This window comes from Embiotoca jacksoni, unplaced genomic scaffold (genome assembly GCF_022577435.1).
Source record: "Embiotoca jacksoni isolate LCO1_2020_lvr unplaced genomic scaffold, fEmbJac1.0.p SCAF_3, whole genome shotgun sequence".
NCBI lineage: Eukaryota > Metazoa > Chordata > Actinopteri > Embiotocidae > Embiotoca > Embiotoca jacksoni.
This window is the reverse complement of record NW_027185381.1, coordinates 6,341,767-6,465,335: the sequence shown is the minus strand read 5'-3', so window position 1 is coordinate 6,465,335 and position 123,569 is coordinate 6,341,767. Positions and strand designations below refer to the sequence as shown.

Sequence of the window (123,569 nt, the reverse complement as noted above, 5' to 3'; positions counted from 1 at the left end):
ACTTAAACAACTACTGACATGAAAACTAATGATAAATATCAAAAGGTGATCTGCTAATTAAAGCATATTATAAGGGATTTCATCCTTCTCCAGTATTATATACAACAAACACACTGTTAAGAGGACAATATGCCACATCACCACATCTTGCATACAGATGGACCCTGCTTTTTCCATCATTTTTTTTTAAACGTAATTCATGGGGGTCAGGTCAACCCAATTGACCCTTATCTTGACCTCATCTCCTTCCACTAAAAACCTGGTCAAACCAAACTGTCGTTCATTTCTAACCCCCATTTTAAAATTCTAAACATAATAAAAGATAACGACTGTGTCTGTGCAGAACATTATTGCAGAGCTCAAGTATAGTTTGAACATTGTGTAGATTCATGGAAGCATTCACTTACACAAACAATAATAGTCAATTGTACAAGCTTTAAGTTGATTTAAAAGCAGATGAGAATCCTTATTAACTGTTAACAATGCAGGTGTGTTTTATTGCCTTTTCTCTGGCTGATGTAAGAAAGCTTGACCTGATCCTGAAGTTTTCATCAAATAACATTCACATTTGTCATTGTAAGGTCTGATTAAAAATGTCATTTAAATCCTTAAAATGTGAAATGTTCATGGGATGGAGAAAAGAACATTTGATTAATTAAAAATAATAACTCGGATTTATGGTAGGTTATTTGCAAAACCCCATCAAGTGTTAAATGTACAAATTGTACAGTCTATTTTCAAAGAACACCAGACTCCTGGTATGTGGATGCTACCAGAGCATGTGTTTTGCCATGGCTTCAAGTAACACAGCAAATATTGCCACATGAACTCATATTTCAGTCATTAGCTGAAATAATAGCAGACTTGGTGGAAAACAAGAGCAATTCCAGTTCTCCACTGGGGCCCGCGAGAATGTGCTGCTGCTATGCTGCCGCCTGAATATCTGAGTGCAGGCTGGTTATCTCAGTGCAGATGGAAGCTGCCCTTCTGACTCTGGCACACACTGTATAAAGAACCCTAAAGCTGTTGTAGAAATGGTTGTCTGACACGACAATGCCGTCCTCCAGAGGAGCTAAAGCACTCAACAAAGAGTCTCTGCACGCAACGCTTTCCTTTGTGGTCAGCCCTCTGCAGCCACTTGTGTTTTTCTAGTGACTTGACTGACACCCAGTTGGCATAACAGAAACCCAACCCCACCACTATTTCAGCAGAGTGGGGGTGTGGTGGTGCATTTGGGCATGTTGAGGAAAAAGCTGGCCCCAGTCTCTGGAAGACAACCAGGATGTTCAGGGTCCCATTGTAAATCCCACTTGTGGTCAGAAATCACGACCGGTTAGTGTAAAATCATACAATTTGCTTATTTACCACATTCCCATATTTCTTCCATCACATCGTCCCCTTTTGAAACACGTCGCTTCATAGTAAATGGTAATTTCAGACTAATAATACAACCATAATCACTGGAGGCTGGATTTAAGCACAGCACTAACCGGGTATGACACTTAAGCGTGTAATACACCCGTCAGTCCACTAGAGGACACCACGCCAGTGTCACGTTTTGACTCACCGAGGCGTGAAAAGTGAGCTGCTTGTAGGTTAATGCACCAACAACCGAATGCTTAGGTTAAGAAAAACATCACAGTTTGGGTTCAAATACGTTATTTTACACAAGTTCTATTTCATAAGTTATTTAACGTACTGTGGCAAACCAGGGGGAAAAGCCGAGCAGACACAGCACAGGAGGCGGAGACCCAAGCTCAGATTGGGGGAGGTGATAGAGGGAATCTACTATCCCGTGCAGGTGCTGCAGCCTCTAGGCGTGGCAGTGGTCACACCTGCAGACCATCAGCTAATTGGAGTGAGTGAGTATATGTTCACAGAGCTGAGCAGCGGAGAAAGAGACAGACTGGGCAGACGGACTGAACGGAAGAAGACTCCAAGGATCCCTGCACCTGGGAGAGGTGATACAGCGGACTCACCGCCCTCCTCGGCTCTGCCCTAACAGGACGGAGGGATCATCTCTCACACGGTGTAGACCGAAGGCAACGACCCCGACCGGGAGGAATCTTTGGTTAAATTTGGCCTCATCCCCCTTTACCCTGACCTGCTTATTAAAGGACACTTTTTGTTACATGGATAATGTCTCTGAGTCGGCTGTTTTATCCCTGAATCTTGCCTCTACGCTCCCTGGGTTGCCACATTACGTATGTAATACATAAGAAAAATATTTACCGGACTTAAAACAAATCCACATTGACTTTTGCTATCTCTTAGAAACGCAGACTGGTCTCCTGAATGGAAGTCGTGTTCCATCAAACCACCCTGACCTCCTCTCCACGCTGAGGTTGTCACTCTTACGAAGGAGAGCGGTTGAAAGCGAGCCATACATGCGTGTACTCTTCACACCTCGGTGAGGCAAATCATGATACTCGCACGTAATCCTTTAGTGGACTGACAGCTGTATTACACTGTTAAGATGGTGATGTTTAGAAGGAATAATGTTCACACTATTTTAGTTTAGCACATCAACATGCAAACATTTTCTAAAAATGACAAACACATTAAGAAATTATGCAGATATTTGGTTTGGTTCAATACAAAAACTATTGAACAAAGAAAAATGTTGTCCTGGTGATGATGCTGGATGAAAAATTAAGATTTAAATAGCACTGTTGATCTTGAAGAGGCATGCATAAAAAAAACATGGAAATTCATTAAATTGTACTTGAGACGTTTCACTTCACACCATCGAGTAAAGGTCACATGATCACCAGAGTCACTGCCATTGTCTGTCATTGTACAACATTTCACAGCAATCCAGATTCAAGTACTGAAGGAGCATAAACCTTCCCCAAACCTACATAATACTCTGACTTTCTGATAAAGTCAAAGGCATTTGAACTTCACTTTGTGGTCACCTTACAATCAGTTTAAATTCATGTCACAGTCACGACTAAAAAACGATAATCATCTAATGGCAGAAATCCCAGATCCAGATTACAACCAACATTTCAGAAGTTGTGGTTTGCCTAAAGCTTAACCGCTCATGCCAGTTAACCCTCAATATCCATCCGGCTGAGTTCTCCCTCTTCCTCCTCCTTCTTGTTTTCTGTTTTCACAAACCAAACCACCACTTTTCCCAGCAAATTCAGGGTTTGGAAATTCTTTGATTTGTCACAAGAAGAGGTTAGAGTCACTCCATTGAGACTTCCCTGGTTAAGGTTTGGGTAAAGGTTTTGCATATTTGCATCTTCACTCATCGTCACTGACACTGAAAATCCTGAATCACTGCTTTATTTTGGCCAGCTCTTAAAGCTGACACCCTCTTCTTTCTCCACCGCCTCCCTGCACGGTCTTCATTACCATCACAAATATGTGCTTTGAAAGTAAACGTTTATGTTGGGTTCAAAAAACAGCTTGCTTCCTTGTCTCAGGTTTCCTTATTTTATTCTGAATTACAATAAGAATGCAGTGGTGGAAGAATCATTCAAAGACTCTAAGTAAGTGTGTCAGCATTATAAGCAAAATTGACTTAAAATATCAAACGTATAAGCAGACAAAATGCTCCCGGCCAGTGTTATTATATTATATATGATGTTTTTGGATTACTATTACTGCTGTATCGATGTATATGTTGGATTTTACCGCCGTAGTTATTGAAGGCTGAGCTTACTTTAACTACTCGGGTGGTTTCATTTACGGCACGCATCATATTCTGAACAGTAAGATCATCATATGTTTGTAGCGTCGATGAATTTTCCAGCTAAAAGAGGTTTTAAATAGTTTGTTTCGCTTAAGGAGAAGACGAATTTACTCAACACCTATAGGATCATTTAGTATTTCAGTTTATCCCAAAAATGTATATTCAAAACCACCAACTTTGCAGATTTTAACGGGACGGACAGAAAAGGTACAAAGACGTGTAATCTGAAAATTAACTGAAGCTGCCAGACAAATGTAGTGGAGTGAAAAGTACTATTTGAGATGTCGTGGTATGGAAGTATAATGTTGCCATGGTAACCATCTTCGTTTAACATGTTAAGATTCTAAGAGCGGCCATTAAACGGATGAGTTTGGCAGGTATAAAAACAAAAAGATCCGACACATTAAACACGAGCAACTCCAGAGGTAGCCAGGAATGTGTGTATCAAATTTAACGGCAATCCATCCATCCAACAGTTCTTAGGACATCTCACATCAAACCTCATGTTGTGTTCGTGGACCACCAGAGTCATTTATCATCTATGGGCCTTGGTTGCCAGTCCAAAATTTGTGGCACTCTGACCCACAGCCTGAGATATTTTCAGTCCAGACAAACAACAACTGTCGTCCAGAGAAATGTGGCAAGCAGCTCGTACCGGGCAGCTTCAGTGGTGTTTCAAGGTTAAGATCCAGGCTCATTATAATCTTGGAAAAGAATAAAAGAGTTTGGCTGTCTTCAAAACATTTCTATAAAGTGCATACATGACAAAATGCAGTCTGCCACGGAGACTACAAGTGACCTTGATTTATGCATTTTACGTTCAGCAGTAAAGTGCCATGGTTAAACCTGAATTAAACCTCATATAATTTAGAGAGGCCATGTGATTAGTCTTCAATAAGGCCCTAAAACCTCCTCTCAGTGTCTGTTAGCGACAGTGTCCCCCGCACCCCCCCCCCCCCCCGTGTGTCTCTAAGCCATTATCTCCCAGTGTGTTTGAAGAGGCCAGACCAGTGCTCTTCCCCCCGCCCCACATGAAAGCTTTTAGCCTGAGGCCCCAAATACCAGCAGGCTCTGTGAACTGCTGGGTGACTGAGGCTTCGGAAGGGGTGTAATTTCTGCGAGGCAGCCACATGCGGGCCCAGAGAAGTGAGCGGAGCTTTTGACCCGCAGCCCAGAGAGAAGTGACATGAAAGAGGAAGGGATGGCCTTGTGTGCTTGTGTGCTTTGATTGAGGATCCGAGGAGCGGATCGTGTCGGCGTGAGCAGTCACACGTTGACATTAGCTGAGACTCCTCACGGAAAGGGACGGTTAGTCACAAAAGGTGTCTGAGTGTGTGTGTGTGTGTGCGTGTGTGTGTGTGTGCGTGTGTGCGTGTGTGTGTGTGTGTGTGTGTGTGTGCGTATGTGTGGTTTCAGTGTCACTGTGGTGATTAGAGAGGAAGGCTTCAATAAAAGACCAAGAGGAGACTGAAGTGCAGGGCTCAGAGTGACAGTCTCCAACTTGAGGGTAAATGAGCTGTAATAACAAACAAACACTGCAATTTCTTGTGTTTTTCTAACTCATAAATGTCAATTTTGCACCAACTAACCATGCAAAATGCCAAAATAAGGGGTATAGTTATGAGCATGATTGTGTAAAATCCTCTCATCACTTGTCAACAGCTTCAAACATTTATTTGAGCAGAAATAACACAGGCTTTCCCCCTGGCTCATGCCTGATCTAAAATAGCAGTTGTTTTCCAGGAGAGGATCCTTCCTGTCCAAACCCGATGCAGTGCCTCCACTTTCCTGCCTGCCTTTGGCATGATGCCTCCGTCCGTCCGTCCCCAGCCAGCTCTCATACCAGGAAACCAAACAGACGGACGCGCAGCACAGTGCTCGCACTAAATCACACCGGTTTTCGAAGACAAGTCTGCGAAATGTTATTATTTACAAAAAAAATATTTGTCAGGTTTAGAGGTTTCGGGTTTTATGACCCCGGTAATGGCTTGGTTTGAATAACATTTCCTCACACTCCATGCATGAATAATAAGGAACACAAGTAAATAAGAAATGCCTATGTTTTATAAACTGTATGTTTGTAAGTTAGGAGCGCATTATAATGGGAACTTTCACAACTGTACAGTTTTCATTTCATATTAAAGTCGAGCCAATTTTCATATTAAGTGATTGTTTTCCTAAATTAGTGTAATTTTGTGGTTTTTTTTAAATTCATTTAGGTGTCTGCTTCTTAGAGACCGCTTAAAACAACAACAAAAAATGACTTATTGCATAACATGCTTCTTATACAAACATATTCCATTTGAAACCTTGTTTCAACAAACTGATAGTTTAAATTCATTTTGAATTATGAATTACTTCAATAATATCAATCCAACTATTTTACAGACATGTTTACATTGTATATATCAGATTCCCAAAGGGTACTTAACGATATAAAGCCTAGAAATATGAAGGATATAATACAAATAAATTGTAAAAGTAATAATGACATTTAAGACCTGCAGCTGGTGGGAATCCAACTCCAAGACATGATAATTTGTGTAATCTATAGGAGTATATAGAAACAAAACAATCATCCCTCCACTGTTTACTTGACCGCTAAGCTTTCTGGAGCTGTACAGACAAAGGTCAATAGAAGAAAGGATAAAAAAAAAAAAGAAGGAGATTTGAAGAGTTGAAAGAGGGAGATAAAAGAGAAAGCTGTCATTAGGACCTCAGTGCCATAATCACCAGCAAGTCCTGAGGAAAACCAGCTGGTTTACTGCAGAGGACTGGAGACCATCAACTGTTGTTTTACACCCATGATTACCCAGAATTAACTAAGAGTGATGTAATCTCATGGAGCAGGAGCCATTTTCCTTCAATACATAAATGTTGTGTTGACGGGTTAATTCAGTTTGAGGACAGAAAGGTCCTCCACTGCCTCAAAGACAAGAATGTAACCTTCACAGTGTCACAGTGTAATTGTAATCTAAATATGATTGTGAGCATGATTCATACCTCAGAGGACTTTCACTACTCAAAGTGTGACCTTCACAGGCTGTAATGAGACGAGAGGAGGACGAGCCCTCCTCGGGTAAGGACACCTTTAAAAGCTTGCAGAGTGGTATAAAGACAGACGAGGCCCCCGGGGTGTTGAAATGCTAAACAGGCCAAACGACCCTTGGTGCTTTTTCAGTCTTTTGATCTGCCACCTTTTTAAATGGAAAACAGCTCAAATGAATTCAGCAGTGTGATTATTAATAAACCTAAATATTGCATCCAGTAATACACGTGAAAAAGACTTCTGTGATATTCAAGCAATTTACAGTCGATTAAACGTCCATTTTTTTTCTTAAATTTTATTTATTTATTCTTTATTTTAAAGATACAAAGGCCAAACATAAGGTCCTCTTAGAAACACAATAATGGAATAAAAAAAAAAGAAGAAGCTTCAAATCCAGTCAAAATTCTATGAGGTCAACAGTCAGTATAGCAAGAAATGAACTCATAAAAACACATCAACATCATCAACTTCTTTTTGAGCAATCATAGAAAACCAGAACAGCAGGGGAACAAGATATCTATAATAACCTTAATGCTAATGAAATACAATGTCATCAATGAAGTCAAATCGGTTCAACGTAAGCTGAGCAACTCTAGTGAATAAAATTCATGCAGACGTGGATAAGAAGGGTGACTGCTTATGGAATCGTCTGCAACAATAATAAATATTGTACAGTGTTTGACACCAACATCTATCCGCGACCTCTCGGTGCCACTGCTATCCCCTCATGCATTTTTCAAGGTTCTTGAATTAATATTCATTGTTATCAAAACTAACACGGTATAATATTGCACAAGCCCATAATTCATAATTCATGGGGTGGAAAGGTTTAGAATACTGTGACGGGGCGGCAGAAGCAGATGATACGGCGGGTCGCGTCCAGTGGAACCGTAAAAATCAGCTTTAATTTGGTTTCTCTTTTGGTGTTATCAGCGGGGCCGCAGCTTTCCACTGGAGGCAGAATGTTGGACCCAAAATAAATGATCTGCGGCAAACATTAACATCTACTAATGCAGACAGACGCCAGTACAAAAGCACTGCATACATGTCACATCTCAACACCTAACAACCGAAGCAAGGGGTTCCCTCAGATCTGTTTCAATTTTGAACAATTTTAACAAAGACACTGAACTACTACCTGTCTGTTTTCTTTCCTACAATACCACTACATATAATCATGAACAAGTCTACTGTTTGCTCTTCAATGCACAGTACAGTTGTTTTTATGTTGTTGTTGTTGTTTCTTTTTGGTTTTTCAATATTTCAAATATCAAAACACAAACATCAAAGTGCAGTAAAAAAGTAAAACTGGGTGAACACAACTAGAAGCACAGCCAAACAAGCGTGGAAGCGTTCAGTAGCATTCACTGGACATTAGGAGCAGATCTGCTTTGACCTGAGACGATTTATGCTGCTAACCAATTAGTAATACACGCATCTCTTGGATCATTATGGATTTAATACTTGTGACACTGTTCACTGTAGCAAAACACTGGGATAATGTGTCGATAGTTTTTCTGCCATTCCAAGAATCCTAATCGCAATCAAAATGGATTTGAAGTGGTCCAAAGAAAGATCCAGATCTGAAGTGGTTCTGAGAATCACAGGTGGTGGGATTAAAAAAAAAAAAAAATCAGGTTTCCATAATCATCCATTTCAAACAGACGAGACTAATTAACCATAAACTCACCCTAAATGGGACTCTTTTTTTTTCTTAAATAAAGACAGGGAATTTGATACAGATCTGCTGTAGCAGCCAGTGACGTGAAAAACTGCCATAACCGTCGCGTATCAAAAAAATTTGATCAAGCAAATCAAGCTAAAACGATCTGTCAAAGGTGAAATCATTATCCAAAGAAATCTGGCTTTTTTTTTTTTTTTTTAATTGTCCGCACACAGCAGCATGTGTAAATCTCAACGGCTATTTCCTGCAGAGCAATAAAAGGTTTTCTTTTTCTCTTTGATGCAACGATAATCTTAAACTCTTTCTGTCCTTTGTTTATAACATCTTGTCTGTCAACGAAGGCGTCTCCTCTGGCTTTGAAATCACATCTGTTTGGCTGCTTCACTCGTTCACTGACTGATTATTACGTCCCACAATGACGCAACATTTCTGATTCCTCTTTTGTTCCGTGTGTGAGATTCAGACTTTCCGTAATAAACCCACATGCCAAAAACCTGAGGGTGTGTTGGCACTGGAGGACTTGATGGCTTTACCTTGATGTGATGCAACCCAATTTTGAATAAACTCGTAAACATGTTTTGTACAAACGACTTGTGTAAATGGAGGATTTTAACTCTACTGGGCTGAGCTGCTGCTCGCGTATGTTTAAATTAATACTTTTTTTTTTTTTTTTTTTTACACCTTGGAGGTTAAACCTCTGGAAGAAGTCCAAACAAATGTACAAAGGGAAACATACACTGAGGATTTTACTGTCCAACAACTGCAGAGAAATATGAGGAATACTGGAGCACACACAGTGGGACACCTTGAGATGTTTGGTCTCTTATTTTTGTTTGACAAAGAAAAATTTCTTTTTAATTTTTTTATAAATTACTTTGCAGTTTTTCCAAATAAAGCACAACAAACATGTTTAGATATCAGAGTTTTAGGTCATATTTTTTTTAGGAGCTGATCCACTTTTTGGTGAATAAAAATAATCGACCAGACATCTCAAAGTATCATTTAAAGATAATATGTATTCTGTGTCTTGAGGGGAGATCAAGTTTTCGGTTAAAGTACGTGTGCAAGCGGTTTTGTGGAGCTTATGTACATCACCAGCCGTGGGTCTTGGAGGTTCAATGTTCCAGGTAGAACTGATCTAGGATCAGAATCCAGGCAGCACCAACTGATACAGCAGCAGACTTGTTACCCCTGACCTCTGGCACGGGGACCAGGGAATCACCACCTTTAATTAGGTGGGATAAGATGTGACTCCGGCTCTGCTTCTTGAAGGGATCACAGATTTGGTTCAGTTGGAAAATATGAGTGATCGATTCAAGAAACCAAAAAGAGGATATACATGTGAACTTATCTCAAAAAGGGTCCTGGGAGCAGTGGTTAGGGGTAACAACTCCCAACTCCGACCAGCCAGGGTTCGGGTGGTAGGTGTGCTACTCTGGTGTCTGCTGCCCCCTAGGGCTGAGAGCAAGGCAGTGCAGGTGTGGCTCAGGAGGGAGAAAGGAGGGAAGAGGGAAGAGGAGGAGGGAAGGAGGTAGAGAAAGGAGGAGGTGGGGGAGGTGGTTGAGGGCGTTTGCTACTCATCACAGCCCAGAAGCTCAATTCGCAGAGTGATGCGCTCGTGCCAGTCCCACGGCAGGATGCGGACATATCGTCCGTAGAACGCCGGCTCAAAGATGTTCTTTTTGTGAACATTGTTGTCGCTGTTGCCTGGGAAGATCTGGACAAAGGAGGACAACCAATTAAAATCATAGCAAACAACTCGCTGCGAGAACTCAATATTTTCTTACACTTCTTGTTTCCTTTATGATTAAATACTAATGAAAAATATTGGTGTCATTTCGAGTTAAAGCCAGTTCTCCAATGATGACGGCACAGAAAGTCCTCCTGACTCACTGCAATGAGACTGTACGAGTCATTCCTGAACGTATTGAATAACACACACTGTCCCTCATTCACCCAACATCGCAGCCAGACACTACAAATTGGACATCGAACTGCTTTTTAGCTTTTCCTTTATTTAACTGCTGATGGTTATTTAAATCTTACTTACTCTTACAAATTTTAGTTGTTGGTCAACATTTGTCGTTACCCTTGCTGCCGCTGTAATTAAGGAATTTCCCCTTCCTACCAACCGACCTACGTAATGCCCCATAATTTTAAAATACTTTCTTTTTTTTCTTTTTTTTATACAAACTTACAAATATTACTTAAAATGACCTGCTGTCCCTGCAAATTAAACACTCTTCATAAAGATAAATACAGTATGCATGATGATAAACTATACATTCTGAGAGGTTAGTTCTAGTATGTAATGGGCAATGAGCTGGATGGAGCAATGTGCATACATATACAGGTATGAGAATAGTTGTAGTACGTTATTTGCTATGATGAGTTATTTTTAAGTGGAAGTTGTTTTCAGTGAAAAGCAGAAAATCTTTGAATTCACTGACTGCACAGCAGAAGTCACACAAAATAAATCGTTAGCAATTCACACAACTTCATAAACCACTGCCATAGTATCCCATGAAATACAGATTGGAGTAATAAACAAAAAGTCAGCGACAAATGTTTCATGCATGAAGTCGGAGCGATTGTCAGCGTGCTACATCCTTGATTTAATGGCTGAATTTGGCTGAACACGACTCACATCTGGCAGATCAGATGATATTTGGATGTACCGTGAATGAAAGCAAACAGGACGCTAATCAGTCCCAGTGTTTTCATGATTGGTTCTAGGCCTGTTGATGAGTACATCAAACAGTTGAACTCGCCCTCAGTTTTTTACATTTTCCTTTAAGACCACATAAATGCAAATAAATGATTTCTAAATTGATTAGCCTCAATAATGTTGATTGGTTTTATTTTCTGGTGTATTTTTCTATCATATGTATTCTTCATCCATTTAAATGCAGCATTAACATATTTCTCATACTGTTATGATGTTGTGTGCGTGCTTTTTCTATATTTTCTTTGTTTGTATTTAGATTGTTGTATTCCATAGTTACAACAACATACATAATTACTTTTCTTTTTTTTTTCCCTTTGCTGATGAACTGACCTTGTCTGTCTTTGTGGTCTCGTCCTTCACAACGGTCCAGGCCTTTCCATCATCACTGTGGGCCACTTTGAAGGCTGCGACGAACTGGATGGAGCCAAAGTCTTTGGCCCCCTGGGTGATGATCCCAGAAATCTTCTTGGGAGACTTCAGGTCCACCTGCGGACACAGAAACATCTTTTAACAAATGCTGCGTGGAGCAAACTCAAAATCAACATGCAGCTCTGACCTGTCCTCCTCTCCTACCTGCAGCCACTCAGATCGGTTGGTGGTGGCGGCGGTCCAGGCGTTGGTCTTGCCCTGTTTGTCCAGCCGGGCGTAGTGAGGGTGCCAGGTGAAGGCCTCGATGCCCCACGTGCGGAAGGTGCTGGAGGCGGTGATCTGGCGGTTAGACACCAATCGGGACTTCATGCCCATCGGCTCTGAACAACCTGAAGTGTTTGAATACACTGTGGAGGTGAGACCAGGCCGAGAGGAGGAGACAGAGACAAAGAGGAATGGAAAGAGAGAGAAAGAAAGCATGATAGACGGGGGGACGGACAGGAAGCGGCCGAGGTCAGCCAGTGATGTGAAGCGGCGAACAAACATGATGATGTGGAGGACAAGAGTAAACGATGCCGTATGGCAGACAGGTGAATGTGCAGTTTTAGGTTTGGATGAGGTCACATTCGAATCTTATAGCAGCTTCAACTCTGTGTTTCCACCATCTGTGGTTTAAGTTGATCACACCCTCATTTGTTTTGTTTTTATAATGATTCTCCGAAGGTTTGCCGTTTACAGTATTCTCACTCTCTCTATGATTTCACATATGCAGTATGAGCATCACGTAAATCCTGAAGGTGAAACGAACTTGTGGAGCTCCGTGTATAAACTTTAAAGGCTGTAATACACTTTTTAATGAGCGTGGTTTAGTGACGCATCTGAGCATGCAGGTCAGATGGACAGAGGGTGCATGGAAATGTTTACAGCTGTACAGCATCACCAACAGCAGCTGTTCATTTTCATCATCTTTCTCTTGAGTTGATTCACTCAATGCCATTAAGTCACTGAAAATAAAACAAAACTGTTCAAAAGAGCCACACTGGCTTGTCATGAAAGGAAAAGCAAGAAGAGACGCTTGTTGCAAGAAAGAAGACTTAAAAGAGTCAAGTATCTTATTAAACTCCTGGGTAACAATCTTTAGATGAAGATGACCAATGCATTCTGTGCACTAAAACATCTTTGACTCATTATCATCCAAAGTGCTTCAGCAAATACAATCAAAGGGTTTTGATCAAATATTTAGGGATGATCTTGGAATTGATTAAGATAGCACACAGCTGTGTTTAAAGTTAGTCAATAGCGTGACATCCTTTGAAATATGATCAATCACTTGGTGCATGACTGAAAATAATTAGTGAGCAAACAGATGAGCTAAATGCCAGCGGAAACAAAATGCCGAAACGCTTGTGCCTCCCTGGAGTTTGAATGTGAAGAGCTTACTTTAGTCACAAACAACCACTTTGCATCAACAGACAAGTGAGAACAATGTGCGTGCACACGGGATGTTTTCTGCGTGCGTTTACCGTTGAGTTCGCAGCCCACCAGCTCCATGCGAAGGGTGCAGGCCTTGCGACACACAACAGGAACAATGCGGATGTACTGGGCAATGATTGGAGGGTCAAACAAGGTGGTCTTGGTGCCATCGTTGTCCACGTTCCCCACAAATACCTGTGAAAGAGAGAGGCGTTAGCAAACTGGTTCGAATGTACCGTCATTTGTTCGTTTTTCAGTGATGATGATTACTGACCATCAGTAGTTTATTAAGCAGATTTATGACCCATTCTAAAGAAGCTTATCCTCAACAGTGTCACAGTCAAGTTACAGTTAAATATCTATTTGTGTGGGGTGTGCTGCTCCCTCTAGTGGTTCAATTATATCTTAACACAGAGGCATGTGCTGGGCTTGATAGATCTTTCCAGAAAAATATTTTAATATTGCATCAAGGGTCAATAAATCAGTTTAAACTGACTTATGGACTACAGTAGTGTGTTTTCTGTTGTGTCTCCTCACATTGTCCCTCCTCTGTCCCTCTCTTCTGTACATGGTGTACGTCTTGCCGTCCAGGCTGGAGGCCACCTTGAAGGCCTTGATGAACTCGGCTGTGCCCATGCGACTGGCACCCTGCGTCACGATGCCTGTAAAGCGCATCTTTCTTTGCATGTTGAGCTGGAAAAGTGGAAACACATGACAGAAAGATGGATTCCTTTCTTTTTAAAGCAAACTTGTAAAGTCGAATAAAAAAAATCAGCGCAGTTAATGCCAGGATGGGAAATCATTTTTAGGTATTTGGAATAAAAGGCTCCACAACAATCAATCAAGAGGAAAAATGAATCAATCAACTTTTTCTTGTTGGAAATATATCAGTTTCAAATCTTGACGACTCAAGACCTCCACACCTAAGCGCCTCCATCTTTATCTCTCATCAGCCTTTAATCATCATTTTCCATCAACTTAATACATTTTGTGATGGCCTGTTACACTGTTAATGTACTGTATCACTGGTCTCACCTCTATCCATGGGTTCTTGTCATGTGCAGCTGCACTCCAGGCATTAACCAGTCCTTTGTTGTGGAGGCGGGCGAGCTCCGAACCCCATCGCTGTAGGCCCAGCAGGCTGTAGCGGACTGATGAGGCTGAGATCTGGGACTCAGCGATGCCTCCTCCCTCCATGCCGAGCAGAGAGATACAGCCTGAAGAAGAGAGATTGGAGAAGATTCAAGCGCCAGCTACCCACACTAATAATACAAAATTCCCATTGTAAAATAACAAGATTCAAGATTTCTGTAGCAGTAACCACATTATTTCATTAAAACATTTTTTTTTTTTTAAGAAATTAAGCTTTCTAAATCTGCATTATTTTTTACTCCAGTCTAAAATTCAGTTTTATAAATATATATGTTTTATCTATTATAGCTGTAGAGAGGAGTAGTGACTGGACAATGAGATTGGAACGGATACTTATTTAACAAAATGAGATGAGTATATGGTTAGATACACAGGGAGGAAATCAAAGTCTAATGCACACTCAGGCATATTTTGAGTGTGTGCTAAACATTCACTGGACTGTTTAAGCCACACATTCATTTAGGATACCGAGCATTGAATCAGCTTAACTGAATAAAGTATTGATTCCTCATTTGGAACAGGCTTTCTCTATGCTGCCTATTGATCATCCTAAAACCCAGCAGCTTGGCCACCCTCCAAACACTCATCTTTAGTGTCTTCCTTCAGTTGCATCTCCTTCACACACAGTGTTTCTATTACACCAGCTTTAGTGCACCAATATGTAGGCACAGCCTTTGAATATGCTGCTCAACGAACTTAAAAACACAAGTTGATAACATGATGTCTTTATTTAGCTATGTGGCCCTTACGTGAGAGCATTTTGTAATAAGAAGTTCTGGTTGGTCGGTCACACTTACGCATTTGGCAATGTTTGCCCACATAAGGGGAGGGGCAGTGGCATTTGAAATCTCCGTCCAGGTCTCGGCAGATGCCGCTGTTCTCACACGGCTGGCCGGCACAGTCGTTTACATCTACAGAGAGATTAATCACACACACACACACACACACACACACACACACACACACACACACACACACACACACACACACACACACACACACACATCACTTAGTGTAATTAAACATAATACTGGAAAACTACTCCGGTTTGAAAACAGATTACAGTTAGATGGGTGAGTGAGTTACATGTCATGCTGTAGAGACGGGGTTTGATATTTATTCAGCTGCTTTATTGAATTAATGAGGTTAACTGAGGCCAAGCCAGCAGGACTGAAACTGTAGCAGAGAGAAGGTTATTGAGAGCAGCTATTAGACAGTAAATGTAGCCTTGGTCAACATGTGATCAATGACAAATTAGGACTAGGAAATTATGTGGTTAGGGTGCCGATTACAAAAAAGAAAGGTCCCACGAGTAAATGTGCTGAGGTGGGTGAGGGGGAATATAAGCTTTACAGAAAGAAATCCCCAAAACTCTTGATACATGTTTAAAGTAAACTAGAGGATCATGAAGGACCATGTCAGAGCAACACGTGTTACTTTGCCTGTAGTTCTTTGTATCACCTCATGATGGTGCCCTCACAAACACTATCTGTCCCACTCAGAGTCTGTAGCAGATGAGTCAGAGAGGAAAACAAATCAGCAGAATGAAATGGGAATAAACTCCTTTTCATCTCTCACCCACAAGCTCTGTCAGTGTGACTAACCCAGCTTTGAACACGCTCTATATTGACCACATTCACAGGGAAGAAGGCATAAATTTAGGTTGCGCAGATGAATGCACACCAAAAGGGGAAAACTCAGTCCATCTCTAAAGCTTTAGTCCTCAGTGGATGTAATTATGGAAGAAACGCACGCAAGCAAGCGAGGCACACCAATGTAATATTTCTAACTAACAAACACACACATGGCAGCATCTCCCTGCCCACATGTTCTCTCTATAATTAACTCTGTGTCCAAACATTCATTTTCACCCATCACAGGAGGAATATAGTAATTCTGAAATGTCCATCCGCAAACTCTGGATATGAGTTCCACAGTCATGACATCTGGCTTCAGGAGCCCAATCGAAATCACATTAAACAGACTATCTAAAGCTCCGGCTGCAGCTGAATATTTTAAACATCAAGCTGTTTCCACGTCATACTTATTAGGCTTCTATGATCAACCGTGAAACTATCTAATAGCATGTATCTCTGTCGAGATCCAAATATGCTCTTATATTCATAATATCAGAGCAGCTTCAGGTTCCACTGCAAGATTTGATAATTTTTTGACGCACTAAGATTTAACTTCGTAAGTGTTCCAAGTTACAGAATCAGAAACAAGTGAGTGAAACACAAGGTTATTACAAACTAAAAGAAATGTGTAAAATTATTGTGGAGTATCTATTTGGCTAATATTAAGACTCCTGGTTCATAAGAGAATATAAATAGTATGATCCACCAGAAAAAGGTAACGGTTAAAAGTTCTTCTTCTATGTTTAATTTCTTTAAGTGTAGTTTAAATCAGACAGCTGTTTTGTTTTTTGTTTTTTTAATAGATTACAAATATTTGTTATTTATTGGCTGTAAAGAATGTAAAGGTTGGTTCACAGGCTGACTGGGCAAAAACTGTCTATCTAGTGGCATTACCGGCAATGAGTCAAAGACCAGACCTTAGACAACCCTGAGACCTGAGACCTGAGATCAGTCACTGATCACAGACGAACAAAAACTTTGGTGGAGTCCTGAAGTGCGTCAGCTGGTGGCCTTCTCTCCTGTAAGAGGATTGAGCACCAGGAGGACCACAGCTTGGTCAGCTCCAGGCTTTAATCCATTTATCTGACAACTGGGGGAGGGAAAGAAGGAGGGAGGGAAGGAAGGAGGGAGGGAGGGAGGGAGGGAGGGAGTGAGTAATGAAGGGAAAAACATCACTGGAAAAGGTGAAGGAACAAGTGGATGACTTTCACGTGTTGCGTAGAGATGACGCAGGGGAATAACTCAAAAAATATGACTGACATCTTCTAATCTCTGTATTTCATGGTAGCCACTATCAGCACACTGTACATATAGATCCTGGGGGGGGTGGAGCATGTGCTAGTCTAATGCCTGTATCCAATGAACCCTATCACTTCTAACTGAAACAGCACACTACCACAATATTTAGAGGGTCAATATCTGCTTCAGCATGAAGCGAAAACCTCTAAAAAAAAAATCTCATGTGCCGTGTTTGAAACGTGACCCTGATCGATGCACAAAGCTATGTGCATCCAGGATCTGGTGCCAGTCTGCCTGCGTTGCTGCCTGAGAAGAGTGGATGGTGTCTCTCAATGTGTTATGATCTACATATCTCGGTGTGAGACCTCAGTCCACAAGGTGCCCAGACTGAGCTATGAAAAGTGAACCATCTGTGATTTTTATGGTTTGATAACAACACATCTTTACAAAGCCAAAAAGTGCTAACTTGCATGAGGGTTGAATCTACCGGTATAAAGTAACAAAACATTTGTCCTCCAAATATATATTCTCCAGTATTATATTAAGCCAAAAAACAAACTTCCACCTTTAATGATGAAAAAAAATTGCGAAAATGTTGACTGCTGCACTGGAGCAAAGTTAGTCTTTTTTTTTTTTTTACATAAAATGAAAAAATTACATATCTTTAAATCGACATTCATGCCATTGGCATGGTACAATAACCAGGGAGGTGCTCTTAACCACAATGGCGTTATTAATTAAGGCTGAAAAGGTTCCCAGATGTTATTTTCTGTGCATGGTGGACTGGACTGGCAGCAGCAGACCAGGGAGTGCCAGTAGAACCCAGAATAGCTCTGATTGGGTTCAGTCTGCTGGAGGTTCGCTCTGAGATGAAACTTCTGATGTCATAAAGTATATTTACCCAGCGCATTATCTAAAGCGGTGTCTCTGAGCGCTCACTCTAAATAGATCAGACATGCAGATATCCGATCCCGAGCGCTGCTAAATAATAGCTGTGCTTCTAAAAAAAATAATGTCTGCAGCATTTTAAAATCTATTTCATTGCATGTTTGAAGTTGGAACTGCATATTTATTATTACTGTGACATCAGCTTACCTTAACTTTAAATTTGCAACAACAAACATAGATTTCCTTCATGTTAGAAGGTATATTTTGTTTCTTTTTCTGACAACAGATGTACATAAGAGACAACCAGAGCATCGTAGTCAGAGAGATAAAGTGTCATCTAATTGACAAGGTCATGACTTCATGTCATTGTGGCTTAAATGAAAAAAAAGGAAAGGCTGGAATGTCCATGGACTTCCCCCTGCTGAACGTCAAGACTCAACATCATATTATGGTTATATAATAACACAGACGTGGTTATTGTAGTTTCTGAGGGATCTCAAAAACTCCCCACAGCTTTGTGGTCAAAACAAAAGAACTTCAAAATAAACAATACTTTTATACTATCATAACTATGAGTGAATAGAATTCTGCTGAAAAAGAAAAAAGCATACTTTCTAAATGACAAATGAATGATTTAAGAAATGATTTAACTGAATTGTTTCATAATTTCCTAGTTTAGCAGACTTTGAAATTCAAAACTAAACAAACTGTTGACCGACCAATAAACTGCTCAAAGCAGACAATCGTGAACCAGTAAGTGCATCCCGGCTTAGTCAAATCCATGACAGCACAGACACACACAAATATACAGTAGAGACACACACACACACACACACACACACACACACACACACACACACACACACACACAGTATTCCATTGGGGGCATGATGCCCAGTCTGCCCACACACCCACATCCTGGGTGGAGCTGAAAACTCTCCCAAAACAACTGAGAAATCAGCAGACTCATACACACTCCCTTTTGGTGACGTCCAAGAAGTCAAAATAACTATTTTAATCTGGTCTGAAGTCCTGAGATTTACAGAATATAAGCAACAAAATGACTCCTTCTTCCCTCACTGTTTCCATCCATCTGCCTTGGCCTGTCTCTCTCTCTCTCTGTCTCTCTCTGTCTGTCTGTCTCTCTCTCTCTCTCTCTCTCTCTCTCTCTCTCTCTCTGTCTCTCTCTCTCCCAGTCTCTCTCTCTGTCTGTCTGTCTGTCTGTCTGTCTGTCTGTCTCTCTGCATCTCCTTATTTGAGCACCCCCTGCCTCCCCCCACCTCCCTCCCACATACACACTCCTTCTTTGCAACCCATAAAGGCTTTTAGGCCAATTTGACAGGACAGTCAGAAGTGCTGCAGTCAGACCTGAGTAGTGAGTGTGACATTGTCAGGAGGGCAGACTTAATTCACTGTTCCGCCTCCATGTTCACTTTTTCGCCCGGCAACAGTAGCAGCGCTGACGCTGCTTGCGCTCAGCGTGGAGCGCCACTTTTTGTTGGCTCCACTGGCGCGAGGGATGAACCATGTGTGTACGAGTATGCTAAACAGTCTGTATATGAGATCATGAGCTGTGTGTGGTTGTTCATGTGGGATGCGCAGCACACACGTGATTAAGCTTTTTCCAATAGAGGTTGTCTTCTTCCCTTCATCTGTTTCTCAGAGGATTTTGAGCTCTTTAAGGGGAAATGTATTCAGCAATGAAATAATACATTTAAACTACATAATGAAAAATGATTTTGAACTTCTTTCACATAGGTGAATGCAAACTATGAAAGGGATTGGATTGTGCCATTTTCTACCCTTTATTATATCTTCTCCTTCTTTACTATTTCTATTAATAGTTTTCTAGATGCACTGATTTGTGTGAGAACATCGACATCTGGCTCCAGTCTGCCCCTACCTACATGTCGGGCTTCAAGTTTGGCTAATTTCGTCTCCAATCACTGGCTCCCGTACAACCTCACAGTTTTAGCAGCGAGAGGGCTGTGACATTTCTGAATATTTCATATCTTAAATCTCCGTCTTAAAATGTCTGTCTCAATACACGCTCGAACATGTGAAGTGAGTGTGAGGATGTGGCCGAATGTTTAACTTTACTACGCCTCCCTGGGTTTTCTACAAGCCGTCTCCTTCTCTTTCAGACAAACCATAGGTGCCGGCTGCAATGATACTTACCCCTTGCCCGCGCATACACACACACACACACATGCGCGCGCACACACACACACACACACACACACACACACACACACACACACACACACACACACACACACACACACACACATATACACAAATTAGAGAGCACTTGAACTGTCACAACAGCCATAAGTAGCTGTAAAAGGAGGGAGACCTTCCTGACCCAGAAGTCCTCAGGAGGGTTCTCATAAACCAAAACGGTCAAATAAATCCCCCTCATCATTATCCTTGATGCATGATGTAATTAGTGTAAAGGCCTGCTGTGCAGAGGACTCTTTCTCTGGCAGCTACGCTAACATTACATTGCCAAATGACTTGTGAATGTGTGGATTTTGATAAGCTTTGATTTCAGGGGTAAAAGAAAACATAAACAAATAACTTGGCTATATATTTTGAAATGTGTACGTTTGCAGCATACTCTGGGGATACTCTGGGGATAATAGATTTAATAGAATTATAATTTTTAGAATAACGAAACCCTACTGTCAGGGTGGGTAAACTGATAGGAAGGAGTCGTGTCTAATGCTGACATGATCTCACTGCCGTTTTTTGTTGCTGGCCTTGACTCAAAAACAACTCCTTTTTTCTGAGTTAGAGATAGTGCTGAACTCAGCAGATCTATGTCTGTGTGTGTGTGTGTGTGTGTGTGTGTGTGTGTGTGTGTGTGTGTGTGTGTGTGTGTGTGTGTGTGTGTGTGTGTGTTCTTGAATTGCTCAGCCTCCGCATGCAACCAGGAGAACACAGAGAGCACCTGGATTCCAGAAGGAAAAGAGACAACATCGCAGTAAACAGTACCACGGTTACCTTTTTTTGCACTTAAATCTGCCCCTTGGACACCTAGGATAAAAAGGCACACATGAGCAAACACAAAATACACTTTAGGCTCTTTCAAAAGTCCTTCTTGATTCTTGCTAAAACAGTTCCTTGTGAATACTTGGCCACTGTTATTCCTCTACCTTCTCGTGCAAACAGTAGCCATCTGTCTCTGTGTGCGGGGCTGGAGGCCGTCGGAGGAGTGCAGCACATGTTCCCACCGTTGTTGCTTCCCTCGCTCACACTGACCCCGACTGAACCGACCTGGTCTGGGTGACGTATGAAAGAAGCTCCAATAAGGACGGCAGCTGTCTGTCTGGTGGCCAGCACTCACAGCAGCAGCTGTCTCCGTGTTAGTGTGTCATGTTACGAAGATAAACGGGGACCTCATTACACCCGCTAATTAATTGCATTGGAACGTATGTTTACAGTTGGTTAAAAAAAAAAGAAAAGGTGACTGGCATATCAGCGGCACTTTTCATTTGATTGCTGCTGTAGTTGAAAATAGTCATAATGTACTGTAGCAATTAGACACAAAAGTGGGGAAGTTTTCCTGAAATAATCAAGATTCATAATTGTGGTTTTAGTACCTCGACTAAGAATCATTCGTAGGAGTAAAAAAAAAAAAAACACATTTATTTGTGCTATATGATGGCACCTTAGATATGCCCTTTGATCTTGTTTCAGTACTTATTAATCAGGAGCCTTTATTTCATGCGTTCATTACACTACAGCAGCACTACAAGATCTAGAAAATGGCGTGCCAAAATGATCCCACATCAGTAATATAAACACAGACACCTTTTGAATAGGTATTGTCATGCTTGTGCTACTAAGGAACACAGACTTACTGTTCTGGCAGTGAACTCCGTCGAAGCCCGGCTGGCATTTGCAGACGTACTCGCTGAAGACGTCACCTCGGCGGGATTGGCCGGTCACCTGGCAGATGGCATCATTCTTGCATGGGTTGGGGTTGCACGGCCCTTTTAAATGAGAGAAAAACACACACACACACAGGAAGAAGGGAAGGGGGCGGTGTTTAAAGTTAAAAAGAGATTAAGCAGTAATGTAATGTAACCCGTTAGGATTTTTCTCTAAATTTGGGACAGGGCCGAGGTTGATTTGTAGAATTATTAGAAAATGCCATTCCAAAGTTTTGTGACTTTGACTCAGAGGCACGGCCTACCGGTTTCAGTCTCATTGCAGGTTTCTCCAGAGAAGCCATCGGGGCAGATGCAGATGAATGGAGCCCCCGCCCCGGTCACACAGGTTCCACCATTACTGCACACATTCACCTCACAGTAATCACCTGCAGACAAGAAGGGGAAGTGACAAATGAAGCACTGCAATGCATTTAAACAGACGACAGTAAGCTACACTAAAAATAGCAGAGACTGGCTGCGAATTCTGTTTGAACCCAAATGTGGTTTATATTCTTCATTTCACATTCCAAAATGCTGATTACTTATTATTTCCTGTCTGTGAATCTGATATTTCCAGGCTGGTGTTCAGGACAGGAAGAGGGCGATCAAATACTGGAGCAGTTGTGACTTGGAAGAAGATTTGGCTTTTTCTCCTCGGTTATACTGTGTTTAGTCCATTTTTAGTTCCTTGTGCAACTTTTTAGCATTAAAGATATTTTTCTGAGGTTTCTCAATAAGAGCAAAACGCTTTCTTTTTTTTTTCTTTTTTTTTTTTTTAAAGCAATGGCTAAAATGATGTTGTCATTCATTATTACATTTTTCCACTCTGCTCTCTTGCTGTGCTGCTGAATGAAGAGTAAACAGCCTGCTGCAGGTTGGATGTAATGGTCTGAACAGCTGAGTAAGCCATCACTACATTGTAAACACAACACAAATGCTACTGGATGCTTCTACCGGCGTGCAACTGCTGCCTGTCCTGAACCTGACAATCTGGCATCTCTGTGGGCACGAGGGAAATCACGTCTGCTGGCGCTGTTTGGAGAAAAAAATAAAAATAAAAAAATAAACCAAAAAGGCATGTCGTGGTTTTCAAAAGCATGAAGACTGAATGAGGTATGATTTACTGTTGAAGAGTTTTATTCGAGAAAAAAAACCAAAAAAAAAACATCTGCTGTTTGTAAACTGACAATGTTGCTTACAAAATAATAACTTGTACAAATTGGAAACTCAGTGATGTTTAAATTAGGTAGCACAGATCCTGACTAAACAGCAGGTTTTAGACAAGCTTTAAACAATAAACAATATATAATTTGATTTTTGTGAACATGGGTACATAGCATTTTGGAAATCAACTTTTTAAATCATATCCTTATGTATCCATTTTGACACTTTGAATAATATGGAAGAAGTAAATAATTGGGAGTCCTTTAACAGCCAAGAAGACGAGGACGGCTTTTCCAAGCCAGCCCTTATCATTTAGATAATTGTGAAGGAAATTGAGGTTGGACCCCAAGTGTGAAATTGGTGGTTTGAGCACCACAGTGTCTGCCATAGAGGCTAAAAAAGGGGCTCTGAGCCCGTTTTTTAGTGTTCTGGGGGGGGCAAACTTCTTCCCTCCTCAAACAGAACAGACTCATGGGAGCAGAATAATATTTATTTAAGCCTTCTACAGTAAAGAAAAGGGGCCTTTTAGTTGTGCTGAGGGTATAATTCCCAGAAGCCTCAAGGCCACAGCTGAAAATGTCATTTGAAAGAGACTTTTAAACTTATCGTGCATCTGTGTCCCGGTTCTTACTCGATCTTCAAAAGCACTCAAGGATGAGAGTCCTCCGAGTCATTTATTCAGTGCAAACTCAAGCCAACAATAGTGCAGCAATAGAGGTGTTCAAAGAGAGACAAAGGCTTAAAAATAGATGAAGTCACAAATGAACAGAGAGTAATTTGTGGATTACAGCTCTATTTTTAATTTGTAATGTACAAAATGTTGAACCTATTTATTATTCATTAGAAATCAAGGAGATGTCGGGTACATTTGCATGATATTTCCTGAGAGAGAAGGAGGGAAGTCAAAGGAAGAGATCCACTTTGCAAACATCCTGTTTGGCTGTTTACTCATGAACTCCCCTTCTCATGGATGTCGAGTGTTATCAGTGCAGTATACGGTATCACCACCCTCAAGTGCTTTTTCACATCTTGTGGGATTCTCAGGCCACAGGCTTGCCTGGCAGCGCCTACACATCCAAAAGTTATAGCCTGCTTATCTTTGGGAATGAACACAACCTCCCTTCATACACTGGAAGACAGTTCCCATCAGGAAAGCTTCTCGGTGCCAAAAAAAATAACAATCCTGAACAGATCATTTGAAAGTTTATATTTTACTGGAACAATCTGACCGATGTTGACAAATAAGATACTAATAAAAGAAGAATTTGACAGATGCTCCACTTAGACTGAGGGGTAATTTAGCCGGGAGCCTGCCCGGGTTTATTGAGGAAATTAAATTAGTGCTGCATCGGTCAAGGTGGTCTGCCAAAAGACAGTAGTCAAACCACCAGAGCCTCTACTGCTACTGCTACTGATAGTAAAAGCCACATTTGTCAAGAATCAGGTGGAAATCACTTCTTTTTTTTTTTCTCCTATTCACAGTATACCTGAAATACAATGAAAATGTAACGGTCACATGGCGCACACTCAACGAAATGTGACTGAATTTAAGCAGTTCAAATGGATAGGTCATCATACAACACGTGACACAATTCCACCACATTACCCTGAAGCTCCGGGACTGTTTCAGCTAAACCATAGTTCACACCAGCTGACAAGACAGTTGCACTCCCAGATAAGCATGCGTTTATATTTCAAGTGAAATCTCTGGCTGTAGTTTCAGTTCAGTTTATTGAGCAATAAAGAGGAAAAAGAAAATAGGCTTTCATTTCACCGATTATAACCAACCCAAAAAGGGATGTTTAAAAGGGATGTAAAAACGCAAACAAATTCTGCGGTGGTGAGGTATCAATAGATCTAACTCAAAAACATACAGTTTTTGTAACTTTGGGTGTAACTTTTGGGTATTTAAGACACTGCAGCTGCTGATAAAATGAAATCCCTCAAATGATCCACATATTTATGCATTCAAAAACACATTAAGTCCAAGGACTGGTTGTCCACGGGTCTTTCTGCGTTCTACATGGGCCTCAAAAGGTTACAGTAGCATTGAGTCACTGTATCCCTTTGTTATAACAAACGCGTTGCAAACAAGCCTCGGCGTGTTGACGCTGCCTGATTTGTTTTTTTATTAAATGTGGGAAAGAACTTGTGAACAGTATATTTCAAAAAAACAACGTATCAGTTATCAGTTTTCATCATATAAACGCAGTCTTCTGTAAAAAAAAAAATTTAAAAAAAATCTTGACAACTACTACGGCTATGAGTCATACAGTCATATGAGGATACAGACACAAATACATGTATTTTGCAGGACTCAATAAATGTACTAAAAACACATTTAATACACATGTTGTCAAAAGCACCAGACGAGGTGCCCCGCGTCGTCCCAGTGACAGATTAGAAAGGTATTCGGAGTTTTGTTTGGCAGGAAAAGCCAATTTCCACAAGGCATTGTGCTTTTCTCACTCCTTATGAGTCACGGTCTGTGCCTTTCCCATGATGCCTCACGCCAAGAATGAGGTTAAAGTACCAGTCATAAAAACACACAGCAGTTAAAGCCGGTTTAACGTAACGATTCAGTCCCGAATGAAACCCAACGAGAACGAGAGCAAGTGATTGTCTCAGACCTTATAGCACCGCAGCAGAGATCGTCGGGCTGTGCAGCAATAAAGATTCAAACGCAAAGATTTCCTTAAAAATAAATTGAGGTATTAGGAGGTACCCGAGTATCAATGACAGCAACGACTCGGTGCAGATCATAAAGCGGCCTTGGACCGACGTAATCGCCAAACTATTTATCTATTTTTTTCGTTCCTCTGGACGTTTGTTTAACAGCTCGGCTTTGATGAAGCTTTAATAAGGCCCTTATCCTCGCCGGTTGCAGTGACTGGCATTTTTGCTGCGGTTGGGTTTGGCGTGAGTGACCGTGTAAAGTCTTGCGTTTACTTCTCGGGAACAAAACGAGAGGCAGCAGAACGCACGCCGCATGTTTCCTGTCGGAGCTGCACCGAAGAAGCCGTCGTGAAAAGCTCGCCGGCGACCCGAGTAACCGCGCTCTGCCTGCTCACCGTATTAGAGCGCAGGTGAACAGACAAATAAGCCTTTTAACAGAGGCTCAGCGGGCATCGCAACAACGGAGGAAGACGACACCGGACCGCATGTAAGGACAAGAAATCGTTTCAGGGCCGTGTGCCGTGAATGAGGGTGAAGGCGGAGGAGCCATTTCAGGACATATGGGGAGGGGATGGACCATTTCAGGACATATGGGGAGGGGGTGGACCATTTCAGGACATATGGGGAGGGGGTGGACCATTTCAGGACACTTCATGCTGCTGATGTTAGAGAAACAGCAAATGGTTCACAGAGGCAAAATAAAACCTTGGAATAAAAAAAAAATTAAAATTTTTTTTTAAATCACCTTGACATTAGTGAGCAGGCGAAACATTATTTCTGGAGGTTACTTATTTATTTTATTTTTTTAGAGGGTTTACTGCAAAAAATCCTGCTTATTTGCTGCATACAGAAAAATACATTAATACCTGTGGGCAAAAACCTTTTGAGCTATCAAAGATGACATGGAGAATATATATGTATATGTATATGTATATAATAATATAATACACTTGGACAGTTTAAAAGGGCTTTGAAGGAATCAGCTTAATAAATGGATCTATGGAAGGAGATAAGACTTGTTTTAAATTGCTTTCAAAGTCAAAGATGGAACGACATATATCAGCTACATACCCGCTTGTTGTGTAGTGACTATATAAATGCACGGGAAAGGATATGTGAATAGAAATGTAATTTTGAATGACATAGATAAGAGTGCAGCACAGTGAGCACCTGAGTTACACGTTTTGGAAAAAAAAAAAAAATGAAGGCAAAATTTGATTTGCGCTTTTGGGCTCAAATTTAAGGTCCGTGGTTAAAAAAAAATAAAATAAAAAATGGCTGAATGTGCTTCGACCAGTGGCCGCAACAACACGTGGAACGCAGGTGCTGATGTTAATCAAGATGATGCAACTTCAAACACTCGCAAAAGTTATCGCTTCCCCTGCATCGTACGCGTCGCCGTACCGCATTCGTTCTGGAACTTTCTGATTGCGCCTCGCAGACAGTTAAAAAACAAAAAAACGACATGCACATCCGTGCCTTTTAACGCATGCTTGTAAAGTACGCGCACTCGTATGTACTTAAACTCATCTATGCCATCTTCAGCGTGGTATTTGACTGAGGGCTACAATAGCAAGAGGGTAAGAAACTTGTACTAACGCAGGCCCTCCCTCCAACGGGGGAATCTGCAGCCAGACAGAAGTCATTTCAACTGTGGACTGACCGAGTGAATGATGGTGAATGTGAAGTGTGTGATGGCTCCGTTGTTGAGGTCCGACAGGTCAGAGGTAAGGGAGGCCAACGGTGGTTTGATGTTGTCCGTCGGCGAACAGTGTAACGAGCTGATGTGGCCGGCTGTGTCATCGTAGCAGGAAATGCAGCGAAGCACTCCCATATAATTCAATACACAATATTACACAGAGAAACCCAACAATTCAACAATTCCCACAAAAGCTAGGAGGGAAAAAAAACTCCTCTTGAAGGGAGAAAAACCTCCAACAGAGGGAAGGAAAACTCCCTCTTAACAGGAAGAAACCTCTGACAGAACCAGGCTCAGAGGTGGGCGGCCATCTGCCTCGACAAAGACATACTGTACAAAATATAATATATAGTAATATATAGTGTGCGTCAGTGCCCATATCTGATGTGTCCTGAGGCCTGCTTTCTGCTCCGTCATGCACACACGGGGACGCTGGGACATCAACTCCAGGCTTGCAGGCGAGTGAGGGAACTCGGTGTTCCAGAAAGCAAAGGAAAGACGCTTACGTCACACTCAAATGTCCAGCTCTTGTTAAAACTGTTGTAGATGAAGTCGTAGCTCAAGTCTAGTAAAAAAAAAAATGGCCTGAGACCTGCAGTGTTTATCTAGTCTGACGGCAGACCGCTGCCAAAATGCAGAACTGAGTGTGGGAGGTGTGAGGAGAAGGGAACCTGAAGCTGATTTATCAAAGGAACGGTTCCTTCGATAACCAAACCTTCGACTGCAGCTGCAGGCGAGTTCACTGTAATCTGTAATCTGTAATCTGTAATCGCGACAGTAGAACGGGGCGAACTGCTGACGCTCCAAAACGACGAAGGCCAGACACTAAAAAAAAATACACACAAGAGTCACGTGCAACGAAGAAAATAACAAGCTTTTCTCTGAAGTACGGTAACTGTTAACAGAGCTGGGAACGGTGTCACAGCAACAGCAGTGCAGACTGAATGACGTTAAAGCTTTACGTCAACACTGGACTCATTCGCCCGTTTTTGTTCTGATCACATGAACGTAAAGATTTTGTGTGAACGTCTCCGGTTCTTGGATTCAAGGACCGTCAATTTTCTCAGTTTAACGGTTTAGCTCACAAGACGGTGTGTAAAATATTCACCGTGGCTGATTGGAAAGTGGGACGACAGACACTAATGAAGTGGCCCAAATTAGAAAATACTCCATATTGCAATGAAACATTGATTAAGGAAGCTATTCAAAATTCAGATGGAATAAAAAGAGCCTTTCCTGTCCCGAGGGGATCGGGTGGGAAAAGTAATAATAAAGTCATCAGTGCTGAAGAATGTAGCAGCCTGAAGGGAAAACCCAACACAGGCAGATGGTACGGAAGAGCTCAATTTAACAATGGAACACACAAACTCCCTTCACACATTCATACATGATTCTGACACAAGAACTGACGGTGTTATTATCGAGGCAGAAAAATCGACTTTGCTGCTAACAAATATTTTCCTTATCAAATAATCGGCCCTTCAATTTATGGATTAAATGCCATTTGATCAGTCAATGGTTTATTGGCTATTCGCTTCAGCTCTAATCCATTCTTTGGTTCGGATGTCCCAGAGTTTCATGTCTGATACTAATAGTATTCAACGTTTAATGAATTTTCTAAAGAGTGAGTCGCAGCAGCTGTTCAGCAATAAGCGGAATCTTATCAGTGACAAGATGCAATGTAAGAATTAATAAAAGCTATAAGTCATCCATCAAATTCCTCTAAAGAACTCTATTAAATTCCCAGTTGATATGCGAGATATATATTAAGGCCAATAACTACCTAATATATATACATTTGCATCTCAAACCCACAATGTGCACCAATTTCACAAAAAAGTGTTCATACACCTGCCTGCATTGCAAAAATGACACACACACACACACACACACACACACACACACACACACACACACACACACACACACACACTCAAAGCCAGAGAATTGGTCCAGCGTGTGGCTATTTTTAGCCCTGGTTCACTCAGCTACCCTAAGTGGTCTTGTTGTGAGAAAAGACTGCCTCAGCCCTGACACAGAACACCATCATCCACTTCTCTCCCCTCAGCAGCAAACGCACAAGAAAAGCAAGCGACAACCTGCTGAATTGAATCTAATCATCTAATCAAGGCGGAAATATCCCCTCAGCTCTGATTATGCCCTGTAAACGTTTTGCATAACACAGCAGCAACAAGTCCCCATACTACTGCTCCTCCTCCTCCTCCACACACACACACACACACACACACACACACACACACACACACACACACACACACACACACACACAGTGTGGAAAGGTCTCAGTGAGCACTGTTGTGGGTGGAAGTTCATTGGCACGTCTGTGTTGGCGGCTGCATCCGGAAAAATGACTCAACATTGTGGTCAGGGTAACCACACCTTATTCTCCCCGGCTGTCCCATCCCCGAGAGTTGACGAAGAGACGTGCTTCATGGGATGCCCTCTACTATTCTACGAGGCTGCACGAATGTTTGCATTTTACTTCAAACAAAAAAAAGGTAAAAAAAATTTAAAAAAAATAAAAAGTACAACATCCAACGTCCAACATTTATGCAATGATGCACCACGGAAATGTCCAGACTCAATGTGTTCCTCTATAGGTTTTGCTGACTGTGTACTTTTCCTTAACACCCACCTATCTTGAACTTTGTCACGGTAACCAAGCAGAAAATGTGAAGAAACCTTACATTTTTACTTCTCGTTAAACACGCTCTATGTTACTGCGAACAGCAAACGTTGGGGCTTGGTGTCCACGGACAGGAAAAGATAAGGTGGCCTGAATTGCTCCGTCGTCTCGGAGGAAGATGTTGTTCTTGTACCAGCTGAATATAATGTGGAACTCACCGCTCTCTCACGTCATGCTCGTCAGCGTGAATAAGAACAGATGTCTCCCGTTGTCTTTCGCTGGTTTTCTGTGCTCGTTCATTTGACTGCGTTGTGAGCCCATTTGCAGATGCCGAGTTAAACTTAGAGAAAAAGAAGACTCGACTTGATGCTCTTTGTTTAACAGAAATAGAAATACATTCCAAATATAAGTTGAGTATGATAGTTTTAGGGTGTCAGTCATTCATTTTGCATTCATCTCCAAACTGTAATGTCCAGTTGTCTGTAATGAAGTCACAGACGTGCGTGTGAAACCTGCAGTATCAACAGAAGCACTGGAAACCACAGGAACACCACTCAGGGGACGCAGTGAATAATTGAAGTATTTTGACCTCAAGTGATAAGCAAAATGTTAGACATACTTAAAATACATGCAGTATTATATGATCTATGTGCTTTATCTATTTTATGATACGCTTGCCTGCCCATTTTCAAATAAATCTGTGAAGGAAAGACCTCTGATACGGTGCATTCATCCCTGAGGGGGACAGTCAACGGCTGATTGTTTGTCAACAGAAAAAGGGTCAAAAGTCCAGATGTTTTATGCGACAAGAAACACGACGTCTTTTTTACACACACTAACCCGAGTTATTTTAGCCTTTTGTCAATAAGCAAAGAGTGGAAGGAACATTTTTTTTAAATTTGGAAAATACATCATCCTTCCATGGAAAGCTCTTGTGTGACATGTGATTTATTTCCTTTAGTGTGTGAGCAGAAATGGAGGCAGTGGAGTCTGGACATTTTACCTTTTGTACATTGGCCTAAATGTGTTTGATGCATGGAAATGCAAACAAAGCCAGGCGCCAATGACCTGAAGTTAACACGGGACAAGTATAATAGCCAGGCTGAATGTGTCGTGCTTCTTAAAGGGGGTCACTGCACAACATTGCCTTTAAGGCATCGATACTTTCTGACATAAGACAGATCAGTAAAACCTAAAAAAAAAAAATTTTTAAAAACCACGCTGATACATCCCCTCATAAGGAGTCATTATTTTGACTTTTCAGAATTGTGATGGCCTTTTACATACAACTCAATCATCCTCCAGTTTCACAACAACATAGAGTCTCACTCTCCACATTCCCACACGTCCTGTCCACTTATTCAAGGATCGCTTGAACTTCTGCACCTACAAATGCTCACCGCTCCGTCACTTCGGTGATGAATCGACGGTGCCACTTGTGCCAGGCTGTGATTAAATCATCACGTACCAGACACACCTAGCGAATAAATAAAGCACCACGGTGGCAAGCGGACCAACTATTACATTTCCGCAAAGTACATTTAAAAAGAGAGAGAAAGCACACGGAGAGAGGGGTCAACTTTAAAGAGCAACATCCACCAGCACGTCGGTCCGGGGACGTTAACGGCGGCGGTTTGAACTGTAAACAACAACAACAACAACAACAAAAACAGAGGCAACTTACCGTTCACCCCAAACACCAGGCAAGCTGTGAAAAGTTGGAGCCAGAAGAATAAACGCGTGTGCTCCTTCATAGCTGCCGTTTTTGTCTGTCGTTAATCAGCTGTAGTGCGTTAGTTAAAGGACCCACGGTACAGTTGGAGTACAGTGACGCTCTGGACGTTGTTGCTGCGGTAGCTCGAGCTCGAGCGGCTCTCCACTCCCAGGCAGCAGGCGTGGAGAGGGAGCACGTGCGCCTCAGGTCTTAGCCAATCGTTGCATGGCATTTAATTGTAACTCCGCCCCCCCCCCTCATTCCCTCAGAGAGCAGTAAATTACCCTGGAAACAAATTAAACTTTTAAGACTAATGCGCTCTATTAAATTCAACAACTTGATTAAGATCTTGAGGGAATTTATAATCGCTCCCTGATTTTGGCAGTTTCACTCACATAGAACCAATGACCAAAATTATTGTTTCTTTCAGTTTCTTTGTATATTTCTTTATTTATATGTATATAAAGTTTAAATAGCTTACAAGAACCTTGTGAAAGGTATAATGTGCTCATGTTTTGCACTTCAGATGACCTGTTGGAAAATAGGCCTCCTGTTTTTTTTCCCTATAGGCTACATGCAAACATATCAATTTAAGTATGTCTATATGTAAATCAAGATTTTATCTAGTGATGAACAAGGGGTATGATTCAGGGACAGTGAGCAACAACCCTGGGGTCCCATACCCCAAGACATCCAAAGAACCCCAATGTGTTTCAGTTAGTGGAGTGTTTTTTGGGCATTGTAAATTATATTGTATTTTTTTTACAATTACAGGCTCAATAAAAGCAAGTGCCAAATTCATCTAGCAACGATGATAAAGGTGAAGAGATAAATAAAGGTTTTTTTTAATTTTAAGTGACATAAATCAAGTTTGCTTTATTCAAAATTGTTCACACATTGAAATAGTCTCCCAAGGAGTGCAATTTTTTTTTCTACCACCTTTTGTCTCAATCAGCTAATTAGGACTGAATTGATATGTATTCATTCTGCTTAATCGAATCAAACAAGCTACGTGGTTACATGAATGTAGCTTTGGACCATAGTGTCATTTCTTGATGGAGCCGCATAGATACAATGCCAGTCTGTTCTTGAAAAGTTCTGGGAAAATTCCCATGATGGCACCATGCATGAAATCCGCCTCTGAAATGCAGATTAAGGCTAATGTTTCATTGTATCAAGCCAAAAGGTTCATCTGTGGGCGTTTCTTCAGCTGAGATCCAGCAGCGGGTCAGAGTTGATTTTTGTGCGGGTAGAGTGAGTGGGCGAGGCGAAGAATTGTTTTTAATGGGTGTTAGTCTGTGAGCCATGGCCAATAGTGTCAGACTCTTTCGGTCTCCTAGTTTTCACCTCACTTCTCTTGCATGAGTATGATTCATAGGAGGTTTTTCATCTTGCTCTAAATCTGAAAGACAAACACGAACTAAATATAACTACAACTTTAGAGGATAGGATACCAACATATTAGCCTAGAGATTCTTTTTCAGGCTCTCATCTTTACAATTTTTTTTTCCTGCTGCTAACAATGGCATACATTCAACAATAGCAGCAACAATATTCACAGATGAACTCTACACAGTGATTGGCAGGGTGAAACTAACCCATCTGTAGCCTAGTAACAAGCCAGAGTAATTTAAATGCAGCTTATATGATCTCACACTTGCTCAAATACAAAGGAGGGAGGCTGCTGCACTTTGACGATCCTTTTTCAACACATCTTTATGCTGTGTTTGTCTCTTTTTTCTCATGTACGGGTAGATCAAATACAGTTCAAAATACAGTGATGGATGTGACTTGAAACGGGACTGTGTGAAACCTCCAGCTAACCCTGTCACATTCAGCACCAAGAAGAAAACAAATCCTTTTCCAAGACCTTTTCACATCAAAGCAAAATCTCAAGCTATATGGAGCAATACCAAGTTCCTCCTATATTCCCTCTCATTAGTTTGATGAGCAGTAGGGGAAACAGAGGGTGAATATGCTGGGAATTTGGTGAAATAATCCCCCAGCTTCCACTTCTACATGATGACTTGAGGAACATGAAAAGGAAATGAAAGTGCATATTTCTCTGTAAGACGTCAAGTAAATATGGGAACAGTTTGTTTTTCTTTTTTGTTGTTTAAAGTCAATGCAAATGTAAATGCACAGGGTTATTTAAGGGAAACTAAAGACAAGCAGGAAAAGTGGCAGTATTCTCTGTCTGTACAAACTTCCTTTGTTTATTCACATACATTATACATACAGCAGATGAAGTCTGTCTTTCTCCCCTCATTTCCTGTCATGTTTTTACTGCCAGCTATCCAATAAAAACATTTGAAAAAGGAGCATTAGAGATAGCTTGCAGCGTTTTTCTTAGGTATTTGTGCAATCAAAAAAAATGTCAGCAAAATCCCTAAACTGTGAAACAGCTTAGAAGGAAAGAAAAAAAAACAGCCTTATCCTGTATGAATAAAACCATAAGTACAGATCAGGCCGTCTGACATTCACAGCGGTCAAAAGCTATGAGACTCCACAATGGCAGAATCCTCTGATGTTCCACATCTGTTAGACAAAGCTTCTTCTCATGACTGGCCTTCAACCAAGTCTGCGTCAGAGGATGAGGTTAATTATCACAAGATGACAGTTAAATGGAACTCCAATGAGACAGGAGGCAGTTTGATCCTAATCCTCAATGCGGAGAGAAGTATAATCCTGTAAACTCAAACCTTGAGAATATTCTGTGCGCTTGAAGTGGAATGCTACTCAAGAAATGTGGAAAATAATTCATTAATGTATAACTGGTATTTATCAACGAAGTTTCACGTCTGATTAATCGACACAGCCCTCTTTCACTTCTGTCTCCCATCTGGAAACAAGAGGGAGGATTCATAAACAACATCATAGAAAAATAAGTAAAAAGGAGTACGGATCGGAGTGTAGACTGCTCAGCTGAGGCCTTATTTAAACATCCACAGTTCATACAGCTGTTTTTGCTCACAAAGTTCAATTTGTGCCAAGTGGGAAGTCGCTAATAGGACTGAGTAAGATGTAAGATATACAGTGTTTGTTCGCCAACAATTACTGAATTACTGAAAAAAATAATCTCGTAATCTCAACGGTGCATTTTTTTTTTTTTTTTTAAAGAATATACATCATCATCAGCAGAATACGTGTTGAACTCCTTTGACATTTGTCTTTGTTTGTAAAATAAATGATTATGAAAAAAACATTTGCCAGGTTTGGCAGTTGTGGGGTAAATACCTTCAAAAGAATGTGATGAGTCTGTGCGTTCTTCATCTGTAAAAATCTTCACATTTAGAGTCACATTTTCTCATAAATAAAAGGCAACTATGTACATATTATAATAAACGTATCATTACTTGCTGAGCCTTCTATACACATATCGTTGAGAAAAAAGTAAATCTACATTGAAAAGTATTATTAGATTATTCAACGCTCATAATCCAGAATATCACATTGGTTGATGGCGCCCTCTTGTGATTAAAATACTAAATGCATGACTCTGACTGATCACTGAAACCTTCAGTGACATAAATATTTCTCAAGTTTATCTTTAAGAAAAGGACCTGTTGTTTTTCATTGTCACCTTCATATTAAAAACCAGTTTACCTCGGTATAGTATTGTAAAATGGCGCCGTGCTAGTGGCAGCCTGATAAGTAAGACTGTACAATAACTCACCTCTGGCAAAATCCATCACACAACAATAACACCATTGGTTGTCTGTTTTCTTGTTTGTTTAAATCTTTGCACTATTGTTTAGTTAGTTTTAATTTAATTTAATTATTCTATTTTATTTCATTCTATTTATTGCATATACTGTGCATTTTTATATTTAATATTTTACTGTTGTTTTATTGCTTTCCTGTACCTATAATGCTGCTGTAGCGAAAAAATGTCCCCTTGTGGGATTAATAAAATAACTATCTATCTATCTATCTATCTATCTATCTATCTATCTATCTATCTATCTATCTATCTATCTATCTATCTATCGCCTATTCTTATGGGATCACATACTCTTACCACAAATAGCCTATGTTTACTATTAGTTCCCAGTTTATCAAGTAAACCAAATTTAAAGTAGTGCTGTCTAATGCAACAATCTACTATTATAAAGGTTATAATCTATATGTTCATAAATGTAACTTACATGAATTTAAGTAGCCTAGTTTTAATACTTCGGGAGTTTGCAGTTATTGAGAGAAATTATGCCAATATTTTCTGTCTAGTAGTCTACTCATTTGTGACACCAGTGGTCTCCTGTAAGCGGACGTGGATGTGAAACTAAAGAAACCGCAGCAGGTAGGCCTAGTTACTGTCAATACATTTTGTTAAGGAGGAAGTAAGTTACACTGCTGCTACTTTTGCTGCATTCCCGCGCTTTCGGAAATAGTGGCTCACAAAATTGGAAACAGAGGCTATGAAACAGAAACCAACCATTTAATGTACATTCGCTTTTATATGGCTATATAGAACGAGTTTGATGCGTCCGTGATAAAAACGAAAACGCCAAAGGTATGCGAATAATATTTGTTGTTGTATTGACGAAACGTTTTCCTAAACGTCGGACTTTTGTAAGAGTCCCTGAATGCATCCCAACTTCGCCACTGGTCAGTCAGACTCTCTGCTGTAAACAGTCGGTGTTCGGAGACGGATCCAACCAGAACCCGGACAGACTCCGGAGCAGTATGGTAAGACGGGAAATGTCGTCCGGATAGCCTACATCGTTTTAAGAAATGTTATAAAGTTCATGTTGTGTTTGTTAAAGCCTTCTGCCTCACTTCGGCCACTTACAGAAACACGTTTACCTGAATACAAAACCAAAAAGACCCACTTGCTGAAGTTCATTTCAGCTAAATGAAGCAGAGCTGCTTTTTGTCGTTCATGCATTAGAAATACGTGGCAGGGTTTGTAATGTGGGAGCAAATAACATGCTGCCGATGTTTTTATGGACTCCTTGTCTAAGTTTTTTTTCTTTGCCACTTAATCCACTAAGATGTTAAAACTTATTTTGAACCGTGTTTTGCAGCTTTGAGTGAACACCATCACGGCGAATTAATACAGAGGGAGGAGAGCAAGCACTGAATTTCCTTCCGTCTCAGACAGGAGGTGAGTAAAAACCGCTTTAACTCAATAGAGGGCATCGCTGTTGATTAATACCATGATGTAGAGTCACTGGAGGAAATTCTTCACGTATCGGGTTCAGTCATTTGAACTGAAGCATACAGCAACGGATATTTGGTGCCAACATTTCAGTTTTGAGGCAAACATTTCAACCAGCTTCACACTAGACTACAGAGCTGTTTCTGAGGCAGCAGCTCCCGACAGAGAGCAACACATGCTGAGGAAGGTGACGCTGGGTACCCGAAAGTGTTCATGATTTGTTGCTGCTGATTTAAGAAAGAAAGAAAGAAAAAAGGACAAACGCATGCCGACAATTCAGAAGTGTTAGCCCTACTTATTTATGAATTCAGGGGACATTTGATTCTGACTGATAGCATCCAAAAAAAAACATTAAGCTGTCATTTAGTTACAGCTTCAGTTCACGCTGAGGTAAATGAACAGCCAATAGTACGGCTGTTGGACCAGTATGTTGCCGAGGTGGAATACCAGACTTTGACTAGTTAATAGCTGATGTTTATGTCTGAAAGGTTAAAAGATTATCTTTATTTTTCTCTTAAATTTCTAGTAATATTCTAGAAAAACAACAACATGACATGCAAGTTAAATGCTGGCCTAACTCACCGTGCGCACACAGACAGCAGGTCCACATCTACAATGACCACCCTCGACGACGGTGACATGCGCACCTTCGGCCCGGAGCTTCCGGCCATGTTTGACGGCATGAAGCTGGCGGCAGTGGCGACCGTCCTCTACATCATCGTCCGCTGCCTGAACCTAAAGAGTCCCACTGCACCACCAGAGATCATCTGCCAGGACACGCCGCTCAGCCGCTACCTGTTCAAGTCCTGCCCGACGCTGAGCAAAGAGTGAGAGCTTTTAATATCGTCTGGGGAGTTTTATAGACGTGTGATGCAGCCGGACTGCGTCACAGTTTGATTCTGAATTGGTAACTTTCTCACTGTAGTAAACATAATGCCTGATGTCTGATCATCTTGTTCATTTCTTACAAGAATATTTCCTACAACCACAAACAGAATATCTGACAGAATTATTGAGGAGAAAAATCCTAAATTCAGGTTAAAACTGGTGGGAACCTGATGAATGTGGACGTGATCTCGATGATTCAAACAGGAGCTGACAAAGAACTGCTTTACACCTGAAACGTTGGTAGCACGTTTTTTTTTGGTGAATGTGAGAAGGATTGTGATAGTAAACACTACGTTTCTCTTCCAGCAGCACCGTCGTATTTTAAAGCAATTTTCAAAAAATAAATAAGGGTCACAAAAATCTCTTTTAAAAGTGTAGCCCACCTGTTAAAGAGAAGTATCCAAATCAGAAATATTCCACACATTCTGCCGTCAAAGCCTGGTGCCTACATTACCCACAATGCCACCCAATCTAATCTAATCTAACCTAATCTAACTGTTGCCAGTCAGAGTTGGCTAATGTAGCTTCCTGCAGCGAGCCTCGGGCAGAGACTTTCGGAGGTCCAGCAGACGTTGCACCTTTCAATGGACCTACTGACTTACAAATTTCTACTCTTCAGCTGTTTTCTTTGTAAACATTTTGTTTACAGAGTCTGAGTAGCTGTAGACGTGTGTGCACACGTGAACTGAAACTTCTCGCTGAATATGTTTGCCATTACAACCACTAATTTTTGACCCCTCTACATCTATATGGGAATGTTTTGTAATTTGGTGACATGAAAAGTGCCTGTAGGTTTGTCTGCCAGCCCCGACGGTTGGAGCGGTGCGTCTGCGGGCTGAGACTCTGCTGAAACATCTCCGGGGTGACGTTTCCTGCTGAGTTATGTAATGGACCTTGTCCTCCTCAGATACATTCCTCCCTTGCTATGGGGGAAGAGTGGTCACCTCCAAACGGCCCTCTATGGCAAGATGGGACGTGTCAACACTCCGACACCCTGCGGGGTTCGCAATTTCCTCCCAATGCAGGATGGGGCCACGGCGACCTTTGACCTCTTCGAAGCTACTGGAGAACACAGCACCGGAGGTCAGAGGCTTATACTTTCTGGTGTCTCTTTGTTAAAGCAGCAAAGCAGCTGGCTTTGGAGATTTAATGACACAGTGACTTATCTGTTGTTGTATTGTAAAGGCTTACTGATTGTTGTTTATATTTTCACGTGTTTTGGTCCTGAGTATTGTGCGTTTGTTTGGATGTGAACATCAGCATGCAGCTCATACTAGTGGATACGTGAGCAGGAGGGAATCTAATGAACTCCCTCGAGGAAAGATGCCACGCATTGCAGCAGCCAATTAAATCAATGAACAAACAAACATACACACATGACATCCACTTTTACACCCACTCATGACTCCAATTTGTATGTTTGTGCCTATGTTTCTTCTTCTGTGTGTGTCAGATGACATTACCATGGTAATCTGCCCTGGGATCGGTAACCATAGCGAGATGAACTACATTCGGACCTTTGTGGATTACTCTCAGCGACAGGGTTACCGCTGTGCCGTCCTCAACCACCTGGGGGCCCTGCCTAACATGGAGCTCACCTCGCCACGCATGTTCACCTACGGTAAAGAAACAATACCACAACGTGGTTGGGCACTCAGAAATAAGACTGCGTGATTTTGCCTCATTGCCGCATTAGATTGATTACATAAGACCCAGGAGTAATCCTGGGTCTTATGTAATCAATCTAATGCGAACAAGACCTTTAATAATCCTGTGAAGTTTTGAACAAATCCAATATGAGTCCTGGAAAACATATTGCAATAAAAATAGAAGTATAAATAAAAGTGTCTCTCTCGCATCCAGGTTGTACATGGGAGTTTGCGGCGATGGTGGACGACATCAAACTGGCTTTTCCCCAGTCGCTGCTGGTGGTTGTGGGCTTCAGTATGGGAGCAAACATCGTCTGCAAGTTCCTGGGTGAAAACCAATCGAACCAGGACCGGGTGCTGTGCTGTGTTAGCGTGTGCCAGGGTTACAACGCCCTCAGGTTGGTACACTGCACAAACAAACGGACAGAACTAAGTGTGGATTGGACACTGGGCCGGTAACTCAGTTGCAACCTCGGTTATAAAGCAGCACTTTGATCAAAAGCTTTGCTGGCTCAATACATACACTATACAGTCCTGTATGTTATCATTACAATTTGGTCACTTTATAACTTTTATTTAAAGCTATAGTTCCATTTGTGGGTGTGTGTGGGTTTAGGGCCCAGGAAACATTCCTCCAGTGGAACCAGTGTCGGAGGCTCTACAACTTTGTGCTGGCAGACAACATGAAGAAGCTCATCCTGTCACACAGGTGGGGGACACACTTTTTTTCTTGGTCACAGATCACAGATGTGTCACCGACTTCGAGTTTATGATGCTGTCGTTCGTCAAACATAAATTACAGCATCGAGAGCAACGAGCTCTGGAACGTGCTTCCTTTGGCCCTGTCGGGTGATCCGCTCACAAGTGGACAGCTTGTCGTGTGCCTGTTCACACTTGACATCAGAATGTGTCTCCACATGCGTCTCGAGTGACAACTAGGGATCGGATCGCTCTTCCCCACTTTAAATGCAAATAAACACGTCAATAAACACATAAAGAAACAGGAGAAAGTAAATGGCAGTTAACAAAATGGGTCATCATTCATTCATTCATCATTCATTCATTTTAATGTGCTGTCAATTAGCCTGCTAATGTCATATTTCACATTTGTAAATGTCTCCGAGTTTGTAATTGACAACCTGAACCGTTGCTCGATCTGATTATTATCGGCTCCGATTATTCCGATTATTTCATTATTCCAGCGGATTTGATTGGGATAAATGAACTGTGCGAGGGCCGGGGCTCTTCCACAGCTGTGGGTCTGATGCGTGTCACAAATTGCAGATTAGGTCAACTAAAGAAGAAAAAAAAAAAAAAAAACGAAACCCAGAGGAGACTTTAGTGAAACAACAGTCACGTAGACAGCCTGTGTTTTGTATTCCGTAAACAGCTGCTTTACAGACTCTCCTACTCTCTATGCAGTTCAGCTGCACACGGCAAAATCCGGAGGTCAGTTTAGTAGACGGGTCTTCTATGTGGCTCAGGACACATTTGTATTCACGCTGCGAACAGAATGTGTCCGTATGTGTCCCAGACCTCCTCTAAACGGGGTCTGAGCCGATCGGATCTCAGTGCCGTGGGTGTGTTCACACCCGTACTAAAAAGAAGGTGCCCACTTGTGATTACGCTCCATAGGACACAATATTTACTTGATTGTTTGTGCTTACTGTAGGAGAGACGAGATCCTTAGCAGCTTTAATTCTGAACGATTAGGCTAAAGGTCCTTATTCCAGATTTGGTTTTTTGAGCTTCTTTTGTAGAAAGTTTGAAAAAGTCAGATGGGCGGCACGGCTTACGCAGCCAAACAAAGATTTAACCTCATGCCCTGATTTAACTGTTGTATTGTTCAACAGGAGCAGTCTGTTGGGCATGAACTCCAGCAAAGTTGACGACGCAGACCTGAACAAACTGTATGCAGCCACGTCTCTGATGCAGATTGATGACAGCATTATGAGGTGAAATATTCTTGCATGTTGAATTTGATTGAGCTGCAACATGCTGCTCCCAAACTCTGTGGCTCGGATCTCTGTCACTCATGTCCTCACACGAATTCTTCTGCAGAAAATTCCACGGCTACAGCTCCGTAAAGGAGTACTACGAGAAGGAGAGCTGTTTGCAGTACACCCCAAAAGTGAGTATATATTTAACACTGCTGGTCTGGAGCTACTATCGGTCCACTACCAGCAGAACTGCACAATAAAGTCGATGTGTGAATGAGTGCTACTTCTCTTACTACTGATCCTGCTCCTAACAGCGTGACAGCAGACGACCAGGCCTTCTAAAGTAACTCGGAAATAAATGGAACTACTTTTTTGTCTCCAGATCACTGTCCCCCTCCTCCTGGTAAACTCCTCAGACGACCCACTAGTTCATCAGTCGCTGCTGGCTATCCCGCGCACACTCGCAGGTTTGTGTTAACTGGCAATATTCATTCTCCTGTGGAGGTTATTGGTAGATAGTTAGAAGTATTGCAGATATTACTTAATGGCGGTCAGGTGATATTTTACATTTACAAAGTATGTCACGGGAACCATGCGGGACAGCTGCTAACACGTGGAATGTGCATTTGTTCCGCATATTTTGCACGTTTCCAAGAAAATGATGATTGGAACAGGGAAAGGTTGTCCTCAAAATGGGGCTAACTCAGAGCACTGACCCGTTGCCTTTCCTCGGGAGGTGGACACCGGAGACACCGTCTTAAGTGTTGATAAAGTCTTGTCGCAGCTATCTGCACAACACCACCCAGCCCAGACAGTCTTGTTGAATTTTTCAGGGCCATGTGATCCGCCTGTGTTGCTGGATTATATATGGAGAGCTGTGTGTGTGTGTGTGTGTGTGTGTGTGTGTGTGTGTGTGTGTGTGTGTGTGTGTGTGTGTGTGTGTGTTTCCAGCCACAGCCTGCTGCCTTGTCTTGCATCAGTAGTTCACTTGCAAAGGCCCCACTGTGTGTAAATCAGTGTGTGTAGTGACTTGGACCTTGACGAGTGAAATTCTAAACTTGCTCTCGACTTCAAAGAAAACGTGAGCAAAGACAGTGGAATTTTAGTTTTTCTTTTACTCACTGACATTCAGTTGTTGGTTTTAAATCCAGACTCTTTAAGTACAAATTTGTGAAGTTGATTTTTAAAGTTTATATCTTATATTTATATATATATGTTTGATATTCTCCAGTTTTGTTGTTGTTGTTGTTGTTTTTTTCAGATTTCAGCTGTATTGACCACATGCACACAGGAAACTCATTGAAAACCCAGTGGACACAAAATATATCGCCACGGGTGTTCTTAGTTCTCTAAAATCGTATGGGAATAGATTTTGGAGACGTGGTGACAATATGCAGTATTCTTCACACCACGTGAGATAAGAGGTAGAGAGAAAAAAGTGTGAGCTAGGAGAAAGAGTGATGGCGGTGTAGAGTGAAGGCGGGGGAAAGGACAATGGTGTGTTTCTGTGCGGAAACCACCGACGTCTTGGCCGCTGACCTCAGGTCAGTCACCGAGCCATTTTAGTAATACCTCCACTTTCACAACAGGAGCTTAATTATTTACCCTCAAATAGACAAGATAGGTGCACCTTTAATTATAAAATGTCCGGAGATGCTCATCCAGAAAAGAAAAGTGAGACAACGAAGTGTAAAAAGCGACAACCTCTGGGAACTTGTATGAACTGTCATTATTCAGCAGTTACACTTAACGTGTCTGCTCTAAATATTTTGTTCTGGGTTCCACCTCATTTTCATTCATTGTAACTGTTCATTTGGTACATTTTCTGGTAGTAACATCCAAATTGATGAGTGTGGGAGATTCATTTGTGGTAGCGTTCAGCCTGTTGGGATTTACCAGCCGGTTTGAAGCTCTCTTCTGCTCTTCGGTCATTGTTTTGGTTGTCTTGCTGGACATAGATGTATTGTACCTGTACACAGATGGTATGTGTGCGTCTCATCGCTTCTCTGAACTCCTTCAAGCCAGCAGTGTTCAATAAACAAGTTTGTGGAAAACAAACTTGACCTACAAAGAGAGCAAATATTGGACTTAGTCATCTGAGATTAAATACAACTCCATGTAAATGCTTTGTGTGCTAGATATGTATAAAGGCAGTTCTAGAGTTTGGTTGATACTGGACGTTTGGCCCTTATACGGATATTAGGAAGTAAAATTACTCCCAACATTAATATAGCAACAGAAATGTTGTTAACAAACACGTTACCTTATGTTAATCAGGGGCAGGCAAATCCATCTCTGAATGAGAGGAATGAATGCTCGTGTTGCACACAGCGTCCTGCATGTTTAAACGGACACCTTTTACCAAATCAACTCAAAATGATTAAGGTCTGGCGTTTGTTCTCAGCTTGTTTGTGCTGCTCGCAAAGTTCCCAAAATCAGATGTTTTCAGGTTTCAATAAACCCCTTAAGAAATAAAACCCTGTAAATGAGTCAGAAGAAGTGTTTGGTGCCAGTGTTTCTAATAGCAGCCATGCACTTATTTGTGTAAATGACTTGTTTGTCTGAAGGCTCAGGGGTTTGATCGGGGAACTGAAACTCCACATAACTCCCTTTCGAACCTTCTTCCTCTTTAGAGAAGATGCCCAGCGTGATGTTTGCTCTGACCCAGCACGGCGGCCACATGGGCTTCTTTGAAGGAGCCATGCTCTTCCCTCAGCCCCTCAGCTGGATGGACAAGGTCATAGTGGAGTACACCAACGGCATCTGCCAATGGGAGAAGAGGCACTTGGTCTGCCAGAGGAGCAGCCACCAGGGCGCAAAGTCCTGCCGGCAGAGCACAGGCCTAACACTCAACGGTTAACACGTAAACATGTCCGGGGACGCACGGGCACATGCTCAGCGCCATGTATCTGCTCTGCTGCAGCTCTAGTGGAACTTACAGTTCAGCAATTGGGTTAGACAACACAGGCTGAGTGGAAGTGGCTAAACCACCTTGGAAATGAAAAACTTCCAGAGATAGGAACACCTGTGAGTGTAATGTGACCCCATGCTGAAGTGTTTCTTCCTTCTTTTGTTCTCACTTTACCTGCAGTGCAACAAGAGTTCGCCCTCTGCTGGTTTTTGGCAGCTTCTGTTTCTTTTTTCCTAAAAGCAGGGCGACGTAGTTGGCAGGGAGGTGTACTTCAACTAAAACATGAACGTGACCTTCGACCTCTGTCAAGAAAGATGAAGAAGGGAGCATTTTACCACAAAAATAACTATTGAAAGGTTTTTCAGATACTCATTCATACTGACGAATGAATAGAGTATTTATGATCTACATATCAGGTTATATTTTGGTATATTATTATCATGTTATCTTATACTATTTTATTGAAAAAAAATCTTTAAAATGTAGAATTTAATTAACATTTAAGTGCCTTAAAATATGCATATAGCATAATTAATGGTTTACAGTGGTTCCAGCTGTTGTCAAGGCTCAGCATCACATCTGTCCTCACTAATTAACTGATATATTATTTTCCTCAGTATGATATAACATAGTAATAAAAAATGTTGCTGTTTAGTGCCGAAGAAAATTGGGTGAGGGAACCAGTTTAGTTTATTTAAATCAACTGAGGCACCATTTTGCCTACTCTCCAGTTTTTCACTTCCCTTCTGTGCAGTGGACCATCAGCATGTCTTCTTGTTGCTGTCCTTGAAAAACAAAGGAATCACAGTGGTTTAATAATTATAAAAACAGACAGCTGAGACTTATCGCCGTTTTGTTTAATAGGAATATGGGCACTTTATTAAAACTAGTTTTAACATTATAATTCCTTTTGTCATTCCATGAACTGCTCTATGCAAGACATGCACACAACAGTAGTGTGTTAGGAGGATGCCATCTGCCATTAGATAAGAGGAGTCAGGTGGTTTAATCTCCTGCTGTTTACATGGGTTACGGCTGCAGATTTTTTTTTTTAAATTTTTTTAACAAGTGTACAATCCAAGGCAAGAAATATTCTGAAAATACAACATCAATGACCAATCAAACTGGGTCAAACTGTGTTTACATGCACAGCAGAAAGGAGAGAAGAGGTGGGGCACTAACAGTAACTAACAGTAATAATCCAGTTTAGGATGCTCGTCTTGGTCATGATTTCCCAATAAAGACACATGTTTTGGCTCTGGTTCAGACACTGCAGGGTTTCATATTAGACATTAGTTTGAACAGGCATCAACTTCTACTGTAAGAGTCCTAAAAAACTTTTTTTTGGTGGTAGGTTATTCTAATTCTGTGCTGATAAAGGTCTATTTTATGTGCACACATTTTTTGGTTTGTTTTTGGGGGGATTATTCTGGACCTTTTTCATTAGCGTCTCAAGAGCTGGTTGTGCATGTTTGACATTAATTCATTTCCTGTGAGCCAGACCTAAGTCACGTAGATCAAAGTCATCACCTAACTTTTCAACGGTCTGATTTAAGACAACATCTCAATCTGCTCTTTTTTTAATTGAAATACAACCTGCAGCAACATCATTACTGCATCTGTATGTGCAATATGTCCTGATAGTTTGACTGTTCTTCCTGCACTTTACTGCCGCCACAGATTCCATTGTATTTAATGGTACGAGGGTTTGCATCATCATATGGTTGTAACATAATCTAATCCTAATTTATCTTGTTGTAGTGTGGTGCACAGCCTCACATCACCTATTAATAAATGTTTTTCACAAAGAATGATGTCTGTTTATTTTGAGCTATGCTCGGTTTTCCTTTTGCAAACATAAGGCAATGAGCACAACTCATATTTATATACAGTTTATTGTACATTTATTGACATTCTTAGTGGTGCACCAGGAAGCACAGTGGGTAAAACTTCATATTATTCATACTGAAGAACAATCTAAAAAAAAAAAAACAACACACGAGACAGGCACTTGTTGGAATATGTAGCCTTGTACTTGAAGAAGAGCCGAGGACCGGAGGGTGGAAGCTGAGACAGCTGGGGCCTGCCAGTGTTAAAACAAGCTGTGTGGGTGAACATCAGTCCCAACAAAGCACAATTTAACAGGTGAGAGACAGATAATCTGTTGTTCAACGATGTGCAATATTCTGTGGTTTGTATATAAATTCTTGCCGCATTGCAATGACATTTAAGTGCTTCATTTTACATGTTTTATCCATGAATTACAATTTCTGCACACTTCACTGCAGCACTGACCTTTTTCCAAACCAAAACATTTTTAGATGAAACACTACCTGTGCTGCAGCCACTGGTTTGGCAGGAAAATCAGCCTGCAAAAATGTGAGATCTGCTTCAAAGAGCTCCTCCACCACTGTGAACATTCAGTCATTTGTTTTTTCTGTTACAGCCGCAGCTACAACGTCACAGTCGTGAATATACACACTGGTTTAAAACTCTTCCTTGTTGGGGACCTTTCAGAGCTAATGTTTGTGAGTCAGTGAGAACTTTACACTGTCACAAGAATCACGTAGATCTGTGTAAGTGTGTGTGTGTGTGTGTGTGTGTGTGTGTGTGTGTGTGTGTGTGTGTGTGTAATAAAAGGATGCTTTTTTTTTCAAAGTAAACTCAAATCTTTAATTTCAGAGTGTCTTTGAAGGCACCACCAAGAAAGAATAACAAAAGGTTGCACAATAAAGCCTTATTGTGCAACTCTAAAAATCAAGGCCCTTCCTTGAATGTGCACTGTGATGAATCACCTCCTCTGAGCCAGATTTAAAGCAATGAGGACTAATTATCATACTGGTGTCAAGTGAAATGTTGCCACTTGAAAAATACAAACCCAGTCTGACAAACCAGTCCTTTAAGGGTCATCAGTACTGTTAATGAGAAACTTTAGGTTGCCAAAGTGTTAACTGACATTTCATTACATAAAATATAATACTGTAGAGTGAAATAATGGTTGAAGTCACAGACTGTCTTGCACCTGTTTAACTGTACTTTATCAGGACCTCTGGAAAACAACTTCTTTTGAACTTCTCACACACTCATGACTCTCATTCAGAACGTCTCTTTCTACAAACTCACAGCTAGATCGGAGCTTTGATTCTCCACAGTCTATACTGTTTATAATATATATATATATTTATATAGTGGCTCTCAGCCTTGTTGACAAAGGGCCGATGTTTAGTCAAACAGCTTTGCCGCTGTGGCCTTGCCGTCATACTTTGAACCTTTTCCGTTGAACTCAGAAGGAAGGATGTCAGCGTCAAACTCCTTGTAATAATTTTCCAGCTCGTCTCCGTGGACGAACACCTAAAGCGAGGACAGCAGCTGTTAGAGGTGTTTGAGGGTTTTTCTTCAGCACCCAACTATACATTGTGAAATGAGTCAATGCAGTGCTCTGATGTCAGGACTCCACACACTTAACAATATGCAAAGGGGGAAAAAATAACTCTTATGAGTTGAACAAAGCATTACACCAGTTTCTAAAGTGGCATTTAGGGTGCTGTGAGAGTCAAAAGTGCAAAGTCAGCTCTGCTAATCAGAAAACACCATTATAAAATCAGAATCCATCCAGAAGCACTGTGACATTAACACAATTTAACCAACTCATTCGTCAATCAATACAGTGGAACTTAATGTCAAACTATTGTCTGCTTTACGTCTCTTTGCCAGGAGGCTATATGTCAATTCATCAGTTAGTATCATGTTGACGTGAATATTATCATTTTTATTATGAAAGTCCTGCGCTAAAACAAAAATAAAAGCAATTTTCTCTCAGTTTCGGCTGCTGATGATAATATGAGTCGATCTCTCAAAAGCTCAGGAGCAGCAGCAGTCACAGTGTGTGTATTAAACACTCTGTATATGACTCCATCGTATCCCTCAAACATCTGAAACCAGACAACAGTCACTCTACTTCAGTGTCACTACTTTTGAATCGATTAATTCACAACATTTATCGACTCACTCTCTCCAGCAGCTTGCTCTTCATGAGTGGTTTGACCACGTTGTAGGTGGTGGTGAAGTACCAGGGCTGGTGGATGAAGTGCACAGCTTTGAAACGGGCAGGAAACGAGTCCTGGTGGTTGGGACAGAAAAAGAGACATTTCTCAGAAAGTCCTGCAGAAATGCGAGGAAGGCCAAAAACACCTCAGACTTCCTGTAATTATAATTTTTTTCTACCAACAGTTACTTTCACACCAAACTTTTTACCACCGAGCGCCTCTTTTGTAGCAGCTCAAGGTTAAGACTTTTGTTGTCCCACCTGCAACATGTCCACCATCTTCTTGAGCTCTGAGGGTTTGATTCCTGACGCCTGCTGCATGGTGAAGCCTTTAAAGTTCTCAATGATGCAGAACCCGTTGATCTGAGTCTCCTCGTTCTCCAGCAGCCTCTCAAGGATCACACAGTAGGCACGCAGGATCTGAACTCACATAAACAAACCCAGAGTTTATCATCTCAGTTGAATTAAAAACTTCCCTATCTGTGTAGTGTGTCTTATATATGTCGTCGATCAGAGACGGGACAGATACAAGGACTTCCGTACCTCATCGAAGGTGATCTCCTCGTAGTCCCAGTTCTCGATGTTGAAGAGCAGAACCACACGGCCGTACTTGTCTCTGCTCTGCAGGATGCCGGGGTAGCCGGCCTCGATGGTGCTGCGGACGGCCTCCGGGGTCAGATTCTCAAACAGCTCGGGGTAATCCTTCCTGAAACGCACGTAGCCTGGATAGAAGCAGGAGGATCGTTAGAGGCCTGTTGGATAGTTGTCTCTGATAGCTACATCTGTAAAGAAGTGTCTGCCTTTTTGTTAATTTCTCTTTCTGCCCATCATTACTCAGGCAACACAGTTTAGCAATTAACAGACTTTTGAAGGACTGTGAGCCTCATTGGAGCACTATGAACCAAAAAGAGGGTCTTACAAGTGGTGGCAATTTATAGATCATCTCAGTTGCTTTGAGGAGGAAAATGTTGTTAATGCATTCATGTCTGCCACTTTCAGCTGGTTGGTTTGACGTACCCCTCATCAGGTCGTAGGCTCTGGGCAAGTCGTACTTCCTGGCGCGGATGAAGCGGACCAGCAAATCGTCTGGTTTCTCTCCGAAGGTGTCCTGCACCCCCTTGGCCAGATCATCTCCTGAATCCGCCTTCTCCTTAATCATTCCTCGCAGCTCCTTCACTGCAGCCACCCGCTTCTCATCTGTCTCCATCAGCTCGTCCTTGGCCTGTAGGGGGAGCCAGACGGAGTTTGTTCACAGTTTACATTTGGATAGTCTCGGTTTTAAAAGTGTTCATCGACCTGCGTAGCCACTGGCCAGGGAATTTTCATTTGGCCGTTGAAACTGCTTCATGTCCTGATCTGCACGGATGCAGCTTGATAGTATTGAGTCCTGTCATGTCCTGCCCACAAATGCTTTTGATTTGTCTGTTTAAGTGTGAGAGCAGGCCTGGCTACCTTCTGCTTGGTGTGGTCTGGCAGGCTGGCGCAGGGTCCAAACACTGGCCCGTGGTCCTTAACGGTGAGACGCTCCAGCTTGGCCCTGAGAGCCTGCTCCTCCTCCGACACCATACGGTAAGTTCCACTCTGAGGACAGAGAAGATGTAACAACACTTGTCACTGACGTTTTAAATCTTGAGCATACTTCCAGTTATCTGTGATCAATTTGAAAACAATCCTGTTTATTGTGATAGCACAGCAAACCCCTTTGCTAGTAGACAATCATAATCACTTATACTGTCTAAATTACATGTGAAATCAGAAGATCTTGTCAAAAGTGTTATGGATTCTTTATCTAGTGTCTATCTAGTGTCTGGTATCTAGTTTAGTAGGAATTAAATGTAGCTGAAACGGCCAGCGTTTTGACCCCAGTGTCCGTCACTGCAGTATGCAACCCGGAGGAGTGGTCAATGTGGGTGGAGTCAGACATTTAACCCCGCCCACAAAAGTTGGTCCGAGCAGGGAAATTGCTAATAATTGAATCATGTACAGTAACTGGGTCCCATTTTGCTGAACCGACACCAGCAGCCTACATGAGCATGCACTATAGCAGGGTTGCTGCACTGGCACAGACAAATCACGTGCAGCCTTTATGTCCATATGTCAAAGCTAAGTACACAAATACAATCAATACAACAAGTTTAATTGAACTGTCCAGATTTGAGTCTTCACTAGAGGGTTGGAGCCTCTGTAAAGTAGAAAATGAGGTTTCCAGCTTCAGGTTAGAATGGTAGAGGCCAGAGTCCAGGCTTCCAGTCCTTTAGTAACTAGGTAACTGAAATTATGAATAGTGCTCACTGCAGGGTTTAAAACGTCAACTATGATGTTGCACTTTTCGAGCAGTAGGCTCTTTTCACAGTAGACATTTAACCAGAGCAGGAAAGTAACAGGTATAATTACTGTCATTAATAATGGATGAATTCCATGTCGGTGTGCCAGTTCCAGGACTGTGATATTGTAGGTGTTCGCTCACTGGCAGTGGGCTAGTGGCTCACCTGAGTGGAACACATTCATTTTTAATGTTGGTAGTTACAGCTGTGCCTTCCAGCAATGACAAGTCAAAATGGCTGCAATGCTGAAGGCTAAGTAATGATGTCGTCACAGTCGGTGTTTCGATGGCTGATGAAAAACACATCTAAACTACGAGCAGACATCCGTCCACATTTATTGTGTCTTCAAAGAAACACTGAAGTTGCGAAACGCTTCGGATGAAAGCTTGTCAATATAATTCTCTCACATGACGCGGTGTTGCTATGGGAGCCTTAAATATGTCTAATCCACGTGACACAGGATGTCTTTTTCGCAAGTGTTGCAGGAACACCATCAATAGGCCTCAGTGTTTGTTAATCTCCCTCACATGAGTCCGGAAAAGCCTGTAAATACATGCTAAGGACAACTGGTAGACCTGAAGCACGGATCAGAGATTATCAGCTACAGTAGCTGTTGACGACGTCTGTAACAATAGACCTCGGTGTTAAGAAATGCTGAGCTGCGACTGAATCCATGTTACAGGAAGATTGAGGGTCGGGTGGAGGGTGTTTTTCAATCAGAAACCCCTTCCTCCTTCAACACCAAGCTCAGTTGGATGAGACGTGTGTAAAATATATCAATCGATTAGTTCTTTTAACACACTTTTAAGTAAGTAAAAGTGGAAGTACTTACGACCACAGCCATGTCTTCTGCTCTTTAGTTCAGGTTTGTACTGTATGAGGGGGAAAAAAGAGGCAATTTGTGATTCACGAGTCCCAGTTAAAAAAAAAAAGAAAAGAAAAAAACAATTGACACACTGTACTCCACATTAATCCCACTTCGGTCCATCCTGTCTGCTCTCACAGGGTACTTTGATTGTGCTATATTTAGCACCTACCCATTCCTGGATGATTTATCAGGAGATTTAAGGTGGACAGTTTTTTGGTTTCATAATCAACAGGCTCACAGTGGCCGTCAAAGACTGTTTAGTACTGATAGATTCTGTTTTCACATAAATGTTCAGAAACAGAGTATTTATACAGAATAAGTACAAAAGGTACATATTTGCATGTATATATAAAATAATAGTACACAGCCACTTGAACCTTAAAGAAACCGTTTTGAACATTTTGTGCAGTTTGTCCTAATCAATTAGTCTGTTGATAGAAAATTACTCAGCAGCTACACTGATATTCTATTTATCATTTATCTATGACTGTATTATTAAAGCAGACGACTGAGGGCCACGGCCATCACACTGACTGGTGGCTTTACGTGCTGCATGTTAGTAGAAACTTTCATTCAAAAACTGTTAGTCGGTCTTAGTGGGAATACCTCAAACCTGGCCAGTGTCACTCCCGTGTTATACACATAGATATACATTTACATGTAGCTCAAATACCTTAGGATGCAACAGAAACGTACATGAATGGCGGTTAAATATCCATATTTTCACTACTATTACCACTACTACCACAACAATGTCAGTGTCTCTATAGTCAAGACAACTGCCCAGCAGCTACAACACGAGTTTAAGAGCTGTGCACCGTCCGAGGCAGAGGAGGCAGAGTCCTACCTGAGGCAGATGTGACGAGTCCCAGGGGTCTGTGTGGAGCAGGGTGGACGGGACCTGTGATTTGTAGCGTTGTGGATTAGTGGCGTCACACCAGATTACACAAAACAGATTTCTTTTTCTCTTTTCAATCACCATAGAAGTGGCAGTGGATGTGAAGAAGGGGGGAGGGAGGGTGATGGTGACAGATTTTGGTCCAATGGGGAAGGTTCTTCCACGATTAAAGGCATGCAGGGCACATTTGAGATGATGTAATATTGAGTGGACAATAGGTAGGTAAGAGGTGGTTTAAGGCGGCGGGGAAAGGGAGGGTGTGTGTGGGGGGGGATGTTGTTGTTGACAGCATTCCAGGAGGACTTGTGTGGAGTGAAAAGTGTCCATTGTGACTGCAGAGTCCCAGTTTGATTTCTGCAATGTGACTAAACCACCAGCAATATTATCTCAAAGGCAATAGCCTGCAGTACTTTGACATTAGGTTCAAAAGTAGCATTGATATCCCATGATTTATTTTTTTTAAGTTTATGAGGGACGTTTGTTTCTTTATTTAGCAAACTAGCAAAGAAAATGTTTACATGTGACAAAAAAAAAAAAAAACGATATCCATGAACTTACATGTCATTTCTAGAACTTGATTATACAAAAAAATGTCACAACCAGTCCAAGTTGTTGGGATATTGTGCTGTTGGTATGACAATGAAAACTTAAAAACAGGGGTCTCCGACCCGTAGTTCGTTTCTGAGTAATTTGCGGAAGGTTCGAACAACATGCAGTACTTCCCACACATAGACTTACTTAGGCGGGCCGCTCAGGTATCCTGACGGCACCCTAAGTATATTTGGCGATCAATTTCAGCATTTTTGATTTATTTATTTTTGAACCCGTGTCCGAGAACACGACGCTTTAAATGCAATCGATTAGCGAGTGGGCGATCTCCCTTCGCTCCCTTCACCTGTGTCTCCTCTGAACCGTGTCAGTGCTGAGACACACAGAGATCAGAGGACAGAAACTGCAACCAGCAATGCGCCTGCAAAATGCGGCAGAAACTCTCTCACTGAACTGGAAAGAAACTCATAAATTAGGTAAATAACGTAAATACAATATTTTTGGTCGGCCACAACAGCACAGCCGGAGCATTAAAGCAAGTGAACAGGAGTACGTGGCCTCCAGTTTCACTAAGGGTCCAGTCATATGCCAGGTTTTGACTTTGACGTGTTTCTCTCGGGAGGGGCAAGGGGCCCCAAACGAAGGGGAAACACTGGATTTTTCTAGTTAAATCTTATATTAGAATGTTTTATTTGGCTTTTTTTTTTTTTTTTTTTTTACCAGTTTGGCAACACAGGAGTTGCGTCACTGCAGTATGCATTTAGGAAACATCTGTATAGGTGTACAAAAAAAATTAGCCCCTCTTAATACAGAATAAAGATTTCACATGCTGTTGATTTTAAGTTGTTGTGATAGAAAATGAGTGTGAAGAGTATCAATTTGTTATTGTTTACTAAAAGCGTATTCAGCTGATTTGGGTTGAGCTCAGCTATGTGAATAAATGTTTCTAAACATGAGTAGCTCTCGGACACTTTCATTTTGTCAAAGAAGCTCCCAGAGAAAAAAAAAAAAAGTAGTTTTAGAGGGTATTTAATGAACAGCATCAGTATTTAATGGTTCAGTTTGAGAGTTAGTTTAACTAGATTAAACTTAATTTGGTCTTTAGCTGCCATCAGACTTCAGGCGTCAGAGCATATGTGATCATTTCTGCAACAGGAAATATAAAAAAACTTTACGCTGCTACAACTGAACACATCAGGAAGTAAAGTGGCAGAAAAGCTGCTCCGGATGTGTCAAACAGCAAAATAAATCTAAAGACGGAGGCTGACGATTATACGCAGACGTTTGAGGATAAAGTTCAACACATACTTCATTGGCATGCATATGTATACACACACACACACACACACACACACACACACACACACACACACATATAAACCCACCACCACCACAAGGATTTGGATTTGGACTCGGGTGCAGTCATATCAGTAAACATGAACCCTAAACTATTCGCTGATCAGATTAGTTCTCACATACACATTATATCTCAGCACACAAAACATGCTGACACGTGACAGCCGCCTTCATAGCTGAGCTGTGGAGGGTGTGCACATATATATATGTGTGTGTATGTGTGTGTGTGTGTGTGTGTGTGTGTGTTGGCTACCGGGAGCGGAGAGGGTGCGAGTAAAGCTTTATATAACGTGATCAGCCCTTTATCACATCACACCCATGTACTCAGTCTTCACGTCTAATCACACCTGAGTGAGGTTTAGTTGAGCATGAAGAGAAGTGAACAAAGAGCCACTGGGGAGCTGCAGATGTTGCTTCGGGCTGCTGCCAATCATCCGTCTGTTTAATCTGTAGTTTAAGGCCTTCCACGCTGCTTCATGTGTAGAAAATAATGAGCATTTTGTATATATATTTATTATAAGACCATCAGTGGAGGAGTAAATGCAGTTGGAGCCTTTAGTATTTCTCACGGCTTTCCTTTCAATACAGGACTTTCTTTACACATCAATAGTACAAACCCTCAAGTTAAAATGATTGTATTTGAGAGTGACCGTGATCATCTTGGCTCCTCTCATATCTCCCTTTTCTGGCATTTTTTTTTCCCAAGAGAGGACAATTTTGCTCGTAGCTGCGATTATGGTTCTATGAAGCAGGAAGTAAAATGAAAGTCTCTAATGAAAGATGTTAAAAGCAACCTGAGCGTCAAGCAAAATCATTTTTCAATTCGAGTCCTGTTGGGGAAGAAAAAAGTATGAAATATAGAATAAAAGAAACAGCCCAGTGAATGTCTTTAAATGATCCCTGTTCAAGTTCATGTACGTGCAGCAGACTTAGCTGGTTATAGCCTTAGAATCTAAACACAATATTATTATTATTATTATTATACAAATTATTTCACCAAAAATGAATCATCCTGTGTTTTGGGAAAACATTGATGGGCAAATTTGAATTATTTTCTGAAATTTTACAGCCAGAATAAATAATAATGTAAATGTTAATGATAATTATTTCTTAATTTCAGTATTATTAATAATAATTGTACTCCCAAGAAATCCTGTTTTAGACACATGACACATGTTCACGTGAAGCACAACATTTTTCAGTACACACGAGAACTCCCACTTTCTAAACACCAAACTGACACATGACCTTTGCCCCCGGGGAGATGGCAGGCTTCTCGTCCTCCAACAGCGTTGGACCGATTGCACCAGCGACAAGCTTTGCGGGCTTCGTGTTTGGAAGTCGGCCTTTTCCCTCCCTCTATCCCCCCGTCGCGCTGACGTCACCGCCACACGTTTTCCTCCTGATGCAACGACAAAGGAGCAGGCGGCCGACCCGTAATCTGCTCAATCAGGGCCTGACCTGCTCAATAAAGCGATTTTAGTGAAAGATGGATTGTCCAAACAATGCTATGCTCTGTTCTCTCCCTATGGCCTTCACTGTAGGGCCAAGTTCAGCCTTTAGGGGTGTGTGTGTGTGTGTGTGTGTGTGTGTGCGCGTGTGTGTGAGAGAACGAAGATGCTGAGGCACACAGACAAAGCCATTTACAGAACACTGAAATACGGTATCAGAAAATGTGGAGCTCCCCCTGCAGCTCGCTGCCCTGCATGTTCGGTTACGGTAGAAAATCCCAAGTTTAAAAGTAACAGGGTGTTTTTTTGTGTGTGGATTACTCTCCTCTCTCTAAACTCTTCTTTTTTTAGAATTATAAGTAAGTAATTACAAGTATACTGGGTCAGCCCAAAGTTACTAAAGTGGATTTAGTACCCTACTTGGACTTGATGACGACAGATGATTTTGCAGGCCGGTCCGGTGTTTGTGACACACTCCAACTAGCCGATCTGGATGATCTCCAAAACATTTCCCAACACCGTGGGAGGCCAACTGTTACTTGTAATGCTACAACGCTGCTCTGCTATTAGCATAACGATAATATCCAAGACCACACACGCAAAATATATATAACAATATGTATGTGTAAAATAACATAGCTGACTACATTTCCGTAAAGAGCTTCTGTTAAAAAGTGTAACAAAAACTCAAGATGTTTGTTAAATAAATACTCCCTTCGGCTCATTTGTGTTCCCTCTCGACTTCTGCAGCATGTTTTTTTTGTGCGTGTCTGTGACGTGTCGGGACGATACGACACGCAAACCGTCTGGTTCTGCAGCGGCCAAATGTTCACCTGTCGTTACCAACCAACTGCCGTCGGTCTGCTGTTCGGTGCTGAGAATGTAGCCGACGGTGTCGTGTCCAGATTTTTTTTTAAGTCTTTTTGTGTGAATAACAACCTGCCGGCAGCAGTTGAGAAAAAAAAGAAAAAAAACCCACCAATGAGTGAAGCAAAAGTGAAGTCGTTGGGTCTTAAAATCAAAACAAGGAGCTGAAAGACTCAAAGCTCTGCAGCGCTGAGGAGGAACGGTGGGTTGGGTGATAGTCGTATGCGTGAAGTCTTAAATTCCAAAACACAACAGTGTTTTGTGAGGTCACAGTGACCTTCGACCCCCCCCCCCCCCCATAATCTAATCAGTTCATCCTCGGGACCAACTGAATGTTTGTCCAGATTTTGAGGAAATTCCCTCAAGGCGTTCTTGAGAAACTGCGTTGATGAGAACTGGATGGACGGCCGACCTGAAAACAAAAGGTCTCGAACTACAGCTGTCGCAGACGCAAAAAAACTTTTTCTTTTGAATCTGTGGGGAGAAAAAAAAAAAAAAAAAAAAAAAAAAGCATAACCTAAATACAAGAGGTGAACGTTATACCGGATTTTATAGGCCGATTAGATATGTCGATCAGCATCAGTGCATAAGTTTACCATTTTACAAATATGTCACGTGTCAAAAGTGTCTAATAACCAATGTGTGTTTCTATATTTCAATATCAGATCTTTTTTTGGTAGTTCTGTCCAGCTTTAACTGACTTTTTCCTGCAACTAATTGAACCAAATATTTTGCTTTTTTTTGTGTGTGGCCCAAACAAAATAATAAAGCAGAAGATGTGTTTGTGTTGATGGAAACAGAACTGGAGGAACTTTAGCTTCAGTGTTTAATAGTGGCTGCAGTTAAACCGCAGCTCATGTAAAACAACTAGAAAACCCAATGTGAACATTTCTCTGTTCACACTCATTTAAATCAAAAGTTATGAAGCTCCATTTGAACATGATTCCATTTATTGGGATGTTTACGAGCAGCTTGCAGTGAAATACAGTCACAGTTGTTAAACTAAACCCCGAGGCCACGCATGTATGGAAGGATTTGCAACACTTAAATAGGAAAATTTGACTTAAAAAGTGTCCCAAATATATATCTTCCAATAACACATTTGCCTTTAAGGCAGTAAAGAACATTTGAAAAGCTGCATCTTGCGCTGCTTTCGAGTTTGCTCAAAGTTGTGTTTTTCAAAATAGCTGCACTCGTTGCCACGTTTTCCCATAAATAGTTTAAATTCACCTTTCAACAAAGAGCAGATCGTGTTCGAGAACTGCGAGTAACTGAACCCTCAACTGTAGGAGCACCAAACTTTCACTCAAAACATGATCAAGTCTGCAACGACTAACCTGATCATCAAAATGCCTCGGCAGGCGAATATCTGCTGTCACAGCAAAAAATATGCTGTTTGGAACTCTGACCATGTTTAACATGTTTAAAAGTAATAAGTTAGAAAATGGTTTCAATTCAAGCAAAAGTTATTGTCCTTAAAAGTGACACGGTACATCAAGGTAGATCATTTCATGACACTCTCCTCTAAAATGAAAAGGGCTCCTTTTTTTTTCTTCCATCCACACTTGATGTCGCGTCGGTGATTCTCATTCATGTAACTTCCCGCTCGCCGCTCTGATAAACCGGCACGCGTCGGGAGCTTTTTGAGGTATTTCCCACTCGATGCGTCGTGAGTACCCTCCTCTCATTGGCTGTCAGCTGTGACATCATCGGGCCAGTACTCGTCCTGCATGTAGTGGTTGGAGGAGGCGAAGCTCGGCTCGTGTGGCGCGTCGTCGTCTCTCAGCTTGCCGTGCAGCTCCTGCTCCCACTCGCCCTCTACCAGCTTGTAGAGGTCGAGGGCGGCTTGAGCATCTTCCACTGAGCAGTGACCTCGCCTCCCGACCTGGAGAGGGTTCCACACTTATTAAATAAATATATTGGACTGTTTAAAGTATATATACACACACAAAGTTATATACAAATAAAAAAAAAATATATATATATAAACGTTTTGGTGATCCCATCTTCCAATTTTCTTTTTTTACCATATACCTTTTCCACTCGTGACAAAAGCTTTTCCTAAGATTTGTTGTAGATTCAAGTTTTTTGCCTGGATAAGACTGTGGGTTGTTATTTGCTTCTGAGGGACAGGAAATCTGACCCTCTGAAGCCCCTCTTTCCGCCGTCTCTACTTTCCACATTATAGGATTGGCTTTGCCGAGACGTAATCGTCACCGCTACGCAAACAATGAAGGAAATGGAGGAGATGCTGTTCTTGAAACTCCTCGACTGACCACGGCGGTGTTCGGCAGGTTGTTAGCTCGGCTGGTTGAAGCTCGTGCAGGGCGTCTCTCGGGTCATGCGGTGAAGCCGTGCTTGTGGTGATTCTCTCTGACCAATCGGTGGTCAGCAGTATTGGCTCAGCTTGCTCGATTCCTCGATGGCGATACCAAAACTAACCCCAGGTACTATCCGCAACTCACTTCTGAGTCACTGAAGTGAGTGCAATCGAGACGAGCCAGTGCCGGCAGTGTAAAAGGGGCTTTAGATACACGCAAGGATGTCCGGAGACCACCTCAAAGATCTGCACCGGGGCAGGTGGAGGTGTTCTTTAAACCGTCGTGGGCTCCGCAAAAGTTCTTAAACACTCTTTCTCTACAAACTCTTGTAGCCTCAGCGGGCGCAGGAGAGTATATAACCGTGGATACCAGAGGTTTTATATCAAATGGATATAAAACCACAGATCCACAGTGTGTGACATCCGCACACGCTCACCTGTATCTTCCGGTTCAGCAGCTTATTGGCCAGGATTTTGAGGGAGGGGCAGCGTTGTCGGGGGAAACCGGCCAACCGGCTGAGGAGACGGGTGGTACACGTGTCCCTGACCATGTGACCTGGGTGGAGGATGTCCAACGCCTCGAAGTCATTGTAGATGGAGTGGCCCACGACTACTTTACCTTCAAGTACCCTCAGGATCTACAGGAGACGAAGTGCACAGCACAGAGGACATCAGTTCATGAGATCATTTGGACGGATTCAAATCACCTTGTCAGCAATATTATGAAGCACAATGCATCAAACAGCTCAGCAGGAACTCAATTTCAGCAAGTTCGGGCATTAGAAATATATTCGAGTGTGGCTGCCGGTCCCGGTGTGATGAACAAGAGAACGATAACTCACACCGTGTTTAGCTGCGTTACAAACAAGTACGGCAACACGTCCACATCGTGTTCCAACTACTTTAATCGATTGGAGCAAACTTCTCGAATGTGTCCTGTGTTGACACTCGCTGCTTTGTACCGATTCAGCCACTCCACAGTCAACAAAACCGTTTGTGAGGAGCTGAAGATACAACGCAGGTTCAGATGCGGAAGCACGGCGCGCCTCACCTCCTCTCTGGCCTGAGCGAAGGGCGTGGCGTTGTGCAGGTCACGTCTTCGGATGCCACTCCATCGAGTCCTGAAGTCCGTGACGGGCTGACACGGCCTGACATATTTATCGTACAGGACGTTCCCGCGGTAGTCCAGGACGCTGCAGCGGGCCAACTCGCTGCACCGCCCGCCGGGCCCCGTCCCCACCATCTCGCAGTCCAGCGCCACCACCGTGGTCGGGCGGGAGCTGAGGCACGGCGAGCTTCGACCGCTGACCGGAGGACTGGCTTCAGAGGAGAAGCCGCTGTCCACCTCCCAGCGGTCTCCGAGGGACGTCAGTAAAGTGCGGTGGTCAGCCGCTTTCGGCGCAGACTCGCACAGTCCGCGTCCATTCAGATGGCTTTGATGAGTCCGGTTAGGTTTTTTAACCACTTTGCTTGTATCCGGTGGTTCATGGTGGGTAGCCGTTCTTTTCGACTTCATGCTGGTGACTACCGTCTTCTGTTGCCGTTTCTTCCTGGCTCTTGCACTCTCCGTGGCGCAAAGCAGCGTGGCTCTTTTGCACAAATACCGGTGGTTGCTGGGAAGCCCCCGTGAAGAGGCTTTATACCTTTTTGATGGCGCTGCCATCATTAAAGGATGAAACTAGCCTCGTCGTCATTTCTGAGGAAATAAAAGACCAAATTTAGGATGCACAATTTAAAACATTTACTCTTGAAAGAACGCGGCACCTTCAACTTTTTGTATCTGAGGATGTTGGGTCATCTTGGTTCTTAGTGCAAGAGCCTTTTCACCAGTGAAACAGTGACATGAGGAATAACCTAAAGAAAGGCTTCAAATTCTTTCTTTTACAGTCTAAACTAAGATTTCACAGATGCATCCATGCAAAGACACACTGACTTTAGGAGCAGGTCACTGACAGCAACAAATTACAACACGCTGTAGTAACTGCACTGTACACCGGGAGTCTCTTTTAGCAAGATGAATGCAACGATTTGTTTTTATTGAGTAAATTGTTTAGGTCTGGGAGATCTTACTGGATCTTCCAAATCCACAATCGGGACCAAACCCCGTTCAAGACTCTTCGTCTGGTCCCCGGGCTCTCTTTAACTTGAGCCTGCCTGATTTATATCATCGTCGTGATTACAAGGCTCGATTAAAACTAAATGATACATCAACGTCCAAGCCACTCAAACACGTGGCTGTCCGCGTCCTTGGGACAGGTCCTACGGGACAGTAACAGCTTTCGATTCATTACAAACACGTGCTTGGCGAGTTGTCTTTAAGCCGTATTTAACAATGGCCACTAACAATTCAGAAAAAGCGGAGTGTCCTGCTTGATGTGGGGTTGAACTCGGCCGGTAGCTGCGTCCAGCTCCAAATGTCGTCCGGGACTGAAAAGCCAATTTAACCAGCCGGTGAAACCCACCTTAAAGACACTGCGCGTCACTTATCACAGACAAATATCTCATGAAATAAATACCAAAACATGACCTCGGTATTCATGAATGTTGACAGAAAACAGAAACGAGCAACATGGCACAAAAAAGATCCAAGTTGTACAATACTGTACCGTCTGATGCCCCACGTGTCCAGCTTGAACCTTCTGAACATGCCCGGACGAGTCCTCTCTACTCGCAATCTGATTGGCTCCTTTTCTTCTTCGTCGCTGTTCGCCAGGAAGTGATCCACAGCTAAACGCCTGCGGAGTTGCCGCCTACTGTTTGGAAGCAGTAATGCCCAAAATAACAACCTATTCGGACTCCGGCGGAGGGCACAGATTTCAAACATTAAAGCCTTCAGTCACATCACTTCATATTATCATGGTATGTTGCCGTGTACCATTCACAGATACACTTTCTATCTATCTGCTGCATCATTTGAATCAGGTTTCTTCAAAAAGCTACAGATAAAAATGTTTGACTGAGAATGAACTGACATCTTTTATTCAACCCAAAATTCTGACAAGAGTTTTTGAGTACTGGTCTAATATACATGTAACTTATGTTACAGAAATACTCTTTTGCTGTATTTTGGAGTTAATAGATGTCACGCTGTAAGAAATCAGTTATATTTGCAGCGATTTATATTTTTGTGATGATGGGAGTATTTTATTAGGTTACTTAAATCCCAAATTGTGATTACTCTACAGCCTCATTTAAATGCAGGTTAAAGTTTAAGTGTTCTAAAAGTGCAAAGAAAAGATGAAATGGCTTAGTGAACAGAAAATTAATTCAGCTAATTGAATCCTTGCGAGTCATTTATCAGATTTGTTTTATATCTTTGATAACTAAACAGCTTTGGGGTTGCACTGCTTCCTCGGATCCGAGACTTCTTTCCGTGGTCTTTGGGAACCTTTGACAGTTGTCTTTTATAAAAAAAATTTCCTGACATTTTGTAGATTAAATTATTGGTTTAATTGAGGAATAAAAAAAACAGGATTAAAAAATAAAATGAGCAATTAATCAAAAATAATTGTCAATTACATCCCTGTGTGTAAGAGCAAAATAAGACTTCACACAGTCCTACACACCAGAATTCATTTACAAGTAAGGCTTGAAAAATCAGCAACAATTTCAGCTAATGAACGACAGGATTTTGAATTTTTCAACACATGACGGTGCAAAACGTTCATGAATGAGATCGTAGGAGTTGATTTCAGTTTTGTGGGACTTTTTGTTTTTATTCCACAATCCTTCCAAATGTACAAAAACAAAGACCTGTTACAAAAAAAAAAAAAAAAAAAAAAAAAGAACAAAAAAAAAAGAAATTCACCATTACCATTATCCCCTGTGATGACGACAGCAACAAAAACCAAAGCAACAGATGACTGGAGACTCGTATCAAACCAAAGTGCATCAGCCTGAGGTGTAGAAGACAGACCAGGGGGGAAATAGAAATCTCAATTTTGGAAAAAGCCGTTTCCTCTTTCCTAAAAATGTGTTTTTGCTTTTAAACATGGCCACCACCTCTCCACCTTCCACAGTATTCCCAGAGCAGCGGAGGGCCGCATCTTTTTCGACTTCAGAGCATTCGGCAGGTCATTAAAAGAGTGGAATATAATTTAGTTCTTTCTCTTTCCCAATCCTCCTCCTCCTCCTCCTCCTCTCGTGGTGGGGGGGATGTCGAGTTCCTGTTTGGAGCTTTTATAGCTCTATCTTCTCGTCCTCCTCGTCGTCCTTCTTCTTCTTCTTCTTCTTGGACTCCTCCTGCATCACTAAGGGGTTGGAGGCCTCCCTCTTCAGGTAGGCGGCGAAGTCGCTCACCTCGCGACCTCCCTGGAACGAGAGCGGCGGGAAGACACGATCAGGACACACCGCAGACATGAACTCGCTTTAACAAAGATGACTCGAGTCGATGCTCACCTCGTATTTCTTTGGGTTCATCTTGCGTCCGGCTGGAGAAAAGTAGATTGTTGGGAAACTGGAAAAGAAAAAGGTTCGAAGGCAAAGATAAGAATTCACATTATTAAGTCCCGTCGGCCATTTTTAATTGTAATCACAGTGACCGACATGATCAAATTAATCCAAGACAAACAGACATGACAACGTTTTTCAGTCTGACATGACTGAGAGGAACATCTCGTTTCTTTAGTTTCTGATTCTGTCGAGTGGTTCAAATCACGAGAAGGGACGTCGAACAAAAGTCACTTCTGAACTGGAGCAGTTGCCATTTTTAAGAAACATTTGTTATTATCTTGAGGGAAACAATAATATTTGTATATTAACGATACAATTCATTTCTAATCCTGTTCTTTTTTTGTCGATGAATAGGAGCGATAAGAAAACAGATCGAGAAGTATCGATAAAATCCAAACAATAGCCAGAGTCAACATTTTTATAATGAAAGGGTCAAACTAAATCTCCCCCTTGCCGTTTCCTATCAGTGTGTTGAGTGTGCGGATGAATATATGTTATATATTTGGAATATAAATGCTCCATTCATTTCAAAATACTTAATTTCTCGGCTCCACAAAGACTTAAAGCTCCTGGAGTCTGAGAGCAGCCTGAATATGACGCGACTCACCCGCTGACTTCGAATGGAGGTGGCACATCGTTGGCCGTCGCGTCCATCTTGGCAATAACAACGTTGGGATCGTTGGCCAGCTGTAGAAGAAGAAGAGACACTTATCGTACTGAGAGTGCTGTCTGCTGTGAAATGAAAAGATTAGTTGATTAATCAATGATACTTCTGTAAAATCAATGAGCAGGTTATATTTAACTGACGTTTAATCCTTCTTTTGCCTCGAGAGGCGGATCAAAGCTGAATCGAATGACACTTTCAAACAAAAACCAACATGGCTGTAAGCCTGGTTGGCCCCGTGGAGCAAAAGATGTCAGAGGTGATCAATTGTCAAAATACAAATGAGAAAATTTCCAAAATGAATAAATTTAAGTGACTTCGCAATCTGTCAGATTGATTGATGAAAGTTAGTTGCGGCCCTCGTCGGGTTCTTTGATGTTACGAACCAGTCAACAAGAAATCCAACAACTGACCTCACGAGTCGCATAAAACAGACACTACTTAATTGTGAACTATTATTGACATGTATTTTATAATGAAAGCACAACGGTCAGATGAATGATCGAGGTTCTTTCTGTTCAGCTGCTGCTGTTAAACTTCATAACTTGTAGCAGGTTTGTGAACATTTGGGAGAAACATTTTGCTTCTTCGGTTCAGCCGATTAAAATGTTGCTTTTATCCACATTTCTCTTCATGTGGGAGAAGCTGGATTGGTATTTTCGTGTCCGTCCCCTCACCTTCTCTCCCAGCTCGTTGTACTTGGGCTCCAGGCTCTTGCAGTGTCCGCACCACGGCGCGTAGAACTCGATCAGCACGTCTTTGCTGTCGTCATTGACGATGGAGTCGAAGTTCTCCGCCACGAGAACCTGAAGAAAAAGGGCCGACGTTACAGGTTCGCCGCGCCGTCGTGTCAGAGTATCGTCTGTGAAAGTAAACCGGTGCATCGCTCCAAACCCGACAAGAAGCTGCATCTCAACCCAATGAAGGAAGCCAACACTGGAGCAGTAGAATCACGGCCAACCTAACTACCCATCCTCACACTGCCACAGTACTGATCCACGCTTATCTTGCAATACAATAAAAGTTCAAAATCTCTGCGGGACAAATGGCCTCGTCTCTGGATACTTTCAGTAAATGAGAAACAAACTAACCCTCCCAGTGGCCCAAACACTGAGGAAGGGAGCGCAATAACAGATCAATGTACTTCAGATGGACTTCTTTTTTTACACACACAGCAAGAGTCTAAACATCACATCAAAATGGAAAAAACAAAACAAAACAAACATGAGTCTGAGGTACAAATCTTAACCAGGTTTCTACAGAAGCGAAGAATCCTCTCACCTTGACGGGCCCATCGTTGTTCTCGGGGACGGGTTCTGACTTGAGGTAGCGCTTCACGCGGCCGTTAAAGTAGTCCTGCAGGAAACGCTCCAGAGCTGCTCCGTCCCGGCTGTTGGGAGAACGTGCACACACATCAAAACAAGTCTTTTAGTTCAGGCTGCGGTTGGAAGTCATTCAACAGACTTTTGCACTTCAGGGTGCAAAATGTGATCGCACGGGTTGAGAATTTAAAAAAAAAAAGGCCCGACATCTTCCACAGATCCGCCGCCTCGCATGCGACTCGAATTTAAGGATTCTTTATAACCTTCGAAACTTCCCATCAGCGCGACATCGGAAACAAAACGCGCCCATCATCACAGCACGATGTCACACCTCCCTGCAGCGCCGGGCTCAGCGTGGTTGTGATGATCATGACAATCAGCGTTTGATGTGTTTAAACAGCAGGACGCCGTCATTCAATTCAAATGTGAACACGTTCCACTCATCATACAGATCTCCAAAATACATCCGCTTCACCCCGAAACACGAAGTCACGGTCCGTAACGCTGCGCTTCTACACACAATATGAAAAAAATAAATAAATTAAAAAAAATAAAAATGGATATTCTAGTTTAATAGTTCCACATGAACATCCCAAATCAAAAGAGCTCTACTTCCTTTTGTAGCAGGTTTTTTTTTATTATTATTATTTAATCTTGATGTATTTAATTTGAATAAAAGCTTGTGCTTCTAACGTTACAGAACGGATACGAGTGCAAGTTTAACCTCATCAGCTGCTTTGTATTTGCGTACGTCTCGTATCTGATGCCTGACCTGCCTGACCTCCATTTCATCTTGGATTAGTTGCAACTTCTTCCTGTTGGATGAGTTCTTTTATTTTCTCCTTGTTTTGCCATTCAGCATCATTACAACCTATAGTTCTTCCTCACATCTGTCTCCTCTCTCCAAATTCCTTCACTTACTCTGAAAATTTATAAAAATAAAAATAAATAAAAAACACTGGGAAATGCTCAGCAGTCAAGCGGCCGAAACTATCGAGCTGCATGAACACGACTGTAAAGTAAAGCAACAGCTCCAGATAAATTAGACCGATCGAACACTAAATGTAAATTCTAAATACTCCTGCTGCCTGCTCACTTCTTTAAACAATAATCGGACAGACAAAATATAATGTCACATCGTCCTCTAAACTTACAGAACCTGCTATCTAACGCTACACGTGTCGGACCAGCATTTTTTAAATAGTTTACAGAGCTCCACAGCTGCATTCTTCTAAAACCAACTCACTAAATGGCGAGTGTGTGTGTGTGTGCGCGCGTGTGTGTGTGTGTGTGTGTGTGTGTGTGTGTGTGTGTGTGTGTGTGCGTGCGTGCGTGCGTAAGAGAATAAAGGATTCCTTATGTACATGTTATTTGTGGAGAATTTTTGGTGTTCGCGATGCAACTTGTGGAAGCGTTGGTCCAGACTTACGAGAACTCCTCACGCATGACGTATTTGTCTCCCTTGGCGGTGCGGATGGTCACCACAGGAAGTTCTCCCGAGCTGCCGTCCAGCCCGAACTCGGACACATCGTGGCTGAACGCGTTCTTGTTGGCAACAGCAAAGCTGAGCGACTTGCCCTGATCCAGGAAGCCCTTGGCCACCTTCATCACCCTGCAAAATGTCAAGTGTCGTTCAAGTCGTGCCGTTGAAAACAAAAAAAAAGTGAAAGTAACAGCTTTGCGTGTGAAAACAGGTGTCGCGGTCTTTTCAATATAGTTTCAGAGAATGTGGTGAGAAAGAAAACATTTTGTCTTGTGTGAGATTAATGATAAAGTTGAGCGTCAACAAACACTGCACAGTGCAGAGGAACGTTTAGAGACACCAACCTGTTCCTCCAGTAGTTGGAGCCCTTAGGATTTTTGTCATAGTCCACATCATAGTAAGCCACCAGCAGGTCTTTCCCTTTCAGCTGATCTTTGTTGTCGTCCGTCATGTGGGGACAGATTCCAAAGCTGAGTAGGAGAGAGAACGAAAATATGGAGTTTACAAAGAAATTTAAACCAGCACTCTTTTACCCGGTTGTGGACTTGTTCCAAAAAAAAAAAAAAAAAATCACACCGTTCGGATCTTTCAGTAAATCTGCAGAACGTGCTGATATTTTAAAAACATTCCTTCCATGCAGGCTCCCTTCAGAGAAGCTCGGAGGCAGGAGCAAAGTGAAAGTAAAAACAGATGAATAGTTATCCTGCATCTTACAGATAAAACAGGAGACTCTTCTTCAAACCTCATCCCATGACAGTTAGTGCAAACACTGGTAAACCACATGTAGACAACAGGCAGATGCTCACTATCTTTGGTTTAAGGGTACGTTTAAAAAAAAAAAAAAAAAAAAAAAAAAAAAAAAAAAAACGAACCCATGAAGACAAATGGGCAAAACAATAGCACAGGAAATGGCCTGCTAGTGAGCCTCCCACTAAAGTTTCCTACCAAAGCTGCGTGTTTAAAAATGGTGGTGAACCACATTAAAAACATCTTTTTTTTTCTTTCTCTTTTAAATCATGGTGCAGCTCAGATCAACTTTTTCTTTCACTGGTTAGTGTCACACAGGCGAAGTCCAGCACAGCATTAGTGTATTCTATAATTAGAACTCCAGCAGCAGTGTTTCTGCCTCCTACGATGGTCCCTTCATGTCGCTCAATAAATAATGCAAACGACAATGATTTTTTTTTGTTGTTTTTTTGTAACTCCGATGTGAGAATCATTTATCTACAAAATGTAGCGACACCAGTCAAGCGAAGCTTTGTTAATCAGTGCCAAACTCGTTGCTCATCCTACTGTTGGAAGTGAGTGAGGCCTGTTTGCAGAGATCACCTCACCTACACTGCAAGATCCTGTTGGCACTGGGCCACACACACAAATATCTACTATTACCATGCAGAGTGACTGTTTATGTCACCACCGCCTACAACAACAACTACTATGTAAACATTTTGTGCTTTGCAAATAAAATAAACTATTACTACTGGTTATCTGGAGCAGCAGCTTATGGACACTAATGACAGGATGTGTTGGAAGAAAACTGCACAAAAAAAAGAAGAGAAAAGGAAATCATCACTCACATGTTGTCCTGGATGAATCTTTTGACTTTGTTGCTGGTGAATTTGTCCTCGCTGAATTTGACAGAGCTTTCTTCAAACTTGTTGTTGAGTCGCGGTGGGCGGAACAGGAGGACTCCCCTGTGAACAGAACAAAGGGAATATCGCTGTAGTCGTGCTGCGCCAACAGCTGCTCCGCCGGTCCTTTGAACTCGCGTCAAAAGAAGTAAGACGACGAGGCAGAACGCCGAGAGATCTACTCACTCGGCACCGACGCCGTAGCTGCTGAGCAGAGCTTCAGAGTTGGTGTGGGCAAAGCGGTAGTTGTCCCTCAAGGCGCTGGCTGCCTTCAGGAACTCCACCTGTGCTGTGCTTTTGTCATCAGCAAAGAACCCTGAGAAGGAAAGATCAATCACCTTCAGGTCAGGATGACGTGTGCAACTTCACAAGCAAAGACCTCCAGTGCAACAATGTCTGACTGTGTGCGTCAGGCAAATCCAGGTAATTGAGCCGCTGTCAGAATTTCCCATTACTAGTGAGGGGCTGAGCAAACACTAAAAAAAATTGAGTGCTTGCAGAGGCAGTCTTGAAACTTGGGAAAACAAACTCACCAATAACACTCGCGTCTTGATCGGCGATAAACTTCTTCAAGTCTTCGTCGGCCTTGAGCTCCACGGAAGACGGGCCGGCCTGCTTCTTCAGGAAGCTGACGATCCCATCTACACGCAGAGGAGAGAAACACAGGAGATTTTACAGATTGAAAAACTATAGAAAATAGCCATGACACAGCAGAAATAAGATGTATTTGTGTAGATATGAGGATGTATGAACAAACCAAATTAAAAAAAATATATACATATAACGAGAAATATACCTGCAGTTCTGGGGCCGTCATAGGGACCAGTCTCCTCTCCATCCCTGAAGATCTTCAGGGTTGGGTAGCCACTCACGCCATATTTGCTGCATATGTTGCCATTTGCTGTGCAGTCAACCTAAGGGAAAAGAAAATAATTCACTTTCTGACAAGGTAAACAGTTCAGAAAGTCATGCTTAAGTGGACGTAGATAAGTAAGCTGCATTAAGCAATACCTTGGCGAGAGCAACGGTGCCTTTCAGACGTGTGGCCGCTGCCTCGTACTCGGGTGCTAGCCGTTTACAATGGCCACACCTAGTGGATAAGAGGATATGGAACAGGAGAACAAATTACACCTCAGGTTTCAGCTTGGTGAGGATCCTGAAGGGGATCTAGGGATTTCTCAGTGGAATTTAATACCACTGAAAGGTCAGAAAATACAAAAAATATTAGGAAATAAAAGGATTTATACCACTGAAAATCTTTTGATTTTAATTAGTTGACAAATACTATTCGGGCTTTACCTACCTCACGTTTTATCACTTTCTTGGCTGATCATTCTATTGTTTGGTTCATAACTCGTCAGCAAATAATAACGAATCACAACCACAATTTTCCAAAACTGGCTTGTCACTATTACTTGTATTGCCTGCCTGGCCAATTATTTTCACAGACAGTGTTTAAATGAAACGTTTTAACAAATACTCTGATTAATTTCGTTTTTATTCAAGTTTGGCAGAGTAGGACTGCGTCACGGTTCCTCCCGACCAATCAGAGCTGGACAACAAAACTTCACCGGCCAATCAGATCGTTACAACAGTAAGAGGACACACCCCTAACTTCCTCGTAGCTTCATTCGCACGTAGTTTTCATTGAAAAAGCGAAAAGCTATTCGAGAGCACGTCGTGATTTATTGTGATAGAAGTTTTTAAAGGTTTAATTTTCTGTCAAAACTGCAGCAGCCCTGAACTCACTGGTCCAACTTCAAACACGTTGACGAGACAGCTCGTCAGCTTCCACCTCACCGCCTCGAGCTAACGTGCTAACGTTTGGTCGCTGGCCAATAAACCTGAAAATGTGACGGGACGGCTGGCGATGTTCACGACAAACACAAAAGACATTTGTACAACAAGTTAAGAGCTCTCGGAGCAGCTGGAAATACATTCATGGTGTTTTGCGTTCCGCCAAGTGAGCGTAAAACAGCGAGTGGGCTGGCGTTAGCATTGTTCACGTTTTACAAATGGAGTCATCGCTCACATACTCGAAACCCCCAAAACTGAAAAGACTCACCAAGGAGCAAAAAACTCCACAAGGACCAGTTCATGGCTTCCGATCCTGCTTTCGAAATCGTCATCGGTGTATTCAAGCACATCGCTGGCCCGAGAGAAGCCGGCGAGAGCGGCCAAAAAGATCAGCCTCAACATGGCACACCGCGCCGGCGACACGTCTCCTTCACCTTTAATTACACCCGCGAAAAGGTCGAGTTGCAGATTGTGACCGTGGCAGCCGCCTCTTCAGCTCTTTCGCGACGTGAAAGCCAAAGCTGCGCGCTCCTCAGACAGGCCCAGATGCAGACTAGTCGATAGAGAAAGAGAAAGGGAAGGAGGCGATGAAGATGTTCGTGGAGGCAGCGGGACCTCTCCTAACCACAGTGTGGCAGCCTCCCATTGGTCTGTCTGGGACGTCACTCTGCTTCAATTGGCCAATTAGAAGCGGGCAAATAAAACATCATCGTCTCACAACCAATGACGATTCGGCAAAATCAAATCTGTCTCTCTCACACAGAAAGCGATTATGTTTTTAGTTCTCTGTTTTGAGATCATGGCTTTTTGATGAAGTGCAAACAACTCTGAATGTTTCGGACACACCAGACACACCAGACACATACACCTGCCAGCCTCGGATTATAACACTCCAAAAATCTAAACGCAAAGCTGAAACATACTGTAGCTTCTCGCATTTAACATAAGAGTACATTAGAATAAAGCTTTAATCTCTCCATGGGGGGCAATTAGGCACACAGGCATCACCCAATAATGATAAAAACACCAAGGTACAACAATGGAATAAAGACATTTTATTAAAAAGAAAAAAGGGGGACATAAGTATCACTCCAAAATTATTGATGAAATACTCACAAGTCACCCAGGCCATCTTAGTCAGTGTAAACCATATCATAGAAGAGACTTTAAAGTCAGACTTTCCATTATAGTGCTTGATGTGGGGATAGAAAAGGTGGAGAAGCCCAGTGACTTCACTACCAACAAATCAACACCAAAATCCCTCCAGAGGTGGAAGTATCCCAATCTTATACAACATACTTGAGTATACTTGAGACCACATTAACATACTACTTAAATCCATTTGAATATAATCTCTAATTAAAAAAAAAAAATCTAACAAATACAATTTATTGATATAAAATCACACAGCTGCTCCACTCTACTAGAAGAAGCCTCTAAGAACCATGTGATGACTTCAGCAGAACTATCTAGTGACATATTTGATCAAGCAGATTTAGATTAAGTGCAGAGCTCTTTTCTCATTGTCCACAGTTTTTAAAAACCACTGAATGTTTTACATTTCTAGATAAGGAGACACATCACCTTTATCCTTGAAACTCAGTTAATATTGGGGTTGTGGAGACAGTCTGCCTCTGTGGACATAACAGCTCTTAAATTTAGGAGTATTTGTCCCTTCAGTCCTATCTTTGTCACTGGGTTGCCTATGGCGACCCTCACTGCAGAAGGTCATAGTGATGCCCTTTCTTTCACAGAGCACAGAGGAACCAAATAATGAAGGAACATTCCTTCACAGTGACTCTAAGTATAAAGAAACCCGGCACATTCTAACACTGGTAAAGCATGAACCATGAAATAATTGACAATAACAGCAACAGCTGCCTTTTAATTGGCTGTCCATCAACTAACTGATTAATCAACTAATCGATCAAGCTCCACTTGTACATAATATTTTGCAGTTTATACAAAAATGTCATCAAATGAGTGGGAATGTCTCTGTTTAAAGTAGTGAAGTTTAAGTATTCAGTGGCATGAAAAGAAAAGACTAAGTCAACAGTTTCTTTTAAATGTATGAAGTGAATTTATTCAAATTTGGCGCCACAGAAAATCAAGGAGCAATGCAGGGCTGCAACTAATTACAACCCTGTTTACAAAAAAGTTGGGAAGCTGTGTAAAATGTAATTAAAAACAAAATGTGACAATTTGCAAATCATGTAAACCCATCTTTATTGGAACTAGACCAAAGACAACAAGTCAAATGTTGACACTGAGAAATTGCATTATTTTATAAAATTATATTCTCATTTTGAATTTCATGCCAGCAGCACATTTCAAAAAAAATTTGGACAGAGGAAACAAAAGCCTGGAAAGGTTCTGTAATGCCAAAATAAATATCTGGTGGAACATCTAAACTAAAAAACAAATGGGCGTTAACATGATTGAGTATAAAAAGAGCATCCCAGAGAGGCAGAGACTCTCAGCAGTGAAGATGGGGAGAGGTTCACCACTCTGGGAATGACTCTGTGGGCAAATAGTGCAACAAGAACAATGTTCCTCAACGTAAATTTGGAAATAATTTGGGCATTTCATCATCTATGGCACATAATATCAGTGAAAGATTCAGAGAATCCAGAGAAATATCTGAACGAAAGGGATAAGGCCGAAGAGATCTTTGGGCCGTCAGGCGCCACTGCATTAAAAACAGATACAAAAGTGCAGTGGAAATCACCCCATGGGCTCAGAAACACATCCGAAAACCATTTTCTGTAGACACATTGTTGCACCCGACATCACCCTTACAGACAAAGCACACGAATTTCTCACGTGCCAAAACTTCATGCGATCACATATGACCACATACACATGTGATTGTGCATTTGATTTTGCCCATGGGAAACAGGGTTTTGGAACATTTTCATGGTGTAATGTGTGAAGCCCATGTATATTCCCATGTATAAACTTTCCCTCATATTTTCCCCACGTTACCATATGTTGCACCATGTGGTAAAGATCTGTCATAGTGATCACCAGTGTCCCATGTGAAAAACATGGGAAACCCTTGCTTTTTCTGTCAGGGTGAGGCAAAGTGGAAAACTGTCCTGTCGTCTGATAAGTCAAAATATAAAATTATTTTTGGAAATCATGGAGTCTGCATACCTCCGGGCTAAAGAGGAGAGGGACCATCTGGCTTGTTATCAGCGCTCAGTTAAAAAGCCAGCATCCATGATGGTACAGGGATACATTAGTGCACATGGCATGAGTGGCTTGCACATCTGGGAAGGAACCATTATTACTGAATATTGTGTACAGGTTTTGGAACAACAAATGCTGCCACCCAGACAACGTCTCTTTCAAGGAAGGCCTTGCTTATTTCAGCAAAACAATGCCAAATCACATACAGTTTTACAACAGCATGGCTCCGTAGTAGGAGAGTTCAGGTGCTGAACTGGCCTTCCTGCAGTCCAGACCTGTCACCCATTGAAAACATCTGGTGTATCATTAAACAAACAATACATCAGAGGGGACCCTGAACTGTTGAGCAGCTAAAATCCTTTATCAGGCAAGAAGGGGACAACATTTCACTTTCAAAACTCCAACAACTGGTCTCCTCAGTTCCCAGACATTTACAGAGTGTTGTTAAAAGAAGAGGTGATGCACCACAGCAGTAAACATGCCCCGCTCCCAACCTTTTTGAAACATGTTGTTGGCATAAAATTTAAAATGAGCATATCCAAAAAAACAGTAAAATTTCTCAGTTTCAGCATTAGATATGTTGTTTTTGGTTGAATTTCTATTAAATAGGGATTTACCTGTTTTGCAAATCATTGCATTTTGACTTTATTTACATTTTACATTACACAGCGTTTCAGCTTTTTTGGAAATGGGGTTGTATCATGTTTCGCAATAATTAATCTGCTGTTATTTTCCAGATTGATAATTTAGTCTATGAAACATAGATATTCTATTTACTAGAATTAAAGGACAAAGAAAAGCATCAAATGTTAACAATTGAGAAGTGGGAACCAGACAAAGCTTGGCATTTGTGCTTGAAAAATGACTCAAAAAAATAATCCATTATCAAAATAACTGCAAATTAATTTTCTGTCGAGCAAATAATCAACTTGTTGTGGTAAAGTTCCTGCAACCCCTATCTTCAAATATATCTCCAAAAACTTTAGCTCAAGCTGTCAGCACTGCTCGTGACCACTCTTCTGCTCTTGTGTCTTGTACAGACGGGCGCAGATGGCAGAGAAAAGGTCAAACACACTGCTCGTCCTGCCCATGTGGACGTTTCCAGGGTCTCTATGCCACGTGTTTGTTGTGGAAAAACCAAAGCCCTAAGGATTTATAGTGTGCTGGAGCCATTGGTGATGTGACAAACACGTTTCAGAAAATGAGCTGTCTTTATCTTATTGGTTTCTATTGGTTTTACTGTACGTCTGTCCACTTTCCTCAGTTCTTTGACTGCTTGAAGGAAAAGCTGCAACGCTGTTTTAACACTTTAAAGAGACTGTTATTATGAAGTTCAATCAAATGGCCCAAATGAGAGCATGAGTGGATGAGTGTGCTGTAAAATGAGGACAAGCAATTACAACCTGTGTCTGCCATGATTACAGCTGGATTTATCACCTTAACAATGCAGGCATGATTTTTGGTAATGGGATCAACCTAATTTAAGTCCAATACAAACCAGCGGGAGAACTGCATTATCACTCAATCTTGAGGCCTGTAGAAGGGCCTCCTGTCGAAATCTAGTTTGTCTGGTTTAAATGACAAAGTGTTCTTATTATTGACATACAGGGACCTGCTTTTTCCGGCTGGATTTGTAAAGCTTTTTCCTTCTTCATAAAGCTGCAGTTATATCATCGTGCCAGCAGAGGGAGCCCTATGATAGCACATAACGTTCCTCATTTACTGGCGTACAGATTGAATATATTAAGGTGGCAGCACTCTCATCATGGTAAGCTGCTGTAAAAAAATCGACCTATATTGAAACAGTGTTACATGAATGCACATGAGTCATTTTAAGTCATATAACACCGAAGTTGCTATTTTGTTGTTTCACTTAGAGTCCTGTTTCTCTTCTTCAAAAACTGCAGTTACAGCAAAAAGTTAATAGATGCACTTAAAAGTGCAAATGTGAATGTAATCCAAATTCTGTCAGGTACCAATATTTCCTCAAAACAAATACAGCTAGACTGGTAGGGAAATCCTGAAAAAAATAAGATATAAAAACTCTGAAAAGTGAAATTTGGTGAACTAAATTAGATTTGCATAAAAACTCAAACTTCTAATATGCCACATTTTAAATGAAGACATAGAGAATGCCCGATGATATTACAGAGCACTCTGCTTTTATTTTAGGTAAGCAGATGTTCATATTTAGACTACAATAAGACAGATAAAGTAGAAGATAACGCTGCTCTTTACTCACGAGATAAAAGAAAATGATCAGGTTGATAAAAATGTAGTAATGCAGCCTAATATTTTTTCACATAGTATTATGGAGTCTTCATTGTACACTGTGCATTCAGTATGCATTATTTTCCCTCCTTGTTAACCTTTCCATTCACAGAACTGAAAAAAACATATATTTACATGATTTTTAATACACTGACTTCCATTATTCTAATCCAAATAACTACTGGATATAAATCTACAAACGCAGTGTGTGTGTGTGTGTGTGTGTGTGTGTGTGTGTGTGTCAGTATTCCCTTCTTTATTCTTGTAAACTTTGGTTATCAAACAGGCCTGCAGGGCCTCATAAAGTCCCCTCCTCTCGGTGGCTCGCACTTGCAGATCAACGGTCGACTGGCGAGCTGCGCTAATCCTTTACAGCACAGCTGCCTTTCTCTCAGACCAGCACCTGTTTACTGTAAACGCACAGCTGAGATGGAAACAGCAGAATTAGATGGAAATGATTTCGAGACTAAATGAGTTTTGAGCATCCACTTGAGAAGATGAGAAGCTGAGGGTCAATGTCGTTGCAGCAGTGGTCAAAGTGTGTTCGTGTTTAGGCTACAACAACATCTGGGCTGCAGCAGTCTGTTATAGTGTTGTGACATCCGTTTATCCGGGGGACCATGTATTGTGTTTCTGGCTGTGCAGCGCTCATCTTGAGATTTGTCTTCTGTTACCCACAGAGCCTCATTCCCTCCCCTATCGGAGCCCCGTTGCCTCTGCGAAGTGGTTGCCATGGCAACCAGAGTTCTCCTCAGCCATATCTGGAACAAGGAGGAGAGGCGCGGAGTCGTCTGCAGCGTTTTGCTGGTGACACGCTCTGACTACCGTGTGAGACAGAGAGCGAAGGAGGAAGAGGAGGGGGAGGAAGTGTGTGTGTGTATTCAGGACATCAGAAATCTTCCTCGAAATCCTTGAAGAGAGAGAAGCAGATTCCTCAAGCCTTGCTACACCTACACTTGACATCTGAACTGTGTCTCCTCAAGAACACTGAGCGCCTTGTTGTGCTGTCAGCGTCCAGACCAAAATCACTGGAAAAACTTGTGGCCTGTTTCGTCACCAGAGAAAATAAATATCCATTCATTCACGACGGGACAAAGAACTTGTTACACATTTCCTGCGCTGCAGAGAAAACACTGGTGTCTTCACGCGCACTTTTAAATCAAAGAGGGACTCGTATTCAAGTTCGTGTTCACACACAAGTTCAAATTCATGGAGCGTTTTCTGTTGCTGTGGTTGAGTGTTTGCGCCACACATGTGATCAGAGTCTGAAGAAACAGTGGCTCCTTGCGGAGCTTAAAGAATAAGGTTTTCTTTTCAATTTGATATATTTTTGTTATTGTCAAAAACTAGACATATTGTAGATATCGTATACTCGTATAATATATTTAGAAGATTTTAACGGAATCTTTACACGTGTTCCTTTGCGGCAATAAAGGTGATTGAATGCTTCAATTCGTGGGAACTAATGTGTTTTGTAGGGTCACGTAACTTTCGACCCCCAAATTGAATCAGTTCATCCTGGAGTTCAAGTGAGCGTTTCTGCCAAATTTGGAGAAACTCGCGCGGGGCAGAACGAAAATATGACGGACAGACGGATGACCTGAAAACAAACGAAAAAGCTAATTAAAAACCGATTTAATAACGACCTGAAACGTCAAGGCGCTCTTCGTCTTTTGCAAACGTAGGACAGGAGTAACTGGTTTATGTGTTGGGGACTATTTGAAGGGATTTTCGAATGCTGGTCATTGTACTTGACAGCATGATAGTGAATGTTGGATTGAAACTGCAGAACAAGAAAAATATACACTATCACTGGCCTCATCCTTTAACACTGATTTCCACACAGACTGCTTTGGCGGTAAGTCGGGGACCTGAAACTCTTAACGAAGTAAAGTAATTCGGACAATTTCCAGATTTCCAGGTCTCTGCTCCACGTGAGACCAAGAAGCCCGTGTACCAGCCTTTCAGGCTACAATACAGTTTTGTTGTGCCGCTTATGAAACATTGTCACATGGCACTATGCAACCACGCTGATCGCAATCATGACCTGCAAGCTTAGTTACCATAGTTACTTGAAGCTTGGGCTTTATATTTGTTCAAAATCCATTCAGAAACCCCCAAAAATTCTGTCTAATTCATGAAGAAAAGCAAAACTCCATCAACAAATATGAGACCAAGGAGAAGGAGGTTACTGTTAAATAGATGATTTCTTTAATAAAAGACATAACAATGTGACATTCAGTTGTGAGCTCAAATGATATTGCTTCAGTAGCTTACAGAACGGAGCCCAACCAGGCCAGTGGGTTAGAACATTAGAATCCAACACCAGCGTGTCACCGAACACACAAATCAACCAGAGAACGCAAGTCTCTTCAGACTTAAACTGTTAATCTACATTCAAATCCACTCGAAATGGTGAAAAGAAAACTGAGTACACACAATCCACAACGGTGAGTACAAATGGATGGGACTACACAAGCACCAGATAGTAGGCATGACCAACCAACACAGGAATGAGGGGAGGAGACATGCAGCAGGGAGGGACGGAGTATCGCTGGGTTTGGTGGGCTCAGGGAGGGTTCCAGCAGAGGAATAGATGTTGTTTGGCCATGCAGAGGCAATAATCTTTGCTCCATTACAACAGCTCCACAATTTGTGCGTCCTTATTAATCTATGCGGCCACTTTAGTGCAAGGCTTGAATTTGAGCTTAGAGCGAGGTTGTAATTTACTGCATTGGGTTTAACACACTGAAACTCAATGCAGTATTCTGAGACTGACTGGGCCGGATAGATACGTATAATATATGCAGATTATATTATAGAGAGGTATATTGTGGGGTGAGAAGGGGTGAGTAGATAAGTAGTAGGAACAAATGAGGGATTAACATAGATAATTGTAATATCTATGGGCACAGAGTGGGGTGTTTGTGCAGGTGTGTGTGCCCGGAGGTGTGTGTGGGGAGAGGAGGGATCAGTGTCTACTTGAAAATCTTGATGGGTGGGGGCACCTTGATGTCCTGGCCTTTCTCCAGTTTCTTCTCACACTCAACCAGGTAGTTGATGCCATCGACCACTGTCTGCACCAGCTGGACCTGAGGGAGGAACACGTCACAATTTAGTCTTATTATCTATTAATGGCTGAGAAAAAAAATGATAAATGAATGTAATTTTAACAACTTTAACATGGCAACTTTTTTTTTTTTTTTTTTTCTTTTAATGGAAAAGTCATAGAAGACACAAAGTATTATTCAAAGCAGAGTATTTTTTTTTTAATGTGTTTTAAAACATATTCGAACTTTTAATCCCGATTTCAGGTACAGGTAACAGTGCTCGCTGTTAGTGTCTGGAGATGCAGAGCAGTTTGAAGCCCTGAACAAACCCTTGTATGATATAAATAAATATGGACAATATTTGTGAGTCTGCCTGAGATAAATACAAGCAGCCTGCACTCTTAACTGACCTGTGAGACAGCATCAACTACAGGCTGACAACCTTGTTGAGGAATACCTTCTCCGAGCTATGGTCAGAAATACAGCTTACCGCCAAGTGACACACAACAACACCGGGTGTGTTCGCTAAAAACATTTCTACAGTTACACAGTCTGATCCACAACAAAACCCAGAATTGTTTATAAATTCTCATAGATGAAGATGCATATAATCTTATGTACCTAAAAATGATTTTGTGGTTGATCATTCTGTAGGCATTTAGTTCCAGGTTAATGTGTGAGATACAGGATATATATATATATATATATCGCAGCTCAGCCAACAACTTGGAAGGTGGCAGAAGCTAGTGGACTGAGGTAGATTATATATTTATCTTTTTGCTTTGCATTGTATATTTTGATGCACAAATTAATCTTGATTAAAGTGAAAACTGAGTGAAAAGTCATCAAAAAAAGTATTTTTCAAGATTCGTCTTCTGCCCATAAAGTGCAGAGCCGTGCAAAGACTCAAAGCACTTTCCTCAGAGAACCGGTGCTGGTAAAAGGTGGCGGAGAGTCACAGCAAATACCGATCCGATTTAGTTTTTTCTGTTGCAGCACTTTAGCATTGCCTGATAACTAAAAAAAAAGTATTTATATTATGTTACATAAAAGCATCCTCACTGTAATTTGTCTCAAACCTTTGCATATTACTGTACATGTATAGTAACTGTATCTGTTCAGATTGGCTAAAAGAGGAACAATCCCTTATTGTCCTCCTGCTTTTTGCTCCAACTCTTCTTAGCTCTCTCATCCCTCCATCTCCATTCCTTAACTTACTGACGCCACCCTGAGAGAGCTTCTCTCCTGAGGGATCATCGGTTTCACAACAGAGTCAGATGAGGTTATATAACAGGAAGAAAATTAGATGAGTGATTTTCAACTTGCACCATATTGAATGCAAGTTTGTACACTGCACTCCACCAAGAAACAATGACAAGCCATCTCCACTCTCCATGTAATCAGAATAAAATATGCAACCACTCACAACAATAGAGAACTGCTCCATTGTCCTGTATGACTCTGTCTCACAGGCCTGACAGCATGACCAAGGACGTAGAAAGACGGATTACGTGTCCAGCCTGGATCTCCGCTCCTCTCAAAAAGCAACGGCTGAATTTAATCTGCTGTCTGACACATTCATAATTCCTTGAAGGTAACTTGGTAAAGCTTTAACTTTGAAAATCTCTTTAAAATGCTCCACTGATGCAATAAATACTCCCTCTATTGACCCTTTGTTTACTCAAGGAGGATTGATGGAGAATGCAGGCGACGTTCCTTCAACACATTCACACCGACGACGGACGCGCATGTTTTGGGGCTCATAAAGAACTCCGGTCGAACAGTTTGGCAGGTGAATGCTTTTCTCTGCTGATGAAAGGTAGAGACTTTACTTAGCTCCCATGTTCTTTTCTACCCATGTTTTTACCTCAGACTGTCCCAGGCGGTCGAGGTTGGAGATGTCGAACACCCCCCCCACAGCAGCCGTGTCCACGCCACCCGTCCCTCGCTTCTGCAGACGCAGGTTTTCCAGGATCTTACTGAAGCGGGGATCCTGGGAGGAAAGGGAGAACGGTTGTTCGAGAGAGGTTCAAAGCACTTTAATTACCATATCACTAAGTGAGTTTATTATATATATTTATGTATTTTAGGTATCTGCAGGTACCTTACAGACATTTTGAATTCACAACCACATTTACACCAATGTTTAATAGATACAAATCTAATCAACAGATGATTTCCAGGTGATAATGACCATAAAAGCTTGGGAAAGGTAATTCAATATTAAGTGGTGTATAATGCGATGGAAAGAAAACCTGTTTGTCATCTTGTGAGAACCATAAACAGGGCAAATCTTGTAAATCACATGCATATATGTCCAAAAACATGACAGAACATTAGGAAACAAAACTGACTGCAGCCCGTCCCTTTTGGGTCTTTACTGCAGACAATAATAAATAACAGAGTCACTCAATGAGGTAGTTTAATGCCTTATGAGGTTTTTAATCTGATAGTTTAATACTTTTTTTAAAGCCATCCAGATGCTCTGTTTTTGGGTCTATCCAGATGTGGCACAAACAGAACAGCAACATAAATGATCACCTTTTATGTACTTAAGTTCCATTGCAACTATTGTGTTACCTTCCCCAGCCGGGGCAGTTTAACGTGGACTCCCGCCCTGAGGCCTGTGCCCAGGTTGGAGGGGCAAGTGAGGATGTAGCCAAGCCTCTCGTTCCACATGAACTCCCATCCTCTCTCCTGGATCAGATGCTCCACCTGAGAGGGAGAGAATCATTTCATATATTTCATAGCTGAGAAGGACAGAATGGAGAGTTGTTCATGATTAGGACTCTTAAAAGATCTCTGGTGGGAGTGGAAGACACATAAACCAACGGTAACGTAGCACTGAGGAGTGATGTTTAGGGTTGTCGCACTAAATTTGTGCAACACTGCAGCAGCAGATGTTGTATTGCTTGTCTTTTGCTCTTTATCTAATGAGGAACTTGGACTGCTTGGATAAATAATTTGTGTTTGTATTGCTATGTTTGGACAGTGTGTTTTTGTGTGTCCGTCTACTAGTGGAAGCATTCTTTTGCTTTTGTAAGCATTCTCTGTAGAAAAGCTTTTAGACGGCATCAATTTCCTCCCCATTGGTCTATTAAATCCATACAGCCATCTAAATGCAGCAGCCCATAAGTCCACTATTATCAAATCATGTACAGACAACCTCAGGCTGCACATCAGACTGGTTGGAGTTGACTCTTTACACTCCAGGTTCATGTGTGAAATCCAGAAATGCATTGACACAAAAATGACACACAGATAAGAGTGAAAAGCTTTTTTTTTTTTTTTTTCTCTCAAACAATCTTAAATAATTGACTCACACTCACAAACACAGTCTTACCTCCTTCAGGCCTTTGCAGAACCTCTCAAAGACACTCTTCATGTTGCCTCCCTTCTCCATGGATATGACCCTGGTGTGATCCTCCTCATTGACCCAAATCAGGAATGTCTTCTGGTTGTTGTGCCTGCACAGAGGGAACTTCTAATGAGTTATAAAGTACTGATTCCTGTTGGTTTGAATTATCTGTCTGCCACGTTGTGTTTTTTATGCATGATAATTCTTGTTTCAGCAGCAGGTCATTTATGTTGAATTGTCAAGGACTGTAATCTGGTACTGATTACATAAAGAAACTAGACTTATTAAACAGAGAACAGAATTCAAACCTGTTGGATTTGTCAGCAAAATAGAAAACAAACTTTCAGTTCTTAGAGAAATGTGTATATTTGTATTGATATTTTTACTTTTTGGAATGTAGGGATGACTCCACAGATCCATCTGTCAGTCCACTAGTGCAACATGATGGTCCAACCTGAGGATTTTCAAAAACTATCGGAATAAGGACACTAACGGTCTCTAGAGGGTGAATCCTAATGAAATTCTACACATGACTGTTTGAATGTTAAAGTCAACACAGAAAGTCCCTCACAGCCACTAAAGAGGCTTTTGTCCCCACTGACCTCCTTGCTATTGTCAGATACTTATTAAGAGTGGAGGCAGCAGGTCGGGGAGAAAGAAGGAAAATACAGTAGAGCAGCATACTTAAAGCACTACGACAAAGAGCAGGAGGGAGGAGGAAAAACAAAAAAGGACCGGTAGAAGAGAGAGGGTTGAGCAGCAAAAAATGGGAGAAAGCAGAGCAGAACATAAGGCCAGCGAAAAAAAAAGGAAAGGAGAGAGGGGAGCAAGAGCCAGGAGAAGAGAACGCTGCCCAGTACACCCGAAAGAAGAGATGACGGAGGGACGAAGTGAAGGTGAATTATTAAGGAGAAGAGAGGCGAGGATGGCTGATAGGGCTGGCGGGGGGAAGGCTGGTGATTGATTTTGGCTGGCTGACACGTTTCATTGGGTTATTCCTGGGTACACGCTGAAACTCAATGCTGAGGGAGCATTGTCTCCATTGCTAATACACCTCCGCCAGAGCTCAGCAACAAAATTACTGGTGCGGCCACGGCAACTTCATGAAATATCTTTAAAATGAAACTGTATTTAGAATTGAAGTCTCGAGCAATGGAGGAAAAACAATTCCTGAAAAATGGTTGTAGATCTAACGAAATGTGACTTTGTCAAAATACAAGAATAAAATCCTCTGCGCATTGGGGGAATAATTAATTCGTGCGTCAATATATTGTTTGAACTGTTGTTTTTGTCAGGAGTACTTTCACACAGAGAGTGAATATTGCGCGGTTAAAAAAAAAATACTTTTTTTTCTTTTCGGAAGGAGGTCGATTTTTCTGAGATTTCGCACAGCAAGTAAAGCCATCAACCAATCACATTATGCATTTAAAGGTAACATCCTGAGTTTTCGCTGTGGAAAATACTCATTCAGATGCAGCACTTGAAGCTCACATGCAGAGGGACGTTAAATCAATGTCAGTAATGATCGACAAAATCCGCTTTTGGCATTTTAAGCTATCATTCAGAAAGTTTGTGTTACATTTAAGAAAATACACAGTATAATAAACAGCCAATGTATCCATTTGTAATTAGTTATTACAACCCAATTTGCAACCTTTTTTTTCTCCTTTGTCTATTTTTAAAGCATATATAAAATATAACCCGATTGTTCAAGATTCAGAATCCGGTTCTGTTTCTCACTGTTTACACAAGCTCATATTTATCAATTACAAATGTTCTTATCGATTGAAATACAATTTTTCTCAGGAGCTCCATGCAGGCCAATTCTTAGATCTGTTCTTTTTAAATTGGACATGCTGCCATTAGGCAACACAAGAAAATATAATCTAATATTATTTTATTATGTTCCTAATCCAATAAACGAACTGGCAAATTGTACCAACAATATCAATTACTGGTTGTCCAGATTTTAAAATGGAATAAAAGAGATATCGTAATTGGCCCTTAAACAGAGAAAAAAATATATATATATTTAGACTTTGACTGTCTCTGAAATGCAGTGAAAAACACAGGAACTCTTATGATGACATTTTGGATCACAATCCCTAATTCTATTGAATGAACAATGCCATAAATAAGTTTTGCCTACCAGCCAGAAACTCCTACTTCATTATCCACTTACCAAATTCCGCGGGCATCTGGCCAGTCACGAGCCATGCCTGAACACGTCAGGAGGGGGGACACAGGTTTGTCAAACAAGAAGTGGTCCTGGTGTGAATACAGAAAACAGATGTCACTTAGAGTGGACAGTATTGGTCAGATATGCAGACTCATTGAGACAAGAGAACAATGTTTCCGTCACTTCGGTGTGCATTACACTGACTTACATTCATTTCCTTTAGAATCACTCAAGCCACAGCCACTACTTGCCTTAGCATGAACCTAAACTTAACATAATCCAAGCCTGACCCTAACCTTAACATAACTCAAGCCTGACCCTAACCTTAACATAACTCAAGCCTGACCCTAACCTTAACATAACTCAAGCCTGACCCTAACCTTAACATAACTCAAGCCTGACCCTAACCTTAACATAACTCAAGCCTGACCCTAACCTTAACATAACTGATAGAAAAAAAAGATTTGTCTCTTTCTCTTGTTTGCATTGTGGCTCCGGAAAGTCTCTTGTCAAGCAGGCTCCGAAAAGTTTCTTTTGTTTTCTCTCTTATTTGCAAGTGATTCCTTTTTGTTTTACTTTCCGCATCTAATTGACGACTCCCCTGTGTCCTTATCTTGTGACCTACAACCAACTCAGTATTACCATACATAAGCAGATACAAAGAGAATGGGGGTGACTGTCAACTGTTTGTCACACTGTATAAAAGCTGCCCTACGGAGGAGTGACGTAGAGCACTGCTGGGGGGAGCACTGCTGGACACCTCTCTTTGAGGGTGCATGTGGTTGCTCCTTCTTGCAAGAATAAATGTCCGATATGTTTGATTTTGAACCAAGCCTCTGAGTAATTTTTCCAACAATAACCCAAGCCTCCTGACCCTAAGCTTAAAATAATCCAAGCCTGACCTTAACCTTAACATAACTCAAGCCTGACCTTAACCTTAACATAAACCAAGCCTGACCCTAACCGCAGACCAAGTGTTCTTACTAAAACTTCTCATAGTAAGATGCACATCAACTAAATTTCAATGAAATGGTTGATCTTTATTATAGTTGAGAATAAAAATATCATTGCAGCTCTGACACACCCATTACTGTTTGTATGTCATAAAATGGTCTGCAACTCTTTTTTTCCCCCCCTCTGCTAGGTCTTATTGGAATTGGAAATTGTAACCACACCCACCGAGGGCTAAACATATTTAATCCAACAATCCACAATGTTTGCGAAAAATATGTTTTCCAAACAATTCCTCTTGGAAAAACAGTGAGAATATTGTCTTATGTAGCACAGCAAGTCAAAGGTGGCCCATAGCCTCTTTATATCTAAACAATATACAGAAGCACCTTTGCACTACTCACATCAATGAGCTGTTGCTGCTCCTTGTCTGTCATTTGGGTGAGACTGTAGTACCTCCCGGCCAGGTCACCCTTCAGGCCGGCGAGGGCGTCCACCACCACCCTCTCCACCTCCCTGCGCTCTGCCCGGGTGCAGGCGGGGGGCAGGCTCAGCCCCCGGATACTGCGGCCCGTCCTCACCCTGGACGACAGGACGTAACGCTCATCCAAGTGACCCGAATTGATCTGAAACAAAGACATTCAATGTGTTATCATATCTCTGATCTCTTTTGATCTAAAAATACAGACGGAGGTTCGCTGGAAACTCAGTTAATTCCCCTGGTTGAGGTAAATCACACAGTGTGAAGCGATGCAAAAAAAAAAAAAGCCCAGTGAATAAATAAGTAAATAAAAGAAGAAAAAAATCTTACGGTTGTACTTATTTTTCTCAATGTTAGCACTGCGACTGGTGATACCAACATACAGTATGTATGTACAGCTACACTGGTTATCTAGTAAGCTCGCCTGCTAACTTACACAAACAACACCCAATAGACGAAGCATTACAATTTTAACTCAAGATGTGTTTATTGTATGTTATTTTCAAACCGTTGCAGCCAGGTCATCTACCGACAGAGTAAAACAATCCTCCGACAAGAAGAGCTGTGTGGTCAGTGAGAGTACCTTGCTGGCGTCCAGGTCGGTGTGGTGCGTCATGTTGCAGGGGTCGTAGCCATTGTGCCTCTCTTTGATGATAGGATCCAGCAGGTCTGCAAATACCTGAAAAAGTCGCACAGTCAAAGAATGATGACTTGTAAGACTTTGATGCGTGTTCTGGACTCTGGACGTCCACACAGGCTTTCAAGAGGGCAGAGGAAGACCGATTTAACAAAGTTTTTACAGGCACTGTAATTATCCATTTAAATCTTATGACACTTTTTCAGTATAGATTTCAAACAGGCTACATCTTCTACATGTTATAGTTCAGTTAAAATTTAAAAATCATCTGGCTCATTGGTTTCTCTTTATTTTTGTTTCTTCTCTCCATCTTGTTGATTGGTATAGATTTAGAAGAACAATGAGGGAATTGATACAATTACAGGATTAAACGTATCAATATTACCCATAAGAAAGGTAAGTGTCCCTGATATTTTGTAGATTTAGTATATGTATCCAACTTTTTAAAATCAAATTAACAAGTTGGTGACAATAACATGGATGTAGATCAAAAAATGCCCCAAAAAAAGCAGGAAACCAAGAAAAACTTGTCAGAAAAATACACTCTCAAACATATGCAGTATAGTTTAGTCTATATACAGTCATTTGAGAAAGTGTTCCAACATCTTTGCTTTTTGCACACTTCACAGCATTGAAATGAAGTAAAATGGACATTTTTTACCCTTAACTGTATTTTCACAACTATTTTAGTTTGCAAAAGCTGTAATACAACGTCCTTATGACCAATCAAAAGAAAGACCCACGCATACAGTAACAGCAGGGAGTAGGGGTGACTCATACACTGCATTACATTTTACAGATACCGTATGATGAACATTTATATCATAACCAAAGAAAAGGGTGTTTTAGCACAGCTCAGACAGATAGAATGTAAATGGATGAGCCTTGACCTGTCTGCAACCCTAACACTCACTCAGATTGGTTCTCCCACTTCATAGTTAATACCAGGTTAAAAAAAAAACACACTGACTCCCATTAGAGGTCCAAGGTATTTTTGTGGCCCCTAAATTAAATAGGAAATTAAAATGGAAATGCAGATGGATCCTCATTATAGTTAGACACTGAGAGATCCCAAAAGAGGTGTCCTCGCTTAAAATCCTGCCTCTCTGGTGCTGTAATACTCCTTCCTGTGAAACAGGACAGGGAGGATAGGTTACAAAATACGACGATGTGGTTTGCACGAAAACATTTCATGCATCATTTCTGAAAATGTAGGTGTTTCTATCAATGTTCAAATAGTTTTGAAAGTGTGAGAAAGTTAGAAAGGAACTGGAAATGTCTATTTCTTATGTCAGGTCCAATTTCAACTTTCCAGTACTTTCATTTACAATGTCATTTTCATGGCAAACTCCAACTGGAGGCCTGGAGAGTCTGAGAACCACCATGGCTCTTGTGAAACACACATGGAGCTGCACAGCTTCCTTCCTTTCACCCAATAGCGAGAAACGTTCATGTGAAAAGGTGCAGTGATGTCTGACCTCATAAGACTCCTCGTCTCCTACTACCATGCCGACGGTCTTGATGAAGGGGTGCCCGGGGTTGTCCACACCTGTTTGGATGGCTTCGTCCAGTGTGTAACCGTTGGGAGTGGTCTTATCACACAGCTTGGCGTAGATGGCAGGTGTCAGGTGACTAGCCATGCAGTTGTTGTGTTTGCGCAGGTCAGGGTACTCCGCACTGTACAAATACAAATACAAGATAACATATTGCTGCATTGATCTTTGAGAGCGGATGGGTTTTTTTTGCAGTGTGGGTGCAGGTTAACTGTGGAGCTGTGCCCTTGGAACAGGTGCAGGATGAGTGACTCACTCTAGGAACTTTCCACACGGCACGTACACAGGTAACAGGCGTTTTAGGCCTGCGACCTTCTGCCAACGAGACTTCCTGCTACAAACGGTGCCAACTGACTGACTTAGATGACGTAAGACACACGGGGACGTGACACTGGCACTGTTAAAAATGGCCAAGCAAGTTGACAGGCAGCACGGCTACGACATGGAGTTCAACCAATGTTTGAGTCTTCATGAGATTATGAAAGTGCCTTTAGCGTAATGCTGATGGAGAATGCAGAATAAGATTTATGTTATTTGAGTAAATGCTGCTGAATTACTAAAAAAAGAGACTAAAGACCATCCAGCTCTATCTTGGATGTATATTTGGGCTTCCAGGCAGGCTAGTACAGAAATAAAAAGGAACACTGTCAAAGACTGGCTTCCATCCAAGCAATATATTCTCTCAAAGCTGAGGATGGAATGAAATTCTGTTTGGCCTGACGGAGTAAAACTGCAGACGAAGCGCAGACTTAGTAGCTTATGTGTTCCTGTTTTCCTGCTGTCTGTCAAAAGATAAGGAAGGCCAAGACATTTGAACTCAAACTGTGTCCTGTACTTTGACAAAGCATTACTCGGGATGATTATGGGTATGCATAACATTTAGTGCCGTGAATGAGCCAGGGCTAAAGTCTCTTTTGCTGGGTCTACCATCATTTCTTCGTGCTTTACTTCTGCCTTAGCTGATCTTTTACACAATGGAACAAATACTCACGTTCTCCCACAATGTGTGAAGATTGTTAACAGTGTGATTAGTGCTGCTATAAAACAATGTGTCCCCAATCATAATGTTTTCTCGTGTGTGCCAGCCACATTGTTATTAATAGCATCACTATGAATGTGCTCCAATAATACTGTGTACTATAAATTCATGTCGGTTTTCACCAGGTTTTTAATGGCTACAAACTGCTTGTTGAGAGTTCATTTGTCCTTAAGGAGGGACAGCTGGTCAGTGATGAACTGTCATGCAGAGCGATGCAGTCAAATAAACATGCAGTGTAGACCCTAATCCTATATAGGTTTAGTATATAGTGTTTTTATACCATTATCTATGCTTCTATATTCTGATTTAAAAAAAAGAGGTTTTAGGCTTTTCTTCTCCCATCTCGACTCCAACAGCATTACCATGATGCACATATTTTTGATCTGCTTTATCATTGACCCAAACAGAATATAAATTAGAGCAATGACTGAGCCCACAGACCAATGACCAAAACAGTGCCAAGCTATTGTCATTGTGAGATTTTTTTTTTTTTGCTTGACTCTGCAGGTGCTCCTTTGGTGTGACCGGCGTGTGATTGTTATATAACACCGGGCGAGGTTTTTATATCTGAGCAGCAGATAAGGTTTTAGGAATCTGTGTATTTGGGCTTTATAATGCAGGCAAGCTGTCCTGGGGCACGTAAGCCTTGCCCCCTCTGCCTTTTGGTGTCCTCTAATCCCACCGCACCGTATCCATGTATCAATATACAGGATCATATACGTTATGGCTGTTTCATCTCTTGTCAGCTTCTAGTTCCCTCCACAAGGAAACATACTGCAGCTCTGAGTACCATTTATGTTATGAGCGAGATCAGGCATGAAGCTTTCCCCATAGCTTTCCATAAAAGGTGCATTATGCTCATTTGCAATTTTACAAGGGCGTTGGGTTCGTGCAGTATGCTCAACTGCATTTTCCTTCTTGTGTTGTGCCTTAAATTTGGAAGATTTTATTTGATTTTATTTAACTAGGAGAGTCCCATTGAGATTAAAATTCTCTTTTTCAAGGGAGACCTGGCCAAGACAGATAAAGATAAGACAAGATAAAACAAAACATAAAAAATAGCAGATATTCCACACGTTCACTCCTCTCCAAATCCAGCACATTAAAATACTTCCCACCAGAGGCCGGACAACAGATTTGTAATAATGGAAGGGCTGCGGTGCTTCATGGTTCCCTAATGAGATAATATTCATATTCACATTGGGTTTTTTTTTTTTCTCTGCTGGTGTAACTTCATATTAAAGTGCGAAATGAATTAAACAGATTATACGTTTCTAAGTAACAAGGTTGGTCGCAGACCGTTTTTACATTCAAAAATAAATAAATAACGTTTTTTTTTTTTTTTTTTTTTTTTTTTTAATGTTCCACGCCTCTCCTCCCCCCATTAGCTTCACGTTACCCCAATTGTTGTTGTTTTTTAATCCCGTGGAGAAATTGTGGTGATGACATGACAGGTTTTCTACTGAAGTAACATTAAAAACTTCTAAAAATGAATCACTATAATAGAGTGAAACGTGTTTGTAAAGCCGTATCAAGGACACCCGGTCCGGCGGGGAATCGTTACCTGGCGGGGTACCTCCTGCGGGAAGGCACTCCGGCGCTGACATGTTCCCGGTGAAGCAGAAATCCAGCCGTTACCGCGGAGCCTCCCACCAACGACAGGATCCCGATGTTTCGTTTGGAGGACAGGATTCTTGAAAAGCTGCCTGCCATTTTTATTTACTTCTTTTTTTTTTTTAGTTGAGTGTTTACAACAAACAAACAAAAAAAACCCCGCCTTTCCACGGTCGCTGGGAGGGCGGAACAGGTGGACAGAGTGTCGGTCAAGTGCCTCTGATGGAATGATAACGGTTTTACTGGAGCGACGTCAAGATGTAGGCGACCTGGAGGACAAGACCGGAAGTGTAGCTCCAGCTTCAAAATAAAATCCCATTTTACAGTATTTACGGTGTATTTACTAAAGGACTGCCCTTTACTATCATTTTATGTTATTTTTAAACTTTAGTTTTTGCATTTTATCGATCTTCTACTAAAGCAATAAACTAAAAAAAAAAAATACTACCATTACCACATCTTATTGTTTTCACAAGGAAATATTTGGATTTTTAAATATTTTCCCTTTATTTTCCCGCTAGTAATTTATCCACAATATACAATATATGATCAGCTTGAAAAATATATTGTTGTTGATTCAACTAGCCAATATGATGTTGAATAATTAAATTATAAATCCACAGTGATTAAAAATGTTTTGACCTTGGACTTGTTTTACAACATTTAAAAACAACTGTTAAAACTATTTTATACATATTTATTCAAATCAAGCACAATTATTCAATTCATTGACAGAAAAAGCCCCAAATAATATTTGTAAAGTGCCGTCTCATGAAATAACACGTGTGAACACATAGAACCATATCCGAATGTGTGTAATCAGTTATGAATCAAACATACCTGTATCTGTAAATGATCTGTAATTATACTTCTGTCAACACTGACCTATATCCTTACATGAGCCTATAATGGCCCCAACATTTACCTGAATCTTGACTAGACAGATAGGGGAAAGATAATCACACTGATTTTCATCCTCTGTCCTCATCATAGGATTATGTTTACATGCAGTGATTAGATCCACATTTACAGAATACTCACAACATTTAGCTGTGTCTTTTACACGAAGTGTCTATTAGCACTCAAATCCAACATCTGAAATACAAGGAGAGGAAGCTAATTTCAGAAACAGTAAAAATCAACTGATCAACATTTTAGCAAGCATTATTAGATTAAACTGTCTGAAGTCAAAAACAATATCGTTGTAACCAATTTAACAGCCTGCATAATTCAACCTTTAATTTGGATCAAAGGCCAAACAAACTGACCAAAGCATGCCGTAGCATACACCACTTTGTGCAATATTTTTGTATTGTACAGTTTAATGCCATAATCTTGCCAAGCAAAAGAACTGAGGTAAAATGATGAATCTAGTCACTTTTAAAGAGCAAATTGTATTTAATGGTTATTTTCTTTCATTGCACATAAACATACCACAATATCCACTAAAGGGAGATGACATGAGGGAATCTGATTTGTACAGGAAGTCGCATTGCTTGTTTTAGCTACCTTGACAGTGGTGGAGAGGCGCGTGGAGTAAAGGACCTAAAGGACATCAGTGAGTAGGGCTGCAGCACTGAAAGGTTTTACTGGGTTACTCCACAGCCCAGACTACCCAGTGCAGTCACCCCATTTCACCCTGATGAAGACCAGAAAGCGTTTTCATCTCCATTAAGATGTCAAGGTCAAACCAGTCATTCATGAAAAAAAAAACATCAAAACTGCTGCAACTTCCTTATAGAAATGCGTCAGGGCGGGTTTGGTGTATTTAAAGGAAAAGTAGGTCCACTGAGCTTCCTTTGACCAGCTGAATATTTCTTATCACAAACGGTTAACACAAAGTGGTTTACCATGACCTCCAAGAAACCTTTAGGAATAAGAGCGTCTTTCATTCCATGAGAATCCTTCAAAATCTGATCATCCTGATGATCATGATGATTGAAGATGAGCATGAATATTAATTCTACTTTGAATTTAGCTAGCCTAAAAGGTGGGTCAGTGCTACTCTGCAGGTCTCATAGTAAACTGATCTCACATTTCTCTGTTATAGTTCTTTTGTGATGAAAAAAAATAATCAAACTGTACCTATGGTGATTCAAGTAGAACTAACACCACTGATGTTAAAAACAGACCTCAGATCAGTTTCCATGTCTGCAAAGAGAACTTGTCGAACTTTTTTGTCCCATTTGATATTTACAGTGCATCCGGAAAGTATTCACAGCGCTTCACTTTTTCCACATTTTGTTATGTTACAGCCTTATTCCAAAATGGATTAAATTCATTTTCCCTCAAAATTCTACACACAATACCCCATAATGATAATGTGAAATAAAAAAATTTGAAATTTTTGCAAATCTATTAAAAATCAAAAACGAAGAAATCACATGTATTCACACCATTTGCCATGACACTCAAAATTGAGCTCAGGTGCATCCTGTTTCCACTGATCATCCTTGAGATATTTCTACAACTTGATTGGAGTCCACCTGTGGTCAATTCAGTTGATTGGACATGATTTGGAAAGACACACACCTGTCTATATAAGGTCCCACAGTTGACAGTGCATGTCAGAGCACAAACCAAGACTTGAAGTCCAAAGAATTGTCTGTACACCTCTGAGACAGGATTGTGTCGAGGCACAGATCTGGGGAAGGGTACAGAAACATTTCTGCAGCATTGAAGGTCCCAATGAGCACAGTGGCCTCCATCATCCGTAAATGGAAGAAGTTTGGAACCACCAGGACTCTTCCTAGAGTCGGCCGCCCGGCTAAACTGAGCGATCGGGGGAGAAGGGCCTTAGTCAGGGAGGTGACCAAGAACCCGATGGTCACTCTGACAGAGCTCCAGTGTTGCTCTGTGAAGAGAGGAGAACCTTCCAGAAGGACAACCATCTCTGCAGCACTCCACCAAGCAGGCCTGTATGGTAGAGTGGCCAGACGGAAGCCACTCCTCAGTAAAAGGCTCATGACAGCCCGCCTGGAGTTTACCAAAAGGCACCTGAAGGACTGTCAGACCACGAGAAACTAAATTCTCTGGCCTGAATGCCAAGCGTCATGTTTGGAGGAAACCAGGCACCGCTCATCACCTGGCCAATACCATCTCTACGGTGAAGCATGGTGGTGGCAGCATCATGCTGTGGGGATGATTTTCAGCGGCAGGAACTGGGAGACTAGTCAGGATGGAGGGAAAATGAATGCAGCAATGTACAGAGACATCCTTGATAAAAACCTGCTCCAGAGCGCTCTGGACCTCAGATTGGGGCGAAGGTTCATCTTCCAACAGGACAACGACCTGAAGCACACAGCCAAGATAACAAAGGAGTGGCTTCGGGACAACTCTGTGAATGTCTTTGAGAGGCCCAGCCAGAGCTTTGAACCCGGTTGAACATCTCTGGAGAGATCTGAAAATGGCTGTGCACCGACGCTCCCCATCCAACCTGATGGAGCTTGAGAGGTCCTGCAAAGAAGAATGGGAGAAACTGCCCAAGAATAGGTGCTAAGCTTGTAGAATCATACTCAAAAAGACTTGAGGCTGTAATTTCTGCCAAAGGTGCTTCAACAAAGTGTTGAGCAAATGCTGTGAATACTTATGTACGTATTATATTTTTGATTTTTAATAGATTTGCAAAAATTAAAAAAAAAAAAAATGATTTCACATTGTCATTATGGGATATTGTGTGTAGAATTTTGAGGGGAAAAATTTAATTTAATCCATTTTGGAATAAGGCTGTAACATAACAAAATGTGGAAAAAAGTGAAGCGCTGTGAATACTTTCCAGATGCACTGTATATATGTCTGAACTATTTACAACTTTCCACCTTCACTGTAATACATACATTTAATGTCCCTTATTATTTTTTTTCTCAACACTTGCAAAATAAAAACGGACAAAAGTCCAAAATCAAATCTGTCCAACAAAGTGTTCATTTTACAGTCGCTTGTTATCAGACAGAGCTCATAATGTTTTATATTCAGGGCCTGAGCTCCTTACTGAAGATAATTCAGTAATCTCTGGATTATAAAAAGAATGGCAGGTGTATATAGTACACAGCTCAAAGTTCACATTGCTTTCATGCAGGAAATGGAATTAGTTTTGGAGTTAGGATTTCAACGAGGTATTTTAAACAGAGGTGCAAACCCATCGGTCAGAGGAAAAGACTGTAGTGGACCACATCTCTGCTGAACTGAACCACCTGCAAGATAAATAAAAAACATGTGAATAGTAGAAACATGCGGTAGTAAACTTGGAGCTTCTCAAGTGGACTGATTGTTTTATGACACTGAAACACAAGTGTTATTGGGCTTTTTTTTTTTCCAACTTCAGCCCTATAAAATTCTTTTCTACACATTTTGTGACATTATGAATGAACGCAAAACTACTTTATTAAAAGCAAAAGTACGTAACTCCTTTGCAACATGCAAACTGCAACATAATTAGAGAGCCCTTGCTTTGTAATAATGTAAATGTTTTTCCTCAAAAACTAGTTTCCGATGCACTAGTGAGTTAGTTCACCACGAGTCCTGCGGCATCCCCATCATGAACATGGCGGTGGTGCTTTATGGTGTGGGGGGGCCATGAAAGGCTTCTGGAAGTTGAGGTTCACGTGACCGCACAAAAGCACAGTACAACCATGTCAATGGAGAATTCAAGTCCGAGTACACGCCTCGGAACAATCAATCATTTGTCGCAGGACCTGAAAGCTGCAGTTTAGTCTCGGCCCCCACGCAACATCAAAGAACTTGTGCAGCTTTGCATGAAAGAACAGGGAAATTTAGCAGTGTCCTGATCTGCAAACTCTACTTTAGAACATCACACAACTTTATATTTGAAGGGGGGCTGTGAAAATGGATTTTCTTCCGTGTACGCGTTTTTAAAGTTTTTGGCCTTTTCAGACATTTAAGTGTTTAAAAAAAAAAAGCCTGATTACATCTGTTGAGCCATTTTGACTTGACATAGAAGGAAAAGGACACAATTTACAAATTAACAACGGCCCTGTCGTTTTCTAATGAAATTCTAGTAAGCCAGGACAGTATGACTCCGCATGCACAGTGACACGGCTCCACATCTGAAGCAGCTAAAGAGAATTCGGACATTTTATTCACACCTACGGCGTGTCAAACTGTGTCCTTTGAAAAAGACCCAAGTTATAGAACATTAAAGTAACAGTGCCAAAATGGAGAAAGTCATTTCAGGAGCAAGCAGGAGAGCACTTGTTTCTCGTGTCTGGTCATCTAAACTGGTATGCAAACACAACACACCTCAGAGGTGTCCGATGTTACAGCAACTAACTGATACTTGTTGTTAAACTAATCCCGAGCTTTGAACACTGATGTTCAAAAAATATTCCATCAAAACGGCAAACAGTTCTGTATGAAAAAAAAAAAATTCAGATTCCTTATCAGGGTGATAAAATTCAGAGGATGTAGGCAGCTTTTAAAATGTGACTTCCTCCACATGAAGAGTTTTATTGGTATAAGAGTACTGACCTTTGAAAAGGTGAGTCACATACAGCCAAAGTATCAGGTTTCCTTTCTCTCGCTGGCAACTAATTAAACAATAATTAATAGTCACACCCGAAGAGAAGAAAGTCTGCAAAGTATATTCAAGTAAAGTTTTGTTTTTTGTTTACTCACTTTGCTTTGCCATGATTAAAGCAGGGTGAGTACAGGCCAAGAAACATTTTCAATAACTTTCAAATAATTAAGAAAATCAATATTTATTTACAAGACTTTGGCAACATAACATATTTACAGTATGAATCAATCATAAGAACTTCCTTTTTACTTAAAAGCAAATTTATGAAAAAAAAAACACTAATAAATACACAGTAACAATATTCATATGAACAAATCTGGGCTGTGACTTGATTGTAAAATAGCTTATTACACTCGTTAAAAAAATGATGACATGACATCATTTTCCAGGGAAAAATGACTTGGAAATATGAAATAATTAACAGCAAATGTAAAGGCTATTTTAAACATCTTCGCAAAAACTGCAGAACTTTTCACTCAGTTTTAAACCAATCGATAATCTTGAATAATAAAATATCCTGATTAAAACTAGTGGTTAGAACAGAACATTTGGGGATAGAAGTATTGGCGGAGCAGACCGGAAGGGACATTTATTCATCGACGAAAGGTTTCCAGCGGTGCCTGAAAGACATCTTCCAGATACGCCATCAAAAGGCCGACAACGTCACAGTAACGCACAGAATGAACAATCTGATTGCTTTGCTTTCCAGCCGGTTTTGCGGTTCAGTGAAGCAGTCTCTTCCTGCTGTAGGTCTTCCCGGGGTTGGAGCGTTGGACCGGCTGGTTGAAGGGAGAGAGGTCCACTGCATCTCCTTCTGGCTTCCTCCCTGATGCGGCTTCATCTGAAACATTTAGGAAACAATATGGACGGTTGGTTAAGTTGCAGTAAGGAGGATGTCGCAAAACGTTCGCAGACAGTTCCACGATACGGCACCGTCAGCGCCACTATGACCGTCGAGCTTCTTATTCTGAAACCACGAGCATCGATAGGGTCCTGAAACAGCCTCCGTTCTCCTGGGAAGACTTCCGTCATGATTTTGGAAACCGGCTGCTTTAGAGTTTAGGAGGCTAATAATCCCCCATTTAAGAAACGATAAACAAATCCTGCATTTTATATCGTAGATGTAGAGGGTGAACGTTTATATCATAGATAGCACCATTACTTCTCTGGCACGAACAGAAGCTGAACTTTAAAACCGTGTACATCTTACCTTTGAAATTTGGTGTTCTCTTACTAGTCGAGCCCGTTTTGCCTTTGAACAACAAGGGAGACTGAGTGAGGGCCAGAATCCCGCTCGCGGTCACCGGCTTCCTGAGCTGTGAGCTGGGGGGAGTTGCTGTTGTCAAAATGCAAAAAACAAAACAAAAACAGACTTCAGTCAATTACTGAAATTCAACTTAGTGTGATCACTTCCACTCATTTCTTTTATTGTTTTAAAATAACTGTATGATGTAACACCAACGGTGCTCTTTGGACCTTTCTGAAAGAAAGTAGTCAAACTAAAACAACCATTTCAGTCTCAAATAGTCGATCTTAAGCTCAGGAAAGTGGATTTGATAAGTAATTTATTCGAAATTTAAATGATCGGTATTTTGCTATAATTATCCTTATAAGTCCTTTTTGAAGCAAAACCTCCCATTTAAGACTACATACTTGCTTGCCTTTCCTGCATCCTATTTATTTGATACCAGACATGTCATAACAAAATCTATTTCAATTTAAGCTGCAACCATAGACGTGTATTTTGAGACATCATTAAAACTTTCACCGTTTTGTTACAGAATTATAAACCACAGCTTACTTGATTTAACATCTACAATTTCAGAAGCCCAGATGTTTTCTTCCTCCATTTTCTGAGAATCAGTGTAGTCGGACAGCTTTTCTGTCCAGAACAAATCTTCCAGTGGAGAAAGAGGAGATGCATCCGCTCCAACTGGAGGCGACTGTTTGGAAGTCAAAGTTAATATTTCCGCTTTGTTGTTGGAAAGCTCTTCAGTGTCCTCGGTGTCCTGTAACCTACTAACTCCCAGCTCAGCCTGCTCCAGCAACTCCTCCAGCTGAGGCTCCCCCTTCGAGCCAAAATCTTTACCTCCGAACACTCCGACCCGAGCTCTTTTCCTGCGAGGCCAGCTGTTCAGGTTGTCCGGAGTCACTTTCCCAACGCTCTGAGGTGAAGGAGTCAGGGGGATGATGTCTGGGATTGCCACTGGGGATACCGTGCCCACAGGATGGCGTGTAGGTGTGTAGGTCTGGCAGATGTAAGTCTGGATGCCCACACCTTTCCCGGGCGTGGTTTTGGCCGGGGTGACGTGAGCACAGACTGATGGTGAGACGCATCCAGGATCTCTGTGTTTAGAGAACAAAGCCAAGGGGCTCTCCAGCTGAGGTTTGACACCCACCGCGGGGCTCTGAGCTCCATCTGAGGCGGAGTTCCCTGCATTCATGGAATCTGTGCGTTTGATTTTAAGCTTGGGAAGTCCTGATGTTTGCATTTCCATTTCTACTTGGTAGGTCAGAGCGTTTGGAGTACCGGTGCTCTTCTGTCGGCTCGGCCTTGCCGGGCCTCTGGGGGTTGAAAATCGAGGGGAATCATTTCCGTAACCTAAACGAGCAGCAGCCTCCCTCTGCTGGCGGTCAGGAGTCTGACGGAAGCCGTAGCTCCGGCTGGGCGTGCCTTGAGATGGCAGATGTGGTTTAGGAGAGACTGTGTTTAAAGAAATGTCTTCACCAGACACCGAAGACTTCCTTGAAAAGCTAATGTTCATCTTGAGGCCTCCACTAAACTGAGTCTTTACAATAGCTGCATCAACAATGTCCAGGCTGACATCATCTGAGGTGGTCGAGTTATCATGAGAATAGACACCCTGCTGTGAGTCTGTATGGGAGCTAGAATCAGTTTCAGAGGACCGAGAGATTTCAGCCTGCATCTCTTCTTTTGTATCCGACTGCCCGTTCTTTTGCACGACGTCCCAGTTCTCGGCAGGTTCTGCGTGGAGCTCAGAGGGGACATTCTCACTAGACTGCGATCTTAAGTTATGTCTCGAGGTTCTACTGGCTTGACCAGACCTTGTTCTAGTCGAGAACTTTGCCGGAGACTTCACTGAAGCATCGGACCCTTCAGACAGAGCAGCACCTCCTAGTGGCGTAAACACTGGCTCACAAGGTGATGCAGAACCTTTATATGGGGTCCATCCAGAGCGGGTAACCATTCGGTGAGTGGGACTCGGGGTCTTGGCTTGAGTTCTTGCGTTGGGTTGAGGTGAGAGGTGCTGGTCTTGAGGTAGAGTTGAATTTGGAGAATGCATTTTCAGAGGACTAACCGTTTCACCTTTTTCAGGTGTTTTGGTCCTTTTGTGAAGTTTTTCAGAAGAGCTTTGTTCCTGAGGTGAAACAACATTATTTGCATATTCAGGTAGTTTTACAAGGCTTACTTGACAAGTCTTTTCTGGGGTCTTAAAAATGTCTCTTTTAGTGTTTGTGCTTTTGACAGGACTGCTGAACTTGTTCGGTGTTTGGACCAGTCTTGGAGAACTGCGAGATGCAACACGAGGCGACTCGGGTACTTTAAAAGTAGCGCTGTTCTCCACCAGTCTACATTTTTGAGGAGAGGGAGACCATGTGACGCTCTTCTTGGGAGTCTTGGAAATTGGACTACGTAATCCAGAAGAGGAGCTGCTTTCCACTAAAGCCTTGACCGGAGTCCTGAGAATACCCTTCAGAGGACTCCTCATGGGACTTTGCTTCGTAGGTGTCTGTAAAGCAAGAGGCCTTTTGGAGGCTGGAGATCTGCAAGGACTTCCTCCCAGAGCTGAACCGAGGCCACAAGAGCTGCCTGCGACAGGACTCTCTGCAGCAGAGAAAACACGTTTCTTGGATGAAGGTGGAGTTCTAGGGGTGTCTGGAGTTTGAGGTGTCCCGGGTGTCCTGGGTGTCCTGGGTTTCCCGGTTGCCCTGGGTTTCCTAGGTGTCCCGGTTGCCCTGGGTGTCCCGGGTGTCGTGTTCCTAATAACAGCTCTGCCACGTTTACTGGGTGACTTTGTTGGCGTTTTGTTTGGGCTCTAAAAAAAACAAACCCAAAACAAACAAACATGACGGACAATGTTAGAACTTGCACTGAGATAAGCTAGATAGATAGCTAGATACTTTATTTATTTAGGTAATTCATACATCCAGCAGCTCATATGTAGAAAGTCTTGATTTAAAAAGCAGTACAAAAAAAATAAACGACAAATAAAAGTCAAAATTGTGGGTTAATAACAGGTTATTAAACTGTTATTAACCCATTACTAAAAATAAAAACTAACCCACCAATAAATAAACAAATGAATAAAATAAAAAAGTGCCTACGAGTGCTGCTGGTTCCTTAAGTCCTGACAAAGCGAACTCAGTCAAACAGAATATGGAAATTTGTTGAACAAGCTACATCTTCTAAAAACATGCAGTAAGACACGGAGGTAAATTGTGTTGTGACAATGCTGCTCGTGTTATTTCTGCACTTCAGCTTTAGGTACGGTCACTGATGCACGCGATACTCTCCGTGAACCAAGTTATTCAAAAAAGAGACGTTACCTCAAAGACACCGGAGTCTGTGGCCAGCCGCGACCTGGTGGCTCTGCGCGCACCGGCCCGCTCGGGAGGACGACCGGGGGAATCAGCGGCGCTGAAAAGAAGACGCATCGGAGACCGAACGGTCGTCACGTTAAGCCCGCCGGTTTTCCCCTCGCTGAGACTCAGCTGGGATGCAGAGAGAGCCTTGTCCAGGTTGCGGGATCGAGGTGGAAAACTCGAGTAGAAGTTGCTCGAGTGTCTTCGAGCGAACGCCTTTATCCTCGGGCTCCTCCTCAGATCTGACACAAAACCAAAGCACAAAGACGCGGTGTTACGGCTCGTGCTTCAAATGTGTAAAACGGAACTCTGGTTTGGGGGAAAACATAAATAAATCCAGACGTCCAAAGGAACAACAAAACAAAACAAAACAAAACAAAAAAATCCCCAAATGTGTTACAGTAATTATATTTTATTTAAACATTTAATAAAGGCAATTGCTGTATGCAATACTAAGTAAAAAGTAAATAATGTAATTATTTCATTTCAAGGAAATTATATTCAATTGGGTTTAATAGAATACATTTTATGAGTTTTATGGCAATTATGCCCCAGATCCCTGCTGGTTTTACCAGGTTCTTTTCTTAATTTGAAAAAGAACAACAACAAAAAAACACAGCTTTATTGTTTACTGTTTATGTACACAATAAATAATAATAATAAAATGCGCATTATAATTTATCGTGTACATATAAACAGACAAATACAGATTATAAATTGAACATTCAAATAAATATATTTATAAATATATGTAGGAAAAAAAAACATCTCTGTGAAATACCTTCAGCAGGTTTTTCTGGTGATTCTTCCACAATACACTCCTCAGTTGGGACCGATATCCTGCAAAACAAAACAAAACAAAAATCTAAATTTATTGCAAACATATAATTGTCCTAATTGAGAATTTGTCCCAAAACGTATGTGAATAAGGGAAATCAAAATAGCAACAACAATAAGGATGGAATCATACCTTCCCATTTTCTGCCGGTGGAGGAGCCGACTGGACACTTGCTTGTGGACGGGCGTCTCACACACTTTCTTTGTGAGAAGCGTGTGCCTCTCTGAAAAGGGAGGATTTTGTATTTAAACAGCTTGTTTTTTTGTTTTGTTTTGTTTTTTACAATTAGTCTGGCAGAGAGTATCTGAACACCAAGTCGCTCTCCTAACTGCTGAAAACAACAGTTTATTCTATATCTGCTGGAGATTAAAAGTTACCCGTGGACAATACTCATTTAAATGAATCCACAATCTTGAATCCTTTTACCTTCAGCCTCCTGACATCGCTTGTGTTTCAGTCCTTCCACAGCAGACACAGACCGGCTCCTTGGCAGTTTGGCTTTCTTTGAGGGGGAAACAATCTCCTGGTTGAACAGGTTTCTTCTCACCTTGGTCACCTCTGTAGAAAAGGACATGGTATGGTGATTAGGACTCCAATATCAAAACGGGGATACACTGTTTTTGTCGTTGTTTTATACTTTCAAGGTGTCAAATGGTATTTAATGTGTTATTGCTCCAAAAAAAAAAAAAATCTGTCTTTAGAGTATGGGACACGTCAGCATATAGAGCAGGGGTCTTCAATGTTTTTCAGGCCAAGGACCCCCAAACTGATAAGAGAAATGGAGCAGGGACTCCCTACTATATATATATATATAGATATATATATATATGAATTGTGTTTTATATTAAGCTGGTGGAGTGCAGAAGGCTTGGAGGGACAGGTCCAGGCTAGTCTCGCGCTGAGTGAACCGGTGCCCAGCTTGAGAAAGCTCCTGTGTATCGCTGAATGTGTGCATTTCTGACTGAAAGATAACATCTTCTGCCTCCATTTATCCATTTGCTAAAATATGTTGGATTCATGTTAATCTGTATTTAAAGACATTTAAATTTGCGGAATTTTTTTTTGTGTGGCAAAAATAAATAAATAAAAATATGAAAAATTGTCTAATCAACCAAAAAAAAAAAAAAAAAAAAATTCACGGACCCCCTGCAGTACCTCCGCGGACCCCCTAGGGGTCGCAGACCCCCTGTTGAAGACCTCTGATATAGGGGATATAAAGAGTTTCTGTTTTTTCTTTTTGAAAACAAAAAACAGGCTAGTATTAGCTTGTACTCATTCCCGGTGCCTTCTTCTCTTGGAAGGCCACAGTTTGGCGTCATTAAGCAACTCACCGAGCAAACAAATGAACAGCGGAGGAGTGAATAACAATTTTCTGCAGATGTTTTGGTCACAAGCTGAGGAAGATTAATTCCAGCTTTCAACAGTCACGTTCTTATCTAAGAGAACAAACTACGAACACACGCAGTTCAGTTTTATGTTTTAAACATGGATTTTGGGGTGAGTGGCTGGGTGGTGCTTTGTGTGATCATGTGAGGTGTAAAACAGAGCATACCCTGTTTTTCTTGCTTCTGGGGTTGTGGTTCTGCAACTGGTTTCTCCAAAGCAAGACACGCCTTCGATTTGGACTAATGAAAACACAATAAATAAATACAGAAAATAAATTACACAGCTAAATAAAAAGATGTAAGGTATGTCCTAATGCCATCTCGGGTGTCTTGGCTGGTGGTGTTCCCACAGGACAAAAGTAAGCATTTAAGAAATTAGACCGCAAAAATAACACGAAGCAGAATCAGAACCATCAATTAGAGAAATTTTGAAAGTTGATGAACGTTTCATACAAATTCTAAACAGATATCACAGGTGATTAATCGTCTTACAGCTCTTGTAGTCTTTTTGGGCATCTCTATTTGGCGAAGACTCTGTGACGATTCAGTCATACTGCGATGACGAGTCAGCATTCCACTCCTAAGAAAAGAAAATCATTACAAAAAAAAAAAAAAAAAAAAAGACTAAACAGAAAACAGCTTCGAAACACTCAATTACTTTCATCCTCGGTACATTAAAACAGCAACATCGATCTCACTCAAATGACTTTTTAAATTGTCGCATCCGTTTTTAATTCCAGGCCCTTCCTGACGGTCCACGATCAAAGCGTGTCTTTCCCTCACCTCCTCTTGCTGGCGGAGCGATTTCGCAGGTCCTGCAGGCAATCTGTGCCATCCGAGAGCGGCGCGTGTGCAGAGATGGAGGCTGAAGGAGAAACGCTGTCCTTGGCAATCGAGTCATCGCTGAAGAAGTCAGCGGGCAGAACGGCCACTAAAGCCTCAGGGAGCTGAGTTCCTAGACTGTGGTAGATGTCTGCAAGCACTCTGGGGACAGCGTTCAGGAACCTGAACGATGCCGAAAGGTTCCCGTTAGATGGCTGTTACATTTTAGCTATACCACATACATACATACTACCACAAAAGTAATCAATAACAATGACGTCTCTTTGCAAGAATATGGTCAAGAAAAAACAGGCTTTTATTATTTTTTACACACTTACCCTGGGAGCACCTCGTCTTGGAGGAACCTCGCTAAGAAAACTGGGTCCTTCGTCAAGGAAATGATCCGGAGCATTTCAGCCACCTGAGGAACAGGACAGATACTTTATGTTTGCTCTATTGTGCACGCAGGAGAGTTTAGGGCATAGATTTTGCTTAATTTGAAACAATTCATAAAAAATATCCTAAACGGTGGAACATTTCAATAAAATTGGGATTCATGTTTTGTGGTAATTGCCCAACGCAACCAATCAATGAAATATGGTCTGCTTCCATTCAGATAATTGCCACACTTCACTCCATTTCCTGTGTTAATCAAAGAAGTTTAACAACAGCAACCAGCCAAACACTGATTGTTTCCAAGTGACTTTACCCAAAAGGTTTCTCATCAGTATTGTGGGCAAGATTTAAAAAAAAAAAAAGAAAAAAGAAACACATTCTCTGTAGCCATAATCAGTTGTTTGCTTGTTTAAAAACAACGCTGGGACAACACAAAGCAGTCAGTAGTGAGCGTCTTACCTCATCTGTCATCTGATCAACATCCAGCGAGTCGGACTGCTCTGAGGAGAACAGGCTGCACAACTCCAGCCTCAACAGCACCTGCAGCCGGCACCTAGAAGAGACCGTCTGTGTTACTGACATCTAAACATCACTGACTCCATTTAATCACAATGACTTTATTGTTATCATCAAGGAAGGTGACTCTGGATTAGAAATCACTCACTCGCTGACTTTGCTATCGACGTCAGAAGCCGCGCCATACAGCTGCCTGATTGATTTGCTGCTCTTGAGGAGGTGCTGTTCAACAAACAGCGAGGTCTTCACCTAAAAAGTCGACATAGTAGTTGTGCACATGCAAATTAATTAACTTTATGCATTATATTCTCCATCTTTTAAAAAAAATTAATTCTGGCACCTTATATCAGCATCTTGTTTTTTTTAAACCTACAGTGGACCTTTAATTTTTTTTTAATCAGGATTTAATCTGGCAATATAACAAAATGTAATAAATAAAGCTGGGTTAGGCAGTCTTCTGGAAGAGGGGAAAACTGAAACAGATTCAGAATTTGAAAGTAAAGCCCCCTTTCTGTAGCTCCTCCCACTAAACGGGCAAAGGCAAATCAAGTGTAGGCCTTCATGCCGATAGTAAAACTCCATCTCTGAAACGCATTTGATTCATTGCATTTGTTGTCAGACTCTCTCTTTTTGAATAAGTCCATCCTCTTTTCTTTTGGGTTGCTTTACAGTGTCAGCAGTTTTCTCTCTGAAATCTGCTGAATGGCCAACAGTCTATGGCACATTTTCTAAAGCCTGAATACAGAGCCAACAGGAGGTGCAGAGGTCCAGTGTTTTCTCAGACCTCTTCAGTTACAATAAACTAAAAGGTTACTATGGATCTTTTTGCCCAATGATGCCCCAAAAAATATCTGCCTCTCCCAGCTTTAACAACATTTATCTTATCGACAACTGAAAGGGTGCTGCAGTGATGCCATCGCGCATAATATCAAAACACATTTAAAAGTTTGCTCATGTCTCACCTCAAGATCTGATTCTGCTACAAAGAAGGTCTTCACAGCAAACAGAAGCTGTCGGACATCTTTTAAGAGAGACGAGTCTCTCTCTGCCACAGTCTTCTCATAACTGGACTTCAGATGGGACAGCAGCTCTGTCTCACTTCTGAAACCTGAGCAAAGGGAGACATTACTGTCTTAGCATATGAATAGGAATAGTTCATTGAGATTTTGGGAAATTACATCATCACAGTGAGATGATTACATTTACGACACGCTACACTAAGGTGAATATCTAAACAGGTGTATTTTAAGTTTAAAGAAGGGCCCTCACTGATAGCGTTCGCTCCTCCAGATTTGTTCCTGTCACTTGACCGTCTCTTCCCTGGTCTGTCTGCCCCCCGAGCCTCCGTCACCAGCTGCTCTGCCTCCGCCTGGTTCTTTTGGGCTTTGACGTTCAGGCGCGCCACATTCAGCATCTGCAAGGAACGGCTCATGGTCTTCATCTTCTGCTTCACTGGTGTGCGCTGGGCGCCACCTATAGATCCAGATGGGAAATAACACAGGTGATCAAATCTGCTGCGAAGGCAAGAGTTTAACAATGTAGAAGAAAAACAAATTTAAAGTCAAAATATTGATTTGATCAATGACTGCAAGGATATTTGTGATTACAATATTACAATGATTCAGTTTCATATTTTAATCATGTTCACAGGAGGTAAACAAATATTTTTGTGCAGATTCAGTTCTCTTACGTTTCTTGCCCATCTTGTTGTCTGAATTCTGGGACGTCTGATACAGTTCAGTCAGACCAGCGATCAGTTCCTGCTGCAGGACAGAAAACTCCTCCTCTTCGTTCTGCTCTGGCGCCGCATGCAACAACCTGTTCAAACAGTGCAAAAAGGACACTTTTTTTTTTTTTTTTTTTTAATATATAATCGGTGGCATTTTATTGTTTTCATTTAAGTTATAACCCAGTTCCACTTCAAAATGTACCATCATCGGCAATAGAAAAATGGAGAAATTTGAATTCTGTACCTCATTGACTCCATTAAATGAGAGCTGACTCCCGACTGGTCCGAGTGAGGGAACCAAGTCTCCAATGTACTTGTTGTCAGCGGACTTTGGCTGAATTCCTGCAGAGCCCACTCAGGAACCGGATGATCCTTTGGCTTATCTGAGGAATAAACAAACGCAAATAAATAGACGACAATAACGCACACACTGAAAATAAAATGTTGCTACATGCTACGATCTAACACACGTTAGTATTTCAAACTTCATCGATTCATACACAAGTCAGACACATTGAATGTGAACATCTTCCATCAGAAATGACAAAAGACCACCACGTAACAACGTATTCTAAAAACTACAAATCAAACTAGGACCTTTTGTTTGCCTGCATGTCTCATGGAAATAAGTATCAGCCAAAACATTTCACAAAGAAGCAATAACAAATTGAAACCCTGAATGTCACCATCGATAGAGGACGTTTGAGGCTAATATTGACAGCAGAATGAAAGTATTAAATCTGACAGTGAATAATTGGCAGATGGTAATGATTGATTTTGACATAAAAATCTTGATGAAGATCACTTGGATTTGTTTTCAGACGTATACACCGTTACCAAAATATATCTGTTGATATTGGCCAGATGTGTCAGCTTTACAGGAATCCCTACCGCTGACGCCGTCCCCATCTTCCTTCATGATGTCATACACTACTCCCAGAACACTGCTCACGACATCTGGCAGGTCAGCAGAGGTCTCGGCTGTCGCCGGGGCGATGATGTCGGTGGTCGGGAGCTGGTCAGGCTGGAGAACGGTGAGCAGAGCGGTAGAGTGTGACAGCGGGGAGAGGACGGCCGAGCGCACCAGTCCGCTGTCATTCACCTCGGCGAGCTGTGGGAACGAGCAAGAGATGGAGTTCAATCAGTAAATGCAAACAGAAGCCGTTATGAGATGATGAAGAATATATCTCATATTTATGAATGTGATGCAGCTGACCGTCTGTTCTATTGTCAATATGCTGTATAACCCACTCACAACCCCCAGACCCCGACAACCTGTTAAAAGTGTTAACTCTACAACTACGCATGAAATTAAATGCCACTCAGAATAAACTTAAGACTTCCAGTTGATTAACTGTTAAAGTAGGATGATCTGTTCCCATCAGATTTTTTGGCATAACAGCTGTCCTTAAATTTGTGTTATCAACTTTAACGTAGCTTATGCAAGTTTTTTTTTTTTTTTAATGATGAGTGTCTGTGAAAACCACGTGGCAAGCTACCATGACATCACCCAGCGCTTTGTGAACAACTGTTTTGAAGCTTCGAGTCTGGTATTATTGTCCCACGTTATCTTTGTTCTTGGAGCAAGAAGTGAACACATTTGGACACACTGGGTAGGAGCGAGAGGTGGACCTGATGGAGAAGCTGAGGACACTATGCCCTCCCAGGCATGTCAATCAAACCAGACATGCCCTAAAACATACTTCTCTTTCTGGCCTAATATCTACTGAAGTTTGGAATTATTTTCAGATGGACCACCAGAACACTGATCAGAATGAGTGAATTTAGTGAATGACACCACAACTTGTGGGAAAAAAATGTACTGACTTTTGAAGCCAGCCCCTAGCAGCCTTCAGTGGTATTGCACTTTCAGGAACTTCCGCAACATCCATTTTTATACATAGTCTATAATCAAAACCTATTCATTTATTAAAAAAAAAAAAAAAAAAAAAAAAAAGACCCTACTTGTCTGCTTTGAGGAACAGACATAAAAACCTGACAAGCATTGTCAATATGTTGATGATGGCATCTGCAAAACTTTATATCTTCAAGTTTGAAATGTTTCTTGAAATAAAAATCAGAAACACATGTTGCTTTCTCCCTGAAAATGCTTCAAGGTTAACACTGAAACAAAGCCTTTACTGTATAACTGAAACACGACATGGATAAGAGCTACTCTCTTGTGGAAAACAGAAATGTTGCGTTTGAACGTCTCACCATGTGCAGGGCATGAGCACACAGTTCCATTAAGAGATGCTGGAGGGCAGCAGCTCCCTGGTCGCTTCTACTGGAGCGCTGAAGCACCCAAGACTCTGTGGAGGTTTGTGTCAGCGATGAAGCATCCCAGTTCTGCAGCACTCCTTTCAGACACACTTCGACGGACTCTGGGAGAAGCCTCTGTCTGCGAGACACTGGCTCCACCATGACGCCACAGCACTGTGTTACATCACCTGGTTTGGTGAAAAATAACACAACACAAATGAATAAATGTCATCTTATTCTTAGCTTACTCAATTTAAGGGAAATTAAGTACATGAAAGTCCTGTCATTCATGCATCATATATCACTTCCCCCGTTGTCTTTATAATCTTGATTTATTTATTTTGACATGTCCCTGCTTTCTCATCATCTGGATGTGTATTTGTATTCTTGCTAATAAACAACAGTGAAATCCAGAGACAATGAGGATTAACAGTACATCATATCACAATTATTTAGTATCTGTATTTAAACAATTTTTTACATGAATAGCTTAAACACCTGGACGAGTCATAATAGATTAAGGACATTTAAAAGAAATCCTATAAATTGCTATTTTTATCTAAATACAATATAACATCTTAAAATTGTGAGGTGAGTCTCTGCATTTGCACCCTTTCTTCGTAAATATGAACCTGTAACAATTCACATCACAGTTTCGGGGACTGTTGTGACTCACGGTGGATAGCTGCTTCTGGATATTTTACAGTCGATCTAGAGACTGCATCTATGACAGTAATGGAATAAAATAAAATAAAAAAGACTCAGCAAACCACTCTGATCTTTCTTTGTGTTTGCTGAAGGAATATCATCTCAAGTTACCGACCTTTCTCCCATCGCAGAACACCACCTCTGAGAGGGAAAGCCAGGCGGTGGAGCCTTTCAGAAGACAGCAGGTATCCAATGCTGGACTTGAACGCAAAGGCCTCTTTCATGAATCCCGAGCCTGGCGTGTGATTGCAGCAGAGGTTCAATAGTGCGACTGCAGGAATCAGTCTGCCACCCACCTGAGCTAGGACCTCAGACAGCTTGTCAGAGCCAAGGAAATCCTCACATCTCACAACCTGCCAAAAGACAAATGGTTGCAACTGCTCACTCGGTGTAAAAGGGATCTTGGCAGATGTTTATAGCCATTCTTAAATTCACACTTGGTTACACAGTAGACTCTTGAGTTGAGTTCAGGTTAATGTTTTGATTGTGCAGCCGCTTAAAACAACAACAACAACAACAACCCTTTTTCCTCCATGAGTAGTAAACCGTTTCAAAACGATGTAGTTCAGAAAAAAACAAATTGAGTTTTTCTCAGCTTATTGTCAATAAAATGTGGTTCCCAAAGGTATATGTTTTTCTAGTCTCAAAAACTGTTCCACAGTAAAATTATGCAGTTTTCTTACTTATCTGAATACATCAACTATGTACAATAAGAAGTACAGGTGCCTAACTGCTCAATTGTAATATTGATTTCCTAATAATGAATTTTGTTGTTAAAGACCACAATCACCCAGGTTAGCTCAATATTTTTGTTATTGTATCAAAATGACCAAAACACTCACTTTCTTGATAATATAGGGCTGATTGTGATTGATTATTATCATGTCTGGATTTTTGCTGATGATTTGGACATATCCTCTTGAACACTACTGCACGACCTGCTGTACTCTCACCTGCATATGTGATCTACTGTCAATCCAGTGGAGGACAACTTGTCTCTGAACCAGCATGTCGTGAAGCCCTTTGGATATAATGTACTCTGTCACATCTGTAGGCAGGTCATTGTATCTCAAAGACAGGTAGTCCACAAGTTGTGTCCTAGAACGAGGACACCGAGAGACAATAAACACCACATTCCTCCCACTGCTCGAAATGTCCACTTCATGCGATGCGTTGGGCTTCCCAGCACGGCTCGACTTCCTGGGCCTCAGGGTCAGCTTGGTGGGAGAAGTAATGTCTGGTCTGTCCCACTGGAAGTCCAGCAGAGTTTCTTTCAGCGCGTTTTGAACTGAAGCAGATTTATTGGATCGCTGCTTCTGCTGAGTTGGGCACACTTCATCCCTCGCGTCAAACTTCGCTTCAAACTCTTGTTCAAAGTCCTCAAATGTTTTGTGCCGAAGCTCCTTGAAGTCTGATCCTCTTGATACGAGGCTGGCGTTACGACCGGCGTTAGATCCGAAGAATTTATAACCCCAGCGCACTTTGTCAAATCCGTATTTGCAGCCGAAATGTAAGAGGATGTTCAATATTCCTCGTTTCACGAAATGACTCCTGACCTCCTGTTGGTCGTCTGACTCGTGATGTCCTGAACCGATGACAAAAACCATGTTGTGTAAAGCCATGCCGTTAAATGCGAAGTCCCCAAGACAGCGAGTGGCTTCAGACCCCTTACCTCAACGAAGTGCCATGAGAACAGGTCAGTCTTGATCAAACGTAATGAAGCCAGCTGTCATTAGGTTGATCCGACTGGCCGTTCATTGTGTGTGGGAGCAGAGCAGCCGTCGACAGTTAACGGGAGCCAATGTTTTGACGCTGACCGCATTCAGCTATCAACTACGACTGAACGCAAGTTACAGATTAGCTTCAGGTAGCACACCGTTGAGTCAAATAACATATATGGCAAAGAAAGAAACACGCCCGAAATGATGTTGGTATCGTTAAAGGTGCTTAAAATGTCCATATAATGTTGCTCGCATACCTAAAGTTCATAATCGCCATTTTCTCGTAGCCCCTTAACTGTTCGCGCTCCTTGAACGAGAGCCTACCCCTTCACTGTGATTGGTTACACCGTGCAACAACACCAACCTCATTGGTTCGAAACAATGCGTCACAAACGGTCACAAGTTTTATGTTAAGTTTTAATTGGGCAAGGGTTCCATCAATCAGATTTGGACTAAACCGACCTCCAGGAAACGTGACATATCAAGAGGTAGGAACAAATGATTGGCAGGCGCCTCTTGCATTTAACTTTTAAAGCTGCCCATCATTCTGAGTGCATTTTGATTCAGGATTCTTCAAGGTACACCAACATGTCTCAACTGTAGTACTACATATGTTGGCTAGTGAAAAAGATCAAAACACGAGCTCATACAATTAATGCTTTAACTCCTCTATAACATTTGAAAACAATAAAAAAGACAAATCTTTGGTGATTGGGAAAAACAAGGCCAACTAAATAAGCTTGAGGTGAGTCATTGTTGTCAGGGTAATATCCAAATGGCACATGGCCATTTATTAAAGTGTGAAATAAATTATTTGAGCATTTTGCTCTGTGTGTCTGTAAAGATATGAGACAAATTCAAACACGGGCAAAGGAGCCAGATATTTGTGTGTAATGTTGGCTGACTGATGATTAGACTATTTACTTACGCTGCTGTGCCAAGTAAAGCAGTGAGGAAGAGAGCTTAGCATCCTCGACCTTTCTGAGTCTCAGCCTAAAATGGAAAAACTCATTCAGAGCAAGACTCTGGACATCTGGGACTTCTCACTGGTTTTTCAATATTCCCCTTAACTCTGAAGCTAAGGAAAGTGCACTGTCTATAACACATAATTACAAATTAGTCACAAACATTTGAAGAATATGTTAACAGAGTTTATATAAGAACACATTTCTTGCAAGATTAAAGAACACTTTTTGTCAGAAACAATCATATTTTATTTTTTTGCTTTAAGATTTGCCGATAAATGAAGTCACCGAATTGACTCTGAGCATATATCCCACAGTATAGATATATATTGTACTATTTATATTGCTGCAATTGTCTTCATTAAATCTTGACAAAGGTTGACTAAAATCCTTCATAAAGGCATCATCAACTTGAAGTACATGAACCCAGCTTGTCTGTTTTTCAGATCAAGGATCCAGTGTAAGTATAGCATCTATTTCCTTTTCCTTAAGGCTTGATGGCAAACCAGAAAGATTTAAGGGAAGAGAACACTGGGGGAGGAGGTATGTGGGTCACCTTCTGTTTTGCATCCATAATCACCTCTTTTCTGCAGCACCAGGGGGAGATGAAGAGCTTAGAAATAAAGCTTTGAAATGGACAGAGGAATGAAAGAAGCACGCTGAATGTTCTGGACGCTTTCTTTGTCCCACCAGACTCCCTCTTCCCTAAGTCATGAGACCAGAATGTAGGTTAGGGATACTTCTGTGAGCACGCAGCTGCTAAAACAATATACACACTTGCATACACATATTGGATGCACGAATGTTGTGTGTGCATGCATGCACCACTTTTGGTTATTTACAGATCAATCATTAGTGACCCCTCCTTTTTCAGGGGTCAAGGTTCATGCGTACGTAACTGTAGCCAGGGCTGCTCATGGTAAATATTGCCTGAGAAATAAAAAACATGAAGACATATTTTGGCAGCAGTTTAAACATATTCTGCTTTTCAGCGCTGGGTTTTCAGTGTTATTTTAATGCTTTCTGCCCCCGTCTTTCTGTTGGTTCAACAGTCTGGACCAGAATAAAATATGTGAACTATTTAATGGACTTTCATGACATTTAAGCACCAACATTCATTGTTTCCAAAGGAAGAATCCCAATAACCTAACAATAGTAACTGAAGTTTACCACTTTCAGTTCAGAATACCTTTTAATGACTAGATACCTAAAAAAATCCACTGGTATAATTCCTGTTATATCAGCATTAGCATTCAGCTAAATATAGCCTTGCCGATGCTGCATTTACGGTATACAGAAATTACTGACTTGTAACTGCTGTTAATGTGAACATCCAAGTAGCAAATAGAACTTTAAAACACGCACATACCTTAAAGGGAAAACAACATGGGTTCCCGACCTCAGTTGAAGTCCATCAAAAAAGGTAACCACACCTTGTTTTATGCTAATTTGCAAAATGCACACACGTCAACATGTCTGTGGCTGTAAAATGAGCTATCCTTTGGTTATTAAGGTATTTGTCACTTTTTCATCCAGACAAGTTTTTGTTGTTGTTTCGGCTTTAGACTGTTTTATTTTGAAAATATTAGAAGGCTCAAAGTATATAATTGCTAATTTTGGAGTTCATTGCATACCTTAGTGGACACCAACCAGAAACCCAGTACCCATCACATGTATATATAAATGTCAATAGATTCATAAAAGACAGAAACAGTACAAACACACAATACCTTGAAGCTGTCGCTGATCAAATGTTCTCCAGGCTGTGGGTGGAATCACTGAGCAGATACTTTTAACTTGGCTAAGAGGAATCTTGTTCCAGAGCAAATATTGCACCAGTTATTATTCATGCTGACCTCTCTGTGAACACACACCAGAACAACCTTGTCAGGATGTAAATTAGGTCTTTTTTATGTCATTGAAGTGGGACAGTCCTTATTCATCTTGTAAGTTGCAGATCTTTTCTGATCTTATTGACCCTAAAATAAATCTGTCTGTCCCTGCAGACCAGGCTCCGGGCTTCTGTGTGTTTTGCAAACAAGGAAAACAACTAGCTTGTTTTGGGAATATTCTCTCCTTATTTTGGGGACATTTTGTAAACATGCAACCCTCAGAGTGCTTTTCAAATTAATCAAACTGCAATTAATTAAAGAAAATGTCAAATTAAATCAAAATATGCTGGATCCTGAATAAAAGTAGAATGCAGCAGGCTTATTTTATCATTTAAAAGCCTTGAGAGTGCATACAAGTGCACACACTGCAAGGGACAATGGGAAGCAGACAATTCATGATCATAAAAAAAAAGAAGAATTAATTATTATTTGGTAAATAATAAATTGTTTATGCAAGACCAGGATCTCATTATCACCTAAAAGCTGTTTATGTCCAAGCTCTGTATTTCATACTGCTGATTGATGATGTAACACTGTTTTAACTTTAAACACAGTGTGGGATGATATTCCATCTTGATGAGGAATTATAGCTGTCTTTTGTTCACTTAAAAAAAAAACTCATGGATGTATGAGAATCAGTGTTCTCATACAGTACATATATGTATACATATAAATCAAATACTGATATTAACAAAAACAAACAAAGAGAAAATTCTTAAAAGCAAAACTCTGAAACAAACTGTAAAGGGTAGCAGGCAGGTGTTTACTTATTAACGCAAAAAAATAATTTAATCAACTTTGAACTTGCAATATATACATATTTCTTTCATCCTGGGATGATATACAAACTATATGCAAACTTGCCCAGAGGGGCTTCCTGTCAAGTCTGACCTGTACTTTCCACGAAAGGTTTCAACTCTTCAGCTGTTGATTCCAAACTGGAAAAGAAGACAGAAGAAAGAAGATGTTCACCTGCATTTGAATAATTGAAGGTGTCAGAAAACCTGTACAATAAGAGGCTGTATCCGCTCCCAAAGTGTCATGACAGTAGTGAACTTAAAGCAGCCATGTTGCCTTTCTAAATTCATGGCATCCCACCAAAAATAAGGGAAAAATGGCACTTGCGCATGTTCAGCTTCAGCTCTCAGTCAGTTTAATCATCAAAGGTTATGTTGCTTGTTAGCTGACCAAATATAGTTTCTGTACAGTTTGTTCAATGCGCTACATGTTGTATTTATCAGATAAAAGCCCTCTCATGCTATTTTGTCTGCTGCCAAGTTGTTCACAACAACATAAAAAATGTCAAAGGGGTCATATGATCCTTCCATGAACTCCTCTACACTGGTTTCCTGTTGATTTTGGGATATCACTGTTCGCTTTTAGGGATCAGCTTGGTCTGGCCGTTACTCCGAAAATTGTACCCTGGATGGATTAGTGTGCAGTGGCAAGACCATCTCTTTTAACTTCATATTAAACTTTTCATTTAGAGGCAAAAAAAGTGGAATTGTTTGTCCCCAGACATATGTCAGTCTCTTCACAAATGTAAAAATCATTCAGGCCCAATTTGGGTAAAAATCTGTCTTCATACCATATATTTCATTTAGAAAATGAAGCATCTGTCACGCAGTCAGACAGTGAAATTAATTAAAATTAAAAATATGTCCTCATATATAAGATTTGGTTGGGAAAAGAAATGATTTAGTGATGTTCCTGCAAACTCACTTACTTCCTCTGAAGATTAAACTAGACTGCTAAAGAAAGAGGGCAGAAAGTGGAGGCATTAATTAAATCAATCTGTCACCTTATAGCACATGATGACAAATATGATTCTTTTTTCTCTCTTTTCCAAAGCGATCTCCCACTTGTGTAACGAAATTCCTGTGACGCAGATGTTTCCAGAGTTGCACTGTCACACAGTAATTGTGCTGTGGTTTAGTGAAGTATGACAGCTCTACAAGCACCAGAAAAATAATGACTCAGGTGTGTGTTTGTGTGAGGGATGAGGAAAGAGTTGTGGAGACCTTCTATGTGCTCCCAGCTGGTCTTCGTCCATCGTACTGAAGGGCTGTTGTTGAAAAGAAGTGCAGTAATGCTTTGCAGTTGGGTCAGGGTTGTCACACCTTGTAAGTTCATGATTGCTTCCTAGGCTGGCAGTAACCGACCATACCATTGGTCTGACATACACCAAGAGATGAGAGAATAGTTGCTGGCTATTGTGAAAAATTGCTGAAGAAAGAGGCCAGAAATATTCTGTATTTTTCCTATTGTCTACCAATACCATGAGCAAACCCAAACCAACAATGAAATAAGACAACTTACTAGTCTTTGCCATAGACTTTCTTTATTGCCCCAAAACTATAAAAACATGCTGATGAGCCACACATTTGCACTGGGTGACATGTTTCCTTCATAGGGACCTGAAATTTATTTGGAGTCAATCCAAAATGCATTATCTTCATACAGAAGTAGGAGTGAAGTGGGCGAAGGAAATCACAAAAGAGAAAGACTTATATAGTTGGCATAAGTTTGTTCATAGGACTTGTTGGCAATAAGAAAACTAAACATTAATTATTCTATCCTCTAACTGTAACATTTCTCTCTGGCTCACAAACGCTGATCTCCACTCTATGTCACTCTGATTGCATCTCCTCGCCACACAAGTTATGCAGCCCTTCACTTAAGCCAATATACCTCTGGAGAGGACGTCTCTCTCCTCTTGCAGGTTTACTTAATCAGAGCCTATTTTTACCCAAGCAGGTTCTCAACTCCAACCCGACAGCATTGTCTCCATCCGCACCATGCGGCTGACTTGAGCTCTGATTGAAGTTGGGCATCATGCTTTACTTGTCATCAAGTGGACTAGGGGAGGAGGGTTATTAGCAACAGGAGGGATGGCTGCAGAGGCTCCAGAGAGCACTTTTCTCTGCAGGTTGCTGTGGCTGAGTTCACTGACGAGAACCTGACATTACTGAAAGTGCGTCACCAGCCAAGCAAACAAGCATGCAGCCGACACGGGTCAAGAATTGAGTGTTTACATATGGGTCAGACATCTGCTTGTCTTAAGCAAGTTTAAACACTGCAGATGGACAGTTGGTAAAGCTACATCACTTCTCACTGCCTGTCATCCTGGTGTTATCATAAACCTTTCTGATGGGATTTCATCTCTTCATCCACAGTGTTTGTGTCATATATGAACATTTTTGGGTCAATAACATTTGCTTGGATCCACTTTCTTATTTCTTGTCATTGTTTGCTGGTAATTTTTTTCTGTGTAAAGATTTGAAAGATTAAAGTATCAGTTTGATGGCAAAAATGTCACATTATCCTTGAAACAATTTTTTTTCTAAGTCTGTGCTTCCTAAATAAAACATTTTAAAAGAAAAGAAAATACTTAAAAATATGAATATTTGGAAATATTTATTAAAGTACATATGACAAACATATATGTATAAAGTAAAACAAATACAAAGTATAAAGGTTATGATTTTTTTGGAAAGTCTATACAACTTGAGAAGTCAGAAAGAGCAATAAAACATCTACAACTCCACTTGGTTATAATGAAAATATGAGAATAAATAAAGACATCTGGAAAGGCAGTTCTTTTACTCAGAAACTGAAGCAAGAGCAGAGATTTGATTGACTGTGAAGCTGGAAAACAAGAGCTCGAACTCCTGACAAAGCTTTGTGATGGTACTCTACTGCTCCAGTGTCACTAAGTCACTATACTAACATTTTTCAGTCTTTTTTTATGACTAGTCGAGTAGAAAAATCTGGATTAAACAAAAATGGAAAAATATCAGTTATCTCTCATCTTTCAAGTTTTTCTCTGAGACATCTACAGTAGAAAAAGGAATACATTTGAAGAGTGGTGTGTTCAACATTGCTTCCATCATCTGCTGCGTTTACACTCACCATATCTGTACACAGTATAACCAGCCTGTGGTAGACATCTTTACAGATATGCATTAAGCTGTATGTTGACATGTTAGTACATATTAAATGCAGATTTTTGTATTACAGCAGCAGCTTACACACACAGGCAGGCTGGCAGACAGGCTAGTTTGGTTCAGTTCAGTTGGCCTCTGTTTGAAGCGGCGTCAAGGCAAGTTGAGAAACATGGATGTCCCACCCATCACTGAGTGGAGTCGGAGTCACTGGAGTCCAGGCTGGCTTGTGTGGATGAAGTGGGGGTGCAGCTGTGATGGGCGGTTGGTGAGCAGTGGAGGGTCTGTGTGCTCCTTCGCAGGTTCTCCAGGGATTGTAAGAAGGAGCGGCGCGCCCTCTCCTCCTCCAGGGGTGAGGAACCTTCTTCTTCTACCTCTGCTATCTCAGCAAAGGTGACAGGCTGTGTTTTGAAGCGAGCCTCGCGAGGTCGGCGAGAGCGGCTCTTGCCCTTTGCTGGGCCCTTGGGGACGGGCAGCTGCTGGGGGAACTCCTCCATAGCTGAGGCCATGAGGTGAGCCGGCAGGACGTGGAAGCCAGAGGCCTCCATAACCATCTGACGCACAGCAGCCATCGTAGAACAGGAACCCAATTAATGTGAATTTAGATCAAATGTACGAGCAGGTGTGAAAGCAGCTGGAAGAAGACTGCTTTGAGACAGTCTCAGACTACTGCTTGTCTACTTCTGGTGCCTTGTCCTGCTTGAAGAAATATCTCTGCCTCAGAAGCAACAACAAAGCAAGGGTCCGTCAAAAGTCAAGCCAAACAAACAATCCTCCAAGTCCAGGCGCACTTAAGATGACCAGTCCTGAAGAAACAGCTGCTTTGAAGTGACTCTGGTCAGCTTCTGCTCTTCACCCTTTGCTGTGTTTAAACTCTGCTGGTGTCTGATCTGGTCTCTCCTCCGTCTCTCGTTTCGTGTGTATGAATCTCACTCTACTGAAACTACTGCCACAAACAGCTCCAGCTCTCTCTTTTATAGAAGCTCACTACCCACTCAGACGCTCTCTCCTCACTCCCTGTGTTTGCCAGGTCCCTCCCACTCCCCTCCTTTCCTCTCAGTCATGGTTCCGGCCCCTGTCAGCCCCTCAAAATAAACCCATGAGAAAAGAAGATCTGTGTGTGTGCTGGCTTGCAGGGGGCTTTGATGGATTTGTATTGGGGCAGACACATGTAGGGGCATGAATGGAGAAAGACAGTTGAGACCAACATGGAGACGTTAGCAGAAGTGGACCAAACCACTTGGATCAGACAAATGCTATGACAAGTTTTAGCCACAGTCGTTCAGGTTGTTGTTTTTAACTAAATGTCAATTTCTACTTCCTGAAACAGCGCTGTGCGTAAGTACACTGAGAGTCACTAGAAACCAGTCAGATTCTTTGGATACGTACAAATACCCGGCCAGTAAGGCCATAATGCAGAATATTTCAACAGGTAGTTGCTTGACTTGTCTGCTTAGGTACATACTCTACATACTACACACTCTTTTCTCTCAAACAAAATATATGCTTAAAAAGGGGTCGTGGCACCTTTCCCCTGAACTCACCCTGACAAGTGTGTCTGGAGAGAAACATGGCTGGCAGCAGGCTTACTGTGTTCACATTGTATTTATGTAAACACGACTGCAGGACAGACAAATAGCAGAACCTGTGTTGGTACAACAATCTCATATCTTATCTTGTGGTATCCACACATACACACTTGGTACCACAGACCAACAACAAACTAAATGTACAGTAACCATCAAACAAATCCAGCTGGATTTTATGTCATTGGTGGGAAGAAAACTGGAGCACCCAGGGTCTTTAGGGTACAAAATATTTTTTTTAAAAAAAGGCAAGTTTCTCCAGTAAAACGTAATCTAACTTAATCTAAAAGCATTTAGGTTGCAATGTTGTGGCAATTATGTCTCAGTGATTCTGTACCCAACGAAGTCGATTAATAAATTATGTTTACTTGCGCTTCTTTGATGGATGAGTTATGATCTTTTCTTATATCAAAGCTTTTGGGGATTGTGGAGGCAATGAAACATTTTCACTGTGGCCTATTTGTCTGCAGCACTCATCTTAATTAATTCAGTCCAACGTCTCAATTCAGCCAATAATTTTACAGTTAAATCTCTGATGTTCCAACTCAAACAATGAAGATAACTAAAAACAACATTGCTGAAGTAGAAACTGCACATCTGTCTGATACAGAAGATCAAACTCACACACACTAAAAACTTCTTTCATTTTCCCCACGAGGATTTTATTTACATAACGCATTCACTGGCCCCTTGACCTATGACCCTTACTATCACAACTAATGCTCACTCTTAACTTTTACCCCAATCTCAACCTAATTCTAACCCTAAAACCAATTACCTCAAAAGGCAGACTCAGTTTGTTTCCCCACAGTGACATATGTCCCCATGGGGTTGGTGTGCATTCAGGTTTGGGTCTATTGGGTTTATAGTTCAACACCCATGATAAATGCCACTGATTGTCTGCAGGTGAGCTGAAGGTCCTGTCCTAGAATAATCTCTACATTTTCTTTACGACTCAACAACAAAAAGTTATGTTTTGCATCATGTTTTTTAGTTTTGTCAGTTTTAATAAATTATATAAAACTTAAAAATGAGTGTAAAAATGTGTATCTGTTAAAACTAAACTACCTGAAAATACTGAATGAATGCTTTTGATTTTAATGTTTGTTCATGATTCTATCATCTGAAAATAGAACTGCTATTCTGACAGTAAAAACAGCTATTTTGGATGACTTATATTACAAGTATTAATAGTTTATTTCTAACACAACATTTATAAGGGTGACATCATGTCAGTTTTACATCGTACAGGTTTACAGAAATGCTGTGAGATATCCTTATCAGGCCTTATATGTAGTCAAAGTCTCAGTAAGTAAACAGAAACACCAGAGACCCGTCAGCAGTCACGTCATCTTAACTGTAACTGTAATGAATAAATGTATCAGTGTCACTGCTGACGGGGGCACAGAAGGCTGCCGTTGATTGGTTGGTTTGCTTACGTTCACACTGCAGCTGACAGATTTTTTTTTTTTTATTACCTCCACGTCTGACATGTTGGATGTTCGGAAGAAGAGATTTGCTATTTCATTACTTATGTAAAATCTCCAGTGACAGCTTCACTGAGCCTGTGTGGAAGACAGTGATACAGTTCACAGCAAGAAAAAGGAAGCAAGAGGAAAGAAGATGAAGTGATGCACCTCAGCTTGATGAGACCTCGCAGAAACAAATCCCACCACATAAAACAGATGTAGTAACAGTTATTATACTAAAATTAATTTATGCTTAATCACTCTGCAGTCTCTCAATACAACTGTTGCTGTCACATACGATAATGTCATGGGCAGAATCAAAGGCTGACACGCAGTGATAGGTTAGTTAATTGCCAGAGCAAAACTCATCACTGCCTCAGACGACACTGAAGAATGAAATAAAATAAATACTGTTACTTATGTAAGCTTATGTAGAAAATATATTATTGTATAATTGTATAATTTTATTTCTATCTAGCTCTATGATTATTATTATTCTGCTTAATTAATGTGCTCCCAAAGGAAGCTGTGAACTATACTAACTTTTATTCATGAAACGGTTTCATACATTACAAATATGAGACGGTCTGATTAGGATGATTATCATAATGCACACACAAAGCTCCATAAAATGAACTTTTCAAATGCACATGTAAGAAAACAGGGCGGTAGTCAGTGATACACACCTACAAGTCGTATCATAATCCGTTACGGCTGTCGGTGTCACAGTGGGCAAGGCAACATGAACGTAAACACCAGAAACTCAGGGGCAAACCTGAGTGTCATCCACAATTACTAATATTAACTTGTAGTATCACCGGCAGCGACATGTACACCATGCATTGTACCATCAATTGCACTGAGGTGACAACTTTTTTGCATTTATTGGATTGGCCTCATGGGCTTTCCTTTGCTGAGGTTGCAGAGTTGTCAGGGGTGACGTTACAGGTTAAAACGGTCTCCCCCATCCCCCCAACTGTATCGTCATGCATTCCTGTGATGATACCTCGGGAGAGTTAGACGGACACCATGTCCTCCTCTTTCTTGTTTCACACACACACACACACACACACACACACACACACACACACACACACACACACACACACACACACACACACACACACACACACACACACACACACACACACACACACACTCACAGCATGGAAATGAGTCCTGGATGTGAACTTGCAAATACCCCCTTGCTCTATTTTAGAGTAGATCGAAGGTCAAACATGATCAGCTGCCAGTCATGTGACATCACCTGACAGTGAACACTCAACCGTGTGTGTGTGTTTGTGTGTTTGTGTGTATGTGTGTGGGTGGGGTGAGTGTGTCTATGCATACACATATGTTACCCACTTCATTTTTAATTTTGTAACTCCACTTGTGAGTTTAGTTTCATGCTGGGAATGACAAGTGTATTGAGCGGGAACCGAGTAGGCCAAGAGCTAAGTGTGTGTGTGTGTGTGTGTGTGTGTGTGTGTGTGTGTGTGTGTGTGTGTGTGTGTGTCCTTGGGGAGGACTTGTTTTCCTAAAAGTCCCTGACAAGGCTGCATGTGCTGTATACAAGGACAGAGTTTGGCAAAAACAGTGGTCAGAAAAGCTTTTGTCCTGCAGTCGTCTTTTATTCTGTTGTTAAAACAGTTGAATTTGAAGTGAAGTGATAAGTGTAAAATGACAGTTCCGTTTCAGAATATTTTCTGATATTCAACATCTAAAATTAAAAGCGTGTGTAAATGGTTGTCCTATTATTTCGGAACCTTTCAAATTATTCTGTTGACATAAGTTTGTGTTTGTACTCTGATACAGTAGAAGTCATGAAAGTATTTTTTTTTTAATCTTACACATCGTAGCTCAGATAGCAAAAAAAAAAGAAGAAAGAAAGTCAGACAAGATGAGCTAGGTAAAAACTCCATGTTGGATGCAAATCCCACATTTAAATGCTGCAGCAGATCAGTGCATCACTGCAGCCTGTCATCCTCCTACCATCCAAATGGGAGGAAGGAGAGTCATCTATTCAATACAATACATCGATAATTGGTGGGCTTTGCATATAGAGGTTGACCTTACTGCTAACTAACGCCATGATATATCATACCACAACTACCTCATGACTTATTCTCTTTTCAGATATTTAACAAACAATGTTACACAAAATAGAGTTCTGCCTTTCACTCTTCTATCCTGTATCCTGTTTCCAACAGCTGATGGCATTTTCAGGTGAATACTTCCAGCAGGGAGCAAGGACAAAGGTGGCTGAGCAATAAGCCCCTTCAATCCTCCTGTTGATTACCGACATCACCCTGGTCTCAGCTCCAAAACAACCGCACACTGCAGCACTTTAGAAATATATTGATACTTTTCTTTGTTTTGACTTACACATTTTTTTGTCTAATAATTCATCAAATGACTACATACAATATAAAAAAGAATTAACAGAATTATTAGCCAACACTGGAATATGTCAACAATTGTTTTGCCTCCATTTGCTTCTCATTTTGTTTTTACAGCACATTTACTTAATGGCT

The 123,569-nt window shown here is 41.4% G+C and overlaps 8 protein-coding genes across 13 annotated transcripts; 1 reads left to right on the top strand and 7 right to left on the bottom strand.

The window, feature by feature from the left end:
- Positions 1–7,031: 7,031 nt before the first annotated feature.
- Positions 7,032–31,885, bottom strand: mfge8b (milk fat globule EGF and factor V/VIII domain containing b). Of its 4 annotated transcripts, none has more exons than XM_069162005.1 (11): positions 31,731–31,885; positions 22,124–22,246; positions 21,789–21,920; positions 20,929–20,961; positions 14,956–15,069; positions 14,042–14,223; positions 13,544–13,699; positions 13,057–13,201; positions 11,738–11,940; positions 11,495–11,650; positions 7,032–10,153 (listed from the first exon to the last, which is right to left on the bottom strand). In XM_069162005.1, exons 1-11 carry the CDS (start codon positions 31,798–31,800, stop codon positions 10,010–10,012), a joined length of 1,458 nt encoding a protein of 485 aa, XP_069018106.1. In that variant the 5' UTR covers positions 31,801–31,885; the 3' UTR covers positions 7,032–10,009. The 4 variants fall into 4 exon arrangements, with proteins under 4 accessions (XP_069018106.1, XP_069018107.1, XP_069018108.1 ...); XM_069162006.1 differs by having other exon boundaries at positions 11,738–11,922; XM_069162007.1 differs by lacking the exon at positions 20,929–20,961.
- Positions 31,886–36,379: 4,494 nt separating this feature from the next.
- On the top strand, positions 36,380–46,107 carry LOC138205780 (monoacylglycerol lipase ABHD2-like). The gene is made up of 11 exons (XM_069162004.1): positions 36,380–36,449; positions 36,788–36,867; positions 37,517–37,748; positions 38,717–38,892; positions 39,263–39,430; positions 39,673–39,856; positions 40,075–40,167; positions 41,312–41,413; positions 41,520–41,589; positions 41,781–41,865; positions 44,032–46,107. The coding sequence occupies exons 3-11, from the start codon at positions 37,537–37,539 to the stop codon at positions 44,256–44,258; spliced, it is 1,317 nt and encodes a 438-aa protein (XP_069018105.1). The 5' UTR covers positions 36,380–36,449; positions 36,788–36,867; positions 37,517–37,536; the 3' UTR covers positions 44,259–46,107.
- A 105-nt stretch (positions 46,108–46,212) lies between these two features.
- rlbp1b (retinaldehyde binding protein 1b) lies at positions 46,213–52,471 on the bottom strand. Its single transcript, XM_069162003.1, has 8 exons — positions 52,394–52,471; positions 51,511–51,550; positions 49,807–49,935; positions 49,372–49,576; positions 48,898–49,076; positions 48,616–48,774; positions 48,319–48,429; positions 46,213–47,660 (listed from the first exon to the last, which is right to left on the bottom strand). Exons 2-8 carry the CDS (start codon positions 51,520–51,522, stop codon positions 47,532–47,534), a joined length of 924 nt encoding a protein of 307 aa, XP_069018104.1. The 5' UTR covers positions 51,523–51,550; positions 52,394–52,471; the 3' UTR covers positions 46,213–47,531.
- Positions 52,472–57,599: 5,128 nt separating this feature from the next.
- isg20 (interferon stimulated exonuclease gene) lies at positions 57,600–61,624 on the bottom strand. 3 transcript variants are annotated; one of them, XM_069163404.1, is made up of 4 exons: positions 61,594–61,624; positions 60,039–60,683; positions 59,425–59,625; positions 57,600–58,552 (listed from the first exon to the last, which is right to left on the bottom strand). In XM_069163404.1, the coding sequence occupies exons 2-4, from the start codon at positions 60,651–60,653 to the stop codon at positions 58,352–58,354; spliced, it is 1,017 nt and encodes a 338-aa protein (XP_069019505.1). In that variant the 5' UTR covers positions 60,654–60,683; positions 61,594–61,624; the 3' UTR covers positions 57,600–58,351. The 3 variants fall into 3 exon arrangements, with proteins under 3 accessions (XP_069019505.1, XP_069019506.1, XP_069019504.1); XM_069163405.1 differs by having other exon boundaries at positions 61,515–61,594; XM_069163403.1 differs by lacking the exon at positions 61,594–61,624 and having other exon boundaries at positions 60,039–61,575.
- A 1,052-nt stretch (positions 61,625–62,676) lies between these two features.
- pdia3 (protein disulfide isomerase family A, member 3) lies at positions 62,677–70,945 on the bottom strand. The gene is made up of 13 exons (XM_069162742.1): positions 70,605–70,945; positions 69,551–69,629; positions 69,336–69,453; positions 69,073–69,180; positions 68,726–68,855; positions 68,486–68,602; positions 67,253–67,378; positions 66,855–67,037; positions 65,385–65,493; positions 64,781–64,909; positions 64,047–64,126; positions 63,386–63,443; positions 62,677–63,298 (listed from the first exon to the last, which is right to left on the bottom strand). Exons 1-13 carry the CDS (start codon positions 70,736–70,738, stop codon positions 63,167–63,169), a joined length of 1,503 nt encoding a protein of 500 aa, XP_069018843.1. The 5' UTR covers positions 70,739–70,945; the 3' UTR covers positions 62,677–63,166.
- A 7,042-nt stretch (positions 70,946–77,987) lies between these two features.
- LOC138206065 (creatine kinase U-type, mitochondrial-like) lies at positions 77,988–90,905 on the bottom strand. Its single transcript, XM_069162535.1, has 9 exons — positions 90,612–90,905; positions 87,934–88,132; positions 86,402–86,497; positions 85,742–85,963; positions 84,390–84,475; positions 82,193–82,316; positions 81,430–81,564; positions 80,717–80,842; positions 77,988–78,891 (listed from the first exon to the last, which is right to left on the bottom strand). The coding sequence occupies exons 1-9, from the start codon at positions 90,758–90,760 to the stop codon at positions 78,778–78,780; spliced, it is 1,251 nt and encodes a 416-aa protein (XP_069018636.1). The 5' UTR covers positions 90,761–90,905; the 3' UTR covers positions 77,988–78,777.
- Positions 90,906–96,359: 5,454 nt separating this feature from the next.
- Positions 96,360–111,103, bottom strand: ticrr (TopBP1-interacting, checkpoint, and replication regulator). Its single transcript, XM_069163475.1, has 21 exons — positions 110,412–111,103; positions 109,574–109,811; positions 108,706–108,938; positions 107,380–107,599; positions 106,733–106,871; positions 106,450–106,577; positions 106,029–106,232; positions 105,722–105,867; positions 104,908–105,008; positions 104,703–104,796; positions 104,186–104,268; positions 103,809–104,030; positions 103,518–103,605; positions 103,193–103,265; positions 102,067–102,198; positions 101,773–101,863; positions 101,584–101,642; positions 100,767–101,044; positions 97,999–100,255; positions 97,408–97,533; positions 96,360–97,038 (listed from the first exon to the last, which is right to left on the bottom strand). The coding sequence occupies exons 1-21, from the start codon at positions 111,078–111,080 to the stop codon at positions 96,920–96,922; spliced, it is 5,700 nt and encodes a 1,899-aa protein (XP_069019576.1). The 5' UTR covers positions 111,081–111,103; the 3' UTR covers positions 96,360–96,919.
- Positions 111,104–117,438: 6,335 nt separating this feature from the next.
- On the bottom strand, positions 117,439–118,920 carry cunh11orf96 (chromosome unknown C11orf96 homolog). Its single transcript, XM_069163361.1, has one exon. The coding sequence runs from the start codon at positions 118,550–118,552 to the stop codon at positions 118,169–118,171; it is 384 nt and encodes a 127-aa protein (XP_069019462.1). The 5' UTR covers positions 118,553–118,920; the 3' UTR covers positions 117,439–118,168.
- Between the last annotated feature and the right edge of the window lie 4,649 nt (positions 118,921–123,569).

What these genes read in the sequence shown, in the direction of transcription:
- mfge8b (XM_069162005.1), bottom strand. Translation starts at nt 31,800, where the DNA reads ATGAAGGAGCACACGCGTTTATTCTTCTGGCTCCAACTTTTCACAGCT. An exon ending in AGATTTAAGTGCAAAAAAAG is followed by an intron (nt 15,070 to 20,928) that starts GTAACCGTGGTA and finishes ATCTCTCTGTAG; the next exon opens with ATGTAAACGACTGTGCCGGC. An exon ending in GGGCAAACATTGCCAAATGC is followed by an intron (nt 14,224 to 14,955) that starts GTAAGTGTGACC and finishes TCTCTTCTTCAG; the next exon opens with GCTGTATCTCTCTGCTCGGC.
- LOC138205780 (XM_069162004.1), top strand. Translation starts at nt 37,537, where the DNA reads ATGACCACCCTCGACGACGGTGACATGCGCACCTTCGGCCCGGAGCTT. An exon ending in GTTTGCAGTACACCCCAAAA is followed by an intron (nt 41,590 to 41,780) that starts GTGAGTATATAT and finishes TTTTGTCTCCAG; the next exon opens with ATCACTGTCCCCCTCCTCCT. An exon ending in TATCCCGCGCACACTCGCAG is followed by an intron (nt 41,866 to 44,031) that starts GTTTGTGTTAAC and finishes CTTCCTCTTTAG; the next exon opens with AGAAGATGCCCAGCGTGATG.
- rlbp1b (XM_069162003.1), bottom strand. An exon ending in AGATGGTGGACATGTTGCAG is followed by an intron (nt 48,430 to 48,615) that starts GTGGGACAACAA and finishes CCCAACCACCAG; the next exon opens with GACTCGTTTCCTGCCCGTTT. An exon ending in AGAGCAAGCTGCTGGAGAGA is followed by an intron (nt 47,661 to 48,318) that starts GTGAGTCGATAA and finishes TCCTCGCTTTAG; the next exon opens with GTGTTCGTCCACGGAGACGA.
- isg20 (XM_069163404.1), bottom strand. Translation starts at nt 60,653, where the DNA reads ATGATGGCAGCGCCATCAAAAAGGTATAAAGCCTCTTCACGGGGGCTT. An exon ending in TCGCTCAGGCCAGAGAGGAG is followed by an intron (nt 59,626 to 60,038) that starts GTGAGGCGCGCC and finishes CGTCTCCTGTAG; the next exon opens with ATCCTGAGGGTACTTGAAGG. An exon ending in TGCTGAACCGGAAGATACAG is followed by an intron (nt 58,553 to 59,424) that starts GTGAGCGTGTGC and finishes AACCCTCTCCAG; the next exon opens with GTCGGGAGGCGAGGTCACTG.
- pdia3 (XM_069162742.1), bottom strand. Translation starts at nt 70,738, where the DNA reads ATGTTGAGGCTGATCTTTTTGGCCGCTCTCGCCGGCTTCTCTCGGGCC. An exon ending in TGACGGCCCCAGAACTGCAG is followed by an intron (nt 69,181 to 69,335) that starts GTATATTTCTCG and finishes CTCTGCGTGTAG; the next exon opens with ATGGGATCGTCAGCTTCCTG. An exon ending in AGCTACGGCGTCGGTGCCGA is followed by an intron (nt 68,603 to 68,725) that starts GTGAGTAGATCT and finishes TTCTGTTCACAG; the next exon opens with GGGAGTCCTCCTGTTCCGCC.
- LOC138206065 (XM_069162535.1), bottom strand. Translation starts at nt 90,760, where the DNA reads ATGGCAGGCAGCTTTTCAAGAATCCTGTCCTCCAAACGAAACATCGGG. An exon ending in TCTGCAAAGGCCTGAAGGAG is followed by an intron (nt 81,565 to 82,192) that starts GTAAGACTGTGT and finishes TCTCCCTCTCAG; the next exon opens with GTGGAGCATCTGATCCAGGA. An exon ending in AACTGCCCCGGCTGGGGAAG is followed by an intron (nt 80,843 to 81,429) that starts GTAACACAATAG and finishes CTTTCCTCCCAG; the next exon opens with GATCCCCGCTTCAGTAAGAT.
- ticrr (XM_069163475.1), bottom strand. Translation starts at nt 111,080, where the DNA reads ATGGCTTTACACAACATGGTTTTTGTCATCGGTTCAGGACATCACGAG. An exon ending in TGTTCTGCGATGGGAGAAAG is followed by an intron (nt 108,939 to 109,573) that starts GTCGGTAACTTG and finishes TCACCAAACCAG; the next exon opens with GTGATGTAACACAGTGCTGT. An exon ending in GCGATGTCAGGAGGCTGAAG is followed by an intron (nt 101,864 to 102,066) that starts GTAAAAGGATTC and finishes CTCCCTTTTCAG; the next exon opens with AGAGGCACACGCTTCTCACA.
- cunh11orf96 (XM_069163361.1), bottom strand. Translation starts at nt 118,552, where the DNA reads ATGGCTGCTGTGCGTCAGATGGTTATGGAGGCCTCTGGCTTCCACGTC.